Genomic DNA, 144179 nt, shown 5'->3' on the forward strand with positions numbered 1-144179 from the left:
ATTCCTAATGCACCTTAAGTTTTCTAATTTTCTTTATTAATTTCTTACAATGTCTTTAAATTTGATTCGAATTTTGATTTGGCTCAAAAATTGGATTTATGGGCAAGTGATTGAATTAAAGAATAAATAATTGAATTGATAAATTATTAAAAAGTTAATTAAATTTAAATTATATACATTATTATAAATAAATAAATTTAATTAACTAATTTTTAAATTTTAAAATTAAGATTTTAATATTTATTATGACATGACTGTTTTTATTGACCATATATCACACAAATAAATAAAAAAAAAAACAAGTCAAATGATGATGATGATTATTATTATTATTATTATTATTATTATTATTATTATTATTATTATTATAAATGCAGACCAATTTAGGTTTATGTTTGAATGACCCAATTCACCAAGTCAAAGCTGACCAATCAGATTAAATTTATTAAAAGCAGAGAATTTAGGTGGTAAATAAGTGAGACTTTTATAATATTAAAAAAAAAGAATAGTGCTTTAACACGTAAGAAAATGTAATTTAATTTTTATTAATTTGATATTGTAAGTTTTTTTTATTATTAAATATAATCTAAATCATTAATTACCATTGAATGACGTATATATGCAGCTTTGACATTTAAAAAATATTATAGATATGATATTGATATGTCGCCATGTCAGTGTGACATTCGCCATATCAATGTTATTTAATGGTACTTAATGATTTGAATTACCATATCAATGGAAGTGATTTAAAGACTTGTAATTTATTATGAACTTTTTTTTTTCCTCTAAGTATTTCTGATCATTTTTTCATATAAAAAGTCTAGCATGCCCACACAGAATTAGTTTTTTGAAATGAGATGTTGTTGGTACGGTGTGTCCGCAAGTGCACGGGTCACAGTAGTATAGTTTTAAAAATTGATATCGATCCCACAGGGAATTGTGCTTAAATTGGAAATAAAAGTATAAGCTAATTAGAATGACAAAAATTAAAAGATATTAAAAATAAAATCTAAAAATTAAAATTAAGACAAAAATTAAAGATGTAAAATGAAATTTGGAATTAAAATTAGTATTTGAGGAATTAAAACTGGATCAATCAATTAACTAAAATTAATTAAACTAGATTACCAAAAATTAATTTGAAATTTCTATTTATGAAATTAAGAAGAATTAAATCTAAAAAAAAATAAAGTAATTCTAGATATTGGATTTAAATTGGAATTAAATTTAAATTGGATTTAAATTGAAATTGCTATTTATGAGGTTTGGAGGATTTATATCTAATTTCAATGAAAAATAAATTGATTCTAGAGATTGGATTTTCAATATTGCTTGCATGTGATTTTTCTCTAATTTAGCCAAACACATGAGAATTGCAATTTTGAGGGAAATCAATTCTTAAATTTTTGAAACCTTTTTCAAGCATCTCAAAATTGGTTTTCATTAAATCAAACCCTGTTTTCACGGTATTTCAAATCTAACAAAAACCCAATTAATGCTCTAATTGATTTTTGGAAAGTTCCCCTTAATCTTCTTAGCTTATTTCTAACACCAAGAAAATAAAGTTTATTGCAAGATTATCTATCCCCAATATTCACTTTTCAGTCCATCTATTAAGGATTAAAACTTAACTTAATGAGGGCCCATTCATCAAGCAAGGAAATAAGCACACAAGCAATAAATCAAAATATAACAATCTTCATTTAAATGGCTAAATCAGTTCAAAACCACAAAACAAATCAATATTTACAAACCCATCTCTAGAATCTCAATCAACTACTCACAAATCATTGTTTAAAAATAAACCCAAATGAAGAAATGAAGAAATAATGGAAATGTAAGCTTAAAGGGGTAGAAAAACCCAGTGATTTGCAGTGAGGATCTCTGCAGAAAAGTGCGTAAACTTGATCCTTCTTCTTCTTTGGAAGAAGATGCGAAAGTGCTCCTCCTTTTCCCTCTTTCTATCTTTCTAAAAATGACTCCCTTGCTCTCTATGGAAAGAAAGTGATAAAGGGCACTTTATATAGGCAAGGGGACTGTTCTAGAATGGGTAAAAGGGGGAAGGATCCAGAGAAAGTGAGGTAAAAAGGCTGGAGTAACGGAAATGCCACGTCAAAAATTTTCCAGTAAAAACGACATAAGCCGAGTCAGTTGTGTCGCGGGTTGTGTCGCTCTCGGCGTGAATATCTGACGATCGACACAACCTGCGACATGAGCTAATTCGGTTGTGCTGCAGGTTGTGTCGCCCTCGGCTTTTTTTTTTTTTTTTCAACTTCAAAATTTTTGCAATTCGATTTTAATCTCCTCCAAATGGCTACTCTGATCAAAATTCATCAAATTTCTCCAGATTTAACCTACAAAGCAAATAAATTCCAAAAATTAAACTAAGAAATGTGAAAATTGTAAAATTGACTAAATATATACTAATATCTAAAATAATAGCTATGAATAAGGGTAAATTATGTGCAAAAATAACACCTAAATGATGATCTAAAATGCATGCATCAAATTCCCCCATACTCAAACTCTTGCTTGTCCTCAAGCAAAATTTCATTGAAACTCATTTGGAAGGGAATAGAATCAGTCTTTGAAAACTCAAAAATTCACTAATCCAAACTACCAACTTACCTCTAGCCACCAACATTCCAAATTCCCACTAGCAAAAGCACAAAGAATGAAGCAAACACTCTCAACTATTACAGAATAGCTAAGAATTAACCAATCAACCCAAGCAACAAATACCAACCAACTACAAGAGTCAATTGTGCCAAAACAAACCTAAATGAAATAGATAGCCAATGTGTCTCAAATAGATGGTGAGTAATGTATGAAAGATTATATTGCCAAACCCATATGCAAGCATAAAAGATCTAACTCTACTAATGTAACAAGCATTTTTCAAAGAATCATTAGGTCTTTTTAAGGGTTGTAATGGGGTCAAATAGGGTAAGATTGTGGTTAACAAAGAAAGGGAATAAGGTAAACAAAATATGAGAATAATATTAACCATGAAACTCAAAGTGCATCCTTTTTTTTTTTTTTTTATATAATACTAATTTTTTTTTATCAAGAGGAAAGAAATTCACAATGAATCTTAAGTGCTAACACAATAAAGGGACTACTTTTATAATATATTTTTTATTTTGTATGTGTCCCTATTTCATGTCACACCCAAAATTACCTTTGGGATATTTTGGTGACCTTTTCAACTTTTCACAATTACTCTAGCACTTTTCAAGATGTTTCAATCCTCCGAGATTTATTTATTTATTTATTTATTTTATGCACTTAATTGCTAAAATATTATTCTCATAGATAGGTGGTAGTGTTTAGGTTTAATGGCTAGGTAAATGATTTGGGTTCCAAAGAAATTAGGGAATTAAGGTTCAAGGGGGTTTTGCAAGGGTTGAAATGAAATTAAGGTAGGTTAAGGCTAAATGTGAGGTTTAAAATATGAAGGAATGCCTAAATCATATTCTTATCAAATGCAAGTTAAAAATTTCGCTTTGAAAGATCTAAGATGCTTGTTCTAGGAATGGTGAGACGACAAGGACCATTTTCTTCCTTAAAGGCTTATCCAGACACTCAAAACTCAAAATAACTAACTAGCACTGCATACTTAGATTGATATATTAATTTTCAGCTATTAAGTAAGAGAAAGAATAATGCTTAAGACTTTGTACCCAGCTGAAACTTTCATTCCACTAACCATCTAAAGGCAAGTTGGTTTGCTTGAATAAGTGGCTTATGGAATTCAAAGACTGGTTTAAAAATCCAAAAATTTTAAATGAAATGCATGAGTGTAAATGTCAAGTCAACCTATATGCAACTAAATATGCGTAACTAAGTATATGAGGCTATATGCAAGTGTATGTATGTGAATATGTACAAGTATGAAGTAATGAGTGTGTCGCTATATGCAAATGAAAAAGAAAAATAATTTTTGCAAGGAAAAATAATTTTTGCAAAAAATTTACCCTCTCCCCCATACTCAGAATGAAAATTGTCCTCAATGTTAAAAGAGTGCAAGGAATGGGATAATTATGTGCATAAAGAAATGGGTAGCTCATATGTGCATAAAGAATTATTACCCTGTTGTATAAGCGATAGCACAACTTGTGTTGAAAGTGACACAAGCTGAGATGAGAATTGTTACCTCATTGAAGTGCAGCCAATTTAATTAAGTAAAATTTGGACAGCTGCTGCACTCATTGCAAAAGAAACAGTGCAATGGAAGCCATTAAATCAATTAAACTCAAAAATTTGGAATAGAGAAGTTAAGCTCAAAAATATAGCCATCAAGTGTAAATTCCGAAGGAGCATATCAAAGCAAGTGAGCAATGTACTAAAGACATAAAAGAAAAATGTATTTTATGAGGAACTAAAAAAACTGAATAAGTAAATGGTTCAAGTAAAGGAAAAACAACACAAGCAGAATATTAACTAAACAAGTTAAAAACACTAATGAATTAAGCAACTAAATTTTTTTTTTTTTTTTTTTTTTATGGGTAGTGGGCTTTTTTTTTTTTTTTTTTTTTATGCTCATTTGCTTGCAATGCATTGTATCCCATCTGCACAAGGAAATTAGAACAATGTTAAACTCTGAATAAGGAGTATAGAAAAGCTTAAAACAAATATATGAAAGAAATAAAGAATCAATGAAAAATTATGAGTTATGTACAAAAATGCTAAATTTAGGTCTTTAGCTTGACCATACTCACTCAAAATGTTATGGAGAATGAGAGAGATAGCAAGTTGATATCTTCTCGATTGGCTCACCAACTGAATAGTGCCTCAATCTTTGTCCATTTACCTTGAAATTACCAGATTTTTCACCAAAAATTTCCACAGCACCATGAGGTAAAACTTTCACAATTTTAAATGGGCCGGACCACCTTGATTTTAATTTTCCTGGAAAAAATTTTAACCTTGAATTGAATAAGAGAACCAAATCTCCTTCTTTAAAGTCCTTTTTCTTGATATGCTTATCATGCCATTTTTTAGTTCTTTCTTTATAGATCCTAGCATTTTCATAAGCATCAAGTCTCAATTCTTCTAATTCATCAAGTTGCAAAAGTCTTTTGTGTCCAGCAGCTTGTAAATCAAAATTGATTGCTCTAATGGCCCAATAAGCTTTGTGTTCTAATTCTACGGGCAAATGGCATGATTTCCCAAAAACTAACCTATAAGGTGTAGTTCCTATGGGGGTTTTAAATGCTGTTCTATATGCCCAAAGAGTGTCATCTAATTTAAGGGACCAATCTTTTCTGGACTTATTGACAGTTTTCTCCAAGATTTGCTTGATTTCTCTATTTGTGATTTCTACTTGGCCATTTGTTTGAGGGTGATATGGTGTGGCAATCCTATGTTTTACCCCATATTTTCTCATCAATTTTTCAAATTGGTGGTTGCAAAAATGGCTACCACCATCACTGATTATGGCACGTGGGGCACCAAACCTGGTCAAAACAAATTTTTTCAGAAATTTCACCACAACTTTTGCATCATTGGTAGGTGTAGCAATAGCTTCTACCCATTTAGATACATAGTCTACCCCTACCAAGATATATTTATTCCCATAAGAAGATGGAAATGGCCCCATGAAATCAATTCCCCATACATCAAACAATTCAACTTCTAATATGGACTGTTGGGGCATCTCATCTCTCTTGGAAATGTTGCCTACTCTTTGACACCTATCACACCTGCTTACAAAGTCTCTCACATGTTTAAACATTTTAGGCCAATAGAAACCTGATGTCAAGACTTTTTCAACAGTTTTTGAGACACTAAAATGACCACCATATTCAGAGGAATGACAATGGTAAATAACATCATGTATTTCTTCCTCTGGTATACATCTCCTAATTATTCCATCATTACATCTCCTAAACAAAAGAGGTTCTTCCCAAGAATAAAATTTAACATCATGCAAGAATCTCTTCTTTTGCTGCCAAGATAAATCAGGTGGCAAGACACCACAAGACAAGAAATTCACAATATCAGCAAACCATGGAAGTGCAGATTTCAACACATACAACTGCTCATTCATGAAAAACTCATCAATTGGCACAATTTCATCATCTTTATTTTCAGTTTTTATTCTAGAAAGGTGATCAGCCACCACATTCTCAACACCCTTTTTATCTCTTATTTCCAAATCAAATTCTTGAAGTAACAATATCCATCTAATCAACCTAGATTTAGCTTCTTTCTTGCTCATTAAATACTTTATTGCTGCATGATCAGTGAAAACAATTACCTTTGAGTTGACCAAATAAGAACGAAATTTATTGAGTGCAAATACTACCGCAAGGAACTCCTTTTCAGTTGTGGCATAATTAACTTGAGCTTCATCAAGGGTTCGGCTTGCATAGTAAATGGCATAAGGTTTTCTATCTTTTCGCTGGGCGGCTCAACACAAACTCGCTTGCATCACACATGATTTCAATGGCAAAGTCCAACTGGGGTTGCATGATAGGAGTCATTGTTAATGCCGTCTTTAACCTGCAAAAAGCAACCATACAATCTTGATTAAAATCAAATTTAACATCATGATTCAAAAGATTTGTTAAGGGTTTAGCAAGTTTAGAAAAATCCTGAATAAATCGCCGGTAAAACCCGGCATGTCCAAGAAAACTCCGCACTCCTTTGACAGTGGTTGGAGGGGGCATTTTTTCAATAATTTCTATTTTAGCTCTATCCACTTCAATTCCCCTATTTGAGATTAAATGCCCTAAAACGATTCCCTCTTGGACCATAAAGTGGCATTTCTCCCAATTCAACACCAGATCATTATCAGCACATATCTGCAAGATTTTAGACAAATTAGTCAAGCATGAATCAAAATTAGTACCATAAACTGAAAAGTCATCCATGAAGACCTCCATAATTTCTTCAATAAAATCAGAAAAAATGGCCATCATGCATCTTTGAAATGTGCCAGGCGCATTACACAATCCGAATGGCATCCTTCGATAGGCAAAGGTGCCATAGGGACAGGTGAAGGTAGTTTTTTCTTGGTCATCAGGATGTATTGGAATTTGAAAGAAACCAGAATATCCATCTAAGTAACAAAAGAATGAATGCTTGGCTAATCTCTCTAACATTTGATCCATAAAAGGAAGGGGAAAATGGTCTTTTCTTGTAGCATTGTTTAACTTCCTATAGTCTATGCACATTCTCCAACCTGTAACAGTTCTAGTGGGTATTAATTCATTATTTTCATTTTTAACAACTGTCACCCCACCTTTCTTTGGTACAACATGCACAGGACTAACCCACTCCTTTATCGTAAATAGGGTAAATAATTCCAAAGACTAGTAATTTTAGGATTTCCTTTTTCACAACATCCTTCATTGTAGGATTCAATCTTCTTTGGTGTTCAATGGAAGGTTTACTATTTGGCTCAAGGAAAATCCTATGCATACAAACTGTTGGACTAATTCCCTTTATATCATCAATTGCATAACCCAAAACTCTTCTATATTCTCTCAAAACTCTCAACAATTTGTCGATCTCAATATTAGTCAATGATGCATTAATTATAACAGGATATGTTTCATTTGGTCCAAGAAAAGCATACCTGAGGTTGGAAGGAAGAGGTTTAAGATCTACCTTTGGGGCATCCTCTACCTTTAATGATGGTGGTTTGATCTCCAAATTTTGCACTCCTTCAAGTTGAAAAATTGTGGCTTCAGGATGTGGTGGAGAGCTCTCCAAGTGTTGTGCAAAAGCAGCTATGTTGTGATTGTCATCATCAATGCTCCCACCATGGACTAAGCAATTTTCAAGTGGGTCTTGTGGATAGCTTTTTCTGAAGTGCTCTTGAACAATCTCTTCAATAATGTCTACCCGCAAACAAGACTCAACTTCTTCATGTTTCCTTTTCATGGCTGGATTGATGTTGAATATCATTTGATCATCTCCCACTCTAAGCGTCAATTGCTCACCCTTTACATCAATTAATGCACCAGCTGTTGCCAAAAAGGGTCTTCCCAATAAGATAGGAACTTTTGTGTCTTCTTCCATATCTAAAATGACAAAGTCCACCGGAATGTAGAATTTCTCAACCTTGATAGGCACATTTTCAAGAATGCCTTCTGGATACTTAATTGAACGGTCAGCCAATGAAAGATACATGTTTGTGGGCTTCAACTCTCCCATATTCAACTTCTCATATATTGAAAGAGGCATTAGGCTGACGCTAGCTCCAAGGTCACATAAAGCATTTGCCACACAATTATCACCAATATGACAAGGGATGGAAAACACACCCGGATCTTTGAGTTTGGGAGGTAACTTTTTCTGAATTATAGCACTGCATTGCTCTCCCAAATTGATGGTGTCATAATCTTCTAGCCTTCTCTTGTTGGAAAGAATCTCCTTCAAAAACTTGGCATAACTTGGCATTTGGGATAGTGCCTCAGTGAATGGCACATTGATATACAATTTCTTTAGCACTTCAAGGAACTTGCCAAATTGTTTGTCTAGTTTATGCTTGATGAATCTTTGAGGGTAGGGAAGGGTGGGTTTGTAAGGTTCAGGTGGGATGTATGGTTTCTCTCCTTCATCTTGCTCACTTTTGCTTTCTTCTTCTTTTTCATTTTTCTTGCTCTCAACTGAATTTTCTTCTTTTGTGCTCTCTTTTTCTTCTCTCTTGTTTTCACTCTCTTGACCAACTTTTTTACCACTTCTCAAGGTTACAAACTTACATTGTTCATGAGGGTTTTGTGGTTGGCTAGGTAGTTTCCCATAGGAATTGCTTCCTGATGAGCTTGCTTGTTGCGCCAATTGAGTCTCCAACATGCGGTTGTGGACTTGTAATTGATCCATGGTTTGTCTCATGTGTTGCATTTCTTCCTCCAATTTGCTATTCATCTTGCTTTGTTCAGCAAAAAATTTCTCCATCATGTTCTCCAAGGATGGCTTCGGTTCATGAGGTGGAAGGGATTGTTGTGCTCTTGCTTGATATCCAGGTGGTGGCTGCCTTGTGGGCTGAAATTGAGGCTGAAATTGAGGCCTATTTTGCTGCATAAACTGCTGGTTATGAGCATAATTTGAGCTTTGGCCTTGTTGAGCAAAAGTTGCTTGTGGTCTCCATGTTGAGTTGTTCATATTAGAATAAGAATTTCCCATAGGTTTTTGTTGATAACCTCCTGCATAAGCAGCTTGCTCTTGCAAATAATCATCACCATAAGAAGAATAATCAACTCCACAACTTTGAGTTCCATTTGTGAAGGCAACTTGTTGCATAGTTGTAGGAGTTGAGGTTGTTGCCTTTGTGCAAAAATCACTAAGAAGCTGAGTCAACTGATCAAATTTTGCATTCATGTAGTTAACTGAGTCAAGTTCATAGATCCCAGCTTTCTTTGGCTCAAGTGCTCTAGGATTTCCCCATAAATGGGTATTATGAGCAATCTTCTCTAATAGATCATAGCATTCTTCACTTGTCATTCTCATGAAATCTCCTCCTTGTGAATCAATTGTGTTTCTTATGGTGGAGTAACTCAGTGTAGAAATTCGAACAATCATCCATTTGGGTATTTCATGATGAGGACATTGCCTTTCAAGCTCCTTAAATCTCATCCAGGATTCATACAAAGTTTCATCATCTCTTGGTTTAAAAGCTACCATCAAATTCCTCAAATGAGTAGTTTTCCCAGGTGGGAAAAATTGAGATAGAAAAGCTTGAGATAGCTGCTCCCAAGTAGCTATAATAGCTTGTGGAAGTGAATCATACCACTCCAATGCTGAATCCCGAAGAGAGAATGGAAATAAAGTGAGTCGAATCACTTCATCAGAAACTCCAGGTTGTCTTTGTGTACCACATATCATCAAAAATTTCTTCAAATGAGAATGAGGATTTTCAAGTGGGCTACCTCCAAATTGTGAATTCTGAACCATTTGAATAAGACCAGTTTTTAATTCAAATTGATTAGCTCCAATAATAGGTCTGTTATCTCTCACATCAGTACATCTAGGAAAAGCATAGTCTAACATGGATCTTCTTTGAGGATCATTTTGATTAACAACAGCATTTTGCCCGTTTTGCTCGTTTCCTCCATTATCTCCACCAATAGCTCTATTTTGATTCTCCATATTTTCAATTGTCTCCTCTTGCTCAAATATTTGTTGTTCTTCTTTTTCTACTTCTTTTCTTCTCTTGTACTCCTTTTTGTTGGCTCGACAGAATTTTTCAATTTCAGGATTGAACAACAATTCGGTATCACTTGTGCTTTTCGATCGTCTCATAAACAAGAAAAGTACCTGAAAAACACAAGGAACAATAGTGAAAATAAAAGAAAATAAAAATTCTAATTAGCTTAAAACAATTAAAATCCAACTTAAAACAAACAATTCCCCGGCAACGGCGCCAAAAACTTGGTACGGTGTGTCCGCAAGTGCACGGGTCACAGTAGTATAGTTTTAAAAATTGATATCGATCCCACAGGGAATTGTGCTTAAATTGGAAATAAAAGTATAAGCTAATTAGAATGACAAAAATTAAAAGATATTAAAAATAAAATCTAAAAATTAAAATTAAGACAAAAATTAAAGATGTAAAATGAAATTTGGAATTAAAATTAGTATTTGAGGAATTAAAACTGGATCAATCAATTAACTAAAATTAATTAAACTAGATTACCAAAAATTAATTTGAAATTTCTATTTATGAAATTAAGAAGAATTAAATCTAAAAAAAAAATAAAGTAATTCTAGATATTGGATTTAAATTGGAATTAAATTTAAATTGGATTTAAATTGAAATTGCTATTTATGAGGTTTGGAGGATTTATATCTAATTTCAATGAAAAATAAATTGATTCTAGAGATTGGATTTTCAATATTGCTTGCATGTGATTTTTCCCTAATTTAGCCAAACACATGAGAATTGCAATTTTGAGGGAAATCAATTCTTAAATTTTTGAAACCTTTTTCAAGCATCTCAAAATTGGTTTTCATTAAATCAAACCCTGTTTTCACGGTATTTCAAATCTAACAAAAACCCAATTAATGCTCTAATTGATTTTTGGAAAGTTCCCCTTAATCTTCTTAGCTTATTTCTAACACCAAGAAAATAAAGTTTATTGCAAGATTATCTATCCCCAATATTCACTTTTCAGTCCATCTATTAAGGATTAAAACTTAACTTAATGAGGGCCCATTCATCAAGCAAGGAAATAAGCACACAAGCAATAAATCAAAATATAACAATCTTCATTTAAATGGCTAAATCAGTTCAAAACCACAAAACAAATCAATATTTACAAACCCATCTCTAGAATCTCAATCAACTACTCACAAATCATTGTTTAAAAATAAACCCAAATGAAGAAATGAAGAAATAATGGAAATGTAAGCTTAAAGGGGTAGAAAAACCCAGCAGATTTGCAGCAGGATCTCTGCAGAAAAGTGCAGAAACTTGATCCTTGCTGCTGCTGGAAGAAGATGCAGAAAGTGCTCCTCCTTTTCCCTCTTTCTATCTTTCTAAAAATGACTCCCTTGCTCTCTATGGAAAGAAAGTGATAAAGGGCACTTTATATAGGCAAGGGGACTGTTCTAGAATGGGTAAAAGGGGGAAGGATCCAGAGAAAGTGAGGTAAAAAGGCTGGAGTAACGGAAATGCCACGTCAAAAATTTTCCAGTAAAAACGACATAAGCCGAGTCAGTTGTGTCGCGGGTTGTGTCGCTCTCGGCGTGAATATCTGACGATCGACACAACCTGCGACATGAGCTAATTCGGTTGTGCTGCAGGTTGTGTCGCTCTCGGCTTTTTTTTTTTTTTTTCAACTTCAAAATTTTTGCAATTCGATTTTAATCTCCTCCAAATGGCTACTCTGATCAAAATTCATCAAATTTCTCCAGATTTAACCTACAAAGCAAATAAATTCTAAAAATTAAACTAAGAAATGTGAAAATTGTAAAATTGACTAAATATATACTAATATCTAAAATAATAGCTATGAATAAGGGTAAATTATGTGCAAAAATAACACCTAAATGATGATCTAAAATGCATGCATCAGTTGTTCATTAAAGCGAAGAGATATTGAAAGGCACTACCAATGAATGTCGCAGCGATATTATTTATTGAATGGATATAATGATGTCAACTTGTGACATACCTATATAGCCTCTTTACCAGAGTAGTTCCAACTTGAATGGTAGATATCAATTTTGACCACCTATCAAGAAGTTCAGCCTACAGAGTCATCTTTTCATCGACAGACAGATGGTACTGTTCGAACTACATTTCAGCCCATCAAACTGATAAAAAAAAAAAAATCACATTCCTTGTATACCAAAGCATGAAGTTATATAGTTTTATATACTTTTTTCTATTTAAAAGTCAGTTAATTATTTAAAAAGTCATTTAATTTTGAAATTATATATGCACAAAAATTTTTGAGGAGATGGGTCTCCAGTCGCTTTCGTCCCTCAATGATTAATTAGTTTGAAGAAACGTGTTTTTTCATCACAATTGGAATGCCTTGTCACCACAAAACTCTTCCTATATATTGTCGGCCATGCAATAAATTTATCTTGAGAGGAAAACCCAACTAGCTGATTGAATTGACAGAAAATTAGAGAAAATGTAAGAGAAAGTAATCTTATTTTTATTAAAAAATAATATTTTATAAGTCAATTAATTATAATATTAAAAAAAATAATTCTAATCAGTAGTTATAAATATTGTATATTTTTAAAATCTTAAGAGAATTATCAAATGTTTATATCTCATTTATGTCTATTAAAAATTTATATTTGATATTGATATATTTAATAAATGAGTCTCACTATAATATTAGAAATTCATTTATTTTAAATAATTTTTACCTAGATTCAATTTACTATCTATCCAAAATATAAATATATGAGATTTATATATTTGATAAATAAATATCACCATATATCTTGTATTTTGAATTCATAATGAATAAACTATTCTAAATAAAAAAAAAAAAAGAAAAATCCGATAGATAGAAGGTTGGTGAATTTTTCTTACCCAGCTAAATCGTATCCATCATAGACTCTAGATACAGGATGTAAATGAGTCTCACATATTAAATAAATGAGTCTCATATATTTGTATTTTAAATACATAATAGACCTGATATAGATAAAAAATTTTCAATTATTGACATAAGACACCGCCCTAATTTTCCATTTTTAAATCGGTTACTTTAACCATACTGCCAAGACTCATATATATACATTTTTTTTATTAATTTAAAGACTTAAATGTGAGATTTTAAAATTTTGAAGACCGACAATTTAATTGGTCAAAGATTTCCTACTGTACAACCACAACCAGCATTTGACAATTTGGTACAACTTACAATCACATAAGAAGGGAAATGAAAACTTCTCCATTAGTAAAGTCTGGTGCATATTTGGATTTGTTTTCTTTCTTTTCCCATTGTCGAATTAGCATTACAACATCAATACAATGATTTTCTTTTGATTTTTGAAAAAAGGGAAGTTGTAATTAATTTATTTTTTTTAGAAAATCAATGTCAAATAGAACCTTTTTAAAAAATATATATTTTCATTTTAAAATACTTGAATTTAAGCATTGTAACAACGCTAGGTCAAAGAAACTTTTTAGGAGAAATTAAAAAATAAAATAATTAATTTAATATTAAATAAATATTTAGTCGTTCTCCTTTGTCAATTTGATCATGAAAAAAATATATATTTAATTTAACTTGTAATTATATTTAAATTATAAATAATATTTAAATAATTTGGTTCACATGCAGCCACGTGGTGTACCTAAGAAATTTTTTCTTTTTCCATATGTGAAATGTAGAGCTGATTTTGAGATAATTGAAGGAAAGGAAAGGATGTTACCTAGTACAATTGACGTGGCGAAAATGTATCAGCATTGCCATTGAGAACTCTTCTCTATAAATAGCCAAACATGCAACGCAACCTGCACAATACAGCGAAGAGAGAAAAGCATCGTAAAGAGTTAGATATATCCTCAGAAAAATGGCAGTCGCGCATTTTGTTCTCATTCATACCATTTGCCATGGTGCATGGATTTGGTATAAACTCAAACCTGTCCTTGAGGCAGCTGGCCACAAGGTCACTGCACTGGACCTTGCAGCTAGTGGCATTGACCCAAGGCAAATTGAGCAGATTGGCTCATTTGATGAGTACTCTGAACCCTTGTTAACGTTCATGACATCAGTCCCAGATGGAGAAAAGGTGATACTGGTTGGAGAGAGCTGTGGAGGTCTCAATATTGCTATTGCTGCTGATAAATTCCCAGAAAAGATTGCAGCTGCTGTTTTCCACAATTCAGTAATGCCAGACACGGATCACAGCCCATCTTATGTTGTGGATAAGGTACGTGCACGTTTAGCAGAAAAAGTGTTTTACATGCATATTTAACAGATAGAGCTCTGATCTAATCTGTTCATCTTTGTTTCTCTCGTGTCATTACACAGCTCATGGAGGTCTTTCCCGACTGGAAAGACACTGTGTATTTTGATTACACTATCAATTGCGAGACTATAACTGGGTTGAAACTAGGCTTCAAGCTTTTGAGGGAGAATTTATATACCGTATGCCCTCCCGAGGTATATCTTTAATCTGGGTTAATTTCACTAATGATTAGAATTTACCAAACTATTTTTTGAAAAAGATTTATTTTCTATTGGGATTCATATATTAGGACTCTTGAATTTGGATCAATTCTGTATAGTTATGGATACAAATTCATGAATTCAAATGCAAGATTAAAAATATATATTCAAAGGAGTAGACTTACACCAATTTGGAATAATTCTTTGCTGCAGTTCAATTTAATAATCTATTAAAATAATTTAATTATTTTAAAAGAAAGATAATTAATGTGTTTAGAAGAAATTTTAAAATAATAGAATTTATTTAAATTTCATTATTGGAATAATTAACAAGTGAAATGAAGTAGGGATATTTTGAATTTTTTAATATAACTTGCAATAATTCATTTCTGTCAAATAGCTTATTTTTTAATTAAAAAAAATAAAAATTCTATCAATTTTAAACTTTTTAAATATCAGAATTGATCCAATAGAATTTAATCCAATTAAATTCTTTCATTTTTAAATCTTCCAAACACACATTCAATAACTTGTTAATAACATGTCATTGTTCCATACAAATATTTCTTTCTTTTTCTTTTCACATTAGATCAGATGGTCTATACAAAACTGGACATGACATGAATTTATTTTTATTATGTTTAATTCATTAATCAACTTTGAAAAAACAATTAGACAAATTTTTTAATTTATTCTGTATAGGGATATGATGCATATCATAGCTAGCCATTCACTATATGTAATTCATAAATGAGTTCCTTACTTTTTCTTGAAAATCATTATTATTGAATTTTTTTATCTTCTCATTTTTAATTTTAAAAAAACCAATAAAGAGAGAGAAAAAGTAGCTTTAATTTAATTTAATTTTTTTTCTAATTCAAATTTCAATTGATATATTTTCTTTTTTTTTTTTTTTTAAGGATTACGAGCTGGCGAAGAGGCTGTGTAGAAAGGGATCATTATTTCAAAATATTTTAGCTAAGCGAAAAAATTTCACTAAGGAAGGATACGGATCGATTAAGAGAATTTATGTGCATACCGACTCAGACAAAATATTTTTACCCGAATTTCAATATTGGCAAATACAAAACTATAAACCAGACAAGGTTTATAAGGTCATTGGTGGAGATCATAAACTGATGCTTACAAAGACTAAGGAGATAGCTCATATTCTCCAAGAGGTGGCTGATACATATGTTTGCCTTTGAAGCATTTATTATTATTATTTTGGGTGTAACTATAAATAAATTATCTCATACTTTCGTGTGGGAATAGATTAAGTTTCACCAAAAAATAAAGTTGTTTATGTTTTGTTTTAATTTTACTAATTTCAAATATAATGTGAGTTTTTATTTTGGGGAATGCTACCCCTCTTGTGTAGCCTATTATATTTTTTTAAGTGAAATAAATAAATAAATAAATTTATTAAGTGTTTAATAATAACTTAATTTTTTAAAATTCTAGATCTTCCTTCATTTTTTTTTAAAAGACTAATTAAGTGTTGTATGAGATGCGAACTCTTGTTTGTTGAACAAGAATTTGATGGGGTTTGACATGACCCGATCTACAAAAGGGTTCACTCATCGTAGCCAATTAGCCATAGGCCAGCTAGGCAAAGCCAAAAGATTCAAAGATAACAACAAGATTTCACTTTCCTTTCTTAATTTTTCCTTGTCTTTATTATCTTTGCTACTTTCATTTGAGTTGTGAGTCATATATAATGAGTTGCTATCATGCCTCGTCATTGACGTGCATTCCACAATTTTTGAATAGGAAGCAGTCCTTCCCATCCACCCTCATGGGTAGTACGAAAGAAAGAACAAAAAATAAGTAAGGAAAAGTCCTCTCTTGTTAATTAATGAGGTTGAAAATGAAAAAAAACTATGACTCTGGCTAATTTCTTTACTTTGCAGAAAATAATGAAGAAAAACAAATTTTTTAGTACCACAAAAAGAATTGCAGATTGCATAGCCCAACTCTGCTAGGAATCTTAAGGGTATTTTAGTTTTTTTTTTTTTAATACATTTTAGATTGTAAATATCTAAATTTGCAGAAATAAAGGAAAATGAAGGTCCCAATTACTCTGCTCAATTAGGAAGCTTAAGGTCATAAGTACAAAGAAAATATTTGTGAACTGGGGGCAACAGTGCAAGACCTATTGTGTGTGTGTATGCAATTCTACTAGTAAATTTATAAGATTTTCAATCTTATTGTGTTCGCATTTCTTGAACAATTTGGATAAAAAAATATCTAGTGATTTTAAATAATATAGAGTTTGCTTATATCGAAAGAACCGCGGCTACGTAGTCTGGCCTACGTTGAATAATGGGCATCTTTCCCGTTAAGAAAGATATCCAGAAACTGTTTAATGGCATAAGAGAGAAAATAAAGGTACCTTATAATTAAGATGGCGGCAACTGCTATCTTTTTTGGGTATTTTATAATATCGATGCCTTCACAGCTCCCTCTAATCTGCACCACTTTTTCTCCTTCAGAAATTTTCTCCATGAATGTCATCAAACAAGCCAATTATCTGCTCAATTTGCCTTTGGTAATATCGCTGGCTTCAAGGTCCAGTGTTGCAAGGGCTTGAGGTTGCTGGTATGTATGAGAACAAAATGCGTGTGTTCCATTTTCTCACAAAATTCTCAAGTCTTTGCGTTGGTGTTCTCATTTCATATATACTAATAGCTTCACCATTTTTAATAATATCTCCAATAATAATGTTAAACTTATTAATTCTTGCTTCAATAAGTCTTTAAATCTAATTACATTAGCTTATTGACTTATTACAATTCTTAATATTTAATTAAATTTTTGTTAATTGAACTATCAAATTAATGTTTAGTTAATTTGAAATCAATTGAATTAATTATGTTTTTCTACTCTAAATGAAAAACGAAAAATATAAATTAAAAATAAACTATATATCATTAATATATACATATTAAATTGAAAAAAAAATTATTTTTCGTCACTATTCGAATGAATTCAACAGTGGATGAGAATTCACTTACGGCAAGCTATAGCCTGTAGTGCAGGGGACCTTTGATGGAACCAATATATATATATATATATATATATATTTGAAGAAAACTAAATTTCATTAATAGAATCACCGTAAACGTGGGAAAAGTTGAAAAGAACTGTCAATTCATCACCGCAAGTGGTTGCATGATAATTAAACGAAGAGTGCGATAGGACCAGGCAATTGCATTATTATTTTTAATTATGATGTTGATTATGGACATTGAAATTACTCCTATCAAAGAAAAAAAAATTGCATTTGGATAGGATATTTGCATGAAAGATGTGGTTCTCATTGCTTGAAGCCGAATTGGCTGAGAACATGGCACTATTATCGTTTCCTTTGAATTTATATTAACGATTTAATATGGGAGGAATTAAAATTTAAATGTCAATTTAATATTAACATTATATATAATACATGAAATAGAGTGTATTACTTTTTAATTCATGAAAATTATTTATTTTTTATAGTAAATTTTTTAATAATTTTTTTTATTATATAATAACAAGTAATTAGAGAAAAATTTATCTTTAATTAGTAAATATTAGTAATTCTAAATGATACGCGTAGGATATTTGCATGAAAGATGTGGTTCTCATTGCTTGAAGCCGAATTGGCTGAGAACATGGCACTATTATCGTTTCCTTTGAATTTATATTAACGATTTAATATGGGAGGAACTAAAATTTAAATGTCAATTTAACATTAACATTATATATAATACATGAAATAGAGTGTATTACTTTTTAATTCATGAAAATTATTTATTTTTTATAGTAAATTTTTTAATAATTTTTTTTATTATGTAATAACAAGTAATCAGATAAAAATTTATCTTTAATTAGTAAATGTTAGTAATTCTAAATGATACGTGTAGGATATTTGCATGAAATATGTGGTTCTCATTGCTTGAAGCCGAATTGGCTGAGAACATGGCACTATTATCGTTTCCTTTGAATTTATATTAACGATTTAATATGGGAGGAACTAAAATTTAAATGTCAATTTAACATTAACGTTATATATAATACATGAAATAGAGTGTATTACTTTTTAATTCATGAAAATTATTTATTTTTTATAGTAAATTTTTTAATAATTTTTTTATTATATAATAACAAGTAATCAGAGAAAAATTTATCTTTAATTAGTAAATGTTAGTAATTCTAAATGATACGCGTAGGATATTTGCATGAAATATGTGGTTCTCATTGCTTGAAGCCGAATTGGCTGAGAACATGGCACTATTATCGTTTCCTTTGAATTTATATTAACGATTTAATATGGGAGGAACTAAAATTTAAATGTCAATTTAACATTAACATTATATATAATACATGAAATAGAGTGTATTACTTTTTAATTCATGAAAATTATTTATTTTTTATAGTAAATTTTTTAATAATTTTTTATTATATAATAACAAGTAATCAGAGAAAAATTTATCTTTAATTAGTAAATGTTAGTAATTCTAAATGATACGCGTAGGATATTTGCATGAAATATGTGGTTCTCATTGCTTGAAGCCGAATTGGCTGAGAACATGGCACTATTATCGTTTCCTTTGAATTTATATTAACGATTTAATATGGGAGGAACTAAAATTTAAATGTCAATTTAACATTAACATTATATATAATATATGAAATAGAGTGTATTACTTTTTAATTCATGAAAATTATTTATTTTTTATAGTAAATTTTTTAATAATTTTTTTTATTATATAATAACAAGTAATCAGAGAAAAATTTATCTTTAATTAGTAAATGTTAGTAATTCTAAATGATACGCGTAGGATATTTGCATGAAAGATGTGGTTCTCATTGCTTGAAGCCGAATTGGCTGAGAACATGGTACTATTATCGTTTCCTTTGAATTTATATTAACGATTTAATATGGGAGGAACTAAAATTTAAATGTCAATTTAACATTAACATTATATATAATACATGAAATAGAGTGTATTACTTTTTAATTCATGAAAATTATTTATTTTTATAGTAAATTTTTTAATAAATTTTTTTATTATATAATAACAAGTAATCAGAGAAAAATTTATCTTTAATTAGTAAATGTTAGTAATTCTAAATGATATGCATAGGATATTTGCATGAAAGATGTGGTTCTCATTGCTTGAAGCCAAATTGGCTGAGAACATGGCACTATTATCGTTTCCTTTGAATTTATATTAACGATTTAATATGAGAGGAACTAAAATTTAAATGTCAATTTAACATTAACATTATATATAATACATGAAATAGAGTGTATTACTTTTTAATTCATGAAAATAATTTATTTTTTATAGTAAATTTTTTAATAATTTTTTTATTATATAATAACAAGTAATCAGAGAAAAATTTATCTTTAATTAGTAAATGTTAGTAATTCTAAATGATACGCGTGCATTTCTTTTTGATTTAAAGTTGAACTATGAATAAACAATTTTGATTTTAAAAATTTTTGCTTGGTTTTGGATTTTGAGTACCTTTTTTTCCTCCATAAAATTGCTCTTTACTTAATAAAAAAAAAATTTTATCATATGGTTATTGAACTTATTGTTCAATTCTTGCAATTGATAAGAGTTGATCATAACATTAAAAATGTCAACTTTGTAATGATATTATATTAATTATAGAAAAACTAAATTTAGGTTTTAAGAGTTTAAGTGTTTGTAGAGATATTTTTAAATTAATTAATATTTTAAATAGTAATTTATAATTATTATAACAAATAGTAACTAAAAATTTTGACTCTATAAAGATAAAATGAATAGAGAAAAATTTTTATGCTACAAAAAATATAAGATTTTTTTACTTTAGTATTTAATTTTTTTTCATAATTACTGGTAAAATTAATTTTAAATATTAAATTTAATAAAATTATTATTCATAAATTTGAAGAAAAATTTTTGGATACGTTAATAAAATTAATCACTAAAATTAAAATTTTAATAATTTAAGTAAATATAAAATTATTAAAATATCTATTTTTTTTCCAAAAAAAAAATGAGGGAGACCCCCTTATCACAAACGTGGGTATGCCCTTGGATATAAATAGAATAAATTACATTAGTGGAGTTTTTATAAGAACAAAATTAGAAAAAATAATTTTTAGTAAGAGGTTTTGCCTTTTCTTTGGAAATTCCTTTCCATCTTTTCTCATTATTTCTTCTCTTCCTTTTTCTTTTAATTTTTTTTTATCTCTTTTTTAGTTAGCTACCAACTAGTATTTTCATCGATGACAACCCCATTAATTTCATTCATTTTTTTTTAATTGATTTTCTTTAATAACTTCTAAATCTATATTCATTTAGAACATATTATGAGCATATCTCTTTAGATCTACACTATTAATAGTTTTTTAGTGAATAAATTTTTATATTTATTTTTTAAATAGATATTAAATATATGTGCTACTTCTTAATGGTTTTTATTTTTATTTTTTATATTTCTCTATTTTAATGAAGTTACTCCCTTATTGAAAAGGTTTTATTTGTATTTATTGGTAAATTATCACATCTAATGGCAGATATTTGCTTAAAGATAAACAAGAAATAAACTACAAACGATTTTTGCATTGAAATGCAAAGTAGTGGGAGTCAAAAGGGGATCTATCAACTTGGGTCTAGCAATATCTAGCTTCCTATGACCTGACCCGTCAATATTCCATTTTAACAAATCCAAAGTCAGCCTTTGTATATAATACAGATTTCTATGGCTTTGGACAAAGAAGCCCAAAATTTACTTAAAATTGACTTGTTTAGATTTGATCCAATTAACCTGAATTTTGATTCAACAGGTAAATTAATAAAATTATCATTTTATGGAAAATTAACTTATCTCCCCTAAATGGTGCAACTCATAAATCAATTAAAATTCTTTATACATATAATGCATTTTCCCTCATTATAATAAACATAAAAAATAAAATAAAATCTTTATTAATAATATTATAGTTTACATGAAATAATTTATAACAAAATTATTGCAGTACACATACACAAACAAATATGTCTTCCATAGCATACATGTATAACAGTAAATGGTTCAAAGATAAACATATGTATCAGCCACCTCTTGGAGAATAGTAAAGAGGTCATTAACCCTTGAAAGCATCAGCTTGTGACCTCCACCGGGGACTACATAAAGCTTTTCTGGTTTATAGTTTTGTATTTGCCATTGATGAAAATCTTCAGTCATTATTTTGTCCTCGTCGCCATAGATATAAACTTTCTTAATCGATCCATAACCTTTCTTTGTGAAGAATTCTCGTTTGGCTAAAATTTCTCGAAATGTTGATCCCTTCCTTGTTGACATTTTCGCCAATTCAAGATCCTTGAAAAGAAAATATAGATAAATATATAAATGAAAATTTGGACAGGGAAAAACTAATTTTTTTTTTCTTTTATGTTTAGGTAATTTTTATTTGGAGAAGTGGAAAAACTAAACTAAATAATGGTTTTCATAAAAAAGTAATTAAGAATTCGTTATTGACTGAGGCAAAAGAACACAAAATTCTAGCTAATTAATGATAATGCTGTATTATAATTAAAAAAAAAAACTTTTTTATATAAGTTTAATTACATTGAATTTAAAAGTATAGATGAAATTAATGAAAAAAGATGATACCTCAGGATGACAATCCGTATAAATATAATTCTCCTTAAGATAGGTGCCTAATTTCACTGTGGTTATGGTGTCGTCTCATTGGTGTATGATTCAAATACACTGTCCTTCCAATCCGGAAAGACCTCCATAAACTGTTACCAGACACAATTAAGAGAGAAACAAATTAAGAAAATAGAACATATTGCAAATCTAAGCATGCAGGGTCTTGATAGAACATAAGTTATATATATGTAAGTACCTTATCCAGAACATAAGATGGGCTATGAACGGTGTCTGGCATTAGTGAATTATGAAAAACGGCAGCTGCAATCTTGTCTGTGTATTTATCGCAAGCAATAGCAACATTAATGCCTCCACAGCTCTCGCCAACAAGAATTACCTTTTCTCCTTCAGGGATTGTTTCCAAGAAATTCAACAATGGTTCAGAGTAGGCATCAAATGAGCCAACTTGCTCAATTATCCTAAGGTCAATACCACTGGCGACAAGGTCCAATGCAGTGACCTTATGGCCAGCTGCCTCGAGCACGGGTTTGAGCTTGTGCCAAACCCACGCACCATGGCATATGGTATGGAGAAGAACAAAATGCGCGACAGCCATTTTCTGATATAGTCTATATATACGTATCTATATGACTCTTTAAGATGGTGTTCTCTTCTCTATTTTTTGTTGTGCTTGAAAGCTTTTGCATGTAAACTATATATAGAGATCCGCTAGCTGATACATGTTCCGCGTCGCCACATGTAGCGGCCTATAAAATATTATTGGTCATTAATTCCACAAAAATCAAAGGTCAACTGAGCCATAGATTTGGATAATTCCTTGATGAGTACGAATTTACATTGGCAGACCTTTGATTAGACTCGGTCAGTCCTGGGTAGGTGGTTTAGTTTTAAAGTTCAAAGCACCAATATCATTCCAAGGTTTTATTTATTTATTCATTTATTTTAATTTTGATTCAATTATGATATTCTGTTAAATTTAACAACTAATTTTTTTTTAAAAAAAAATCTAATTTTAATTCCAAATCAAATCAGTCAATTTTAATTCATTTTAAAAGTAAATTTGATTAAAAGTAAACCTTTAAAAGAGACAAGTTGTACATTTATGTATCATTTATTATATGATATATGTATTATATGATGAATAAATTAATGTCTACTTGAATTTATGTTTTAAAATCATTAAGCAAATTATGTGGAAGCTTCAATCCAACCATATAGTCAATATATATATATATATATATATATATATATATATATATATATTCCAATTCCACATGATAAACTCCAGAAAAAGGGGGGAAACAGCATTTCTGGGTAACTACTATCAACTATATTATATTTTCTATTAAATATATAATTGTTTTAATTTTACATATGGGAGTCATCTTTCGTTGAATGGTGTTTATTGACTTTGGAATGGAGAGTATGATATACTACAATACCCATAGATTTCTTGCACACAATTCTCAACTGGGATCATCCTCTTGAAGCAAGATTCCAATTGCGCTTTAATAAATAGCTCGATATTATGAATAACTTGAAAGTATTTCCCTTATACTTTCAATTAGAGTTGAAGGTGGAAGATTTTGATTTCATATGTTAATAAATTGGTTAATAAATTGATCTGAATTCAATGAAACTGGACAATAATATTTAGAGAGGTCAAATAGAATTATGAAATAGTTTATTTAATATTTTATCCACATATAATTAAAAATTTGTACAAATTATTATCATTCTAAACTATTGAATTTGAAATAAAAATAATAATAAAATCACTAAATGTAACACCCCTAATTTTTAAATTTATTATTTTGTGGGTAAATATTAATATTTTATTTTATTTAAATTTTAGAAAATTATTTAAAATTTTTTAGATTTTAGAAATCGGGTTTGATTTTCTGAAAATATAAAACTTTGATGATTTTTAAAAATTAATTTAAAGACCATGTGGCAAAACTAAAAAATATTTGGACTCTATGAATTTTTATGAGTTTTCTAGAATTTTTTCAGAATTTTTGGGTCTCGTTTTCGGTCCCAAAACAGAGTAAAAAATTTAAAATTTTGTATCCTGAATTGGACTGATCGAATCGAACGGGACCAGATCAGACTGATCGAATCGGACCTGCCTTTTCTTTTTCCTCTTCCTCCTCTCTTCTGCGCGCCCGACGTCTCCTCTCTCTCTCCCATTTTCTCTCTCCTCTCACCTCCCCTCGCCACACCGCCGCCACCTCAGCCCTCCCCACTAGTCAGCGCACCGCCCCAGTACCTCCTCGCTGCCGGCTGACACTCCAGGCGATCGGAAACGACGCGCGTAGTTCCCCCTGTGCGGGCGCATCGCTTCGTCTTCCCGGCCAAAATTCGACTGATCTGGCCACCGATCAGACCGGATCTTGTGTCAAAACTCTTTTACACTTCGAGAGCTTTCCATAGACACCAAGAACACCAAAATTCATTGAGCGGTTTGCCCAATTTTTTTTTTTTGGAAGTTTTAGCCCATTTTAACTTTTGGGCTAGATTTCTCTCAAACCGTGAACCTCAAGAGAAAACTGAGAGTACTGGAGTGCTCCACTCGTCGAGAGTTTCGCGGCAATATAAATTTCAAAATTTTTCGACACTGTTTTTCGGTGGGTCCCATGAAACTTTGTAGTGTTTTTTCGAGCACTAAATGAGATTAGAAAATTTCATAAAAATTATGTACTAACCCCCGTATTGTGGGCTTCGTGTAAGTATCTTCAATTCATAGAAATTTAACTGCTGTTGCAGATCAGAAATTTCCTACTGCATGCAGAAGTGCTCTGAGAAAAAGTCTTGGAATTTGGTCGATATTTTGGCTACCCCACTATTTTCAAATGTATTTTCAAATGTCCCGAGCGCATCCCCAGGGTCAAAATCGGCATAGGTAAACCCGAACCTTACTTTTTCTTAATTATCTAGTGCTTGAATGGGGTTAAAAATCCATAAAATATTCGTGATAGCTTAGAAAATTATAATTCCTTTTGCATTAGTTTAGTAATATTACTAAGGACCGCGTGGCAAAGTTTTAGAATTTTTAGAGCTCATTTGAGTAGTTTTTGCAAAAGGGTCAATTATAAGGACTAAATTATAATTTTACATATTGTGATTGATGACTGTTTGGATGGTCCCAGGAGGGGCTGTGTGATGTGATTGAGTTGTGGGTGTATGGTTTGTAGATATAAAAGTGCGTTTTAAGCTCTTTTACATGTTGGGTAGGTCCTAGGTATAGAAGAGACTCTGCCGAATTTTCGGCACGACTTATAATATCTTTGGTCTTTACTTAATTTGTAATGAGTCAAAGGTATTAAATATTTGTAAAAAAAAAAATTTCAGGTGAGCCGGGACAACCTTCCTCCTCCGTCCAGCCGCCACAGTGACTTCAGTTGAGTCTGTGAGTAAAATATTAATTTTAATCGTAATTTCGATATTATTATATATTTAAGCATACCCATGTATCACTTATAAATATATATCTATATAGTTAAATCCTAGGCATGATTTATATTGCATTTTTAAATTGATGAAGTGTCATGGATGTTGTTTGTGGTAATTTGGAGCAGTGTGTGTGTGCATTGGCGTGCGTGTAACATAGTATTTGATATGGACAGGACGGGTAGACACAGCTTGAGAGATACTCATTGGGACCCGGTCCTGCAGGGTAAACACGGCTTGAGGAACACTCGCTGGGACCCCGTATTTGATTTATTAAGCGAAAGTCCGACTTGAGAGACACTCGTTAGTAGAGGTTGGATTAAGAGGGCTGTATAGGGGATCAACTCCCATATATGTATTATTTGACAGTGTTGGGTGTGTGAGTGCTCCAAATTGTCTTTTTGATGTGATTTGTATGAAATTTATGACGATGTTGCATTTCACTCCACATGGTGCATTAGCTTTAGATAGCTATAAAGATTATGGTTAAAATTGATATTTTACTCTCTTAGTCGAATGCTCACTCCTGTTCACCTTATTTTTCCAGGATACAGGAGATTTCTTGTTGAGTTCTAACCTGTCTCTCTCTCCCTCGCAGGTCGTCTATTAATGTCTGTAATATTTGTATAATTCTGTTAACTCCTAGAATTCCGCATATGTTAAAAATATTTATTTAATTTGGGCATGTAATATATTTGTCATGTTGGACCTGTAAACTTATTAAATGCATGTATGTTGGACTGGATGAGGGAGCCAAGCTCCCATTTATTTTTATGGCATCATAATTATATGGAGGGTAAGCTGAGCTGCCTAAATGATTATATATTGTGTTTACAAGTCGGGTGAGTAAAAAAAAAAACTCCCCGTTGTATAGTCCATTTTACGGCCGGACTCTATCCGTTTGAATTCTTGAAATTGGGCCCAAATGGGCCTTAGAGTTGGGTTGATGAATAGTTAAGCTTACTACGGGCCTCGGGGGCTTTAGGCTGGCCCAGGTCTTAGTGCTGGTCCGGCCCATAAGTTGGGTCGTGACACTAAATTATTAATTAATTTTATTTTATTCACTAATTTTCGAAAAAAATTACTAAAACATATCTTAAAATATTGTAAAAATAAATAAAATTACACATTTTTTTATTTTAAATTCAGAATAATTAGGAAAGAAACAGCAGTTTTTATTAAATATTTTGAAATAGTAAAAAAATATAATATATTATATAAATATTTATGTACTAAATATTATATTAAATATTATATAAATATATTATATAATATATTATATTATATAAATATATTATATAATATATTATATTATATAAATAGTAAAAAAATTGGAGGCCGATTACACATTGTTTGTGGAAGTCATAGGGCTTGGAACCATGGCCCCCTCTAATCTCCATAAATCTCCATCTTGTTAGCTAATTTCAATTGTAGTTAGTTTTAGTTTTAGTTGAATTTTAATTTCTTTAATTTACGCCAATTTCATCGTCTAAGATTAACATACATTTTGGTACTTAAATATAATTTTTATTGAAATAATATTTAATTCATCATTATATTAATTGTACAATTTTGTGCACACACGTATCAGCAACCTTTTGTTGAATAACTTGGGTTAATCACATCATCTTAAAATTGGATTAAGAAAAAAAAATTAAAGTAATAAAGTTTATTTTTAAAATTAATATTTTGACTCGAAACAATTTATAATCTATAAATTTATTCGAATATGATAAAAAATAATTTCTATATAGCAATTCAATGAGTAACTTAAATTAACTCGCAACTCAAATTTACCCATCATTCCTTGTAATTTAGGTATCGAAAATCAAAATATTACAACTATAAATTTGAAAGAGGTGTGCGGATATGAAGTGGAACCTTGCTTAAGAAATTATGGAAGGAGTAGTATGAATGGAGAATTGGCAGAGGTTATACTTTATATTCTTTGGAGGCCCTAAATAGGCGTTTTTTTTTTTTTTGGTGTGATTTTAACTTTTCAGGCTTTTTGGAGCAATGTGAAAAATTAGGGAGATGTTTAGTTTATGAAGAAATGTTGCAGATTTTCTCTATAATTTTTATGACATAATTCATGCATTTTGGGCATTTTAAAGCATTTAAAAATTCTAGTTTTGTTTTTAAACTTTTGTCTCGAGATCTTGCACCAACTTTAGGCTATGAAGATAGCTCTGCCAATAGCTTACTTCCTTTGCATTCCGTTTTATCTTCTGTACCATATGAATGAATACCATTATAATTAAAATTAATAAAAATTATAAATATTAATTGTAAACTCAAATAACTCATCCAAAATGAATGTAGGACAACACACTCTAAATTTGCAAGTAAACATTGAAGTAAGATAGGTTCTGATACCATGTAGAGAAAATAGATCATACTTAACTTCATCCTAAAAGTTAGCTCAAGAAAATAAGATTTACCCAAATCTTATATATAGCTCAAATATCTCATTCCAAATTTATGTAGAAAAATATTAATTGATTAGGATTGTGAAATATGTTTTAAATGGATAATTTTTATTCAATTTGCCATTTTTATATATGTATATATATTATGATGCATATACTTAATATGTAAACGTTATCTATTTCTTTCTGTTATTAATTTATCAATTCATTGAGTTTATATATATATATATATATATATATATATTTTTTTTTTTTTAATTTTAGATTATTTTGAAAACTTCTTTGTAAATTAAATTGTCATTTCTTCCACTTCACCATTCTGAGAATCTAGTTAAGGTCGATCAACATGCTCTTTTTATATTTTGTGATTTTTTAAAACTTCTTTGTGCATATACGTCTAAGGTTTTATATATCATGACTATTATTATTATTATTATTATTTTTTTATTATTTTTTTTTTACCATCATTGACAGAATAGTCTCTAAAAATGTTTTATGAATGTTCTTTAGTTGTCTTAGTATCCAATTCAATAGATTGTGATAATTATAAAAAATAGATGTTATCCTTATTTATTTTTTAGCATGTCTTTATATTCAACCAAATATTTTTTAGAGGGAACGCTACTATTATTTTTTTTAGTCACTCTACCTTATCGATCGATATTTAATTTTATATAACATATAGTTTTGAATATTTCACTCTAATTAACGTTTGAATTCAAAATTTTATAATTCTAAAAATAATTTCACATTATTAAGTTCAATTTCATTAATTTTTTTTTTTTTAAATTTGATAATCAAGTGACTTTATTTCAAATGGGTTGGAAAAATTATAAATATTAATTGCCAATGAGATAAAAGAAAAATCCATGCATATTTGTCACTATCTAGCCAATCACATAAAGTAAAACAGTGATATCATGTGAGCATATTATATGGTATGATAAACCAATAGAATAAAAACAATTGTACAATATAATTACTTTTAAAATATATATATATATATATATATATATATATATATATATATATATATATATATATCTGTGGTTATAACTTTTTGGGACTTGCCATGCATAAGTGTTTGTTTTCTATTAGTTTGTTATTTTATGTAAAATATCATACATGTAATAACAGAAGTAAAATAATTTATATGGAATTGTAAATCAATAAAGTATAAACACGTATACATGAATGAGTCCCATAAAAAAAATAATGCCTTTATTAATAATATTATAAATTACATGAAATAATTTCATCATACATATAATCAACTGATTACAGTGTACATACACAATCAATATATCTTCCATAATAATCACATGCCACATGAAAATGTGAGATAATTTATTTGTACATAGTTTCACCCATATATAACTGTAAATGCTTCAAAGTTAAGCATATGTATCAGCCACCTCTTGAAGAATGATAAAGAGATCATTAACCCTTGAAAGCATCAGCTTATGACCTCCGCCAGGGACTACATAAACCTTTTCTGGTTTACAGTTTTGTATTTGCCATTGATGAAAATCTGCAGTCATTATTTTGTCCTCATCGCCGTAGATATAAATTTTCTTAATCGATCCATAACCTTTCTTCGTGAAGACTTCTCGTTTGGCCAAAATTTCTTGAAATGTTGATCCCTTCCTCGTCAACATTTTTGGTAGCTCAAGATCCTAGAAGAAAATATATGTAAATAAATAAATGAAATTTTAGATTAAAAAAAAAAAAACCCTTTTTCTTTTCAAGTTTAGCTGTTTTTTATTTTGAGAAGTGAAAAAAAAAATTAGATGAAATTAAAATAAAAATTTGATACCTCGGGATGACAATCCGTATATATATAATTCTCCATAAGATAGGGGCTTAATTTTACCGAGGTTATCCTGCTATCTCCATTGGTGTAAGATTCAAACACACTGTCCTTCCAATCAGGAAACACCTCCATAAACTGTTACCAGACACAATTAAGAGAGAAACAAATTAAGAATGCAAAAGATTTTATTTAGTAATTTTTTACTTATAAGACAAAGCAAATCTAAGCAGGATCTTAACAGAACACAAAGCATATATATATATAAGTATATACCTTATCCAGAACATAAGATGGGCTATGAACAGTGTCTGGCATTAGTGAATTGTGGAAAACGGCAGCTGCAATCTTGTCAGTATATTTGTCAGCGGCAATAGCAACATTGATTCCTCCACAACTCTCGCCAACAAGAATCACCTTTTCTCCTTGAGGGATTGTTTCCAAAAAATTTAACAATGGTTCAGAGTAGGCATCAAATGAGCCAACTTGCTCAATTGTCCTTAGGTCCATACCACTGGCTACAAGGTCTAATGCAGTGACCTTATGGCCAGCTGCCTCGAGCACAGGCTTGAGCTTGTGCCAAACCCATGCACCATGGCATATGGTATGAATCAGAACAAAATGGGCGACAGCCATTTTCTGATATAATCTTATATCTATCTATATAACTCTTTAAGATGGTGTTCTCTTCTCTATTTCTCGTTGTGCTTGAAAGCCTTTGCATGTAAACTATATATAGAGAGAAGGTTGATACGTGTTCCGCCTCCGCCCATGTAGTAGCCGATTTGGATTAATATTATTGGCCGTGTGGGTTCCACAAAAATCAAAGGTCAACGAATCCTTAGATTTGGATAATTCCATGACGAGTGCGAATTCACATTGGTAGACCTTTGATGAGACTTGGTCAGTAAATTCACTTTAAAATTGACAAGTTGTTCCTTTATATATCATTTATTAGCCGTCACGTTAATTTGCATGTGACATACGTATTATAAGATGAATAAATTAATGAGCCTACATGAATTTATGTTTTAAATCGTTATGCAAAGTGTGTCGAAGCTTCAATATCCAACCAGAAGTCAATATATCCGAATTCCAAGTGATAAACTCGAGGAAAGTGGGGAAAACTTAAACAGCATTTGTTCACATTTAGCATTCATGAACCTACCATTAGCTATATTATGTTTTCTATGAAAACTAACGAACTGACGTAACTCATCCTTTAAAAGCTAACTTAAAAGGAGAAGAGTATCTAAAATTTTATAGACACATTACCTATGATTTTAACATATGTAAAATAAAGATAGTGTAAAGAGAGAGTAGTATTCAAGACTTTCTATCTACATTCCTAATAGATGTGGGATATTTAACACACTTCCCTTACATTCATAGTTGGGAGGCCTAAACATCAATTAGAGAGTGTTGGATATATTACAGTTTAATTCATTTTAATACGGACTTATATAAGTGGTTGAATTGCTTTGCACATCAAAATAACTAGTCAATTCAATGTTGCAATTCAACTATTTATATATTGTCCTTTTATTTCATTTTTTTTCAATGTGAGATTTACAATAAAAACCCATAATTAATTTAGTTTACATATGGGAGTAATCATTCCTTGAATTGTTTTTATAGACTTTAGAATGGACAGTTGAAGAAAACAACAACAATAACTAAGTCTTTAACATAAAAAGATGATACTAGAACAAAATAATTGACAAGGATGCAACTCATAAGGTCAAAACAAGATGGATGAAATGGAGTACCGCAAGTGTATTATTCTATTGTAAGATCTCTGACAAAGTAAAAAGTAGAAAGTAGGTTATATAGAACCATATCAAGCCAGCTATTGTATGTGAGTGAATGTTGGGTCCTAAGATGTAGGGGGTGACATCTGAGAAATTTGGAGGAATATCTTCTTATCCGAATATATAGTGTTTCTGCTCTAATTAAATACAATGTGGGTTTTTGTATTGGTGATGATACAAAATTTTATTTCTAGTCTGACTCGTGGATATTTGATACTCCATTGAAGAATTTGTTTCCAAATTTATTTCTTCTTTCTTAGGATAAAGACGCCAGTGTAGGCTCCCCAGGAACATGGGAGAATGGCTTATGGGTGTGGAAACTAAATCGATAAGGCAGCCTTTCGTAAGAAATTTTCATCCTTTGCAATCTCTACTTAACCTAATCAATTCAAGCAATTTCTACATTAATAGGAAAGACAGAATTGTGTGGAAAGCGAATCCTAAGGGTTTACTCTTTGTTAATTCTCTTTACAAGGCACTATAGATAGGTCGTTTGTCTGGTTGAGTATTGCTCTTCCGAAAGCAGAACTGTTTGTTTGGATGGCATGTCGATCGTTAGCATATTCCAGCCCGTGACTGGCTATATATTCCACATTGGCATCATTCCACTTGCCTAGAATGTGTCTTCTTTTCGTGGTCGATTTGGTGAATATGCCAATCATCTTCTATTGCAATGTCCATTCTCATTCAAGGAGTGGAATTTCTTTCTAAAATGGTGGGGTATCTCTATCTGTCTTCCCCGACCGAGACCTGGCATCTTTTATGTTGATTGTATTTACTATTGCTTTTTTAAACTGGATATAAAATTGAGAGAATATAATTCTAAAATGTCATTATTGTGAAAACGATAATTTCTTTAAAAAATTAATTTTTAAAAAATAAAAAGAATGTGAACATTTTATTTAATTTTATAAAAAATAATAAAAGCGTGCAACTTCAAGATAGAAAATTTGAGACCAACAAAAAAAAAATTGCAAGGGATGGACGTAGGTAGGGGTGAGTATTCGGTTCAAACTGAACCGAATTGAATTAAATTACCAAAACCAATTACTATATTTTAGAACCTAACTGAATCAAAATAAATAAAAAATCGAATCGAACCGAATCACTATATTTCTGTTCGTTCGGTTCAAACTGATCGGTTCCAAATTTTACTTAATTTAGACTTGATTTTCAAGTTATTTGGTTTGATTTTAACCTTAATTTGAACCTAATAACCATTAATCAATAAAATTAGGCAATTTATATATATATATATATATATATATATATATATATATATATATATATATATATATAATTACATATAATTTATAAATTCTTCATAAAAATAAATTAATTTAAAATTAAAAAATATTATTCGGTTCAGTTCGGTTCGGTTCAAATCGATTTTTTTCTTCAAAACCGAACCGAAATAAGTGAAATTTTTTTCTCTAATATCAAACCAAACTAAATTATATTAAAAACTGAATCGAATTACCGAATTAAGGTTGTTCGATTCAATTTTTCGATTTAAATCGAATAGTGGAAGTCGGAATGCATATGAAGAGGCCAAAACTTAAATATCAAATTTTGTTCTGTTAAAAAACATGTCATTCTTTTATATTATGAAAATCATCTATATAATAGTTAGAGAAATTTATCAGACAAATTTCATTAATTCTAATGCATGCATAATTTCTTATGAATCTAAAATTGAACTGAATAATTAAACTTATTGTTTAAGAAATTAAAAGTTAAACAAAATACTAAAAATGCCAATTTCATAATGATGTTATATTTAAAGAATTAAAGTGTCATGAAAAACACATTTTATAAAATTTATAGTGATAATAAATTAAAAAAAAAAAAGAGTTCGCGGAATGGAGGAAAGTCGTGAAGAGAGAAGGGATGAGTAAACGGATGAGGACTGAGCGACGAAGAATGTTAAGCGTCGCAATCCTCTAGAGCATGAAAGAGTGGAAGGGTTCTCGTTTAGAGATAAAGTGGTTTTGGGAAGGAATACTAAGATGGATATGGAAATGTTAGAGGAGGAGTCTGAGATTATGATCGGGAAGGAGGATGTTGATCGGACTGATTCGGTTCCCGTGGTTAAGGTGTCTCAATCCTTGCAAGCAGAGTTAGCCAAACCATGGAAGAGAGCGGTGGTGGTTAAACTTCTAGGTAAAAAAGTGGGATACAGAGCTTTGTGTTCTAGATTGCAATCTCTATGGAATTCGGGGGAGATGAAGGTCTTGGAGTTAGGAAATGAATTTTTTCTGGTTCGATTTTCATTAAAAGAGGATTTTCAGAGAGCTTGTTTGGATGGCCCGTGGACAATTTTAGGGAGTTATCTCCTAGTCCAACCTTGGTCACCTAAGTTCAATATTGCGAATAGTTCTATAAGCTCAGTTGTTGTTTGGATCAGGTTACCAGGCCTTCCTCTGCATTTTTATAATAAGAAGGTCCTTAGGGAGATCGGGAAAGTGATTAGAAGGGTGGTGAAGGTGGATTACTTGACAAGTGATGCTATTCAGGGGAAGTTCGCTAGAATAGCAGTCACAGTAAATCTGAATGAGCCTCTGTTAGTGAAATTTAAGTTGATGGATAGAGAGCAGTTGATTGAATATGAAAGTTTACTAGATATTTGTTTCTTTTGTGGAAGATATGGTCATAGAGGAGATTTGTGTCATTATAAGAAGTCAGAAGAGAGGGATTTAAAGGTGAATGGTATTAAGGTTAGTGATCATGCTGTCCAGAATGAAAGGAACTTCGGACCATGGATGGTAGCTCCTAGTCACCGATGTAAAAACAGTTATAGAAAAGGTGATAATGGTGCCAAACAGGGTTCGAGATTTGCAGTGTTGGTGGGGAATGATGATGAAGAGGATGATGACGTGGAGAATTATAACCCAAATTTTTTGAAGGTGGTTAGGGAAGTTGAAAAGTTGAGGAGTGAGAATTCGCGTGGTAGAGGTTACGTAAAAGGAAAGGGTGGTTTGGGTTTGCAGGAAAAAGGGAAGAGTAAGAATAAGGCTAAAGATAGTGGGCTTAAGGCCCAAGGAGTGAATTTAGGTGATTCTGTGGAAAACACTTTGAATCCTAATCAAAGATCTCTTGCTAGAAGGGTGGACACAATTTTGGATAAGCAAAAACATTCGATTGTTTTGATTGAGTCTTTTGGGGAAAGGGAGAGAAGTGCAGAGGATAAAGGAGTAATTGTAGGATTGCAAAGAAACAATGTCCAGTTTGGGGGTCAAGAGAGAAATGGGGAGGTGGAGTCTTCTTATTTTCCTTTGGGTCGCCCACCAGATAGTTCAGAAGAGAAAGGAGGGATGCAATCTTACTCTAATTCTCTTTTTAAATCTTTTCAGGGTAATGAGTTAGAAAGGAATTATCGAATGGGAAAGGAGGACGATGATGAAAATGAAGATTCTGCTTCTGATGAGCATAAGGAGGAGAGTGAAGAGGAATTTAGAGATCCCTATATGAGGGATTGAGGGATGTTTTTTGTTTGGGTGTTTGTTTGTTTGTTTTTGTTATTTCCTTCATGTCATTTTTCTTTTGGAATTGCCAAGGAGCTGGAGGTGCTAGCTTCCTCAGAACTATGAGAATGTATTCGCAAATGTATAATCCTCAAATATTGGTGTTGTTAGAGCCAAGGATTAGCGGGAGGAAAGCAGATTTAGTTATCAAGAAGCTAGGGTGGCCTTTTTCTCACAGAGTTGAAGCTGTAGGATTTTCAGGGGCCATTTGGATTTTGTGGCAGAATGGATGGTCGATTAAAATTAAAGAAAATAATAGACAATATGTGCATATGAGTGTTTTTGAAGCAGATTCTTGGTCTATGGATCTCACAGCTATCTATGGTAGTCCAGTGGCGAATAAGAGGAAGTTTCTCTGGTAGAATTTGATAAATCTTGGTGCTAAGTTAGAAGTTCCATGGGTGCTAGCAGGGGATTTTAACGATACTTTGCATTCAGAGGAAAGGAAAGGGGGTTCGCTTAGAAGAGGGGCTGGTTGTCGACTTTTTCAAAGGTGTTTTGCTGAACTGAATTTATTGGATTTGGGGTACAAAGGGCCTCATTTTACTTGGTCCAGAAGTGGGGTTTGCGTCAGGCTTGATAGAGCTTTATGCAATGCTCTTTGGCCCATGAAGTTTCAGGAAGCGTCGGTTTTTCATTTGCCAAGGGTGAATTCGGATCGCAGGCCTATTTTATTACGATGTTTGAATGTGCAGCAAGGAGATAGAAGTTTGAGGCCTTTTCACTTTCAGGCAGCGTGGCTTCTTCATGGGGGGTTTAATGATTTTATTAAGGAGAATTGGAAGGAGGAAGGGACATTCATGAATCAGGTGGGGAATATTACAGAGGGGCTAAAAAAATGGAATAAAGAAGTGTTCGGGAACATTTTTTATCGGAAACGAGGTTTGTTGAATAGAATTGAAGGGATTCAAAGAGCTCTGGAGAGACATGATTCAAAGAAGTTAAGGGATGTGGAAAGGAATTTGTTGACTGAGTTAAATGAAGTTTGTCTCCAAGAGGAAATTTTTTGGTATCAAAAGTCTAGAGTGGATTGGATTAATTTGGGTGACAAAAATACTAATTTTTTTTTCGCATGAAAACAGTTACTAGAAGGAAAAGAAATAAAATTGAAATGTTGAAATCTGATGTAGAAGATTGGATTAGTGAAGGGGAGGACCTCAAGAAGATGGCTGTGAGTTATTTTAAAACTCTTTATACTGAGGATAAAAGGGGAGATAATGAGTATTCAGTTAAAGAGCAATTTCCTTGTGTTTCGGTGGAGCAAAAGGATTCGTTGTTGCAAGTTGTTTCTTCTGCTGAAGTTAAGGTTGCTCTGTTTGACATGAAACCGTGGAAGGCTCCGGGTGTGGATGGGCTACATGCAGGCTTTTATCAGACTCAATGGAATGTGGTGGGTAATCGATTGGTGGAAGAGGTGCGTTGAGTGTGTAGAGGTGGTACAGTTGAGGAAGAGTTGAATAGGACATTGTTGGTTTTGATTCCTAAGGTAGAGGTGCCACAAAGTATTTCGCAATTTAGGCCGATTAGTCTTTGTACAGTGGCCTATAAGGTTATTACTAAGGTGTTAATGAATAGATTGAAGAGAATTCTTCCTAATATTGTGGGTTATACTCAAACAAGTTTTATCCTAAGAAGAAGCATTACTGATAATATTGTGGTGGCACAGGAATTGATCCACTCGATGAAGAAGAAGAAAGGAAAGAAAGGGTTTATGGCCATTAAAGTTGACCTTGAAAAAGCATATGATCGGGTCAGCTGGAGGTTTCTTCACGAGACATTGATTGATGCAGGGTTGCCTTTGCAATTTGCAGATGTAGTCTTGAATTGTATTTCTTCTTCTTCCATGCAAGTTTTATGGAATGGAGAAGTCACTGAGACTTTCAAGTCGGAGAGGGGTCTTCGGCAAGGAGATCCCCTTTCTCCTTATTTGTTTGTTCTAGTGATGGAACGCTTAGCACATGACATTAATAGGGCTGTCCAAGAAAAATTGTGGAAGCCGATTTATTTGGGCAAAGAAGGTCCTCCTCTTATAAATCTTTTCTTTGCTGATGATTTATTGCTCATGGCAGAGGCTTTGATGGACCAAGCTACTTGTATTAAAAGAGTTTTATGTGAGTTTTGTAGCTGCTCTGGGCAGCGGGTGAGTTTATAAAAAACTAGAGTCTATTTCTCATCTAATATTCCTCATCAGTCTAGGGAGGATATCTGTAAGGAGTTGGGGGTGTTGGAAACACAAGACTTGGAGAGATATTTGGGTATGCCTTTGATTAGTGCGAGAATTACTAAGAAGACTTACGAGTTCATTTTAGACAAGGCTAAAAAATGCTTATCAAGGTGGAGTGCTAATAATCTGTCATTTGCAGGGCGGGTAACACTTACGCAATCTTTTTTAGCTACAATGCCAGTTTATGCAATGCAATCCACCAAAATTCCAGTGTGGATATGTGATCAATTAGATAAGCTTTGTCGTGATTTTATTTGGGGATCTATAAGAAATAAGAGAAAAATCCATCTGGTTGCTTGGAATAAAATATGTCAGCCTAAATGCAATGGTGGATTGCGGTTGAGTAATTTGAGAGCTTTTAATATTGCTTTCCTCATGAAACTTTGTTGGGGTTTATTGAAGAAGACAGATGTGTTGTGGGTTAAAATGTTTCGGCATAAATATAAAGTGGATATTAATGATTCGGGGATGTTGCATGGGAACCATAATGGGTCATTTCTTTGGAGAGGCCTGGTTGAGGCTTGGAATTATATGCAAAAAGGGTTGGTGTTGGCCTTAGGAAATGGTCGATCCATTAGATTTTGGACAGATATATGGCTTCCAGGAGAAAGGAAATTAATAGATTATGTCTCTCATAATATTCCTGAGGAGTGGATGAACGGAAAAGTTAGGGATTTTGTTTCGAAAGAAGGAATCTGGAATTGGAGTAAGTTTGATGTTTTTTTACCACCGAATGTCTTATTGGTGATTGCAGCAATACCTCCTCCCTCTGATGATGCAGGTGAGGATGTTATTTTATAGGGAGGAACTGCTTCATGATCTTTTTCTGTTAAATTTGCGTATTTGTTAGTTACTAAACACTCTTGGGGAGAGATGAATTTGTTATGGAAAATTATTTGGTGATGGAAAGGCCCTCAGAGAATAAGAGCTTTCCTATGATTAGTTGCTTCAGAGAAGATTCTGACTAATAGGAAGAGGGTTCGATGAAACCTAAGTATGACAGCTGTTTGTGATATTTGCTCTGTGGGTGAGGAGTCGATTCTGTATGTGTTAAGAGATTGCTCGGTAGCGAGGGTAATTTGGGACAAAGTGACTCCTTCAGATAAGCGAGGTAAATTTTTTAATTTCTCTTTATCTATCAAGGACTGGTTGATGGAAAATCTATGTGATGAGAGTTGTTCTTTCTTGGGGGCTCCATGGGATTTTTGTTTTGGGATAATTTGTTGAGTTGTGTGGAATTGCAAAAATAAAAGAATTTTCTCTGATGAGAATGTTTCGGTGGAAGGATGTATTTCATTTGTTAGTGTTCAAGTAAGAGATTTTATGAAAGCTTTGATTTTGAGGAAAGTTTCAGGGAAGTGTCTTCCAGACAAGGAAGTGAGGCATATCAGTTGGGAGCCTCCAGCTGATGGGTGGGAGAAATTAAATGTTGATGGAGCAGTTAAAGGAGCTTATAAACATGCTTATGTGGGTGGACTGATTAGGAATTCCCTAGGGCGATGGTGTGCTGGTTTTGCTTCATTTATTGGTTCCTGTTCAATTTTGAATCCTGAATTATAGGCTATTTTGGAAGGGTTGAATTTGGCTTGGAGAAGAGGTTGTAAGAAGCTTATTGTTGAATGTGACAATTTGAAAGTGATTTCTATGTTAAAGGGCAACATGGAACCTCATGCATTCTGTTCTTCACTCATTTATAGTATTTTGGATCTTGTTAAAAGAGATTGGGAGTTGGATTTTAGGCACATTTATAAGGAGGCTAATAAATGTGCAGATTGGCTTGCTCAATGGGTTGTCTCTCGAAATCAAAGTGTGTTTAATCTTCTGCAGCCTTCTACTGGTTTGAATCAGTGGCTCTTGCATGACCATTTGAAAGTGGCCTATTCTCGGACTGTCATTGCTGGTGTTTAGAGCTTTGGCTCTTTCTTCTATCTACCAAAAAAAAAAAAAAGTGTCATGAAAAACTAAATTTAAGTTTTAAAAGTTTAAGCATTCGTAGAGATTTTTTAAATTAATTATTGTTTTAAAATAATAATTTATAATTATTTTGATTGTGTAAAAATAAAATAAATAGATACAAATTTTTATGTCATAAAAAATTAAATTTTTAGTTTTATTATTTAAATTATTTTCATAATTGATGGCAAAATTTAATTTTAAATATTAAATTTGAAAATATATTATTCTCAAATTTGGAGGAAAATTTTGAGGGACGCTAATAAAATTAATCACTTAAATTAAAATTTTTAATAATTTTAATATAAAAGTCACTAAAACTTTAATTTTTGTTTAATAGAGTTACTTACTATATAGAAAATAAAATAAAATAAAATAAACTAATTGGAGCCTTAGCATGGAGAACATGCTTTTTATTGATCAGTTAAATTAAATGTTTTATTAATATGATTAGAATCTTTAAATTAAGATAATTAATTTTATTATTATATAAATAATCATCTTAAATTTATTATATAAATGTGTAATAACACAAAGTTTTGTGCTTTCAATTTAAAATCTATTTCTATTCAACGAAAATGATTTATTTTCTTTTTAAAAATAATTAGAAAATAAAAATAAGAGAAGAGAGAGAGAGTGAGAAAAGAAATAAACATTTTGAATTTTTTTTTTTATTATTCATTGGGTAAACTTAAAAATGAATAATTTGAAGAACACAGCCCAACTGAGAAGGTAGGCCATTAATTATATAAGGTGGTCCATCAATATTAATTGAAAGAGTCCGTGCACAGTGAGCTGAAACGATATGAAAAGGGGCTCAAATGGCCTGGACCAAACAACTGGACCAAGCTATAAATGAACAATGGCTTTCACCGCCGTCCCTTCACCTCCGTACCTCAGCGAGGGGTGGCCACCACCATGTCGGTCCGGATTAATATTGAATCAGAAATCAGAACAGATGATTTTGATTTTGATTCGATAAATTTAATGATTGAATTTTTTATTTTTAAAAGGAAAAATGTTAAAAAAAAAAAACAGTAACCCAAGTAATTAAATCTTAATTAATTAAGTTAGTTGTATGTGTTTTTTTTTTTAATTATTTTGATTCAAAACTGATCAAAGCAGTTGATTGTAATCTGATTTAAATACAGTTTTAATCAATTCTGAGTTTAAATTACTGCAATCTTATTCTAATTCAGTTATAAATTAAACTGAAACTCAGTAGCCCAATCCTAATATCCATTTCATGTCGCATTTAGGCATTTAGGTTTTTTCTTTATTTAGGATTCTCTATTAAGTTTAGAAGATCAAGAGTATTAATTATTTTTTAAAAAAAATATTTTTTTATTAAATATAATAAATATTTATATAAAATAATTAAGTGAGATAAAAGATAATTTAATCAATTATTAGTATATTTTTATAAAAATAAGATTTTCATCAATTTCTTAATTACTATATAAAATCTAAATGCGATAGATAAACATGGATGGAGAGAGTATTTCTTAAATAACCAAGAAAATAAATTAGAAAGTAATAATGACACTAAATAATAAGTAAATAATTTTTACATTAATTTCTTCAGATCATTTTTTTTAAAATTTTTTTAAGAACCTTATTTCTTAAAACATAAAGAGAATTTAAAAAATAAAAAAATTTTCTCTTTTGTCCTACAAATAAAATAAAATAAACATTTTTTTAACTGACTTGGCCAAAAAAGATAAGAGGGTAAAGGGAAAAGAGGGGAGAATAAAAACTTATAAATAAATAAAAAAACTAAGTATCTATAAGCATTAAAATTGGAGGACTAAAATTATTTTTCAAAGAAAAAGTATAATTTTAGATAATATTAAAAAAATAGTTTAGGAAAATTATTTTGTTGTTTTAGTATTTTTATAATTAAAATTTATTAAAATTAATTTTAATTTTTTTATATTTCCTAATTAGTATATTTAAAATAATATTTTTCTTAAAAGCAGATTCAAGGGTAATATCAAACAGATGCTAAATGTATTTTGATTAATAGTAAAATATTATATAATTTTTAATTTTGATTAATTTGAGTCAATTGCATAAATTGAAAACATTTTTATAAATTTTGCATAAAATTATTTAAATATTTTTAATTATTCTTTTTAATCTATAGGCATACATATTCAATTTTAATAAATTAAAATTAAAGTAGGCATTTAAAAGTGTGGTTGGCTTTCATTTTAGAGGCTAAACTCACAATTTCATTTAAAGTGTGGTTAATTGTGAGTTTGAGTGTGGGATTAAAATTTTAAGCTAAAGTGGTTTCAGATTTTCTTTATTTTTTATGTCAATATTTTTAGTTTTTTTATTTAAAAAAATTTGTAAGTTTAATGATAATTATAAATTACACAACGAAAATAACTTATACCAAGTATATGGAGAAATTTACACTCAATATTATTCATTTCATTTATTTTTTCTAATTATTTTCTGATCAAATTAATTAATATGATAATATAGGCCTAATTACATTATGCATAGTACAAGAAAAGTACTGTTCAACTTGACTTGGATTACGATATTTAATGTAGAGCATAGCATGGGCAGCTGGGCATATGTCTTGGAGACAAAAATTCTACTGGAATACTAGTATTGTCAATTGGCATTAATTGTTGAAATTTATGTATATTGATTAATGATGTGAAAACGAGTGTTATTTTCATAGAAGAATTTTTCCCACAGATAGGAGGCATCTATCAATCCAGTCCTCTCCAAGTCCAGATTTTGGAGGTGGTCCACTTGAGAAAAATGGATCATCATCCTCCAGGAGCTGGCCTAATATGTACCTTGGAGGTTCTTAAGGAGTGCCTGCAACACAATCCTGTTATAAATTTATATAGGCAATAAAATTCAGTATAGAAGAGAAGATGCAGATGAGAGATAGAGATGAAGAGATGAGGCCTTTAGTCTGCTGAAGAACACCATTTTATTACTACCTTATAATCACTAACATGAAGCAAAGGACAAGATACATGCGTTGAAAATTAAAACAGTAAAGCACTATTCTATCATTGCAGAAGGGAAAATAAAGAAGAGCTAAGTTTTTAGTAGCAGAGGGGATAATTTGTAGCTAGTCTAGGTTCTGAAACAGAGGGAAGTACAAAAACTTCGTTCCATTTTATTAATGCAGAAGAAAATAAGGAGAATATATGGCAAGCAGAGGTAATTTTTTGGTAGCAGGATGATTAATTAAGCAAAATCAATCAATCCCGTTTGTGTTTTTTGGGAATGACCATGATATCCTGCTTGTTGTGGACTGTCAGGCCACCTTCCTCAATCAGAGGGAAGTCCTCAAACTTGTGTCCTCTAGGCATCTCATAGTCCCATCCATACAAAAGATTTGACAATATGTACTTCGCAGCAGTGGTGCCCATAGCCAAACCAGGGCAAATCCTGCGACCAGCTCCAAATGGTACCAACTCAAAGTGAGACCCTCTGTAATCAACTTCACTGTTCAAAAATCTGTCTGGGAAAAACTCTTCAGGATTGTCCCAGATGGTAGGATCTTTTCCCATACCCCAGGCGTTGACGTAAATTGTTGTTCCTGGGAGAATATCATATCCACCAATCTTGCAATGCTTCATGCTGAAGTGTGGAACTAGTAGTGGAACTGGTGGATGCTTCCTAAATGTTTCTTTTACTATGCAATCAATGTATTTGATCTTCTCCACCTCTTTTCCTTCTACTCTTCTCTTATTCGGACCAACAGCTCTTCTCACTTCTTCTTGTGCCCTCTTCATCAGTTTTGGGTTCTTGAGCAGCTCTGAGAATGCCCATGTTATTGTCACTGCACTTGTATCGATTCCACCCACAAAGACGTTCTACAAAAAAATTATAATTTCTCAATATCAGCCCGAGATCTGCAAATGAGTTGCAAGCAATCATAATTTATAAGTTTTAAAAAAAAAATCTATTTCACTTCCAAGATTACATTATTAATAAATTAATTTAATATAATTATTATTGTCCCATTTTAATTGGAATTGAATTTCTTACCCTTTGTCTCCACTTTTTTGCTGAGAAACTTCACATCCTCAAAATTTTATCAGGTGAAAATTAAGAATATTTAACAGGGGATTGATCTTACCATGAGAATAGCCTTCAGGTGATCCTTGGTGATTTTGAAAGGGGCACTCTCGTCCTTCATCAACCCAATCAACACGTCAACAATGTCTTCAGTTTCTGGTTTAGGCCTATTAGGATCAAGATGCTGTTCAATAACCTTCTCGAAGTAGCGATCGACGTCGGCAAATGTCTGCTGCCTCTTAGCAAGAGCCCCTGTCAAAGAATCAATAAATCTTCCAACAACTGTGAAGAAATTCTCTGCGTGGAAGCTATCCAACATGTCCATGGTTGCAGCCAGCACCTTCACAAAACCATCCCTGAACTCTTGCTGAGCATAAGTAGTCCTTCCAAATGCAATTGTACCGATGATCCCATCCATCATGTTGAACACTTTCTCAGTGAGATTAACTGGGTTTGGACAAGAACCATCCAAGATTTCAATCAACTTGTCCATTTGCTCCTCCCTTGCATACCAAAACGTCTGCACTCTTCTCATGCTAAGAAGCTCAAAAATGAAGAGCTTACGCATTTCTTTCCAGTAATCTGAGTATGGAGAAAATATAACATCCAAGAAGTTATAAGACAATTGTCCTGGACCTACTGATAGTGGGCGGCTACAGCACTCAACATCTCGGTCTTTCATGAGTTCCTTGGAGGTTTCAGTGCTGGAGAGTACAACAGTAGGGCATCTACCGAGTTGAAGTTGCATGACAGGGCCATATTTCTTGGCCATTTTCCAAAAATCGACGTAAGGTTGGCTACTCAATTGGTGAAGATTGCCAATGAGGGGAAGCTGTCGAGGTCCTGGAGGGATCTTGAGTCCTTTCTTTTTGTTGTCGTCTTTGCCTCTGAAGAGAAGCAAAGTGAGAATTGGAAGAAGAAAGACTGCAAGAATGGAAAGCCATTGTGGAGGGAGTGAGGTTATGGTGGCTACCGACATCTTTAATTTTGTTTTGCTTCACTGCCATTTGCAAGTGCCCCCTCCCCCTTTATAAAATCAGCTAACCAGGGGATGGTGTTTGTATTTCAATCACCATCAGTGAAATAAATAAATAAATAAATAAATAAATATATATATATATATATATATATATATATATATATATATATATATATATATATATATTATTTTTCATTATACAGTATATTTAATCTTATTGATTGGCATTAATTATAATTAATTAATTAATCAAGTTTCTTTGGAGACATAATTAGATATTTTTAATGCTTTTTTTTATTAATATTCGGATTAATTACTTTTTTTATCTATGTGTTGTACTATAATTAATATTTAAATTTACATATTTTAATAATAATAAAAGTTAAGAAAAATAGATGAATATACATAAGCATATAATAAAATCAAATTATAAAAATATTTTAGTTTATTTTTAAAATATAAAAATTTGTATATTGATTATGATATAAAAAAAAAAGTAATTTATCCTTAAAATTTCGAGTTTATATTTCATCTAAATCAGCAAAAACATTTAAAATTTAAAAGATTTTTTTGTCTAGAATCATATGAGTAGTAAATTTCGTTTATATTTTAATTTATCGAATGGAGAGGTAGACACAGATGTTATGGGCAATTATTGTTGAGGAGCTTAATATTATATCTTATATTAATAATAAATTGAATTTAAATATAATATTTTTATAATTTGATTTTTTTTAATTTAATATACAGTAAATTATATATATTATTATAAATAAATAAATTTAATTAACTAATTTTTAATTTTTAAAATTAAGATTTTAATATTTATTATGACATGACTGTTTTTATTGACCATATATCACACAAATAAAAAAAAAACAAGTCAAATGATTATTATTATAAATGCAGACCAATTTAGGTTTATGTTTGAATGACCCAATTCACCAAGTCAAACCTGACCAACCAAGTTAAATTTATTAAAAGAAGAGAATTTAGGCGGTAAATAAGTGAGACTTTGATCATATTTAAAAGAAAAAAACAAAAAGACAATAAAAAGAATACAATGTGTTTAAGCACTTTGATACATAAGAAATTATAATTTAATTTTTATTAATTTAATATTATATATTTTTTTTTATTATTAAATGTGATCTAAATTATTAGTTATATACATGACTTTAAAATTTAAAAAAATATTATAAATATGATATTAATGTATCGCTCCGTCTTCGTCATATTATCATTATTTAATAATAATTAATAATTTAAATAATATTTACTAATAAAAAAATATTAAGCATCAAACTGATAAAAAATAAATGACATTCCTTGTATACCAAAGCGTGAAGTTATATAATTTTTTTATATACTTTTTTCTATTTAAAAGTCAGTAAATTATTTAAAAAGTCATTTAATTTTGAATTTATTTATGTATAAAAATTTTTGAGGAGATGGGTCTCCAGTCGCTTTCGTCCCTCAATGATTAATTAGTTTGAAGAAACGTGTTTTTTCATCACAATTGGAATGCCTTGTCACCACAAAACTCTTCCCATATATATATTGTCGGCCATGCAATAAATTGATCTTGAGGGGAAAACCCAACTAGCTGTTTGGATTGACAGGAAATTAGAGAAAATGTAAGAGAAAGTAATCTTATTTTTATTAAAAAATAATATTTTATAAGTTAATTAAATATAATATTAAAAAAATCATTCTAATCGGTACTTATAAACATCGTATACTTTTAAAATCTTAAGAGAATTATCAAATGTTTATATCCCATTTATGTCTATTAAATGAGTCTCACTATAATATTAGAAATTCATTTATTTTAAATAATTTTTACCTGAACTTAGTTTATTATCTATCCAAAATATAAATATATGATATTTATATATTTAATAAATAAATATCACCATATATCTTGTATTTTAAATTCATAATGAATAAATTATTATAAATTAAAAAAAAAAAAGAAAAATCCGATAGATTGCTAAAGGTTGATGAATTTTTCTTACCCAGCTAAACCGTATTCATCATAGACCTTAGATACAGAATATAAATGAATCTCATATATTTATATTTTAGGTCCATAATAAACTTAATCTAAATAAAAATTTTCCAATTATTGATATAATGCACCGCCCGAGTTTTCCATTTTTAAATCGGTTACTTTAACCATACTGCCAAGACTCATATATACATTTGTTTTATTAATTTCAAGACTTAAATGTGAGATTTTAAAATTTTGAAGACCGGCAATTTAATTGGTCAAAGAATTACTACTGTACAACCACAACCAGCATTTGACAATTTGGTACAACTTACAATCACATAAGAAGGGAAATGAAAACTTCTCCATTAGTAAAGTCTGGTGCATATTTGGAGACGTTACTTTGTTTTCTTTCTTTTCCCATTGTCGAATTACCATTACAACATCAATATACAGTGATTTTCTTCTTTTAATTCTTTTTTTCTTTGTTTCTTTTGATTGTTGAAAAAAGGGAATTTGTAATTAATTTATTTTTTTTTTAGAAAATCAATGTCAAATAGAATCTTTTAAAAAATATATATATTTTCATTTTAAAATACTTGAATTTAAGCATTGTAACAACGCTAGGTCAAAAGAAACTTTTTAGGAGAAATTAAAAAATAAAAAAAAATAATTTAATATTAAATAAATATTTAATCATTCTTCTTTGTCAATTTGATCATGAAAAAATATATATTTAATTTAACTTGTAATTATATTTAAATTATAAATAATATTTAAATAATTTGGTTCACATGCAGCCACGTGGTGTACCTAAGAAATTTTTTCTTTTTCCATATGTGAAATGTAGAGCAGATTTTGAGATAATTGAAGGAAAGGAAAGCATGTTACCTATTACAATTGACGTGGCGAAAATGTATCAGCATTGCCATTGAGAACTCTTCTCTATAAATAGCCAAACATGCAACGCAACCTGCACAATACAGCGAAGAGAGAAAAGCATAGTAAAGAGTTAGATATATCCTCAGAAAAATGGCAGTCACGCATTTTGTTCTCATTCATACTATTATTTCAAAAAAATTTCACTAAAGAAGGATACAGATCGATTAAGAGAATTCATGTGCATATCGATTCAGATAAAATATTTTTACTCGAATCTTAATATTAGCAAATACAAAATTACAAATCAGACAAGGTTTATAAGGTCATTGGTGGGATCATAAACTGATGCTTACAAAGAATAAGGAGGTAGCTCATATTCTCCAAGAGGTGGCTGATACATATGTTTGCCTTTGAAGCATTTATTATTATTATTTTGGGTGTAACTATAAATAAATTATCTCATACTTTCGTGTGGGAATAGATTAAGTTTCACCAAAAAATAAAGTTGTTTATGTTTTGCTTTAATTTTACTAATTTCAAATATAATGTGAGTTTTATTTTGGGGAAGCTACCCCTTTTGTGTAGCCTATTCTATATTTTTTTAAATGAAATAAATAAATAAATAAATTTATTAAGTGTTTAATAATAATTTAATTTTTTAAAATTATAGATCTTCCTTCATTTTTTTTTTTTCAAAGACTGATTAAGTGTTGTATGAGATGCGAACTCCTGTTTGTTGAACAAGAATTTGATTGGGTTTGACATGACCCGATCTACAAAAGGGTTCACTCATCGTAGCCAATTAGCCATAGGCCAGCTAGGCAAAGCCAAAAGATTCAAAGATAACAACAAGATTTCACTTTCCTTTCTTAATTTTTCCTTGTCTTTATTATCTTTGCTACTTTCATTTATGAGTTGTGAGTCACATATAATGAGTTGCTATCATGCCTCGTCATTGACGCGCGTTCCACAATTTTTGAATAGGAAGCAGTCCTTCCCATCCACCCTCATGGGTAGTACGAAAGTTGAGAATAAAATGCGTGAGTTCCATTTTCTCACAAAATTCTCAGGTCTTTGCGTTGGTGTTCTCATTTCATATATACTAATAGCTTCACTATTTTTAATAATATTTCCAATAATAATGTTAAACTTATTAATTCTTGCTTCAATAAGTCTTTGAATCTAATTACATTAGCTTATTGACTTACTACAATTCTTAATATTTAATTAAATTTTTGTTAATTGAACTATCAAATTAATATTTAGTTAATTTGAAATCAATTGAATTAATTATGTTTTTCTACTCTAAATGAAAAACGAAAAATATAAATTAAAAATAAACTATATATCATTAATATATACATATTAAATTGAAAAAAAATATATTTTTCGTCACTATTCGAATGAATTCAACAGTGGATGAGAATTCACTTACGGCAAGCTATAGCCCGTAGTGCAGGGGACCTTTGATGGAACCAATATATATATATATGAAGAAAAGTAAATTTCATTAATAGAATCACCATAAACATGGGAAAAGTTGATAAGAACTGTCAATTCATCACCGCAAGTGGTTGCATGATAGTTAAACGTAGAGTGCGATAGGACCAGGCAATTGCATTATTATTTTTAATTATGATGTTGATTTTTGACATTGAAATTACTCCTATCAAAGAAAAAAAATTGCATTTGGATAGGATATTTACATGAAAGATGTGGTTCTCATTGCTTGAAGCCGAATTGACTGAGAACATGGAACTATTATCGTTTCCTTTGAAATTTATATTAACGATCTAATATGGGAGGAACTAAAATTTAAATGTCAACTTAACATTAACATTATATATAATACATAAAATAGAGTGTATTACTTTTTTAATTCACGGAAATTATTTATTTTTTATAGTAAAATTTTTAATAATTTTTTTATTATATAGTAACAAGTAATCAGAGAAAAACTTATCTTTAATTTGTAAATGTCAGTAATTCTGAATGATACGATTTGATTTAAAGTTGAACTATGAATAAACAATTTTGGTTGTAAAAATTTTTGCTTGGTTTTGGATTTTGAGTACCTTTTTTCCTCTATAAATTTGCTCTTTACTTAATAAAAAAAATAATTTTATCATATGGTTATTGAACTTATTGTTCAATTCTTGCAATTGATAAGAGTTGATCATAACATTAAAAATGTCAACTTTGTAATGATATTATATTAATTATAGAAAAATTAAATTTAGGTTTTAAGAGTTTAAGTGTTTGTAGAGATATTTTTAAATTAATTAATATTTTAAATAGTAATTTATAATTATTATAACAAATAGTAACTAAAAATTTTGACTCTATAAAGATAAAATGAATAGAGAAAAATTTTTATGCTACACAAAATATAAGATTTTTTTACTTTAATATTTTTTTTAATAATTACTGGTAACATTAATTTTAAATATTAAATTTAATAAAATTATTGTTCATAAATTTGAAGAAAATTTTTTGGATACATTAATAAAATTAATCACTAAAATTAAAATTTTAATAATTTAAGTAAATATAAAATTATTAAAATATCTTTTTTTTTTTCCAAAAAAAAAAGGGGGAGACCCCCTTTATCACAAACATGGGTATGCCCTTGGATATAAATAGAATAAATTACATTAGTGGAGTTCTTATAAGAACAAAATTAGGAGTTCTTATAAGAACAAAATTAGAAAAAATAATTTTTAGTAAGAGGTTTTGCCTTTTCTTTGGAAATTCCTTTCCATCTTTTCTCATTATTTCTTCTCTTCATTTTTCTTTAATATTTTCATCGATAACAACCCCATTAATTTCCTTCATTTTTTTTTTTTGATTTTATTGAATAACTTCTAAATCTATATTCATTTAGAACATATTATGAGCATATCTCTTTAGATCTACACTATTAATAGTTTTTTAGTGAATAAATTTTTATATTTATTTTTTAAATAGATATTAAATATATGTGCTACTTCTTAATGGTTTTTATTTTTATTTTTTATATTTCTCTATTTTAATGAAGTTACTCCCTTATTGAAAAGGTTTTATTTGTATTTATTGGTAAATTATCACATCTAATGGCAGATATTTGCTTAAAGATAAACAAGAAATAAACTACAAACGATTTTTGCATTGAAATGCAAAGTAGTGGGAGTCAAAAGGGGATCTATCAACTTGGGTCTAGATTGATGTGCGTCAACATTCCAACACCAGGCCCAGCAATATCTAGCTTCCTATGACCTGACCCGTCAATATTCCATTTTAACAAATCCAAAGTCAGCCTTTGTGTATAATGCAGATTTCTATGGCTTTGGACAAAGAAGCCCAAAATTTACTTAAAATTGACTTGTTTAGATTTGATCCAATTAACCTGAATTTTCATTCAACAGGTAAATTAATAAAATTATCATTTTATGGAAAATTAACTTATCTCCCCGAAATGGTGCAACTCATAAATCAATTAAAATTCTTTATACATATAATGCATTTTCCCTCATTATAATAAACATAAAAAATAAAATAAAATCTTTATTAATAATATTATAGTTTACATGAAATAATTTATAACAAAATTATTGCAGTACACATACACAATCAAATATGTCTTCCATAGCGTACATGTATAACAGTAAATGGTTCAAAGATAAACATATGTATCAGCCACCTCTTGGAGAATAGTAAAGAGGTCATTAACCCTTGAAAGCATCAGCTTGTGACCTCCATCGGGGACTACATAAAGCTTTTCTGGTTTATAGTTTTGTATTTGCCATTGATGAAAATCCTCAGTCATTATTTTGTCCTCGTCGCCGTAGATATAAACTTTCTTAATCGATCCATAACCTTTCTTTGTGAAGAATTCTCGTTTGGCTAAAATTTCTCGAAATGTTGATCCCTTCCTTGTTGACATTTTCGCCAATTCAAGATCCTTGAAAAGAAAATATAGATAAATATATAAATGAAAATTTGGACAGGGAAAAACTAATTTTTTTTCTTTTAAGTTTAGGTAATTTTTATTTGGAGAAGTGGAAAAACTAAACTAAATAATGGTTTTCATAAAAAAGTAATTAAGAATTCGTTATTGACTGAGGCAAAAGAACACAAAATTCCAGCTAATTAATGATATTGTTGTATTATAATTAAAAAAAAAAACTTTTTTATATAAGTTTAATTACATTGAATTAAAAAGTATAGATTAAATTAATAAAAAAAGATGATACCTCAGGATGACAATCCGTATAAATATAATTCTCCATAAGATAGGTGCCTAATTTCACTGTGGTTATGGTGTCGTCTCCATTGGTATATGATTCAAATACACTGTCCTTCCAATCCGGAAAGACCTTCATAAACTGTTGCCAGACACAATTAAGAGAGAAACAAATTAAGAAAACAGAACATATTGCAAATCTAAGCATGCAGGGTCTTGATAGAACATAAGTTATATATATGTAAGTACCTTATCCAGAACATAAGATGGGCTATGAACGGTGTCTGGCATTAGTGAATTATGAAAAACGGCAGCTGCAATCTTGTCTGTGTATTTATCGCAAGCAATAGCAACATTGATGCCTCCACAGCTCTCGCCAACAAGAATTACGTTTTCTCCTTCAGGGATTGTTTCCAAGAAATTCAACAATGGTTCAGAGTAGGCATCAAATGAGCCAACTTGCTCAATTATCCTAAGGTCAATACCACTGGCGACAAGGTCCAATGCAGTGACCTTATGGCCAGCTGCCTCGAGCACGGGTTTGAGCTTGTGCCAAACCCACGCACCATGGCATATGGTATGGATAAGAACAAAATGCGCGACAGCCATTTTCTGATATAGTCTATATATACGTATCTATATAACTCTTTAAGATGGTGTTCTCTTCTCTATTTTTTGTTGTGCTTGAAAGCTTTTGCATGTAAACTATATATAGAGATCCGCTAGCTGATACATGTTCCGCGTCGCCACATGTAGCGGCCTATAAAATATTATTGGTCATTAATTCCACAAAAATCAAAGGTCAACTGAGCCATAGATTTGGATAATTCCTTGATGAGTACGAATTTACATTGGTAGACCTTTGATTAGAATCGGTCAGTCCTGGGTAGGTGGTTTAGTTTTAAAGTTCAAAGCACCAATATCATTCCAAGGTTTTATTTATTTATTCATTTATTTTAATTTTGATTCAATTATGATATTCTGTTAAATTTAACAACTAAATTTTTTTTTAAAAAAAAATCTAATTTTAATTCCAAATCAAATCAGTCAATTTTAATTCATTTTAAAAGTAAATTTGATTAATTTAGTTAAAAATTGATTATTATTTTCTCTTAGAAGAATTTAAGGTAAGCAAATAAACCTTTAAAAGAGACAAGTTGTACATTTATGTATCATTTATTATATGATATATGTATTATATGATGAATAAATTAATGTCTACTTGAATTTATGTTTTAAAATCATTAAGCAAAGTATGTGGAAGCTTCAATCCAACCATATAGTCAATATATATATATATATATTCCAATTCCACATGATAAACTCCAGAAAAAGGGGGGAAACAGCATTTCTGGGTAACTACTATCAACTATATTATATTTTCTATTAAATATATAATTGTTTTAATTTTACATATGGGAGTCATCTTTCGTTGAATGGTGTTTATTGACTTTGGAATGGAGAGTATGATATACTACAATACCCATAGATTTCTTGCACACAATTCTCAACTGGGATCATCCTCTTGAAGCAAGATTCCAATTGCGCTTTAATAAATAGCTCGATATTATGAATAACTTGAAAGTATTTCCCTTATACTTTCAATTAGAGTTGAAGGTGGAAGATTTTGATTTCATCTGTTAATAAACTGGTTAATAAATTGATCTGAATTCAATGAAACTGGACAATAATATTTAGAGGGGTCAAATAGAATTATGAAATAGTTTATTAAATATTTTATCCACATATAATTAAAAATTTGTACAAATTATTATCATTCTAAACTATTGAATTTGAAAATAAAAAAAATAATAAAATCACTAAATGTAACACCCATAATTTTTAAATTTATTATTTTGTGGGTAAATATTAATATTTTATTTTATTTAAATTTTAGAAAATTATTTAAAATTTTTTAGATTTTAGAAATCAGGTTCGATTTTCTAAAAATATAAAACTTTGATGATTTTTAAAAACTAATTTAAAGATCATGTGGCAAAACTAAAAATATATTTGAACTTTACGAATTTTTCTGAGTTTTCTATAATTTTTTCAGAATTTTTGGGCTTCGTTTTCGGTCCCAAAGTAGAGTAAAAAATTTAAAATTTTGTATCCTGAATTGGACTAATAGAATCGAACCAGACCAGATCAGACTGATCGAATCGGACCGGCCTTTTCTTTTTCTTCTTCGTCCTCTCTTCTGCACGCCCGACGTCTCCTCTCTCTCTCCCATTTTCTGTCTCCTCTCACCTCCCCTCGCCGCGCCGCCGCCACCTCAACCCTCCCCACTAGTCGGCACACCGCCCCAGTACCTCCCCGCCGCCGGCTGACACTCCAGGCGATCGGAAACGACGGGCGAAGTTCCCCCTGCGCCATCACATTGCTTCGCCTTTCCGACCAAAATTCGGCTGATCCGGCTACCGATCAGACTGAATCTTGTATCAAAACTCTTCTACATCTCGAGAGCTTTCCATAGACACCAAGAACACCAAAATCCATCGAGCGGTTTGCCCAATTTTTGTTTGGGAAGTTTTAGCCTATTTTGACTTTTGGGCTAGATTTCTCGCAAACCGTGAACCTCAAGAGAAAACTGAGAGTACCGGAGTACTCCACTCGTCGAGAGTTTCGCGGCAATATAAATTTCAAAATTTTTCGACACTATTTTTCGGTGGGTCCCACGAAACTTTATAGTGTTTTTTCGAGCACTAAATGAGATTATAAAATTTCATAAAAATTATGTACTAACCCCCGTATTGTGAGCTTCGTGTAGGTATCTTCGATTCATGGAAATTTAACGGTTGCCCAGGTTTGTAAATTGCTGGCCAGATAGACAGGCTACCCAAAAAGTCTTGGAATTTTGTCTATATTTTGGCTACCCCACTATTGTCAAATGTCCCGAGCGTATCCACAGGGTCGAAATCGGCATAGGTAAACCCGAACCTTACTTTTTCTTAATTATCTAGTGCTTGAATGGGGTTAAAAATCCATAAAATATTCGTGATAGATTAGAAAATTATAATTCCTTTTGCATTAGTTTAGTAATATTACTAAGGACAGCATGGCAAAGTTTTAGAATTTTTAGAGCTCATTTGAGTAGTTTTTGCAAAAGGATCAATTATAAGGACTAAACTGTAATTTTACATATTGTGATTGATGACTGTTTGGATGGGCCCAGGAGGGGCTGTGTGATGTGATTGAGTTGTGGGTGTATGGTTTGTGGATATAGTAGTGCGTTTTAAGCTCTTTTACAGGTTGGGTAGGTCCTAGATATAGGAGAGACTCTGCCGAATTTTCGGCACGACTTATAACATCTTTGGTCTTTACTTAATTTGTAATGAGTCAAAGGTATTAAATAATTGTAAAAAAAAATTTTCCAGGTGAGCCGGGACAGCCTTCCTCCTCCGTCCAGCCGCCATAGTGACTTCAGTTGAGTCTGTGAGTAAAATATTAATTTTAATCGTAATTTCGATATTATTATATGTTTAAGCATACCTATGCATCACTTATAAATATATATCTATATAGTTAAATCCTAGGCATGATTTATATTGCATTTTTAAATTGATGAAGTGTCATGGATGTTGTTTGTGGTAATTTGGAGTAGTGTGTGTGTGCATTGGCGTGCGTGTAATATGGTATTTGATATGGACAGGACGGGTAGACACGGATTGAGAGACACTCATTGGGACCCGGTCCTGCAGGGTAGACACGGCTTGAGAAACACTCGCTGGGACCCCGTATTTGATTTATTAAGTGAAAGTCCGGCTTGAGAGACACTCGCTAGTAGAGGTTGGATTAAGAGGGCTGTATAGGGGATCAACTCCCATATATGTATTGTTTGACAGTGTTGGGTGTGTGAGTGATCCAAATTGCCTTTTTGATGTGATTTGTATGAAATTTATGACGATGTTGCATTTCACTCCACATGGTGCATTAGCTTTAGATAGTTATAGAGATTATGGTTAAAATTGATATTTTACTCTCTGAGTCGAATGCTCACTCCTGTTTACCTTATTTTTCCAGGATACAGGAGATTTCTTGTTGAGTTCTAACCCGCCTCTCTCTCCCTCGCAGGTCTTCTATTAATGTCTGTAATATTTGTATAATTCTGTTAACTCATAAAATTCCGCATATGTTAAAAATATTTATTTAATTTGGGTATGTAATATATTTGTCATGTTGAAGCTGTAAAGTTATTAAATGCATGTATGTTGGACTGGATGAGGGAGCCGAGCTCCCATTTATTTTTATGGCATCATAATTATATGGAGGGTGAGCTGAGCTGCCCAGATGATTATATATTGTGTTTACAAGTCGGGTGAGTAAAAAAAAAACTCCCCGTTGTATGGTCCATTTTACGGCCGGACTCTATTCGGTTGAATTCTTGAAATTGGGCCCAAATGGGCCTTAGAGTTAGGTTGAGGAATAGTTAGGCTTACTACGGGTCTCGGGGGCTTAAGGCTGGCCCAGGTCCTAGTGCCGGTCCGGCCCACAGGTTGGGTCGTGACACTAAATTATTAATTTATTTTATTTTATTCACTAATTTTCGAAAAACAATTACTAAAACATATCTTAAAATATTGTAAAAATAAATAAAATTACACATTTTTTTTTATTTTAAATTCAGAATAATTAGGGAAGAAACAGCAGTTTTTATTAAATATTTTGAAATAGTAAAAAAATGTAATATATTATATAAATATTTATGTACTAAATATTATATTAAATATTATATAAATATATTATATTATATAAATAGTAAAAAAATTGGAGGCCGATTACACATTGTTTGTGGAAGTCATAGGGCTTGGAACCATGGCCCCCTCTAATCTCCATCTTGTTAGCTAATTTCAATTGTTGTTAGTTTTAGTTTTAGTTGAATTTTAATTTCTTTAATTTACGCCAATTTCATCGTCTAAGATTAATATACATTTTGGTACTTAAATATAATTTTTATAGAAATAATATTTAATTCATCATTATATTAATTGTACAATTTTGTGCACACACGTATCAGCAACCTTTTGTTGAATAACTTGGCTTAATCACATCATCTTAAAATTGGATTAAGAAAAAAAATTAAAGTAATAAAGTTTATTTTTAAAATTAATATTTTGACTCGAAACAATTTATAATCTATAAATTTATTCGAATATAAAAAAATAATTTCTATATAGCAATTCAATGAGCAACTTAAATTAACTCGCAACTCAAATTTACCCATCATCCCTTGTAATTTAAGTATCGAAAATCAAAATATTACAACTATAAATTTGAAAGAGGTGTGCGGATATGAAGTGGAACCTTGCTTAAGAAAGTATGGAAGGAGTCGTATGAATGGAGAATTGGCAGAGGTTATATTTTATATTCTTTGGAGGCCCTAAATAGGCTTTTAACTTTTGAGGCTTTTTGGAGCAATGTGAAAAATTAGGGAGATGTTTAGTTTATGAAGAAATGTTGCAGATTTTCTCTATAATTTTTATGACATAATTCATGCATTTTAGGCATTTTAAAGCATTTAAAAATTCTAGTTTTGTTTTTAAACTTTTGTCTCGAGATCTTGCACCAAGTTTAGGCTATGATGATAGCTCTGCCAATAGCTTACTTCCTTTGCATTCTGTTTTATCTTCTGTACCATATGAATGAATACCTTTATAATTAAAATTAATAAAAATTATAAATATTAATTGTAAACTCAAATAACTCATCCAAAATGAATGTAGGACAACACATTCTAAATTTGCAAGTAAGATGGGCTCTGATACCGTATAGAGAAAATAGATTATGCTTAACTTCACACTAAAAGTTAACTTAAGGAAAAGATATTTATCCAAATCTTATATATAGCTCAAATATCTCATTCCAAACCTATGTAGAACAGCATATTGATTAGGATTGTGAATATGTTTTAAATGGATAATTTCTATTCAATTTGCCATTTTTACATGCGTATATATATTATGATGCATATACTTAATATGTAAACGTTATCTATTTCTTTCTGTTATTAATTTATCAATTCATTGAGTTTATACATATATATATATTTTTTTAATTTTAGATTATTTTGAAAATTTCAATCTTAATGATTCTTTATCTTTGTAAATTAAATTGTCATTTCTTCCGCTTCACCATTATGAGAATCTAGTTAAGGTCGATCAACATGCTCTTTTTATATTTTGTGATTTTTTTAAACTTCTTTGTGCATATATGTCTAAGGTTTTATATATCATGACTATTATTATTATTATTATTATTATTATTATTATTATTATTATTATTATTATTTTTATTAATTTTTTTTTTACCATCATTGACAGAATAGTCTCTAAAAATGTTTTATGAATGTTCTTTAGTTGTGTTAGTATCCAATTCAATAGATTGTGATAATTATAAAAATTAGATGTTATCCTTATTTATTTTTTAGCATGTCTTTATATTCAACTAAATATATTTTAGAGGGAACGCTACTATTATTTTTTTTAGTCACTCTACCTTATCGATCGATATTTAATTTTACATAACATATAGTTTTGAATATTTCACTCTAATTAACGTTCGAATTCAAAATTTTATAATTCTAAAAATAATTTCACATTATTAAGTTCAATTTCATTAATTTTTTTTTTTAAATTTGATAATCAAGTGACTTTATTTCAAATGGGTTGGAAAAATTATAAATATTAATTGCCAATGAGATAAAAGAAAAATCCATGCATATTTGTCACTTTCTAGCCAATCACATAAAGTAAAACAGTGGTATCATGTAAGCATATTGTATGGTATGATAAACCAATAGAACAAAAACAATTGTACAATATAATTACTTTTAAAATATATATATATATATATATATATATATATATATATATATATATATATATATATATATATATATATATATATATATATATATATATATATATATATATATATATATATATATATATCTGTGGTTATAACTTTTTGGGACTTACCATGCATAAGTGTTTGTTTCCTATTAGTTTGTTATTTTATGCAAAATATCATACATGTAATAACAGAAGTAAAATAATTTATATGGAATTGTAAACCAATAAATTATAAACACATATACATGAATGAGTCCCATAAAAAAAATAATGCCTTTATTAATAATATAATAAAGTACATGAAATAATTTCATCATTCATATAATCAACTGATTACAGTGTACATACACAATCAATATATCTTCCATAATAATCACATGCCACATGAAAATGTGAGATAATTTATTTGTACATAGTTTCACCCATATATAACTGTAAATGCTTCAAAGTTAAGCATATGTATCAGCCACCTCTTGAAGAATGATAAAGAGATCATTAACCCTTGAAAGCATCAGCTTATGACCTCCGCCAGAGACTACATAAACCTTTTCTGGTTTATAGTTTTGTATTTGCCATTGATGAAAATCTGCAGTCATTATTTTGTCCTCATCGCCGTAGATATAAATTTTCTTGATCGATCCATAACCTTTCTTCGTGAAGACTTCTCGTTTGGCCAAAATTTCTTGAAATGTTGATCCCTTCCTTGTCAACATTTTTGCTAGCTCAAGATCCTCGAAGAAAATATATGTAAATAAATAAATGAAATTTTAGATTAAAAAAAAAAAACCCTTTTTCTTTTCAAGTTTAGCTATTTTTTATTTTGAGAAGTGAAAAAAAAAATAGATGAAATTAAAATAAAAATTTGATACCTCGGGATGACAATCCGTATATATATAATTCTCCATAAGATAGGGGCCCAATTTCACCGAGGTTATACTGCCATCTCCATTGGTGTAAGATTCAAAAACACTATCCTTCCAATCAGGAAACACCTCCATAAACTGTTACCAGACACAATTAAGAGAGAAACAAATTAAGAATGCAAAAGATTTTATTTAGTAATTTTTTACTTATAAGACAAAGCAAATCTAAGCAGGATCTTAACAGAACACAAGGCATATATATATATATATATATAAGTATATACCTTATCTAGAACATAAGATGGGCTATGAACAGTGTCTGGCATTAGTGAATTGTGGAAAACGGCAGCTGCAATCTGGTCTGTGTATTTGTCAGTAGCAATAGCAACATTGATTCCTCCACAACTCTCGCCAACAAGAATCACCTTTTCTCCTTGAGGGATTGTTTCCAAAAAATTTAACAATGGTTCAGAGTAGGCATCAAATGAGCCAACTTGCTCAATTGTCCTTAGGTCCATACCACTGGCTACAAGGTCTAATGCAGTGACCTTATGGCCAGCTGCCTCGAGCACAGGCTTGAGCTTGTGCCAAACCCATGCACCATGGCATATGGTATGAATCAGAACAAAATGGGCGACAGCCATTTTCTGATATAATCTTATATCTATCTATGTAACTCTTTAAGATGGTGTTCTTTTCTCTATTTCTCGTTGTGCTTGAAAGCCTTTGCATGTAAACTATATATAGAGGGAAGGTTGATACGTGTTGCCTCCGCCCATGTAGTTGCCGATTTGGATTAATATTATTGGCCGTGTGGGTTCCACAAAAATCAAAGGTCAACGAATCCTTAGATTTGGATAATTCCATGACGAGTGCGAATTCACATTGGTAGACCTTTGATGAGACTTGGTCAGTAAATTCACTTTAAAATTGACAAGTTGTGCCTTTATATATCATTTATTAGCCGTCACGTTAATTTGCATGTGACATACGTATTATAAGATGAATAAATTAATGAGCCTACATGAATTTATGTTTTAAATCGTTATGCAAAGTGTGTCGAAGCTTCAATATCCAACCAGAAGTCAATATATCCGAATTCCAAGTGATAAACTCGAGGAAAGTGGGGAAAACTTAAACAGCATTTGTTCACATTTAGCATTCATGAACCTACCATTAGCTATATTATGTTTTCTATGAAAACTAACGAACTGACGTAACTCATCCTTTAAAAGCTAACTTAAAAGGAGAAGAGTATCTAAAATTTTATAATAGACACATTACCTATGATTTTAACATATGTAAAATAAAGATAGTGTAAAGAGAGAGTAGTATTCAAGACTTTCTATCTACATTCCTAATAGATGTGGGATATTTAACATACTTCCCTTACATTCATAGTTGGGAGGCCTAAACATCAATTAGAGAGTGTTGGATATATTACAGTTTAATTCATTTTAATACGGACTTATATAAGTGGTTGAATTGCTTTGCACATCAAAATAACTAGTCAATTCAATGTTGCAATTCAACTATTTATATATTGTCCTTTTATTTCATATTTTTTCAATGTGAGATTTACAATAAATACCCATAATTAATTTAGTTTACATATGGGAGTAATCATTCCTTGAATTGTTTTTATAGACTTTAGAATGGACAGTTGAAGAAAACAACAACAATAACTAAGTCTTTAACATAACAAGATGATACTGGAACAAAATAATTGACAAGGATGCAACTCATAAGATCAAAACAAGATGGATGAAATGGAGTATCGCAAGTGTATTATTCTATTGTAAGATCTCTGACAAAGTAAAAAGTAGAAAGTAGGTTATATAGAACCATATCAAGCTAGCTATTGTATGTGAGTGAATGTTGGGTCATAAGATGTAGGGGGTGACATTTGAGAAATTTGGAGGAATATCTTCTTATCCGAATATATAGTGTTTCTGCTCTAATTAAATACAATGTGGGTTTTTGTATTGGTGATGATACAAAATTTTATTTCTAGTCTGACTCGTGGATATTTGATACTCCATTGAAGAATTTGTTTCCAAATTTATTTCTTCTTTCTTAGGATAAAGACGCCAGTGTAGGCTCCCCAGGAACATGGGAGAATGGCTTATGGGTGTGGAAACTAAATTGATAAGGCAGCCTTTCGGAAGGAATTTTCATCCTTTGCAATCTCTACTTAACCTAATCAATTCAAACAATTTCTACATTAATAGGAAAGACAGAATTGTGTGGAAAGCGAATCCTAAGGGTTTACTTTTTGTTAATTCTCTTTACAAGGCACTATAGATAGGTCGTTTGTCTGGTTGAGTATTGCTCTTCCGAAAGCAGAACTGTTTGTTTGGATGGCATGTCGATCGTTAGCGTATTCCAGCCCGTGACTGGCTATATATTCCACATTGGCATCATTCCACTTGCCTAGAATGTGTGTTCTTTTCGTGGTCGATTTGGTGAATCCGCCAATCATCTTCTATTGCAATGTCCATTCTCATTCAAGGAGTGGAATTTCTTTCTAAAATGGTGGGGTATCTCTATCTGTCTGATGTGGCCCAACCGCAAGTGCACGGGTCGTACAAGTAATACAGTAAAGATATCATTCCCACGAGGAGTTGTGTTAATGATTGAATTTTTGATATAAAAAGTTGACTAAATTGAACTAATTTTGAAATTAAAACAATAGATTGAATGGGTATTGGAGTATGAAATTTATAGGTGCAAAATTGATAATCTATTCAACTATGTAATGATTTAACTAAAATTGCATCAAATTGAAATAAGCAAGTTCAAATATGGCAATATTCAAAATGGCAAGCAATTAAATTTGATTGAAAATTAACAATGATAAAAAGGCAATTCCGGAGTTCAGGATTTCATATTCGAGCTATTTTGGGATTTTAAATTGGTTATCCAATCTTATGAAACTTATGGGTTTTAAGGAGATTAATTCTTAAATCCTTTGAATTCCCTTTCGAGTGAGACAAAGAGTGCCTTAATCAATCTAATCCTACTTTCGTGGACTTAGAGTTAATTAAGACCCATTAAGTTCTTTAATTAATCTGTGAATCCTCTTAATCCTTAGCCTATTTCTAGGTCTAAGTTAATTAAGTCCAATTTCTTGATTATCTATCACAGGGCCTTCTCCTTTCGGTGCTTTAACCATGGATTAAGAACATCACTTAATGGGATCCTACACTAAGCATGTCATTAAGCACACAAGAAATGAATAAAACTCATTAAGACCACAAAATATGGATTACCCAATCAAAATCCATAAAATATCTCAAATATTACAACCCTTACTCCAGAATCAAAATAAAACTACTCACTATCCATAATGCTTACAAGATATATTGAGTTTAAATGGAAATAAAGCTTTAATCTAAGCTAAGGAATAAGAAATTAAACACTAGAAATGTAGAAAAATGTAAGGAAAGAAAGAAATCTGCAAATCTTGGTTGAAAATGGTGTGGAAGGTGAAAGTGACTCCTCAAATTCTGCCTCTCTTCTCCTTTTCTTTTCTGCTCCTTTGTCCCCTTTCTAAAATGGGAAAATGAGACTATTTATAGCATTTTTCTGACATGGAGCCGTAAAATGGTGTGTTCTAGGAGGAATTATCTGAGGGAATCTTCTGTCAGCTCATTAATGAACTCTTTATGGGACTGCATAAGTGGACTGCATAAGTTATGCAGTCCCTTATGCAGTTTTCGGCTGGTTCTGGTTCACTTATGCGAAACTGCATGACTTGGTGCATAGGTTATGCACAATTCCGTGAGAGTGCATAAGGGAGGTGTGAATGTGCATAAGCTATGCAGTCTCCTTATGTACATTTCGGTTGGTTCTGGAACAGTGATTTTTCTCCTTATGCAGATCTGCATAGCTTATGCGGCAAGTTATACACAATTTGGTCAATGCATATTTCAGCTTGAAAACTTGTTTTTAACATCTTTGGCTGAAGAAGTCACTCCTCAATAGCAAAATTTCTCTTCAGTCCTTCAAAAACACCATTTTTCCTACAAAACAAAGTAAAAATTACAAATTAATTCAAAATCGACAATTATGAAAAACTAACTAATTAACTAATGAAATTAGCTAAAAATGACTAATAATCAAATAAAATGGTTATGAAATTAGACCTAAATGACTATGCAAAATGTATGCATCAAATACCCCCAAACTCAAGCTTTTGCTTATCCTCAAGCAAACTTTAAAATGTGACGCAAAAAATTTTTAGGGGTGCCTTATCCAAAGAGCTATGAAAATCACCTATTAAAGTAACTTAACACCTTTTAGCCATACCAACAATCCATATACCCATCCTTCAAAATGCAAAGAATCTAATGCTTATCCAAGCTTTCACCGCTTAGCCATCAAGTCAATTATCATTCAAAATCCCCAAACCAACCAATCAAAAGAGAGAGTCATGCTCAAAAGGAATTCTAGGACAATCAATAGGCAAAGTGTCTCTATATAGATTGATGGAATTAAATGAATGGATAGATAATTTCTCCAATCCCATAGGCAAATTCCCTACTCCTATCTCCACTAATATAGCAAGTACTGTCAAGAGATCAAAGGTCTTTTTAGGGATGTAATGGGGCCATGGGGTTCAAAATGAGGCTAAGAAGAAAGATGGGTAAAAGGATTCAAAGCATGAGAATATTTTCAATTTTGAAACATAAGGTACACTTTATTATATATTTTTTTTCTTTTTCTCTTTTTTTTATATATATGTGGGAGAGAGAAATACACAATGAGGATTGTCAAATGCTAGCATATTTTACAAAAACACATAAAATGGAGGGACATTTTGATACTTTAAACTTGTATTTTGCATTTTCTTTTGATGCTTGTCCCTAAAATTTGCCACCCCCAAACTCATTTCTTTTAATACTTTGGGTGGATTTCTTTCATTTTGAATGACAATAGTGAAAAGCACATATACTAGCACTTTTACAAGATGACAAGCATTTCTTCTCCCTTTTTTCGTATTTTTTCTTTTCTCTTTTTTTCTTTTATTTTTTTTATATGTACCTAATGTTGTAAATAATTATTCTCATGAAAAGGGTTGGAGTGTTTGGTTCATTGGCTAGGTAACAATAAGGATTTCAAGAAAAATTAGGGGTAAAAAGGCTCAAAGGGGTTTGCAAGGGTCAATTTTAATTAGGAAAAGGGCCAAAGGGTTTAAAATGAGAAGGTTTAAATCAAAGAATGCCTAATCATCTCTCTTTTCAAGTACAAGCTAGTATTTCGCCTTGAAAGGTTTAGAAAATTTGTTCTAGGATTGGTGAGACATCATTTGACTACCTTATATCCAATAACTCCCTCTAAACACTTCCATCTCCAAATGACTAGTTGGGTGGCTTTTTGGCTAAGAAGATATAGGCAAGGGATAACACTTCAAAACTTTGCACCTCTTAGGAAACTTTCAATCCACAAACCCAACTAAAGGTAAGTCAAATCACTCTCATAGGCAACTTTTCAATACTCAAGGGATTTGGCAAAAGAATTTAATGCATGATTCCTAAAAATGAGTAATGCATTAACTAAATGGAGGAAGTCTATTTGTATGCAATGTGTACAATTTCTAAGTGATGTATAATGTGTGTGTAAATGTATTATGTATATGTATGTGTGGATGTATATGTAAAATATTTACAATATATGTAAATGAAATGGGATGAGATGTTCCTATACTCAAAATGTGAAAAATGAAGCAAAAATCAAAATGTGCACCCCCAAACTCAAAATTAGACATTGTCCTCAATGTCTCAAGTAGTGTATTATAAAAACTCAAAGCAAAGGGAATAACTAGGATTAATGAAATTTAAGAGCAAAAAGAAAGAGTTACCTGGTATAGAGCAGACGAGAATTCAAGATATAATGGGGATGCATAAGAAGCTGCACAGGTTATGCAGAGTAAAGTGCTATCCAAAACAGGTGCATAAGTAGGGTGCATAAGCCGTGTGGTTCTGCATGAGTGGCAATAAGGACTGCACAGGCTATGCAAAATATTTGCATAAGAGGATTCACAGCCTGTGCAGTATATTCAAAAGGAAAATGGGTGCCGAAAACAAATTTTGATTTGAACAGATGTGTAAAATCGCATAAGGGAGAAGGAGTGTGCATAACTTATGCACTCTCTTATGCAGGTTTTGGTGGAAGATAAAGAGTGTGAAAAACTGACTATGCAAGAGTGCATAGCTTATGCGCTGACTTATGCAAGTTTCGGCTAAAAATGGAAGTGTAGGAATTGTGGTCATGCAAGAGTGCATAAGCCGTGCACTCTCCTTATGCAAGTCTCGGCATGTCTTGGTTTTTTTTTTTTTTTTTTTTTTTTTTGAGAGTGTGGTCATGCGGAAGTGCATAAGTTATGCACTCTGCTTATGCAAGTCTCAGCAAGTTTTGGTTTTCAGAATTTGTGGTTATGCGGAAGTGCATAAGTCATGCACCCTCCTTATGCAGGTCTCGGCAAGTTTTGGTGTTTGGAAAATGTGGTCATGCAGTTGTGCATAAGCTATGCACTCTGCTTATGCACCTCTCGGCAAGTTTTGAGATTTTGGGTTGGTGGTCATGCAGTTGTGCATAAGCTATGCACTCTGCTTATGCACTCCTCGGTGGGTTTTGGAATTTTGGGTTTGTGGTTATGCAGAAGTGCATAAGTCATGCACTCTGCTTATGCACCTCTCAGCAGGTTTTGGGTTTCAGAGTTTTCGGTTATGCGGAAGTGCATAAGTCATGCACTCTCCTTATGCAGGTCTCGGCAGAGAGAGAAAATCAGAGTTTTTGGTCATGCGGAAGTGCATAAGTTATGCACTCTGCTTATGCACCCCTCGGCAGGTTTTGATTTTTGGAGTTTCTGGTTATGCAGAAGTGCATAAGTTATGCACCCTCCTTATGCAGACTTCGGCAGAGAGAGAAAATGAATAATTTGAAGTTATGCAAATGTGCATAAGTCATGCACTCTGCTTATGCAGGTTTCGAAAAATATGAAATTTGACAAAATTAGGCTATGCAGAGTTGCATAAGCTATGCACTCTTCTCATGCACTTTGCAATATGAATGAAAATGGCAAGAATTGTGGTTATGCAGGATTGCATAAGCTATGCAGTTGCTTATGCACAATTCAACAAGATTAAGATTGCAATGGAACATGATTTGCAAGTGTGAAAAATACCCTAGAATGAAGAAATATAATTCCATGAAGCATAAACCATGAGAAATTTTCACCAAAAACACATCAATATATACAAAGTTCATAAAAAATGCATCACACAAGCTTGTAGAAGATGGATCCTGCATAAAAGGCATTTGTGACCCATGCCATTTTAACTCAAATTCTGCAAATCAACATTTAGCACATTAAAACTCAATAAAATCTGCATAAAGTTGTATCTATTCACAAATGATGAACTCCCCAAGTCATGCCAAGAAAAATACAGCATTTCCACCTTAAATCCCACAACCCAAATAAGCTCATAACTGCAAAAATGGCTCACTTACCACCATATTAACATTAAAAGCACATTTACTTAAAAGTTACACACCCAACCTCACCAAGAACGTAAGCCATCTACTGCAGACACCCTCTTTGCTGCAGAATGTCATTTTTTTTGCTCTGCATAAACTGTAACAACCCAAGGACATAATTCATCTGCCAGACCTTTCCTTGCTGCAGATTTCATTTTTCCTCTCTCGCATAAAACCAGTAGCGCACTCGTGACCGGTTATGCAAAGAAAAATCAATCAATTTGTAGGAGATTTAAAGAACATAATTTCAGGTTAAGGGTCACTCCCCAGCAGTTCACCAACCTTCCTCCATTGAAATACATCTACAAGGGACAAAATTCAACAAATGTCAAAAATTGAATTTGGGGAGATTCAAGATAAAAACAAAAGTAATGAAAGTAAAAGTAAATCAGCAAAATAAAAATAAAAGGACTTGGGATGCCTCCCAAGAGGGCTAATTTGTAGTCCTTAGCTGGACTTTTGTCATTTTTCATGGTGGCTGGAATTGGAATTTATTGCCTCTGTTTCCAATAGGTGCTTCAATGAATCTATACTTCATTTTCTTTCCATCACATGAGAAGATCCTTGTTGCTTTGTCTAAAAATCTGACCATTTCTTTCTTGATAACCTTTAGTGTATCTTTTTCTTTGAGAGATGGTTGCTTTACTTCACTTTTCTCCACTTGCTCAACTTGAAAGATTGGTGCCATAGGATAAGGTGGATTACTATTCAAATCTTGTGCAAATGCAGCCTCTTTTGGATTTTTATCATTAATACTCCCTTCATGGATAAGACAACTTTCAAGAGAAGCCTTCGGATAGCTCTTTCTAAAGTGCTCTTTTACTAACTCATCAACTATATCAATTCTCAAACAAGAGTCTACATCTTCATGTTGCTTCTTCTTATCATTGCCAATGTTGAAGACTAAATGATCCTCTCCAACTCTAAGAGTAAGCTTTTCACCTTTCACGTCAATCAAAGCACCAGCTGTAGCTAGGAAAGGCCTCCCCAAAATGATTGGGATATTAGAATCCTCTTCCATGTCCAAGATGACAAAGTCAACAGGTATATAGAATTTCCCAACCTTGAGAGGCACATTCTCTAAAATCCCTTCAGGATACTTAATTGATCTATCAGCTAACTGAAGAGAAATGTGGGTTGGCTTAAGATCTCCCATGTTGAGCTTCTCATAGATGGAGAGGGGCATAAGGCTTACACTAGCCCCTAAATCACATAAAGCTTTTATAGAACATGATTTCCCAATGTGGCATGGAATTGAAAAACTCCATGGATCCTTGAGCTTTGGAGGAAGTTTCCTTTGGAGGATAGCACTGCATTCCTCAGTTAAGGCTACAGTCTCATAATCTTCAAGTCTCCTCTTATTTGAGAGAATTTCTTTTAGAAACTTAGCATAAGAAGGCATTTGGGAAAGAGCATCAATAAAAGGCACATTTATGTATAGCTTCTTCAAAACCTCTAAGAACTTCCCAAATTGCTTATCAAGCTTGGCTTTTTGAAATCTCTGTGGAAAGGGAAGCTGTGGCTTGTAAGGCTCTGGAGGTATGTATTTCTCTTCTTTCTCTTTTCTTGCACTCTCTTTCTTTTCACTCTCTTGTTTTTCATTTTCATCAACATCTTCCTCATTTTCTCTCTTCTCACTTTTTTCACTCTTTTCATTATGTACTATTTTACCACTTCTCAGTGTAATGGCATGACATTGCTCTCTTGGGTTTTCTGGTTGACTTGGTAGATTTCCAAAAGACTTGGTACCTGAGGAAGATGCTTGTTGTGCAATCTGATTTTCCAGCATTCTGTTATGTGTCTGCATCTGTTCTAGCCTTGCTTTCATCTCTCTCATCTCCTCATCATGTTTATTTTGGTTAGCAAGAATCTGTTGCAATAAAGCTTCAGTGGTGGAATTTTGTTCTTGCTGTTTTGGTGGAGGATTCATATTTTTCTGCTGAAAATTAGGCAATGGTTGCCTATTTTGCTGATATGGAACTCCTTGTTGCTGTTGAGGTTGAAAATTCTGATTTGGAACTTGACTTTGCTGATTTCCCCATGAAAAGTTGGGATGATTCCTCCAATTTGGATTATAAGTTTGAGAATAAGAATTCCCCATATGTTTGTTTCCATAATTACTAACATATGCAGCTTGTTCTCCATAATCTACTCCACAGCTGGTAGTTCCTTCTGCATAAGCCACTTGTTGTGAACTTCCAGATGATGATGTTGAACTAACCAACATACTCAAGTCTTCCATCTTCTTAGCCAAAACATTAGTAAGTGCATCAAACTTTGCATTAATCATGTTGAATGGATCAAGATCATACATTCCAGCAGCTTGCCTTTTTTGAGTTGGAGCTGGTCCTCTTGGACTACTCCAAAGATGAGTATTCTTTGCAATTTTCTCCAATAGCTCATAATCTTCATCTTCATGCTTTATAATAAATTCTCTTCCTGTTTGAGCATCGATAATTCCTCTGATTGCAGGAGTGACATTTGTGTAAAAATTCTGGTTTATCATCCATTTCGGAATGGCATGATGTGGGCATAGTCTCTCTAATTCCTTCCATCTCATCCATGACTCATAAAGAGTTTCATCTTCTCTTGGTCTGAAAGCTGTCATTTGATTCCTCAATTCTTGAGTTTTTCCAGGTGGAAAATATTGTGCAAGAAATGCATCAGTGAGTTGCTCCCAATTTGTGATGGAGTTGTGAGGTAAAGAATCAAGCCAATCCAATGCTCTATCTTTCAAAGAGAACGGGAATAGCTTCAATCTTGCTGCGTCATCAGACACTCCAGGTTGTTTTTGCATGTCGCAAATCATAGCAAACTTCTTCAGGTGTGTGTGTGGATTTTCAGAAGGATGTCCTCCAAATTGAGAATTCTGAATCATTTGAAGAACTCCAAAATCCATCTTGTAACTATTTGCATCAATTCTTGGTCTTGCTATGCTCTCTCTCAAGTCATCAAAACGAGGAAAAGCATGATCCATCATACTTCCCCTAGGCACATTAGCATTTATAATCTCTTCACCTTGGGCTGCATTTTCATTGTTTCGATCATTTCCAGCATTAACACCAATTCTCATTCTTTCATCAGCCATGACTTCTTCTAATTCAGTTTCTCTCAAAACTTCTTTTCTTTTTCTGGTTTCTTTCTTGTTGGCTTTATAAAATTTCTCAATTTCAGGATTGAACAGTAAGGTTGTGTCACTTGAGCTTCTAGCTCTTCTCATAAAAGATTAAAAGTACCTGAAAAAGAATAAACAAACACAAAATGAAAAGATAACAAAATAAAACTAAAAACAACTAAAATAATCAAGAATTCAATCTTAAACAGACAACTCCCCGGCAACGGCGCCAAAAACTTGATGTGGCCCAACCGCAAGTGCACGAGTCGTACAAATGTCTGATAAAGATATCGTTCCCACGAGGAGTTGTGTTAATGATTGAATTTTTGATATAAAAAGTTGACTAAATTGAACTAATTTTGAAATTAAAACAATAGATTGAATGGGTATTGGAGTATGAAATTTATAGGTGCAAAATTGATAATCTATTCAACTATGTAATGATTTAACTAAAATTGCATCAAATTGAAATAAGCAAGTTCAAATATGGCAATATTCAAAATGGCAAGCAATTAAATTTGATTGGAAATTAACAATGATAAAAAGGCGATTCTGGAGTTCTGGATTTCATATTCGAGCTATTTTGGGATTTTAAATTGGTTATCCAATCTTATGAAACTTATGGGTTTTAAGGAGATTAATTCTTAAATCCTTTGAATTCCCTTTCGAGTGAGACAAAGAGTGCCTTAATCAATCTAATCCTACTTTCGTGGACTTAGAGTTAATTAAGACCCATTAAGTTCTTTAATTAATCTGTGAATCCTCTTAATCCTTAGCCTATTTCTAGGTTTAAGTTAATTAAGTCTAATTTCTTGATTATCTATTACAGGGCCTTCTCCTTTCGGTGCTTCAACCATGGATTAAGAACATCACTTAATGGGATCCTACACTAAGCATGTCATTAAGCACACAAGAAATGAATAAAACTCATTAAGACCACAAAATATGGATTACCCAATCAAAATCCACAAAATATCTCAAATATTACAACCCTTACTCCAGAATCAAAATAAAACTACTCACTATCCATAATGCTTACAAGATATATTGAGTTTAAATGGAAATAAAGCTTTAATCTAAGCTAAGGAATAAGAAATTAAACACTAGAAATGTAGAAAAATGTAAGGAAAGAAAGAAATCTGCAAATCTTGGTTGAAAAATGGTGTGGAAGGTGAAAGTGACTCCTCAAATTCTGCCTCTCTTCTCCTTTTCTTTTCTGCTCCTTGTCTCCTCTTTAAAATAGAAAAATGAGACTATTTATAGCATTTTCTAACATGGAGCCCTAAAATGGTGTGTTCTAGGAGGAATTATCTGAAGGAATCTTCTTGACTCATTAATGAACTCTTTATGGGATCAGATAAGTGGATGCATAAGTTATGCGATCCCTTATGCGATTTTCTGGTTCAGTTCACTTATGCGAAACTGCATGACTTGGTGCATAGGTTATGCACAATTCCGTGAGAGTGCATAAGGGAGGTGTGAATGTGCATAAGCTATGCAGTCTCCTTATGCACATTTCGGTTGGTTCTGGAACAGTGATTTTTCTCCTTATGCAGATCTGCATAGCTTATGCGGCAAGTTATACACAATTTGGTCAATGCATATTTCAGCTTGAAAACTTGTTTTTGACATCTTTGGCTGTAGAAGTCACTCCTCAATAGCAAAATTTCTCTTCAGTCCTTCAAAAACACCATTTTTCCTACAAAACAAAGTAAAAATTACAAATTAATCCAAAATCGACAATTATGAAAAACTAACTAATTAACTAATGAAATTAGCTAAAAATGACTAATAATCAAATAAAATGGTTATGAAATTATACCTAAATGACTATGCAAAATGTATGCATCACTGTCTTCCCCGGCCGGGACCTGGCATCTTTTATGTTGATTGTATTTACTATTGCTTTTTTAAATTGGATATAAAATTATGAGAATATAATTCTAAAATGTCATTACTGTGAAAACGATAATTTCTTTAAAAAATTAATTTTTAAAAAATAAAAGGAATGTGAACATTTTATTTAATTTTATAAAAAATAATAAAAGCGTGCAACTTCAAGATAGAAAATTTGAGACCAACAAAAAAAAAATTGCAAGGGATGGACGTAGGTAGGGGTGAGTATTCGGTTCAAACTGAACCGAATTGAATTAAATTACCAAAACCGATTACTATATTTTAGAACCTAACTGAATCGAAATAAATAAAAAATCGAATCGAACCGAATCACTATCTTTCTGTTCGGTTCGGTTCAAACCGATCGGTTCCAAATTTTACTTAATTTAGACTTGATTTTCAAGTTATTTGGTTTGATTTTAACCTTAATTTGAACCTAATAACCATTAATCAATGAAATTAGGCAATTTATATATATATAATTACATATAATTTATAAATTCTTCATAAAAATAAATTAATTCAAAAATAAAAAATATTATTCGGTTCAGTTCGGTTCGGTTCAGTTCAAACTGATTTTTTTTCAAAACCGAACCGAAATAAGTGGAATTTTTTCTCTAAAATCGAACCAAACTAAACTATATTAAAAATTGAATCGAATTACCAAATTAAGGTGGTTCGATTCAATTTTTCGATTTAAATCGAATAGTGGACGTGGGAATGCATATGAAGAGGCCAAAACTTAAATATCAAATTTTGTTCTGTTAAAAAACATGTCATTCTTTTATATTATGAAAATCATCTATATAATAGTTAGACAAATTTATCAGACAAATTTCATTAATTCTAAGGCATGCATAATTTTTTATGAATCTAAAATTGAACTGAATAATTAAACTTATTGTTTAAGAAATTAAAAGTTAAACAAAATACTAAAAATGCCAATTTCATAATGATGTTATATTTAAAGAATAAAAGTGTCATGAAAAACACATTTTATAAAATTTATAGTGATAATAAATTAAAAAAAAAGAGTTCGCGGAATGGAGGAAAGTCGTGAAGAGAGAAGGGATGAGTAAACGGATGAGGACTGAGCGACGAAGAATGTTAAGCGTCGCAATCCCCTGGAGCATGAAAGAGTGGAAGGGTTCTCGTTTAGAGATAAAGTGGTTTTGGGAAGGAATACTAAGATGGATATGGAAATGTTAGAGGAGGAGTCTGAGATTATGATTGGGAAGGAGGATGTTGATCGGACTGATTCGGTTCCCGTGTTTAAGGTGTCTCAATCCTTGCAAGCAGAGTTAGCCAAACCATGGAAGAGAGCGGTGGTGGTTAAACTTCTAGGTAAAAAAGTGGGATACAGAGCTTTGTGTTCTAGATTGCAATCTCTATGGAATTCGGGGGAGATGAAGGTCTTGGAGTTAGGAAATGAATTTTTTCTGGTTCGATTTTCATTAGAGGAGGATTTTTAGAGAGCTTGTTTGGATGGCCCGTGGACAATTTTAGGGAGTTATCTCCTAGTCCAACCTTGGTCACCTAAGTTCAATATTGCGAATAGTTCTATAAGCACAGTTATTGTTTGGATCAGGTTACCAGGCCTTCCTCTGCATTTTTATAATAAGAAGGTCCTTAGGGAGATCGGCAAAGTGATTAGAAGGGTGGTGAAGGTGGATTACTTGACAAGTGATGCTATTCGGGGGAAGTTCGCTAGAATAGCAGTCACAGTAAATCTGAATGAGCCTTTGTTAGCGAAATTTAAGTTGATGGATAGAGAGCAGTTGATTGATTATGAAAGTTTACCAGATATTTGTTTCTTTTGTGGAAGATATGGTCATAGAGGAGATTTGTGTCATTATAAGAAGTCAGAAGAGAGGGATTTAAAGGTGAATGGTATTAAGGTTAGTGATCATGCTGTCCAGAATGAAAGGAACTTCGGACCATGGATGGTAGCTCCTAGTCGCCGACGTAAAAACAGTTATAGAAAAGGTGATAATGGTGCCAAACAGGGTTCGAGATTTGCAGTGTTAGTGGGGAATGATGATGAAGAGGATGATGACGTGGAGAATTATAACCCAAATTTTTTGAAGGTGGTTAAGGAAGTTGAAAAGTTGAGGAGTGAGAATTCGCGTGGTAGAGGTTACGTAAAAGGAAAGGGTGGTTTGGGTTTGCAGGAAAAAGGGAAGAGTAAGAACAAGGCTGAAGATAGTGGGCTTAAGGCCCAAGGAGTGAATTTAGGTGATTCTGTGGAAAACACTTTGAATCCTAATCAAAGATCTCTTGCTAGAAGGGTGGACACAATTTTGGATAAGCAAAAACATTCGATTGTTTTGATTGAGTCTTTTGGGGAAAGGGAGAGAAGTGCAGAGGATAAAGGAGTAATTGTAGGATTGCAAAGAAACGATGTCCAGTTTGGGGGTCAAAAGAGAAATGGGGAGGTGGAGTCTTCTTATCTTCCTTTGGGTCGCCCACCAGATAGTTCAGAAGAGAAAGGAGGGATGCAATCTTACTCTAATTCTCTTTTTGAATCTTTTCAGGGTCATGAGTTGGAAAGGAATTGTCGAATGGGAAAGGAGGACGATGATGAAAATGAAGATTCTGCTTCTGATGAGCATAAGGAGGAGAGTGAAGAGGAATTTAGAGATCCCTATATGAGGGATTGAGGGATGTTTTTTGTTTGGGTGTTTGTTTGTTTGTTTTTGTTATTTTCTTCATGTCATTTTTCTTTTTGGAATTGCCAAGGAGCTGGAGGTGCTAGCTTCCTCAGAACTATGAGAATGTATTCGCAAATGTATAATCCTCAAATATTGGTGTTGTTAAAGCCAAGGATTAGAGGGAGGAAAGCAGATTTAGTTATCAAGAAGCTAGGGTGGCCTTTTTCTCACAGAGTTAAAGCTGTAGGATTTTCAGGGGGCATTTGGATTTTGTGGCATAATGGATGGTCGATTAAAATTAAAGAAAATAATAGACAGTATGTGCATATGAGTGTTTTTGAAGCAGATTCTTGGTCTATGGATCTCACAGCTATCTATGGTAGTCCAGTGGCGAATAATAGGAAGTTTCTCTGGTAGAATTTGATAAATCTTAGTGCTAAGTTAGAAGTTCCATGGGTGCTAGCAGGGGATTTTAACGATACTTTCCATTCAGAGGAAAGGAAAGGGGGTTCGCTTAGAAGAGGGGCTGGTTATCGACTTTTTCAAAGGTGTTTTGCTGAACTGAATTTATTGGATTTGGGGTATAAAGGGCCTCATTTTACTTGGTCCAGAAGTGGGGTTTGCGTCGGTTTTTCATTTGCCAAGGGTGAATTCGGATCGCAGGCCTATTTTATTACGATGTTTGAATGTGCAGCAAGGAGATAGAAGTTTGAGGCCTTTTCACTTTCAGGCAGCGTGGCTTCTTCATGGGGGGTTTAATGATTTTATTAAGGAGAATTGGAAGGAGGAAGGGACATTCATGAATCAGGTGGGGAATATTACAGAGGGGCTAAAAAAATGGAATAAAGAAGTGTTCGGGAACATTTTTTATCGGAAACGAGGTTTGTTGAGTAGAATTGAAGGGATTCAAAGAGCTCTGGAGAGACATGATTCAAAGAAGTTAAGGGATGTGGAAAGGAATTTGTTGACTGAGTTAAATGAAGTTTGTCTCCAAGAGGAAATTTTTTGGTATCAAAAGTCTAGAGTGGATTGGATTAATTTGGGTGACAAAAATACTAATTTTTTTCGCATGAAAACAGTTACTAGAAGGAAAAGAAATAAAATTGAAATGTTGAAATCTGATGTAGAAGATTGGATTAGTGAAGGGGAGGACCTCAAGAAGATGGCTGTGAGTTATTTTAAAACTCTTTATACTGAGGATAAAAGGGGAGATAATGAGTATTCAGTTAAAGAGCAATTTCCTTGTGTTTCGGTGGAGCAAAAGGATTCGTTGTTGCAAGTTGTTTCTTCTGCTGAAGTTAAGGTTGCTCTGTTTGACATGAAACCATGGAAGGCTCCAGGTGTGGATGGGCTACATGCAGGCTTTTATCAGACTCAATGGAATGTGGTGGGTAATCGATTGGTGGAAGAGGTGCGTTGAATGTGTAAAGGTGGTACAGTTGAGGAAGAGTTGAATAGGACATTGTTGGTTTTGATTCCTAAGGTAGAGGTGCCAGAAAGTATTTCGCAGTTTAGGCCGATTAGTCTTTGTACAGTGGCCTATAAGGTTATTACTAAGGTGTTAATGAATAGATTGAAGAGAATTCTTCCTAATACTGTGGGTTATACTCAAACAAGTTTTATCCCAGGAAGAAGCCTTACTGATAATATTGTGGTGGCACAGGAATTGATCCACTCGATGAAGAAGAAGAAAGGAAAGAAAGGGTTTATGGCCATTAAAGTTGACCTTGAAAAAGTATATGATCGGGTCAGCTAGAGGTTTCTTCACGAGACATTGATTGATGCAGGGTTGCCTTTGCAATTTGCAGATGTAGTCTTGAATTGTATTTCTTCTTCTTCCATGCAAGTTTTATGGAATGGAGAAGTCACTGAGACTTTTAAGTCGGAGAGGGGTCTTCGGCAAGGAGATCCCCTTTCTCCTTATTTGTTTGTTCTAGTGATGGAACGCTTAGCACATGGCATTAATAAGGCTGTCTAAGAAAAATTGTGGAAGCCGATTTATTTGGGCAAAGAAGGTCCTCCTCTTACAAATCTTTTCTTTGCTGATGATTTATTGCTCATGGCAGAGGCTTCGATGGACCAAGCTACTTGTATTAAAAGAGTTTTATTTGAGTTTTGTAGCTGCTCTGGGCAACGGGTGAGTTTACAAAAAACTAGAGTCTATTTCTCATCTAATATTCCTCATCAGTCTAGGGAGGATATCTGTAAGGAGTTAGGGGTGTTGGAAACACAAGACTTGGGGAGATATTTGGGTATGCCTTTGATTAGTGCGAGAATTACTAAGAAGACTTACGAGTTCATTTTAGACAAGGCTAAAAAACGCTTATCAAGGTGGAGTGCTAATAATCTGTCATTTGCAGGGCAGGTAACACTTACGCAATCTGTTTTAGCTACAATGCCAGTTTATGCAATGCAATCCACCAAAATTCCAGTGTGGATATGTGATCAATTAGATAAGCTTTGTCGTGATTTTATTTGGGGATTTATAAGAAATAAGAGAAAAATCCATCTGGTTGCTTGGAATAAAATATGTCAGCCTAAATGCAATGGTGGATTGGGGTTGAGTAATTTGAGAGCTTTTAATATTGCTTTCCTCATGAAACTTTGTTGGGGTTTATTGAAGAAGACAGATGTGTTGTGGGTTAAAATGTTTCGGCATAAATATAAAGTGGATATTGATGATTCGGGGATGTTGCGTGGGAACCATAATGGGTCATTTCTTTGGAGAGGCCTGGTTGAGGCTTGGAATTATATGCAAAAAGGGTTGGTGTTGGCCTTAGGAAATGGTCAATCCATTAGATTTTGGACATATATATGGCTTCCAGGAGAAAGGAAATTAATAGATTATGTCTCTCATAATATTCCTGAGGAGTGGATGAACGGAAAAGTTAGGGATTTTGTTTCGAAGGAAGGAATCTGGAATTGGAGTAAGTTTGATGTTTTTTTACCACCGAATGTCTTATTGGTGATTGCAGCAATACCTCCTCCCTCTGATGATGCAGGTGAGGATGTTATTTTATAGGGAGAAACTGCTTCAGGATCTTTTTCTGTTAAATTTGCGTATTCGTTAGTTACTAAACACTCTTGGGGAGAGATGAATTTGTTATGGAAAATTATTTGGCGATGGAAAGGCCCTCAGAGAATAAGAGCTTTCCTATGATTAGTTGCTTCGGAGAAGATTCTGACTAATAGGAAGAGGGTTCGATGAAACCTAAGTATGACAGCTATTTGTGATATTTGCTCTGTGGGTGAGGAGTCGATTCTGCATGTGTTAAGAGATTGCTCGGTAGCGAGGGTAATTTGGGACAAAGTGACTCCTACAGATAAGCGAGGTAAATTTTTTAATTTCTCTTTATCTATCAAGGACTGGTTGATGGAAAATCTATGTGATGAGAGTTGTTCTTTCTTGGGGGCTCCATGGGATTTTTGTTTTGGGATAATTTATTGAGTTGTGTGGAATTGCAAAAATAAAAGAATTTTCTCTGATGAGAATGTTTCGGTGGAAGGATGTATTTCATTTATTAGTGTTCAAGTAAGAGATTTTATGAAAGCTTTGATTTTGAGGAAAGTTTCAGGGAAGTGTCTTCCAGACACGGAATTGAGGCATATCAGTTGGGAGCCTCCAGCTGATGGGTGGGAGAAATTAAATGTTGATGGAGCAGTTAAAGGAGCTTATAAACATGCTTATGTGGGTGGACTGATTAGGAATTCCCTAGGGCGATGGTGTGCTGGTTTTGCTTCATTTATTGGTTCCTATTCAATTTTGAATCCTGAATTATAGGCTATTTTGGAAAGGTTGAATTTGGCTTGGATAAGAGGTTGTAAGAAGCTTGTTGTTGAATGTGACAATTTGAAAGTGATTTCTATGTTAAAGGGCAACATGGAACCTCATGCATTCTGTTCTTCACTCATTTATAGTATTTTGGATCTTGTTAAAAGAGATTGGGAGTTGGATTTTAGGCACATTTATAGGGAGGCTAATAAATGTGCAGATTGGCTTGCTCAATGGGCTGTCTCTCTAGATCAAAGTGTGTTTAATCTTCTGCAGCCTCCTACTGGTTTGAATCAGTGGCTCTTGCATGACCATTTGAAAGTGGCCTATTCTCGGACTGTCATTGCTGGTGTTTAGAGCTTTGGCTCTTTCTTCTATCTACCAAAAAAAAAAAAAAAGAAGTGTCATGAAAAACTAAATTTAAGTTTTAAAAGTTTAAGCATTCGTAGAGATTTTTTAAATTAATTATTGTTTTAAAATAATAATTTATAATTATTTTGATCGTGTAAAAATAAAATAAATAGATACAAATTTTTATGTCATAAAAAATTAAATTTTTAGTTTTATTAGTTAATTTATTTTCATAATTGATGGCAAAATTTAATTTTAAATATTAAATTTGAAAATATATTATTCTCAAATTTGGAGGAAAATTTTGAGGGACACTAATAAAATTAATCACTTAAATTAAATTTTTTAATAATTTTAATATAAAAGTCACTAAAACTTTAATTTTTTTTAATAGAGTTACTTATTATGTAAAAAAATAAAATAAAATAAGCCAATTGGAGCCTTAGCACGGAGAACATGCTTCTTATCGATCAATTAAATTAAATGTTTTATTAATATGATTAAAATCTTTAAATTAAGATAATTAATTTTATTATTATATAAATAATCATCTTAAATTTATTATATAAATGTGTAATAACACAAAGTTTTGTGCTTTCAATTTAAAATCTATTTCTATTCAACGAAAATGATTTATTTTCTTTTTAAAAATAATTAGAAAATAAAAATAAGAGAAGAGAGAGAGGGTGAGAAAAGAAATAAACATTTTGAATTTTTTTTTATTATTCATTGGGTAAACTTAAAAATGAATAATTTGAAGAACACTGCCCAACTGAGAAGGTAGGCCGTTAATTATATAAGGAGGTCCATCAATATTAATTAAAAGAGTCCGAACACAGTGAGCTGAAACGATATGAAAAGGGGCTCAAATGGCCTGGACCAAGCTATAAATGAACAATGCTTTTCACCGCCGTCCCTTCACCTCCGTACCTCAGCGAGGGGTGGCCAGCACCATGTCGGTCCGGATTAATATTGATTCAGAAATCAGAACAGATGATTTTGATTTTGATTCGATAAATTTAATGATTGAATTTTTTATTTTTAAAAGGAAAAATGTTTAAAAAAAAAACAGTAACCCAAGTAATTAAATCTTAATTAATTAAGTTAGTTGTATGTGTTTTTTTTTTTTTTAATTATTTTGATTCAAAACTGATCAAAGCAGTTGATTGTAATCTGATTTAAATACAGTTTTAATCAATTCTGAGTTTAAATTACTGCAATCTTATTCTAATTCAATTCTAAATTAAACTGAAACTCAGTAGCCCAATCCTAATATCCATTTCATGTCGCATTTAGGCATTTAGGTTTTTTCTTTATTTAGGATTCTCTATTAGGTTTAGAAGATCAAGAGCATTAATTATTTTTTAAAAAAATTTATTCTTTTATTAAATATAATAAATATTTATATAAAATAATTAAGTGAGATAAAAAATAATTTAATCAATTATTAGTATATTTTTATAAAAATAAGATTTTCATTACCATGTAAAATCTAAATGCGATAGATAAATATGGACGGAGAAAGTATTTCTTACATAACCAAGAAAATAAATTAGAAAATAATAATGACACTAAATAATAAGTAAATAATTTTTACATTAATTTCTTGAGATCATTTTTTTTTTAAATTTTTTTAAGAACCTTATTTCTTAAAACATAAAGAGAATTCAAAAAATAAAAAAAAAAATTTCTCTTTTGTCCTACAAATAAAATAAAATAAACATATTTTTTTAACTGACTTGGCCAAAAAAGATGTCACGACCCAACCTATGGGCCGGACCAGCACTAGGACCTGGGCCAGCCTAAAGCCCTCGAGGCCCGTAGTAAGCCTAACTATTCATTAATCCAACTCTAAGGCCCATTTGGGCCCAATATCAAGAAATCAACCGGACGGAGTCCAGTCATAAAGTGGACCTTTCAACAGGGAGCTTTTGGCTCACCCGACCTGTAAACAAAATATATCATCAATTGGGGAGCTCAGCTCACCCTCCACATACTCATCAGCATAAAAATAAATGGGAGCTCAGCTCCCTCATCCAATCCATCAAACAAGCATATCATTATATGTTTACAGGTCCAACATGATAATAATATTACAGATCAAAATCAAATAAATACTTCTAACACATGCGGAAATTCTAGGAGTTAATAAAATTACACAAACATTGATAAACAACCTGCGAGGAAAGGAAGCAGGTTAACCTCAAAAATATCCTCCTGTGGCCTGGAAAAATATTGAACAAGAGTGAGCGTTCGACTCAGAGAGTAAAATATCAATTTTAACCATAATCTCTATAACTATCTAAAACTAATGCACCCTGTAGAGTGAAATGCAACATCAACAATATTTTCACATCATAACATCAAAAAGGTAATTTGGAGCACTCACACACCCTGTAGTATCAGTCATAATATATGGGAGCTGATCCCCTATACAGCTCTCTTAAATCCAACTTAGTGCCAGCGAAGAACTCAAGTCGGACTTTCGCTTAATAAACCAAATCGAGGGTCCCAGCGAAGAACTCAACTTGTGACTACCCGTCCTATCCATAGTCCACACCACATCACATGCACGCCAACGCACGCACACTGCTCCAAATTACCACAACAACATCCATGGCACTTTAACAGTTATCAATGCAACATAAATCGTGCCTAGAGTTTAACTACATAAATATATACATATAAGTGATGCATGGACATACTTGAACATATAATAATAGTGAAATTACAATTAAAATTAATATTTTACTCACAAACTTAACAACGGTTACTGTGGCGGCTGGGCGGAGGAAGAAGGCTGTCCCGGCTCACCTGAAAATTACATTACAATTATTTAATACAAATGACTCAATACAATCAAGAAAAGACCAAATACGTCCTAAGTCGTGCCGAAAATCCAGCAGAGTCTCCCCTATACCTAGAACCTACCTAACCTGCAAAATGGCTCAAAACACACTTCTATATTCACAATCCATATATCCACAACTCAATCACATCACACAGCCCCTCTTGGGCCCATCAAATCAGTCATCCATCACAATATGTAAAATTTCAATTTAGTCCTTATAATTGATCATTTTTGCAAAAACTATCCAAACAAGCTCTAAAAATTCTAAAACTTTGCCCCGTAGTCCTTAGCAATATTACTAGGCTATTGCAACAAGAATCATAATTTTCTGAGCTACCACGAATATTTTATGGATTTTTAATCCTATTTAAGCACTAGAAAATTACGAAAAAGCAAGGTTCGGGTTTACCTTTGCCGATTCCGACTTTGGGGACGCGCTCGGGACGTCTGACAATAGGGAGGTAGCCAAAACCTTGGTCCAATTCGGAGACTTTTCCAGATGCAGTCTGCGGCGGAGATTCACGATCGACCAATCGCCAATTTCCGCGACTTGAGGATACCTACACGAAGCCCACAACACGAGGGTTAGTACATAAATTTTTCAGAATTTTCTAAGCTCATTTAATGCTCGAAAAGACACTGCGAAGTTCCGTGAGACCCACTGAAAAACGGTGTCAGAAAAATTTGAAATTTATGTCGCCGCGAAGCTCTCGACGAGTGGAGCGCTCTGGTACTCTCGGTTTTCTCGTGGGATTCACGGTTTGTGAGAAATCTAGCCCGAAAGTCAAAATGGGCTAAAACTTCCCGGGCAAAAATTGGACAAATCGCTCGATGGATTTCGGTGTTCTTGGTGTCTATGGAAAGCTCTCGTCGAGTAGATGATTTTAGACACAAGACCCGATCCAATTGGTGGCCGGATCGGCCGGATTTGGGCCGGGAAGTTGAAACGTCGCGCGCGCGCTGCGCGTCCCTTCAGAGGCCGTTTTCCGGCATTCCAGGCGGCGGCCGGCCGTCGGGGAGGACCGACGTGAGGCGCCGGCGAGGTGGGAAGGCAGGGGAGGCAGCAGCGCGGCAAGGGGAGGAGGGAGGAGAGAGAAAAGAGAGAGAGAAGGGAGAGAGGTCGACGCGCGCGGGAGGAAGAAGGAAGAAAAAGAAAAGGCCGGTCCGATTCGACCGGTCCTATCCGGTCCGGTTCGATTAAACTGGTCCGATTCAGGATACAAAATTTTGAATTTTTACTCTGCCTCGGGACCGAAAACGAGGTCCAAAAATTTCGAAAAAATTCCAGAAAACTCAAAAAAATACGTAGATTCCAAATATATTTTTAGTTTTGCCACGTGATCTTTAAATTAATTTTTAAAAATCATCAAAGTTTATATTTTCGGAAAATCGAACCTGATTTTTTAAAATCTGAAAAATCTCAAAAAAAATTCCTAAAATTTAAATAAAATTAAAATACAAAAAATGCTCATAAAATAATAAAATTTAAAATTTTGGGGTGTTACATTCTTCCCCCCTTACAGAAAATTCGTCCTCGAATTTTATACAAGGCAGAATAAAGCACATGATTATACATTGAACAGATAAGGGTACTTGCTACGCATGTCCCGTTCTGACTCCCAGGTGCACTCTTCCACTAACTGGCTCCTCCACAAAACCTTAACCATAGGGATCTGTTTTGATCTTAGCTGTCTCACTTGGTAGTCCACTATGGCTACAGGTTGCTCCTCAAATGTCAAGTTCTCTTTTAGTTCTATTACATCCGGCTGTAGTACATGAGAAGGATCGGGAATGTATTTCCTGAGCATGGAGATGTGAAACACGGGATGAACGTGAGAAAGGTTGGGTGGTAGCTTCAACCGGTAGGCAACTGCTCCAACTCAATCCGTAACCTCAAAAGGTCCGATATACCGAGGCGCCAACTTGCCCTTCTTTCCAAATCTCATGACTCCCTTCATTGGAGAAACCTTCAGGAATACATAGTCGCCTACTGCAAACTCCACATCCCTCCGTCTAGGGTCTATATATCTCTTCTGCCCACTGAAAGCTGTTTTCAGTCGTTCCCTGATTAAAGGAACTACCTCTGAAGTGTACTGCACTAGGTCTACATCGTGCACCTTCGCTTCTTCCATTTCTGTCAAACACAGAGGAGACCTACACTTTCTTCCATATAGTGCCTCATAGGGTGCCATCCCTATGCTGGAATGGTAACTGTTGTTGTAGGCAAACTCCACCAAAGCTAGCTGATCATCCCATTGACCTCCAAAATCCAAAATACTCATGCAAAGCATGTCTTCCAGTGTTTGGATTGTCCTTTCGGACTGTCCGTCTATCTGAGGGTGGAATCTGTCTCAAGTTCAATCAGGTGCTAAGTGCCTCTGCAACTTTCTCCAAAATCGAGAAGTGAATCAGGGCCCTGCATCGGATATTATGGAAGCCGAAACTCCATGCAATCTGACTATTTCTCGAATGTAGAGCCGGGCATACTGTGCCACAGAATATGTAGTCTTCACAGGCAAGAAGTGAGCTGATTTGGTTAAGCGATCTACAATTACCCATATGGAATCATATCCTCGCGTGGTACGAGGCAACCCAGTCACAAAATCTATAGTGATCATTTCCCACTTCCATTCTGGGATAGGGAGCTCTTGTAGCTTCCCTGACGGTCTCTGGTGTTCAAACTTCACCTTCTGACAAGTCAAGCACTTGGACACAAAGTCTGCTATGTCTCTCTTCATGCCATTCCACCAGTAGCTATCTTTCACATCATGGTACATTTTGGTGGAACCTGGGTAGACACTGTACAGTGTATAGTGTGCCTCTTGCATGATTTCGTCTTTGAGATTGTCCACATCGGGCACACATATCCTAGAACCTTGCACTAGAGTGCCATCATTGGCAAATCCAAACTCACCACCTTCACCTTGCTGCACTCTTTCTATGATTCTCATCAGTTGTTGGTCTCTGTGCTGGGAAACTCTAACTCTGTCTCTCAAGTCTGGCCTCACTGAAAAATGAGCCAGCAATACCCCCTCATCTGAAAGATCTAGGATTAAACCTTGATCCATCAACTCATGTACCTCCCGAATCAACGGTCTCTTCTCTGCTGAAATGTGCGCCAAACTACCAGAAGATTTTCTGCTCAAAGCATCTGCCACTACATTGGCCTTCCCAGGGTGGTACTGGATGGTGCAATCATAGTCTTTCAGAAGCTCCATCCATCTCCTCTGTCTCAAGTTTAAGTCCCTCTGTTGGAAGATGTACTTCAAACTCTTGTAATCGGTGTATATCTCACACACTTCACCATACAGGTAGTGTCTCCAGATTTTTAGTGCAAAGATTACAGCCGCCATTTCCAAGTCATGGGTGGGGTAGTTCTGCTCATGCCTCTTCAGCTGCCTTGAAGCATAAGCCACTACTTTTCCATTCTGCATCAAAACACACCCTAAGCCAACTCTGGAGGCGTCACAATACACGGTGTATCCTTCACCACTCTTAGGTAGTGTCAACACAGGGGCAGTGGTTAGACACTCCTTAAGCTTCTGGAAACTCTCCTCACAGTCATCTGTCCAAATGAATGGAACATTCTTCCGGGTTAACTTAGTTAGGGGAGCTGCTATCCTGGAAAAATCCTGTACAAAACGCCTATAGTAGCCAGCTAGACCCAGAAAACTTCGCACCTCAGTGACTGTTGTAGGCCTAAGCCAATCAGTTACAGCTTCAATTTTCTTGGGATCCACTTGAATACCTTCTCTTGAAACCACGTGTCCCAAGAATAAGATGCTTTCTAGCCAAAATTCAGATTTCGAAAATTTGGCATATAGCTGGTGCTCCCTCAAAGTCTGCAACACCATCCTCAAGTGCCACACGTGTTCTTCCTCGGTCTGAGAGTATACCAAAATGTCATCTATGAATACGATGACAAAACGGTCCAAAAATGGCTTGAACACCCGGTTCATCAAGTCCATGAAGGCTGCTGGTGCATTAGTGAGTCCAAAAGACATCACCAAGAACTCATAATGACCATATCTTGTCCTGAATGCCGTTTTGGACATGTCCTCATCCCTCATTCTCAACTGATGGTAGCCTGATTGCAAGTCTATCTTGGAAAAGAATCTAGCCCCTTGGAGCTGATCAAACAGATCATCGATCCGAGGAAGTGGATACTTATTCTTCACAGTCACCTTGTTCAGCTGTCTGTAGTCAATACACAACCTCAATGACCCATCTTTCTTTCTTACAAATAGCACAGGAGCGCCCCAGGGTGAAGTGCTCGGGCGTATGAAACCCTTGTCCAAAAGCTCCTGTAGTTGCTCCTTCAGCTCTTTCAATTCTGCTGGTGCCATCCTGTAAGGTGGCATGGATATGGGATTTGTACCCTGAACAACATCAATGCAGAACTCTATTTCCCTTTCTGGTGGCAACCCTGGAAGCTCTTCAGGGAAGACATCCATAAATTCTCTAACAACAGGAACATTTTCCATACTGACACCTTCTACAAAGGTATCTCTCACCAATGCTAAATACCCTTGACATCCACGCCTCAATATTTTTCTAGCACTAATTGCTGACACCAAGTTATATGGAGCCACGCTCCTGTCACCATCAAAGCTAAACTCTTCCACACCAGGTATGTGGAAATGCACCTTTTTGTTCCTGCAGTCTAAAGTGGCATAATGAGTTGCCAACCAGTCCATCCCCAAAATTACATCAAAATCAATCACTGGTAGAGGAACCAAGTCTGCGGGGAGGATCTTTCCATCCACTACTACTGGGCTACCCGAAAAAACCATATCTACATCTATGTTGTCACTAAGTGGGGTAGCTACAGACAAAGGGCATTCTAAAGTGGTAGGGTTTCTACCCAACCTCATGGCAAACACAGGGGAGACAAATGAGTGCGTAGCACCCAGATCTATCAAAACACGAGCCTCATAGGAATAGACCAGAAAAATACCTGCCACAACTGCATTTGAAGCTTGAGCATTCTGGTGGGTCAGGGTGAAAACCCGAGCTTGACCCCTACCCTGAGTGGCAGAACCTTGATACTGACTTCTCCCTCCTGATCTGCCCCCAAATCCACGTCCCCCTTGTCCTCGGCCCTGTTGGCCACTGAACTGACTGCCTGCCATGCTGGAAGCACCCGGATACAACTGACGAGGAACATTTGCAACAAAACCCTGTGACCCCATCTGTGGCTCACTGAACACGGGGCATTCCCTAGCAAAGTGACCTGGTTGGCCACACTGTCACACCTTACCCCTCTGTAAGGCATCACATGATCCCGTAGAATACCTAATGAACTACCGCACTTCACCTACCGATAACTCATTAAGTACCCTACAAGGGATTTTAAAATAATTTTCCTATTTTTGATAAGTGGTGAGTATTTCTAATAAGTGTTTAAAACATTTAGTTGAAATTAAAACTAATTAATATTTTTGGCCATTTTAGTTTTCCGCAAATTTTATAAAAATTTTGACAGAGTTTCCTCTGTATTTTGAGAAAACCGTTCTTCGAATACCTGTAAAAAGCACTTCTAAAAGTTTTTCTCAACCACTACTTCAGTTTCACAATCAAACTCAATCAATTTCTCAAGATTCACAAGTTCAATAATTCTCAAAATACTGTCAATCAATATCATTCATATTTCATTAAAAACAAAACAATTTGTACACAACCTTACAAATTTATATCAAAAGAAACACAAACTAAACTTTATTACAAACTTCATACAAATTTGTGTACAAGCTGCTCAAGACCCATTTTTACATGTCCATACATTTATGTGCAATATATACATCAAAAGAAGTATTTATAATTAGGGTATAAATTATACCCGATTGCTTGAAGCTGATGACTTCACACACCTCAGCAGCTCAGTCTGCTGCTCCTCTAGTCTCTGTATCTGCGTGACAATAAAGCTATCAGAGTACTAGGACTCAGTGGTGCACAATATACTAAAATAATCTTTATGCAAAACTTAAAGCACATTCATTCAAAAATTTGGCTAAACATGAAAATTAAATACAATCATGCATTGTGAGATTTTACATGTAAACCAAGTTCATTTCAAAGTATCAAAACACATTTCAAAAACCCCACACGGTTAGATCACGTCATTCGAAACAAATAGAATCTCAATAGCCAGAGGCTAAAGAGAAATCACATGAATCTCAATAGCCAGAGGCTAAAGAGAAATCATATCACAAGCTAGCTAGCTCAAATATATGGATATCCATTCACATCCTCTTCTACTGGCACACCTCAACACTTCTCCAGAGAAGGAATCAAAATTCGAAACTAATTACCCCCACTAGTCGTGCTAGTGAGGTGTTCAAATATATGGTCATGATACTGTGGTTTCAAAACTTATCTTAACAATTTGCTAAACATTGTCATTTCAAATATACACAATAACTTTCACAATTTAAATCAAACATCATAAAAATGCTATAATCCAATATTTCACATTATTCAAAACATTATGCAAAAGATGATTATAAAAGTATATGTTGTGCACAAACCTCAAACGAGTCGCCTGTTGGCCTTGACTCGACTCCTCGGGTTCTGTCTCGGTATTCTTTTCCACTGAAACATGAAATTTTCCAATGTTTCAGTACTAAAACTTAAAATAAATCCAAAATAAACTTAACTTCACATTTACCTAGCTCTAACGTGTTAAATTCGACGTTCTCGAAATTTGTGTTTCGGGTTACTATTTACTACACTATTCAAGTCAAATTATTGACTTTCTAAGGCTTAATGGGTATGGGAACTCCAACTTCACCCACATACCACATTTTGGTCACCAAACTTGTTGGTTTTGGTCATTTGTTTAAAGCTTAGGTCATTTTGGCAAAATTGCCAATTTTCGGTTTTGGTTCTCTGAAGTTGTACTGTTCCATTGGTCGATCTACTGTTGGAATTTGACAAAACTTCCTTCATAGAAAATGTTCCTTATTGTCTTAAGTGTATTCTCATTTTTGGATCACCCCAATCGGAGTTTTGTAGCTCAAGTTATGGCCAAAATAAGTTTACTGTTCACATGTACTGTTCATACTGCATTTTTGGGTTCTGGCAGATTCTGGTCCAACTTTGGTCAATAATTTGATCAAGTTAAGTTCATAATTTGGTCTCACTTTCTTCATATGAAATGTTCTACTATGTCTTAGGTTTCCATCGGTTCAAGAATCGCCTAAATCCGAGTTTTCTAGAGGGAGTTATAGCCATCCAAACATTGCTGCTCAAATGGAAATTCTGGAAATCTCAGTACAGTAAATTTCACTTTGCTCAATGATTTGATTAGGTTAATGAGATAATTTGGATTGGTGTCCTTCATGAAAGTTTTAGATCTATATCTTATCTAATTACGGTTAAAATTTCAGATCAATTTGATCTACCTAGCTCGAGTTATGACCAAATGAACATTTACTGTTCATTTGGTCAGTTTGGTGCAGGGGCAGCCTGCTATCAATTCACTTTGGTCAATTGTTTCACCAAGTTTTGGTCAGTTTTTGGCCATGGTTCCTTAATGAAAATTGTGCTCTTTTATGTCTATTTTCATCTCCAATTGGTGGCATATCCATTAGGCTTGTAAAATTTGAGTTTTGGTCCTTCAAAGTAGGTTTGGTCATGCTGCCAGCAGCATGACCATTGACCTACGAATTTGGCTTAATTTTCTACCATTCCCACACAACTTATTTGGTCATAATTGACCATTATTTCACTTCACAATAGGTCCAACACTCCATTTATGCACTTCTCCAAATTTTTGCCTCAAAACCCTAACATTCAAACCCTAGCTCTTCCATCTCATGCATTAAATCACAACTAGTGCACTTAACCTTAACCATTCACTAATCAAAGCTTTTAAACTTATTCGAATGCATCAAATTCATGTAAATCATACTCCTCTCAAGCTGAAAAAATTTCAGTTTGGTCCTTCTCCCATGTTTTTATTTCATTTAATCAAGTTCTAAGCTCACTTTCAACCACTAATTATGCATTTAAAATGGAAAGTAAGGAGTTTAATATACTAACCTTGCTTGGAGGATTTTTAGGCTCCCCTTTCTTCAAGTCTTTCTTCTTTTTTTTACTCTCTAATGCTCTCTCAACATGTAAGGAGAAATTTTTGTGTGGAGACTTTGTGAATTTATAGGTTAAGATAGGGAAATTCAAGCTTTTATTCCCTTAACAATGGTGAAATATGGTGAAGGAGTGGGAAGAGAGGAATGGGACGGCAAAAAGGAAGAAAGAAGACCAAAATTGATTTTTTTTTCATTTCTTTTCTTTATTTATTTTAGTGTATGGAAGACCACAAAAAGTCCAATTAAATAATTCACTTAATTAATTTGTTTATGACATCATTCATGATGTCATCAACTTTGACTTTTCCATCTTCTTTCTCTTTTTTTTTTCTATTTATTATTTTTCTATTAGTTCTTTAATTTAATTCTCGATTCCGAAATTTTCTTTTCTCTGATTTTATTTGTGATTAGGTCAGAGTCGACTCTGGGTCAATTGACCAAATTGCCCCTCGCCGGTTCATCCGGTTTGCAAATAATCCAATATTTTTTTCCGGCTCCCTGACCTAATTATTTGACTGGCTTAACAGTTCTTTTTCGTGGTTTTCTCTTTTTCCACTGTGTTCATAAGGGTCCTAAGGACCGCAGCGTCACTTTTTACGGTTCGAAACTTGAGTTTAAAACGACTTCGCAATCGTTCCCGAGGAGGTCACTCATCGCTGTGACTCTCGGCTCGTTTAACCTCTTATGTTCTGTTTTTCTTATTTATAGTTAACTAATTAAACATTACTAATTATTTGTATTTATGGCTTCTCAAGTTGTCTTAAGTGTGGCCCTAATCTCATTAATTGTCCGGACCGACACCGGTCACCGGAACAGTGAAATATACCAGGCTATACAACGGGGGTGTTACACACACCTGAAGCATACTCCTGAACCCATCAAACAAGGTCCTGAATGTCCTCTTCCACACTGTGCACAAGGTGCTAAGGAAGATCCTGAACCAGACCCAGAACTGTTGCACCCTGAACTGTGACCACTGCTGGATCCGTATCCAGGTCTGAACCCTCAAGGTTTGTGTCTAAAACCACTCTTCTTGTTCCTACTTTTTCCTCTGTAATTACTCTGGCCACCACTGTCTGGAGTACCCATTTGGGGAACACCTGAAGAACCCTCTGCTCTAAATTTCTTTGCTCTTCCTTGTCATCATCCGCATAGCTAATCTCTATCTGCAGCTCGATCCACTACCACATCAAATGACTGATCAGACATCATGGCCAGGTTTGCATACCTTCTGTCAAGCCCCTTTAGGAATCTCTTCAACTTCATAGTCTCTGTAGCTACTGTTGTAGGGGCATATCTGCTCAATTCGGAAATTGCAGAGCATATTCATCTGGACACGCCATTCTGTCTTAAGGCCTCAAAGGCCCACTGCTTTTGATCCCTGAAGCTTTCTGGCACAAATCGATTGATGAACAGTTCCACAAACTGAGTCCACGACAAACCCTCCATCCGAGGTAATATGTAGTCATTCATCCACTGTCTAGGCATAAGCCCCATGACATGCTGCATACACTCTATAAGTCTTCTATCAGTCAACTGCAACTCTGTTCTGCTGTCATGCGAGAATCCAAAAGCGATATGCATCGTCTGACACATCATAAGTACCAGGCACCAACTTCTTAAAATTGATTATCTGTTTGTAAGGTTCCCCTCTTGGTGCGGTGGACTGCTGCTGCTGTGGAGGGTAGACCATGTACTGCACCATCATGTCGATGGTTCTCTGCAACCCAGCTAGAGTAGCTGCCATGGGGTCCATGGGACCCTGTGCCATGAAAGACTGTTCCTGAACTGTGGGCAGCTGCTCTTCTACTTGAGCAGCTCTAGGCCTCCTACCCCGCCTCCTGGCGGCGCCTCATCTGTCCGACACCTCGTCGAGCACATCTGGTTCAGTGCGATGGCAGCTCTCCTGCTTCTACGCATTTTCCTGAAATTCAGCAGCATTAGCCCACAAAATTCAAAACGGCATGTTACACAGCTCTATAGACTCATACTTATACATAATTATATGAAGCAGAAACTAGAAGCAAAGATGACAATGCAAGACGAATGTGGACCCTATTTTTCCGCATGTGACTTCTAGTGGACTCTTCCCAACACTTAGACAACTTTTCCCTAAGAATCTGGAGCCTAAGCTCTGATACCACATTTGTCACGACCCAACCTATGGGCCGGACCGGCACTAGGACCTGGGCCAGCCTAAAGCCTCCGAGGCCCGTAGTAAGCCTAACTATTCATTAATCCAACTCTAAGGCCCATTTGGGCCCAATATCAAGAAATCAACCGGACGGAGTCCGGCCATAAAGTGGACCTTTCAACGGGGAGTTTTTGGCTCACCCGACCTATAAACAAAATATATCATCAATTGGGAGCTCACTCACCCTCCACATACTCATCAAAGATAAAATAAATGGGAGCTCAGCTCCCTCATCCAATCCATCAAACAGGCATATCATTATATGTTTACAGGTCCAACATGATAATAATATTACAGACCAAAATCAAATAAATACTTCTAACACATGCGGAAATTCTAGGAGTTAATAAAATTACACAAACATTGATAAACAACCTGCGAGGAAAGGAAGCAGGTTAACCTCAAAAATATCCTCCTGTGGCCTGGAAAAATATTGAACAGGAGTGAGCGTTCGACTCAGAGAGTAAAATATCAATTTTAACCATAATCTCTATAACTATCTAAAACTAATGCACCCTGTAGAGTGAAATGCAACATCAACAACATTTTCACATCATAACATCAAAAAGGTAATTTGGAGCACTCACACACCCTGTAGTATCAGTCATAATATATGGGAGCTGATCCTATCTGACTCTCTTAAATCCAACCTGGTGCCAGCGAAGAACTCAAGCTGGACTTTCGCTTAATAAACCAAATCGAGGGTCCCAGCGAAGAACTCAAGCCGTGACTACCCCTCGAAGGATCGGGTCCCAGCGAAGAACTCAAGCCGTGACTACCCGTCCTATCCATAGTCCACACCACATCACACGCACGCCAACGCACGCACACTGCTCCAAATTACCACAACAACATCCATGGCACTTTAACAGTTATCAATGCAACATAAATCGTGCCTAGAGTTTAACTACTTAAATATATGCATATAAGTGATGCATGGGCATACTTGAACATATAATAATAGTGAAATTACAATTAAAATTAATATTTTACTCACAGACTTAACAATCAATTCTTGTGGCGGTGAGCGGAGGAAGAAGGTCATCGGCTCACGACAATTACATTACAATTATTTAATATAAATGACTCAATACAATCAAGAAAAGACCAAATACGTCCTAAGTCGTGCCGAAAATCCGGCAGAGTCTCCCCTATACTTAGGACCTACCCAACCTGCAAAATGGCTCAAAACACACTTCTATATTCACAATCCATATATCCACAACTCAATCACATCACACAGCCTCTCCTGGGCCCATCAAATCAGTCATCTATCACAATATGTAAAATTTCAATTTTGTCCTTATAATTGATCATTTTTGCAAAAACTATCCAAACAAGCTCTAAAAATTCTAAAACTTTGCCCCGCGGTCCTTACCAATATTACTAGGCTATTGCAACAAGAATCATAATTTTCTGAGCTACCACAAATATTTTATGGATTTTTAATCCTATTTAAGCACTAGAAAATTACGAAAAAGCAAGGTTCGGGTTTACCTTTGCCGATTCCGACTTCGGGGACACGCTCGGGACATCTGACAATGGGCGGTAGCCAAAACCTTGGTCCAATTCGGAGACTTTTCCGGTAACGGGTCTGTCTGGCCGGAGATTCACAGACCCGGCCAACTGTCGAATTTCCGCGACTTGAGGATACCTACACGAAGCCCACAACACGAGGGTTAGTACATAAATTTTTCAGAATTTTCTAAGCTCATTTAATGCTCGAAAAGACACTGCGAAGTTCCGTGAGACCCACTGAAAAACGGTGTCAGAAAAATTTGAAATTTATGTCGCCGCGAAGCTCTCGACGAGTGGAGCGCTCTGGTACTCTTGGTTTTCTCGTGGGATTCACGGTTTGTGAGAAATCTAGCCCGAAAGTCAAAATGGGCTAAAACTTCCCGGGCAAAAACTGGACAAACCGCTTGATGGATTTCGGTGTTCTTGGTGTCTATGGAAAGCTCTCATCGAGTAGATGATTTTAGACACAAGACCCGGTCCAATTGGTGGCCGGATCGGCCGGATTTGGGCCGGGAAGTTGAAACGTCAAGCGCGCTGCACGTCTCTTCAGATGCCGTTTTCCGGCGTTCCAGGCGGCGGCCGGCCGTGGGGGAGGACCGAGGTGAGGCGCCGACGAGGTGGGAAGGCAGGGGAGGCAGCGGCGCGGTAAGGGGAGGAGGGAGGAGAGAGAAAAGAGAGAGAGAAGGGAGAGAGGTCGACACGCGCGGGAGGAAGAAGGAAGAAAAAGAAAAGGCCGGTCCGATTCGACCGGTCCGATCCGGTCCGGTTCGATTCGGCCGGTCCGATTCAGGATACAAAATTTTGAATTTTTACTCTGCCTCGGGACCGAAAACGAGGTCCAAAAATTCCGAAAAAATTCCAGAAAACTCAGAAAAATACGTAGATTCCAAATATATTTTTAGTTTTTCCACGTGGTCTTTAAATTAATTTTTAAAAATCATCAAAGTTTATATTTTCGAAAAATCGAACCCGATTTTTTAAAATCCGAAAAATCTCAAAAAAAATTCCTAAAATTTAAATAAAATTAAAATACCAAAAATGCTCATAAAATAATAAAATTTAAAATTTTGGGGTGTTACAAAAGATAAGAGGGGAAAGGGAAAAGAGGGGACAATAAAAACTTAAAAAAAAAAAAAACTAAGTATCTATCAGCATTAAAATTGGAGGACTAAAATTATTTTTCAAGGAAAAAGTATAATTTTAGATAATATTAAAAAAAATAGGAAAAATTATTTTATTGTTTTAGTATTTTTATAATTAAAACTTATCAAAATTAATATTATTTTTTTTATATTTTCTAATTAGTATATTTAAAATAATATTTTTCTTAAAAGCAGATTTAAGGGTAATATCAAACAGATGCTAAATGTATTTTGATTAATAGTAAAATATTATATAATTTTTAATTTTGATTAATTTGAGTCCATTGCATAAATTGAAAACATTTTTATAAATTTTGCATAAAATTATTTAAATATCTTTAATCATTCTTTTTAATCTATAGGCATACACATTCAATTTTAATAAATGAAAATTAAAGTAGGCATTTAAAAGTGTGGTTGGCTTTCATTTTATAGGCTAAACTCACAATTTCATTTAAAGTGTGGTTAATTGTGAGTTTGAGTGTGGGATTAAAATTTTAAGCTAAAGTGGTTTCAGATTTTCTTTATTTTTTATGTCAATATTTTTAATTTTTTTATTTAAAAAATTTGTAAGTTTAATAATAATTATAAATTACACAACGAAAATAACTTATACTAAGTATATGGAGAAATTTACACTCAATATTATTCATTTCATTTATTTTTTCTAATTATTTTCTGATCAAATTAATTAATATGATAATATAGGCCTAATTACATTATACATAGTACAAGAAAAGCACTGTTCAACTTGACTTGGATTACGATATTTAATGTAGAGCATAGCATAGGCAGCTGGGCATATGTCTTGGAGACAAAAATTCTACTAGAATACTAGTATTGTCTCAGTTAAAAAAAAAAAAAAAAAAGAATACTAGTATTGTCAATTGGCATTAATTGTTGAAATTTATGTATATTGATTAATGATGTGAAAACAAGCGTTGTTTTCATAGAAGAATTTTTCCCACATATAGGAGGCATCTATCAATCCAGTCCTCTCCAAGTCCAGATTTTGGAGGTGGTCCACTTGAGAAAAATGGATCATCATCCTCCAGGAGCTGGCCTAATATGTACCTTGGAGGTTCTCAAGGAGTGCCTGCAACACAATCCTGTTATAAATTTATATAGGCAATAAAATTCAGTATAGAAGAGAAGATGCAGATGAGAGATAGAGATGAAGAGATGAGGCCTTTAGTCTGCTGAAGAACACCATTTTATTACTACCTTATAATCAGTAACATGAAGCAAAGGACAAGATACATGTGTTGAAAATTAAAACAGTAAAGCACTATTCTATCATTGCAGAAGGGAAAATAAAGAAGAGCTAAGTTTTAGTAGCAGAGGGGATAATTTGTAGCTAGTCTAGGTTCTGAAGCAGAGGGAAGTACAAAAACTTCATTCCATTTTATTAATGCAGAAGAGAATACGGAGAATATATGGCAAGCAGAGGTAATTTTTTGGTAGCAGGATGATTAATTAAGCAAAATCAATCAATCCCATTTGTGTTTTTTAGGAATGACCATGATATCCTGCTTGTTGTGGACTGTCAGGCCACCTTCCTCAATCAGAGGGAAGTCCTCAAACTTCTGTCCTCTAGGCATCTCATAGTCCCATCCATACAAAAGATTTGAGAATATGTACTTCACAGCAGTGGTGCCCATAGCCAAACCAGGGCAAATCCTGCAACCAGCTCCAAATGGTACCAACTCAAAGTGAGACCCTCTGTAATCAACTTCACTGTTCAAAAATCTGTCTGGGAAAAACTCTTCAGGATTGTCCCAGATGGTAGGATCTTTTCCCATGCCCCAGGCGTTGACGTAAATTGTTGTTCCTGGGAGAATATCATATCCACCAATCTTGCAATGCTTCATGCTGAAGTGTGGAAATAGTAGTGGAACTGGTGGATGCTTCCTAAATGTTTCTTTTACTATGCAATCAATGTATTTGATCTTCTCCACCTCTTTTCCTTCTACTCTTCTCTTATTCGGACCAACAGCTCTTCTCACTTCTTCTTGTGCCCTCTTCATCAGTTTTGGGTTCTTGAGCAGCTCTGAGAATGCCCATGTTATTGTCACTGCACTTGTATAGATTCCACCCACAAAGACGTTCTACAAAGAAATTATTATTTCTCAATATCAGCCCGAGATCGGCAAATGAGTTGCAAGCAATCATAATTTATAAGTTAAAAAAAAAAATCTATTTCACTTTCAAGATGACATTATTAATAAATTAATTTAATATAATTATTATTGTCCCATTTTAATTGGAATTGAATTTCTTACCCTTTGTCTCCACTTTTTTGCTAAGAAACTTCACATCCTCAAAATTTTATCAGGAGAAAATTAAGAATATTTAACAGGGGATTGATCTTACCATGAGAATAGCCTTCAGGTGATCCTTGGTGATTTTGAAAGAGGCACTCTCGTCCTTCATCAACCCAATCAACACGTCAACAATGTCTTCAGTTTCTGGTTTAGGCCTATTAGGATCAAGATGTTGTTCAATAACCTTCTCGAAGTAGCGATCGACGTCGGCAAATGTCTGCTGCCTCTTAGCAAGAGCCCCTGTCAAAGAATCAATAAATCTTCCAACAACTGGGAAGAAATTCTCTGCGTGGAAGCTATCCAACATGTCCATGGTTGCAGCCAGCACCTTCACAAAACCATCCCTGAACTCTTGCTGAGCATAAGTAGTCCTTCCAAATGCAATTGTACCGATGATCCCATCCATCATGTTGAACACTTTCTCAGTGAGATTAACTGGGTTTGGACAAGAACCATCCAAGATTTCAATCAACTTGTCCATTTGCTCCTCCCTTGCATACCAAAACGTCTGCACTCTTCTCATGCTAAGAAGCTCAAAAATGAAGAGCTTACGCAATTCTTTCCAGTAATCTGAGTATGGAGAAAATGCAACATCCAAGAAGTTATAAGACAATTGTCCTGGACCTACTGATAGTGGGCGGCTACAGCACTCAACATCTCGGTCTTTCATGAGTTCCTTGGAGGTTTCAGTGCTGGAGAGTACAACAGTAGGGCATCTACCGAGTTGAAGTTGCATGACAGGGCCATATTTCTTGGCCATTTTCCAAAAATCGACGTAAGGTTGGCTACTCAATTGGTGAAGATTGCCAATGAGGGGAAGCTGTCGAGGTCCTGGAGGGATCTTGAGTCGTTTCTTTTTGTTGTCGTCTTTGCCTCTGAAGAGAAGCAAAGTGAGAATTGGAAGAAGAAAGACTGCAAGAATGGAAAGCCATTGTGGAGGGAGTAAGGTTATGGTGACTACCGACATCTTTAATTTTGTTTTGCTTCACTGCCATTTGCAAGTGCCCCCTCCCCCCTTATATAATCAGCTAACCAGGGGATGGTGTTTGTATTTCAATCACCATCAGTGAAATAAATAAATATATATATATATATATATATATATATATATATATATATATATATATATATATATATATATATATATATATATATATATATATTATTTTTCATTATACAGGATATTTAATCTCATTGATTGGCATTAATTATAATTAATTAATTAATCAAGTTTCTTTGGAGACATAATTAGATATTTTTAATGCATTTTTTTTATTAATATTCGGATTAATTACTTTTTTTTATCTATGTGTTGTACTATAATTAATATTTAAATTTACATATATTATTTTTCATTATACAGGATATTTAATCTCATTGATTGGCATTAATTATAATTAATTAATTAATCAAGTTTCTTTGGAGACATAATTAGATATTTTTAATGCATTTTTTTTATTAATATTCGGATTAATTACTTTTTTTTATCTATGTGTTGTACTATAATTAATATTTAAATTTACATATTTTAATAATAATAAAAGTTAAGAAAAATAGATGAATATACATAAGCATATAATAAAATCAAATTATAAAAATATTTTAGTTTATTTTTAAAATATAAAAATTTGTATATTGATTATGATATATAAAAAAAGTAATTTATCCTTAAAATTTCGAGTTTATATTCATCTAAATCGGCAAAAACATTTAAAATTTAAAAGATTTTTTTTGTCTAGTATCATATAAGTAGTAAATTTCGCTTATATTTTAATTTATCGAATGGAGAGGCAGACACAGATGTTATGGGCAATTATTGTTGAGGAGCTTAATATTATATCTTATATTTATAATAAATTGAATTTAAATATAATTTTTTTATAATTAATTTTTTTTAATTTAATATACAGTAAATTATATATATTATTATAAATAAATAAATTTAATTAACTAATTTTTTCTTTTTAAAATTAAGATTTTAATATTTATTATGACATGACTGTTTTTATTGACCATATATCACACAAATAAATAAAAAAACAAGTCAAATGATTATTATTATTATTATTATTATTATTATTATTATTATTATAAATGCAGAGCAATTTAGGCTTATGTTTGAATGACCCAATTCACCAAGGCAAACCTGACCAACCAAGTTAAATTTATTAAAAGCAGAGAATTTAGGTGCTAAATAAGTGAGACTTTGATCATATTTAAAAGAAGAAAACCAAAAGACAATAAAAAGAATACTATGCGTGTTTAAGCACTTTGATACATAAGAAATTATAATTTAATTTTTATTAATTTGATATTATATTTTTTTTTATTATTGAAGGTGATCTAAATTATTAATTATTATTAAATGACGTATACACATGACTTTGACATTTAAAAAAAATGACTTTGACATTTAAAAAAATATCATAGATATAATATTAATGTGTCGTTATGTCAATGTGATGTTAACCGTATTATCATTATTTAATGGTAATTAATAATTTAAATAATATTTACTAATAAAAAAATATTAAGCATCAAACTGATAAAAAATAAATGACATTCCTTGTACCAGTCGCTTTCGTCCCTCAATGATTAATTAGTTTGAAGAAACGTGTTTTTTCATCACAATTGGAATGCCTTGTCACCACAAAACTCTTCCTATATATTGTCGGCCATGCAATAAATTGATCTTGAGGGGAAAACCCAACTAGCTGTTTGGATTGACAGAAAATTAGAGAAAATGTAACAGAAAGTAATCTTATTTTTATTAAAAAATAATATTTTATAAGTCAATTAAATATAATATTAGAAAAAATAATTCTAATCAGTACTTATAACCATCGTATACTTTTAAAATCTTAAGAGAATTATCAAATGTTTGTATCCCATTTATGTCTATTAAAAAATTATATTTGGTATTAATGCATTTAATAAATGAGTCTCACTATAATATTAGAAATTCATTTATTTTAAACAATTTTTACCTAGACTTATTTTACTATCTATCCAAAATATAAATATATGAGATTTATATATTTGATAAATAAATTTCACCATATTGCATTTTAAATTTATAATGAATAAATTATTCTAAATAAGAATAAAAAAGAAAAATCGGATAGATTGCTGAAGGTTGGTGAATTTTTCTTACCGAACTAAATCGTATTCATCATAGACCCTAGTATAGAATGTAAATGAGTCTCACATATTTATATTTTATGTTCATAATAAACTTAATCTAGAAAAGAATTTTTCAATTATTGATATAACACACTACCCGAGTTTTTCATTTTTAAATCGGTTACTTTTACCATACTGTCAAGACTCATATATACATTTTCTTATTATTATTAATTTAAAGACTCAAATGTGAGATTTTAAAATTTTGAAGACCGACAATTTAATTGGTCAAAGAATTCCTACTGTACAACCACAACCAGCATTTGACAATTTGGTACAACTTACAATCACATAAGAAGGGAAATGAAAACTTCTCCATTGGTAAAGTCTGGTGCATATTTGGATTTGTTTTCTTTCTTTTCCCATTGTCGAATTAGCATTACAACATCAATACAATGATTTTCTTTTGACTGTTGAAAAAAGGGAAGTTGTAATTAATTTATTTTTTTTAGAAAATCAATGTCAAATAGAATCTTTTTAAAAAATATATTTTTTCATTTTAATATACTATAATTTCAGCATTGTAACAACGCTAGCTCAAAGAAACTTATTAGGAGAAATTAAAAAATAAAAAAAATTAATTTAATATTAAATAAATATTTAGTGGTTCTTCTTTGTTAATTTGATCATGAAAAAAAAATTTATTTAATTTAACTTATAATTATATTTAAATTATAAATAATATTTAAATAATTTGATTCACATGCAGCCACGTGGTGTACCTAAGAAATTTTTTCTTTTTCCATATGTGAAATGTAGAGCTGATTTTGAGATAATTGAAGGAAAGGAAAGCATGTTACCTAGTACAATTGACATGACCCGATCCACAAAAGGGTTCACTCATCGTAGCCAATTAGCCATACGCCAGCTAGGCAAAGCGAAAAGATTCAAAGATAACCACAAGATTTCACTTTCCTTTCTTAATTTTTCCTTGTCTTTATTATCTTTGCTACTTTCATTTATGAGTTGTGAGTCACATATAATGAGTTGCTATCATGCTCGTCATTGACGTGCATTCCACAATTTTTGAATAGGAAGCAGTCCTTCCCATCCACCCTCATGGGTAGTACGAAAGAAAGAAACAAAAAAAAAAGTGAGGAAAAGCCCTTTTATTGTGATCCAACCGCAAGTGCACGGGTCGTACAAATAATATAGAAAAGATATCGTTCCCACGAGGAGTTGTGTTAATGATTGAATGTTTGATATAAAAAGTTGACTAAATTGAACTATTCTTGAAATTAAAGTAATAAATTGATGGGTATTTGAGTATGAAATCTATATGTGCAAAATTAATAATCTATCCAACAATGTATTAATTAAACTAAAATTGCATCAATTTGAAATAAGCAAGTTGAAATATGACAAAATTAAAATAGCAAGCAATTAAATTCAATTAAAAATTAACAATTATGAAAATGCGATTTCAGAGTTCGGGATTTCATATTCGAGCTATTTTGGGATTTTAAATTGGTTATCCAATCTTGTGGAACTTACGGGTTTTAAGGAGATTAATTCTTAAATCCTTTGAATACCCTTTCGAGTGAGACAAAGAGTGCCTTAATCAATCTAATCCTACTTTCGTGGAGTTAGAATTAATTAAGACCCATTAAGTTCTTTAATTAATCTGTGAATCCTCTTAATCCTTAGTCTATTTCTAGATTTAAGTTAATTAAGTCCAATTTCTTGATTATCTATCACAAGGCCTTCTCCTTTCGGTGCTTCAACCATGGATTAAGAACATCACTTAATGGGATTCTACACTAAGCATGTCATTAAACACACAATAAATGAATAAAACTCATTAAGACCACAAAATATGGATTACCCAATCAAAATCCACAAAATATCTCAAATATTACAATCCTTACTCCAGAATCAAGATAAAACTACTCACTATCCATAATGCTTACAAGATATATTGAGTTTAAATGGAAATAAAGCTTTAATCTAAGCTAAGGAACAAGAAACTAAACACTAGAAGTGTAGGAAAAATATAAGGAAAGAAAGAAATCTGCAAATCTTGATTGAAAATGATGTGGAAGGTGAAAGTGACTCTTCAGCTGCCCCTTTTTGCTCCTCTTCCTTTCCTTTTCTGCTCCCCTTTCTAAAATGGGAAATGGGACTATTTATAGCATTTTCTGACATGGAGCCCTAAAATGGTGTGTTCTAGGAGGAATTTTCTGAGGGAACCTTCTGCCAGCTCATTAATGAAACCTTTGTGGGACTGCATAAGTGGACTGCATAAGTTATGCAGTCCCTTATGCAATTTTCGGCTGTTTCTGGTTCACTTATGCGAAACTGCATGACTTGGCGCATAGGTTATGCACAATTCCGTGAGAGTGCATAAGGGAGGCGTGAATCTGCATAAGCCATGCACTCTCCTTATGCACCATTCGGTAGGTATTAGAACAGTGATTTTTCTCCTTATGCAGATCTGCATAGCTTATGTGGCAAGTTATGCACAATTTGGTCAATACATATTTCAGCTTGAAAACTTGTTTTTGACATCTTTGGCTGTAGAAGTCACTCCTTAATGGCAAAATTTCTCTTCAGTCCTTCAAAAACACCATTTTTCCTACAAAACAAAGTAAAAATTACAAATTAATGCAAAATTGACAACTATGAAAAACTAACTAAATAACTAATGAAATTGGCTAAAAATGACTAATAATAAAATAAAATGGCTATGAAATTAGACCTAAATGACTATGCAAAATGTATGCATCAAATACCCCCAAACTCAAGATTTTGCTTGTCCTCAAGCAAGCTTTAAAATGTGATGCAAAAATTTTTTAGGGGTGCCTTATCCAAAGAGCTATGAAAATCACCTATTAAAGTAACTTAACACACCTTCAGCTATACCAGCAATCCATATACCCATCCTTCAAAATGCAAAGAATTTAATGCTTATCCAAGCTTTCACCGCTTAGCCATCAAGTCAATTATCATTCAAAATCCCAAACCAACCAATCAAAAGAGAGAGTCATGCTTAAAAGGAATTCTAGGACAATCAATAACCAAAATGTCTCTATATAGAATGATGGAATTGAATGAATGAATAGATAATTTTTCCAATCCCATAGGCAAATTCCCTACTCCTATCTCCACTAATGTAGCAAATACTATCAAGAGATCAAAGGTCTTTTTAGGGATGTAATGAGGCCTTAGGGTTCAAAATAAGGCTAAGAAGAAAGATGGGTAAAAAGGATTCAAAGCATGAGAATATTTTCAATTTTTGAAACATAAGGTACACTTCTTATTTTATTATATATATATATATATATATATATATATATATATATATATATATATATATATATATATATATATATATATATATATATATGGGGGAGAGAAATACACAATGAGGATTGTCAAGTGCTAGCATAGTTTACCAAACACATAAAAATGGAGGGACATTTTGATTCTTTAAACTTATATCTTGCATTTTCTTTTGATGATTGTCCCTAAAATTTGCCACCCCCAAACTCATTTCTTTTAATACTTTGGGTGGATTTCTTTCATTTTGAATGGCAATGGTGAAAAGCACATATACTAGCACTTTTACAAGATGACAAGCATTTCTTCTTCCTTTTATTGTATTTTTTTTCTTTTCTTTTATTTTATTTTTTTTTTTTTATATATATATGTACCTAATGTTGTAAATAATTATTCTCATGAAAAGGGTTGGAGTGTTTGGTTCATTGGCTAGGTAGTAATAAGGGTTTTAAGGAAAATTAGGGACAAAAAGGCTCAAAGGGGTTTTCAAGGGTCAATTTAATTAGGAAAAGAAGCAAAGGCTTAAAATGAGAAGGTTTAAATCAAAGAATGCCTAATCATCTCTCTTTTCAAGTACAAGCTGGTATTTCGCCTTGAAAGGTTTAGAAAATTTGTTCTAGGATTGGTGAGACATCATTTGACTACCTTATATCCAATAACTCCCTCTAAACATTCCAATCTCTAAAGGACTAGTTGGGTGGCTTTTTGGCTAAGAAGATATAGGCAAGGGATAGACACTTCAAAACCTTGCACCTCTTAGGAAACTTTCAATCCACAAACCCAACTAAAGGTAAGTCAAATCACTCTCATAGGTAACTTTTCAATGCTCAAGGGATTTGGCAAAAGATTTTAATGCATGATGCATGATTCCTAAAAATGAGTAATGCATTAACTAAATCGAGGAAATCTATTTGTCTATTTGTGTGCAATGTGTACAATTTCTAAGTGATGTATAATGTGTGTGTAAATGTGTTATGTATATGTATGTAAGGATGTATATGTAAAATATTTACAATATATGTAAATGGAATGGGATGAGATGCTCTTATACTCAAAATGTGAAAAATGAAGCAAAAATCAAAATGTGTACCCCCAAACTCAAAATTAGACATTGCCCTCAATGTCTCAAGCAATGCATTTTCAAAACTCAAAGCAAATAGTAATTACCAGGAATTGTGAAATGTTAAGAGCAAAAAGAAAAGGTTACCTGGTATAGAGCAGATGAGAATTCAAGAGATAATGGGAATGCATAAGTAGCTGCACAAGTTATGCATAATAAAGTGGTGTCCAGAACAGGTGCATATGTAGGGTGCATAAGCCGTGCGGTTCTGCATGAGTGGCAATAAGGGTCACGGGCTATGCGCAGACATTTGCATAAGGGATTACGGCACATGCGATTCTGCATAAGTGGCATAAAGGGCTGCACAGGCTATGCAAAATATTTGCATAAGGGAATTCACAGCCTGTGCAGTATATTCAAAAGCTGCTGCATGATGCTGAGCAAAGACAAATGTGCAACCACCAGTAGAAGCATGCAAATATAGACAGAGTATGGACAAATATGCACAAAAAGGGCAATAAGTGCAATGAAAATCAAAGAAAACTAATGTAATAGCTATCCAATAAAACTTAAAAAAAAAAAACAGAATTCAAAACAAACTAATTCAAAACAAACAAACATAATTCAAAACAAACTACAATTGTTTGAACATATTTACAAAGAAAAGGTCCTACAAGTTTGAATAAAAGTAAAACAGAAACTAATCTAGTTCTATTGTTTTGCCCTTGTCCAAAGATGTTGCTAAGGGGCTGGTAGCTGCTGGTTGCTGTCGAAATGATGGTGCTGGAGGAGGTGATGGAGGTGGAGGTGGCATTCCCAAAAAGATCATGAGCTGCTTCATCATCTCCTTCAATTCTTTCTGCTTATCTCTAGTTTCCATGACAAGGTCAAATAGGTGATCATGACGATCCTTGAGGGTATCAAGACTAGTGTCAAGCTTCCTATCCACAAAGTATATATCATCACTAAGCCTTTCAAGATAGGTGAATAAGGCTTTAGTGTTGAATGCAAGAGGGACTGTGGATGAGGAGGGTTCAGCTGTAGGAGGTTTGGGCTATGCGTGAGGGGTGTCTGTGCGATTGAGGGGTGGGATAGGTTCGAGAGAGTCTTTGTGGGACTGATGGGACAGGTTGGGCTTCTGGTTGTGCAATGGGTTCAGTTTCTGTTGCTGGTTGTGCAATGTCAGAATGTGGCAGGTTGAATCCTATTTTGGATAGGTGTGTAGCATCAAAATATAAGGTGTCTACAAGTGCTGGTATTGGGTGCTCTTCAGGATTAAAACCAAAATGCTTGGCTATTACAGTTATGAGCCCACCCAAGACAATGTTACCTATGGATTTAGTGGCAATATGCAATACATGCTCACAAAAGAAGTAACCAGGAGAAACCTTAACCTTGTGAAAAGCACACCATAACATGAATAATTCAGATTTTCCCACAGCACCAGAACTAGTCCCTCTACCCAAGATAGTGCTAGCAATCAGCCTATGAATAAACCTAAGTGCAGGGTCTAGTATTTGAGAGGTCTTTGATCTGCCAGCAGAAAAAGTCTGAGGTTGGTTGGTGATAATTCTCCAAAATTGAGCAGCATTCCAAATACCCTTGTTTGCTACCTCTACCCCTGTATATGGCACTCTAAATAGCCCATCAATTGCAAAACTAAGAATGCTATAAAATTGATCCAATGATAACTCTCTATTTTTCCCCAAACATCTAAATTTCATAGTTGGCTTAAAGTCTACATCATGCAATTTCAGGGTGGCAGAGAATGAGGAAATAAATTCCAAAACTAAAGCTGGATAAACAATTTCTTGCTTGTGCACAAATTCCATCCAACCCATACCATCAAGATAGGCAACCACATTGTCAAATAAACCAAGTGACTGTAGAGAATCTATAGAAATATACCTAGTGGGTTGCACCCTTCTTTCCTTAAGTCTCTTAAAGGCTGCCTTTTGAACTGCATCAGGAAGAGGCCAAGGTAGTTTTGATACCAGTGAGGCTGCTGACGTTTGCTTTTTGCTGGAAGAGGGTGATTTGGCTTGTGTGGAGGCTGAAGTTTTGGGGTTTTTGGGTGGTGGTTCTGAAAATGGGGTGGGTGGTTCTTTACGCTTTGATAGAGGAGGTACAGAAGCAATGGGTCGCGTAGATTTCTACCTAATTTTCCGCTTGTAGGTGGTTGCGGGAGGTGGTGGAGGTGTCTCTAGTGAAGGAGAATCGGGGTTGGGAGGTCGCATTGACAATGGCGAAACTTGGAGAGGAGAAGTTTGAGGGGAATGGGGAGGCGACTCCATTGGTTCCCGATAGTGAGGATGGAGGAGGAGAGGGAGAGGATGAAAGATGTAGATGGTAACTAGGGTTAATGCGGCGGAAAGATGAGTGGAGAAGAATAAGAGGGAAAATGCCGGGAGAAATAGAAGTGGAAGGACGTCGTGAATAGAAAAGTCGGGAAGTGGAGGTGGGAAAAAATGGTTGCCGAAAAGAAATTTTTATTTGAACAGGGTTTGTGTAAAAACTACATAAGTGAAAAGTGAGTTGTGCATAACTTATGCACCCTCTTATGCATGGTTCGTTGGGTGAAAAACTGATTATGCAAGAGTGCATAGCTTATGCACTAACTTATGCAAGCTTCGGCTTGTTTTGGATTTCAGAGAAATAGGTCATGCAAAAGTGCATAAGTCATGCACTCTGCTTATGCAGGTCTCGGCAGATTTTGGTGTTTGGAAAATGTGGTCATGCAGTTGTGCATAAGCTATGCACTCTGCTTATGCACTTTTCGGTGGGTTTTGATTTTCAGGGTTTGTGGTTATGCAGAAGTGCATAAGTCATGCACTCTGCTTATGCACCTCTCGGCAGGTTTTGGAATTTGGGGTTGGTGGTTATGCAGTTGTGCATAAGTCATGCACTCCTCTTATGCAGGTCTCGGCAGAGAGAGAAAATGCAAGATTTGAAGTCATGCAGAAGTGCATAAGTTATGCACCCTGCTAATGCACCTCTCGGCATGTTTTGATTTTTGGAGAGTTTGGTCATGCGGTAGTGCATAAGTTATGCACTCCCCTTATGCAGATTTCGGTGGAGAGAGAAAATGCAAGATTTGAAGTCATGCAGAAGTGCATAAGTTATGCACCTTGCTTATGCACTTCTCGGCAGGTTTGAAATTTGACAAAATGTGGCTATGCAGAGTTGCATAAGCTATGCACTATCTTATGCAGTTTGCAACAGAGGAGGAATTTTGGTTATGCAGGATTGCATAAGCTATGCAGTTACTTATGCACAATTCAACAAGATTGAGAGAACAATTGAAAATGATTTTCAAGTGTTAGAAATACCCTAGAATGAAGAAATATAATTCTATGAAGCATAAATCATGAGAAATTGTCACCAAAAACACATCAATATATACAAAATCCATCAAAATTACATCACTCATGCTTGTAAAAGTGAATCCTGCATAAAAGGCATTTGTGACCCATGCCATTTTGACTCAAATTCTGCAAATCAACATTTAGCATATTAAAACTCAATAAAATCTGCATAAAGTTGCATTTATCTACAAATGATGAACTCCCCAAGTCATGCCAAGAAAATGCAGCATGTCCATCTTAAATCTCACACCTCAAATAAACTCAAAACTACAAAGATGACCCACTTATCACCATATTAACATTAAAAGCACATATACTTAAAAGTTACACACCCAACCTCACCAAGAACATAAGTCATCTGCTGCAGACACCCTCTTTGCTGCAGAATTTCTTCTTCCTCTTTGCATAAACTAGGTAGCAGACCTGCACTGGTTATGCAGCAAAAATCAATCAATTTTTGGGAGTGATGAAGAATAAAATATCAGTTAAGGGTTACTCCCCAGCAGTTCACCAGCCTTTCTTCATTGAAATACATCTACAAGGGACAAAATTCAACAATGTCAAAAATTGAATTTGGGAAGATTTAAGATAAAAACAAAAGCAATGAAAGTAAAAGTAAATCAGCAAAAGCAAAATAAAAGGACTTGGGATGCCTCCCAAGAGGGCTAATTTATAGTCTTTAGCTGGACTTTTCATGTATTTCACTGAAAAGAGGTGAGGGATTGGAGAGCTTGTAACAGCTTGCTCCTTTTATTGGGTCTCCAGTTTAAACTCTGTATGGACCAGTCCACCTTGATTTAAGTTTTCCAGGGAACAATTTCAATCTTGAGTTGAACAACAAAACTGAATCACCCTCTTTGAATTCCTTTTTCCTAAGATGCTTATCATGCCAAACTTTAGTTCTTTCTTTGTAAATACGGGCACTTTCATAAGCATCCATCCTCAGTTCTTCAAGCTCATTGAGTTGCAATTGTAACACCCTAGGCAAATCTCACATCGACAAAACACGGGAGAGATGCTGGTTTCATAAGTTGACAGTTCGTAACCCCTATTGACGCGTTTTAAAACCGTGAGGGCTTCATCCTAGAGCGGACAATATCACTAGTGGGCCGGGCCATTACATTTAGTGGTATCAGAGCGCTCCGCGTGCAACCTTGAGCGATGGTGGGGCAAACCTCAGCGAGGACGCTGAGTCCCATAAGGGGGGTGGATTGTAACACACTAGGCAAATCCCACATCGACAAAACATGGGAGAGATGCTGGGTTCATAAGTTGACAGTTCGTAACCCCTATTGACGCGTTTTAAAACCGTGAGGGCTTCAGCCCAGAGCGGACAATATCACTAGTGGGCCGGGCCATTACAACAATAGTCTCTTTTCACCAGCTTGCTTAAGATCAAAATTCAAGGTCTGAATGGCCCAATATGCTCTATGTTCTAGCTCCACAGGTAAATGACAAGACTTACCATACACCAACCTAAATGGAGTAGTTCCTATAGGAGTTTTGTAAGCAGTCCTATATGCCCATAAAGCATCATCTAGTTTGATAGACCAATCTTTTCGAGAATTGTTCACTGTTTTCTCCAAAATATGCTTGAGTTCTCTGTTAGAAATTTCAACTTATCCTGAAGTTTGAGGATGGTATGGGGTAGCTATCTTGTGCACTACACCATACTTTCTCATTAAGCTCTCAAATTGCTTATTACAAAAATGGGAACCACCATCACTAATTACAGCCCTAGGAGCTCCGAATCTACTCAAGACAAATTTCTTCAAGAATTTCACTACCACTCTAGCATCATTAGTTGGAGTTGCAATAGCTTCCACCCACTTTGACACATAGTCAACTCCAACTAGGATGTATCTATTACCATATGAAGGAGGAAATGGGCCCATAAAATCTATTCCCCAAACATCGAATAATTCTACTTCAAGAATACCATTTAGGGGCATTTGATCTCTTTTTGACAAATTTCCACTCCTTTGGCATTTATCACATTCTAACACAAATTTCCTCACATCCTTAAAAAGATTTGGCCAAAAGAAACCAGCTTGCAAAATTTTGCTAGCTGTTTTAGAGATTCCAAAATGTCCTCCATAATCAGAAGCATAGCAATGATGCATAATACTCTGTGTCTCCTCATCAGGAATACATCTTCTAATTATACCATCACAACATCTCCTAAAGAGTAAAGGATCATCCCATCTATAGAATTTTGCCTCATGCAAAAACTTTTTCTTTTGTTGCCATGTCATTCCTAGAGGTAAAACTCTACAAGATAGATAATTCACAAAGTCTGCATACCAAGGTAATTTAGCAACAAGAGAGAAAAGTTGTTCATCCAAGAAAAACTCATCAATAGGGACTTCATCCATCTCTTCATCATCAAATTTCAGCCTACTAAGATTATCAGCAACTACATTTTCAGCCCCCTTCTTCTCTCTAATCTCCAAATCAAACTCTTGTAGCATCAGAATCCACCTAATGAGTCTAGGTTTAGCCTCCTCTTTACGGAGCAAATACCTGATGGCTGCATGATCTGAAAATATAACCACGTTTGAGTCAATAATGTAAGTTCTAAACTTTTCCAATGCAAAGACAATTGCTAAAAATTCCTTTTCAGTTGTTGCATAATTTGTTTGAGCCTCATCCAGTGTTCTACTAGTATAATAAATAGCATATGCCTTTTTGTCCTTTCTTTGACCAAGAACAGCTCCAATTGCATAGTTGCTAGCATCACACATAATTTCAAAAGGTAGGCTCCAATCAGGTGGTTGCATGATTGGTGCAGTGATAAGAGCTTGCTTCAACCTGCAAAAGGCATCCAAACACTCTTGGTCAAATACAAATGGTATGTCATGACTTAACAAAGTAGACAAAGGTTTAGCTATTTTAGAAAAATCCTTGATAAAGCGTCTGTAGAACCCGGCATGTCCTAGAAAACTTCGAATTCCCTTGACATTGGTAGGAGGAGCCATCTTCTCTATCACTTAAACCTTGGCTTTATCAACCTCTATTCCTCTGTTAGACACCAAATGTCCAAGCACTATCCCTTCCTAAACCATGAAATGACACTTTTCCCAATTTAACACAAGGTCAGTATCCGCACATCGCTGCAAAACTTTAGAAATGTTAGCCAAACATATGTCAAATGAAGATCCATAAACAGAAAAATCGTCCATAAAGACCTCCATTATATCCTCAATGAAGTCTGAGAAGATTGCCATCATGCACCTTTGAAAAGTGGCTGGTGCATTACACAACCCAAATGGCATCCTCCTATAAGCAAAGGTTCCATATGGACAAGTGAAAGTGGTTTTCTCTTGATCATTTGGATGGATAGGGATTTGAAAAAAACCTGAGTATCCATCTAAATAGCAAAAATAAGAATGCCTAGCCAGTCTTTCTAACATCTGATCAATGAAGGGAAGTGGAAAATGATCTTTTCTAGTGGCTATATTTAATTTTCTGTAATCTATGCACATTCGCCAACTAGTCACTGTTCTGGTGGGAATTAATTCATTATTTTCATTTTTGACCACTGTCATTTCACCCTTTTTTGGGACAACATGTACTGGGCTCACCCAAGTACTGTCTGAGATAGGATATATGATCCCTGCATCTAGCAACTTCAAAATTTCTTTTTTAACAACTTCTTTCATATTTGGGTTCAACCTCCTCTGATGTTCAATAGATGGCTTACAATTTTCTTCCAAAATAATTCTGTGCATGCAAAAGTGTGGGCTTATTCTCTTAATGTCATCTATGGTGTATCCTAAAACTTTCCTGAATTGCCTCAACACTCTTAACAACTTATCAGCCTCTAAAGTACTTAAGTTTGCATTTACAATTACTGGATAAGTGTTATTAGTGCCAAGAAATTCATACCTGAGTTGAGAAGGAAGTTGCTTAAGTTCTACCTTAGGTGCATCTTCTTCCTTGAATGATGGTTTCTTAGATTCAACTATTTCCTTTTGTGTAAGTTGAAAAACTGGAGCAGAAATGAATGGTGGACTTCCCTCTAAATGTTGAGCATATGCAGCCACATGAGGGTTGTCATAGTCTATGCCTCCTCCATGAACCAAACAATTTTCAAGTGGATCTTCTTGATATCTTTTTCTGAAGTGTTATTCAACCAGCTCATCAATGATATCAACTCTCAAGCAAGTATCAGCTTCAGAATGATGCTTCTTCATAGTGTTATTAATATTGAAAACTAACTGATCTTCACCAACTCTAAGAGTCAATTTTTCTCCCTTAACATCAATTAATGCTCCTGCTGTAGTTAGAAAGGGTCTTCCCAAGATAATTGGAATATTAGAATCCTCCTCCATGTCCAAGATGACAAAATCAACAGGTATATAGAACTTCCCAACCTTCAAAGGCACATTCTCCAAAATCCCTTCAGGATACTTAATTGATCTGTCAGCTAACTGAAGAGAAATGTGGGTTGGCTTAAGATCTCCCATATTGAGCTTCTCATAAGTGGAGAGGGGCATGAGGCTAACACTAGCCCCTAAATCACATAAAGCTTTTGTAGAACATGATTCCCCAATGTGGCATGGAATTGAAAAACTCCCTGGATCCTTGAGCTTTGGAGGAAGTTTCCTTTGGAGGATAGCACTACATTCCTCAGTTAAGGCTACAGTTTCATGGTCTTCAAGTTTCCTTTTGTTTGAGAGAATTTCTTTTAAGAATTTTGCATAAGAGGGCAGTTGTGAAAGAGCATCAACAAAAGGCACATTGATGTAAAGCTTCTTCAAAACCTCTAAGAACTTTCCAAATTGCTTATCAAGCTTGGCTTTTTGAAATCTCTTTGGAAAGGGAAGTTGTGGCTTGTAGGGCTCTGGAGGTATATACTTTTCTTCCTTCTCTTCAATATTCTCTTTACATTTTTCTGCACTCTCTTGTTTTTCACTTTCTTGTTTTTCACTCTCATCAATTTCTTTCTCATTTTCTCTCTTCTCACTATTTTCACTTTTCTCATTTTTTTCACTCTTCTCATTATTTACAACTTTCCCACTTCTTAAAGTAATAGCTTGACACTGCTCTCTTGGGTTTTCTGGTTGACTTGGAAGTTTTCCAAAAGACTTGGTACCTGAGGAAGATGCTTGTTGTGCAATCTGATTTTCCAGCATTCTGTTATGTGTTTGCATCTGTTCTAGCCTTGCTTTCATCTCTCTCATCTCCTCATCATGCTTATTTTGGTTAGCAAGAATCTGTTGTAATAAAGCTTCTGTGGTGGAACTTTGTTCTTGCTGTTTTGGTGGAGGGTTCATATTTTTCTGCTGAAAATTAGGCAATGGTTGCCTATTTTGCTGATATGGGATTCCTTGTTGCTGTTGTGGTTGAAAATTCTGATTTGAAACTTGACTTTGCTGATTTCCCCATGAAAAGTTGGGATGATTCCTCCATGTTGGATTATAGGTTTGAGAGTAAGGATTCCCCATTTGTTTGTTTCCATAGTTACCAACATATGCTGCTTGCTCTCCATAGTCTACTCCACAGCTGGTAGTTCCTTCTGCATAAGCAACTTGTTGTGAACTTCCAGATGATGATGATGAACTAACCAACATACTTAAATCTTCCATCTTCTTAGCCATGACATTTGTAAGTGCATCAAACTTTGCATTAATCATGTTGAACGGATCAAGATCATACATTCCAGCAGCTTGCCTTTTTTGAGTTGGAGCTGGTCCTCTTGGACTACTCCAAAGATGAGTATTCTTTGCAATTTTCTCCAATAGCTCATAAGCTTCATCTTCATGCTTCATAATAAATTCTCCTCCTGTTTGAGCATCAATGATTCCTCTGATAGCAGGAGTGACATTTGTGTAAAAATTCTGGTTTATCATCCATTTTGGAATGGCATGATGTGGGCATTGTCTCTCTAATTCCTTCCATCTCATCCATGACTCATAGAGAGTTTCATCTTCTCTTGGTCTAAAAGCTGTCATTTGATTCCTTAATTCTTAAGTTTTTCCAGGTGGAAAATATTGTGCAAGAAATGCATCGGTGAGTTGCTCCCAATTTGTGATGGAGTTGTGAGGTAAAGAATCAAGCCAATCCAATGCTCTATCTTTCAAAGAGAATGGGAATAGCTTCAATCTTGCTGCATCATCAGACACTCCAGGTTGTTTTTGCATATCACAGATCATAGCAAATTTCTTCAGATGTGTGTGTGGATTTTTAGAAGGATGTCCTCCAAATTGAGAATTTTGAATCATTTGAAGAACTCCAAAATCCATCTTGTAACTATTTGCATCAATCCTTGGTCTTGCTATGCTCTCTCTCAAGTCATCAAAACGAGGAAAAGCTTGATCCATCATACTTCCCCTAGGCACATTAGCATTAACAACTTCTTCACCTTGGGCTACATTTTCATTGTTTCCATCATTTCCAGCATTACCGCCACCAATTCTAATTCTTTCATCAGCCATGTCTGCTTCTAATTCAGTTTCTCTCAATGCTTCTTTCCTTTTTCTGGTTTCTTTCTTGTTGGCCTTACAAAATTTCTCAATTTCAGGATTGAACAATAAGGATGTGTCACTTGTGCTTCTAGCTCTTCTCATAAAAGATTAAAAGTACCTGAAAAAGAACAAACAAACACAAAAATGAAAAGATAACAAAGATAAAACTATAAACAACTAAAATAATCAAGAATTCAATCTTAAACAAACAACTCCCCGGCAACGGCGCCAAAAACTTGATGTGGCCCAACCGCAAGTGCATGGGTCGTACAAGTAATATAGAAAAAATATCGTTCCCACGAGGAGTTGTGTTAATGATTGAATTTTTGATATAAAAAGTTGACTAAATTGAACTATTCTTGAAATTAAAGTAATAAATTGATGGGTATTTGAGTATGAAATCTATATGTGCAAAATTAATAATCTATCCAACAATGTATTAATTAAACTAAAATTGCATCAATTTGAAATAAGCAAGTTGAAATATGGCAAAATTAAAATGGCAAGCAATTAAATTCAATTAAAAATTAACAATTATGAAAAGGCGATTCCGGAGTTCGGGATTTCATATTCGAGCTATTTTGGGATTTTAAATTGGTTATCCAATCTTGTGGAACTTACGGGTTTTAAGGAGATTAATTCTTAAATCCTTTGAATACCCTTTCGAGTGAGACAAAGAGTGCCTTAATCAATCTAATCCTACTTTCATGGAGTTAGAATTAATTAAGACCCATTAAGTTCTTTAATTAATCTGTGAATCCTCTTAATCCTTAGTCTATTTCTAGATCTAAGTTAATTAAGTCTAATTTCTTGATTATCTATCACAAGGCTTTCTCCTTTCGGTGCCTCAACCATGGATTAAGAACATCACTTAATGGAATCCTACACTAAGCATGTCATTAAACACACAAGAAATGAATAAAACTCATTAAGACCACAAAATATGGATTACCCAATCAAAATCCATAAAATATCTCAAATATTACAACCCTTACTCTAGAATCAAGATAAAACTACTCACTATCCATAATGCTTACAAGATATATTGAGTTTAAATGGAAATAAAGCTTTAATCTAAGCTAAGGAACAAGAAACTAAACACTAGAAGTGTAGAAAAAATGTAAGGAAAGAAAGAAATCTGCAAATCTTTGTTGAAAATGGTGTGGAAGGTGAAAGTGACTCTTCAGCTGTCCCTTTTTGCTCCTCTTCCTTTCCTTTTCTGCTCCCCTTTCTAAAATGGGAAATGGGACTATTTATAGCATTTTCTGACATGGAGCCCTAAAATGGTGTATTCTAGGAGGAATTTTCTGAGGGAATCTTCTGCCAGCTTATTAATGAAACCTTTGTGGGACTGCATAAGTGGACTGCATAAGTTATGCAGTCCCTTATGCAGTTTTCGGCTGTTTCTGGTTCACTTATGCGAAACTGCATGACTTGGCGCATAGGTTATGCACAATTCCGTGAGAGTGCATAAGGGAGGCGTGAATCTGCATAAGCCATGCACTCTCCTTATGCACCATTCGGCAGGTATTAGAACAGTGATTTTTCTCCTTATGCAGATCTGCATAGCTTATGCGGCAAGTTATGCACAATTTGGTCAATACATATTTCAACTTGAAAACTTGTTTTTGACATCTTTGGCTGTAGAAGTCACTCCTCAATGGCAAAATTTCTCTTCAGTCCTTCAAAAACACCATTTTTCCTACAAAACAAAGTAAAAATTACAAATTAATGCAAAATTGACAACTATGAAAAACTAACTAAATAACTAATGAAATTGGCTAAAAATGACTAATAATAAAATAAAATGGCTATGAAATTAGACCTAAATGACTATGCAAAATGTATGCATCACCTCTCTTGTTAATTAATGAGGTTGAAAATGAAAAAAACTATGACTCTGGCTAATTTCTTTACTTTGCAGAAAATAATGAAGAAAAAAAAATTTTTTAGGACCACAAAAAGAATTGCAGATTGCATAGCCCAACTCTGCTAGGAATCTTAAGGGTATTTTAGTTTTTTTTTTTTAATACATTTTAGATTGCAAATATCTAAATTTGCAGAAATAAAGGAAAATGAAGGTCCCAATTACTCTGCTCAATTAGGAAGCTTAAGGTCACAAGTACAAAGAAAATATTTGCGAACTGGGAGCAACAGTGCAAGACTTACTGTGTGTGTGCAATTCTACTAGTAAATTTATAAGATTTTTAATCTTATTGTGTTCTCATTTCTCGAACAATTTGGATAAAAAAATATCTAGTGATTTTAAATAATATAGAGTTTGCTTATATCGAAAGAACCGTGGTTACGTAGTCTGACCTACGTTGAATAATGGGCATCTTTCCCGTTAAGAAAGATATCTAGAAACTGTTTAATGGCATAAGAGAGAAAATAAAGGTACCTTATAATTAAGATGGCGGCAACTGCTATCTTTCTGGGTATTTTATAATATCGAGGCCTTCACAGCTCCCTCCAATCTGCACCACTTTTACTCCTTCAGAAATTTTCTCCATGAATGTCATCAAACAAGCCAATTATCTGCTCAATTTGCCTTGGGTAATATCGCTGGCTTCAAGGTCCAGTGCTGCAAGGGCTTGAGGTTGCTGGTATGCATGAGAACAAAATGCGTGAGTTCCATTTTCTCACAAAATTCTCAAGTCTTTGCGTTGGTGTTCTCATTTCATATATACTAATAGCTTCACCATTTTTAATAATATCTCCAATAATAATGTTAAACTTATTAATTCTTGCTTCAATAAGTCTTTAAATCTAATTACATTAGCTTATTGACTTCTTACAATTCTTAATATTTAATTAAATTTTTGTTAATTGAACTATCAAATTAATATTTAGTTAATTTGAAATCAATTGAATTAATTATGTTTTTCTACTCTAAATGAAAAACGAAAAATATAAATTAAAAATAAACTATATATCATTAATATATACATATTAAATTGAAAAAAAATTTTATTTTTCGTCACTATTCGAATGAATTCAACAGTGGATGAGAATTCACTTACAGCAAGCTATAGCCTGTACTGCAGGGGACCTTTGATGGAACCAATATATATATATATATATATATATATATTTGAAGAAAACTAAATTTCATTAATAGAATCACCATAAACATGGGAAAAGTTGATAAGAACTGTCAATTCATCACCGCAAGTGGTTGCATGATAATTAAACGTAGAGTGCGATAGGACCAGGCAATGGCATTATTATTTTTAACTGTGATGTTGATTTTTGACATTGAAATTACTCCTATCAAAAAAAAAAAAAATTGCATTTGGATAGGATATTTGCATGAAAGATGTGGTTCTTATTGCTTGAAGTCGAATTGACCGAGAACATGGCACTATTATTGTTTTCTTTGAATTTATATTAACGATTTAATGTGGAAGGAATTAAAATTTAAATGTCAATTTAATATTAACATTATATATAATATATAAAATAGAGTGTATTACTTTTTAATTCATGAAAATTATTTATTTTTATAGTAAATTTTTTAATAATTTTTTTATTATATAGTAACAAGTAATTAGAGAAAAATTTATCTTTAATTAGTAAATATCAGTAATTCTGAATGATACGATTTAATTTAAAATTGAACTATGAATAAACAATTTTGGTTTTAAAAATTTTTGCTTGGTTTTGGATTTTGAGTACCTTTTTTTCCTCCATAAAATTGCTCTTTACTTAATAAAAAAAATTAATTTTATCATATGGTTATTGAACTTATTGTTCAATTCTTGCAATTGATAAGAGTTGATCATAACATTAAAAATGTCAACTTTGTAATGATATTATATTAATTATAGAAAAATTAAATTTAGATTTTAAGAGTTTAAGTGTTTGTAGAGATATTTTTAAATTAATTAATATTTTAAATAGTAATTTATAATTATTATAACAAATAGTAACTAAAAATTTTGAATCTATAAAGATAAAATGAATAGAGAAAAATTTTTATGCTACAAAAAATATAAGATTTTTTTACTTTAATATTTATTTATTTTTTCATAATTACTGGTAAAATTAATTTTAAATATTAAATTTAATAAAATTATTATTCATAAATTTGAAGAAAATTTTTTGGATACATTAATAAAATTAATCACTAAAATTAAATTTTAATAATTTAAGTAAATATAAAATTATTAAAATATCTATTTTTTTTTCCAAAAAAAAAAAAATGGGGGAGACCCCCTTATCACAAACGTGGGTATGCCCTTGGATATAAATAGAATAAATTACATTAGTGGAGTTCTTATAAGAACAAAATTAGGAGTTCTTATAAGAACAAAATTAGAAAAAATAATTTTTAGTAAGAAGTTTTGCCTTTTCTTTGGAAATTCCTTTCCATCTTTTCTCATTATTTCTTCTCTTCCTTTTTCTTTTAATTTTTTTTTATCTCTTTTTAGTTAGCTACCAACTAGTATTTTCATCGATGACAACCCCATTAATTTCATTCATTTTTTTTAATTGATTTTCTTTAATAACTTCTAAATCTATATTCATTTAGAACATATTATGAGCATATCTCTTTAGATCTACACTATTAATAGTTTTTTAGTGAATAAATTTTTATATTTATTTTTTAAATAGATATTAAATATATGTGCTACTTCTTAATGGTTTTTATTTTTATTTTTTATATTTCTCTATTTTAATGAAGTTACTCCCTTATTGAAAAGGTTTTATTTGTATTTATTGGTAAATTATCACATCTAATGGCAGATATTTGCTTAAAGATAAACAAGAAATAAACAACCAATGATTTTTGCATTGAAATGCAAAGTAGTGGGAGTCAAAAGGAGATCTATCAACTTGGGTCTAGATTGATGTGCGTCAATATTCCAACACCAGGCCCAGCAATATCTAGCTTCCTATGAGCTGACCCGTCAATATTCCATTTTAACCATCCAAAGTCAGCCTTTGTGTAGAATGCAGATTTCTATGGCTCTGGACAAAGAAGCCCAAAATTTACTTAAAATTGACTTGTTTATGCATTTTCCCTCATTATAATAAACATAAAAAATAAAATAAAATCTTTATTAATAATATTATAGTTTACATGAAATAATTTATAACAAAATTATTGCAGTACACATACACAATCAAATATGTCTTCCATAGCATACATGTATAACAGTAAATGGTTCAAAGATAAGCATATGTATCAGCCACCTCCTGAAGAATAGTAAAGAGGTCGTTAACCCTTGAAAGCATCAGCTTATGACCTCCACCGGGGACTACATAAAGCTTTTCTGGTTTATAGTTTTGTATTTGCCATTGATGAAAATCTTCAGTCATTATTTTGTCCTCGTCGCCATAGATATAAATTTTCTTAATCGATCCATAACCTTTCTTTGTGAAGAATTCTCGTTTGGCTAAAATTTCTCGAAATGTTGATCCCTTCCTTGTTGACATTTTCGCCAATTCAAGATCCTTGAAAAGAAAATATAGATAAATATATAAATGAAAATTTGGATAGGGAAAAACTAATTTTTTTTCTTTTAAGTTTAGGTAATTTTTATTTTGAGAAGTGGAAAAACTAAACTAAATAATGGTTTTCATAAAAAAGTAATTAAGAATTCATTATTGACTGAGGCAAAAGAACACAAAATTCTAGCTAATTAATGATATTGCTGTATTATAATTAAAAAAAAAACTTTTTTTTATATAAGTTTAATTACATTGAATTTAAAAATATAGATGAAATTAATGAAAAAAGATGGTACCTCAGGATGACAATCCGTATAAATATAATTCTCCATAAGATAGGGGCCTAATTTCACTGTGGTTATGGTGTCGTCTCCATTGGTGTATGATTCAAATACACTGTCCTTCCAATCAGGAAAGACCTCCAAAAACTGTTGCCAGACACAATTAAAAGAGAAACAAATTAAGAAAACAGAACATATTGCAAATCTAACAAGGCCTTGATAGAACATAAATTATATATATGTAAGTACCTTATCCAGAACATAAGATGGGCTATGAACGGTGTCTGGCATTAGTGAATTATGAAAAACGGCAGCTGCAATCTTGTCTGTGTATTTATCACAGGCAATAGCAACATTAATGCCTCCACAGCTCTCGCCAACAAGAATTACCTTTTCTCCTTCAGGGATTGTTTCCAAGAAATTCAACAATGGTTCAGAGTAGGCATCAAATGAGCCAACTTGCTCAATTATCCTAAGGTCAATACCACTGGCGACAAGGTCCAATGCAGTGACCTTATGGCCAGCTGCCTCGAGCACGGGTTTGAGCTTGTGCCAAACCCACGCACCATGGCATATGGTATGGATCAGAACAAAATGCGTGACAGCCATTTTCTGATATAGTCTATATATACGTATCTATATAACTCTTTAAGATGGTGTTCTCCTCTATTTTTCGTTGTGCTTGATAGCTTTTGCATGTAAACTATATATAGACAGATATCCGCTAGCTGATACACGTTCCGCGTCGCCACAGGTAGCGGCCTATAAATTATTATTGGTCATTAATTCCACAAAAATCAAAGGTCAACTAAGCCATAGATTTGGATAATTCCTTGATGATTACGACTTTACATTGGCAGACCTTTGATTAGACTCGGTCAGTCCTGGGTAGCTGGTTTAGTTTTAAAGTTCAAAGCACCAATATCATTCCAAGGTTTTATTTATTTATTCATTTATTTTAATTTTGATTCAATTATGATATTCTGTTAAATTTAACAACTAATTTTTTTTTTTTAAATCTAATTTTAATTCCAAATCAAATCAGTCAATTTTAATTCATTTTAAAAGTAAATTTGATTAATTTAGTTAAAAATTGATTATTATTTTCTGTTAGAAGAATTTAAGGTAAGCAAATAAACCTTTAAAAGAGACAAGTTGTACATTTATGTATCATTTATTATATGATATACGTATTATATGATGAATAAATTAATGTCTACTTGAATTTATGTTTTAAAATCATTAAGCAAAGTATGTGGAAGCTTCAATCCAACCACATAGTCAATATATATATTCCAATTCCACATGATAAAATCCAGAAAAAGGGGGGAAACAGCATTTCTGGGTAACTACTATCAACTATATTATATTTTCTATTAAATATATAATTGTTTTAATTTTACATATCGGAGTCATCTTTCGTTGAATGGTGTTTATTGACTTTGGAATGGAGAGTATGATATACTACAATACCCATAGATTTCTTGCACACAATTCTCAACTGGGATCATCCTCTTGAAGCAAGATTCCAATTGCGCTTTAATAAATAGCTCGATATTATGAATAACTTGAAAGTATTTCCCTTATACTTTCAATTAGAGTTGAAGGTGGAAGATTTTGATTTCATCTGTTAATGAATTGGTCAATAAATTGATCTGAATTCAATGAAACTGGACAATAATATTTAGAGAGGTCAAATAGAATTATGAAATAGTTTATTAAATATTTTATCCACATATAATTAAAAATTTGTACAAATTATTATCATTCTAAACTATTGAATTTGAAAATAAAAAAAATAATAAAATCACTAAATGTAACACTCCTAATTTTTAAATTTATTATTTTGTGGGTAAATATTAATATTTTATTTTATTTAAATTTTAGAAAATTATTTAAAATTTTTTAGATTTTAGAAATCGGGTTCGATTTTTAGAAAATATAAAACTTTGATGATTTTTAAAAATTAATTTAAAGACCATGTGGCAAAACTAAAAATATATTTGGACTCTACGAATTTTTCTGAGTTTTCTAGAATTTTTTCAGAATTTTTGGGCCTCGTTTTCGGTCCCAAGGCAGAGTAAAAAATTTAAAATTTTGTATCCTGAATTGGACCAATCGAATCGAACCGGACCAGATTAGACTGATCGAATCGGACCGGCCTTTTCTTTTTCTTCTTCCTCCTCTCTTCTGCGCGCCCGACGTCTCCTCTCTCTCTCCCATTTTCTCTCTCCTCTCACCTCCCCTCGCCGCGCCGCCGCCACCCCAGCCCTCTCCACTAGTCGGCGCACCGCCCCAGTATCTCCCTGCCGCCGGCTAACACTTCAGGGGATCGGAAACAACGCGCAAAGTTCCCCCTGCGCCATCACATCGCTTCGCCTTCCAGGCCAAAATTCGGTTGATCCGGCCACCGATCAGACCGGATCTTGTGTCAAAACTCTTCTACACCTCGAGAGCTTTCCATAGACACCAAGAACACCAAAATCCATTGAGCGGTTTGCCCAATTTTTGTTTGAGAAGTTTTAGCCTATTTTGACTTTTGGGCTAGATTTCTCGCAAACCGTGAATCTCAAGAGAAAACTGAGAGTACCGGAGTGCTCCACTCGTCGAGAGTTTCACGGCAATATAAATTTCAAAATTTTCTGATACTATTTTTCAGTGGGTCCCGCAAAACTTTGTAGTGTTTTTTCGAGCACTAAATGAGATTAGAAATTTTCGTAAAAATTATGTACTAACCCCCGTATTGTGGGCTTCGTGTAGGTATCTTCGAGTCATGGAAATTTAACGGTTGCCTAGGTCTGTAAATTTCTAGCCAGACAGACAGGCTACCGAAAAAGTCTTGGAATTTTATCGATATTTTGGCTACCCCACTATTGTCAAATGTCCCGAGCACATCCCCAGGGTCGAAATTGGCATAGGTAAACCCGAACCTTACTTTTTCTTAATTATCTAGTGCTTGAATGGGGTTAAAAATCCATAAAATATTCGTGATAGCTTAGAAAATTATAATTCCTTTTGCATTAGTTTAGTAATATTACTAAGGACAGCGTGGCAAAGTTTTAGAATTTTTAGAGCTCATTTGAGTAGTTTTTGCAAAAGGATCAATTATAAGAACTAAACTGTAATTTTACATATTGTGATTGATGACTGTTTGGATGGGCCCAGGAGGGGCTGTGTGATGTGATTGAGTTATGGGTGTATGGTTTGTGGATATAGAAGTGCGTTTTAAGCTCTTTTATAGGTTGGGTAGGTCCTAGGTATAGGAGAGATTCTGCCGAATTTTCGACACGACTTATAACATCTTTGGTCTTTACTTAATTTGTAATGAGTCAAAGGTATTAAATAATTGTAAAAAAAAATTTTCAGGTGAGCCGGGACAGCCTTCCTCCTCCGTCTAGCTGCCACAGTGACTTCAGTTGAGTCTGTGAGTAAAATATTAATTTTAATCATAATTTCGATATTATTATATGTTTAAGCATACCCATGCATCACTTTTAAATATATATCTATATAGTTAAATCCTAGGCATAATTTATATTGCATTTTTAAATTGATAAAGCGTCATGGATGTTGTTTGTGGTAATTTGGAGCAGTGTGTGTGCGTTGGCGTGCGTGTAATATGGTATTTGATATGGATAGGACGGGTAGACACAGCTTGAGAGACACTCATTGGGACCCGGTCCTGCAGGATAGACAAGGCTTGAGAAACACTCGCTAGGACCCCGTATTTGATTTATTAAGCGAAAGTCCGGCTTGAGAGACACTCGCTAGCAGAGGTTGGATTAAGAGGGCTGTATAGGGGATCAACTCCCATATATGTATTGTTTGACAGTGTTGGGTGTGTGAATGCTCCAAATTGCCTTTTTGATGTGATTTGTATGAAATTTATGACGATGTTGCATTTCACTCCACATAGTGCATTAGCTTTAGATAGCTATAGAGATTATAATTAAAATTGATATTTTACTCTCTGAGTCGAATGCTCACTCTTGTTTACCTTATTTTTCCAGGATACAGGAGATTTCTTATTGAGTTCTAACCTGCCTCTCTCTCCCTCGCAAGTCGTCTATTAATGTCTGTAATATTTGTATAATTCTGTTAACTCCTAGAATTCCGCATATGTTAAAAATATTTATTTAATTTGGGTATGTAATATATTTGTCATGTTGAAGCTGTAAACTTATTAAATGCATGTATGTTGGACTGGATGAGAGAGCCGAGCTCCTATTTATTTTTATGGCATCATAATTATATGGAGGGTGAGCTGAGCTGCCCAGATGATTATATATTGTGTTTGCAAGTCGGGTGAGTAAAAAAAAAAACTCCCCGTTGTATGGTCCATTTTACAGCCGGACTCTATCCAGTTGAATTCTTGAAATTGGGCCCAAATGGGCCTTAGAGTTGGGTTGAGGAATAGTTAGGCTTACTACGGGCCTTGGGGGCTTTAGGCTGGCCCAAGTCCTAATGCTGGTCCGGCCCATAGGTTGAGTCGTGACACTAAATTATTAATTAATTTTATTTTATTCACTAATTTTCGAAAAACAATTACTAAAACATATCTTAAAATATTGTAAAAATAAATAAAATTACACATTTTTTTTATTTTAAATTCAGAATAATTAGGGAAGAAACAGCAGTTTTTATTAAATATTTTGAAATAGTAAAAAAATGTAATATATTATATAAATATTTATGTACTAAATATTATATTAAATATTATATAAATATATTATATAATATATTATATTATATAAATAGTAAAAAAATTGGAGGCCGATTACACATTGTTTGTGGAAGTCATAGGGCTTGGAACCATGGCCCCCTCTGATGTCCATCTTGTTAGCTAATTTCAATTGTTGTTAGTTTTAGTTTTAGTTGAATTTTAATTTCTTTAATTTACGCCAATTTCATCGTCTAAGATTAATATACATTTTGGTACTTAAATATAATTTTTATAGAAATAATATTTAATTCATCATTATATTAATTGTACAATTTTGTGCACACACGTATCAGCAACCTTTTGTTGAATAACTTGGGTTAATCACATCATCTTAAAATTGGATTAAGAAAAAAAATTAAAGTAATAAAGTTTATTTTTAAAATTAATATTTTGACTCGAAACAATTTATAATCTATAAATTTATTCGAATATAATAAAAAATAATTTCTATATAGCAATTCAATGAGCAACTTAAATTAACTCGCAACTCAAATTTACCCATCATCCCTTGTAATTTAAGTATCGAAAATCAAAATATTACAACTATAAATTTGAAAGAGGTGTGCGGATATGAAGTGGAACCTTGCTTAAGAAATTATGGAAGGAGTAGTATGAATGGAGAATTAGCAGAGGTTATACTTTATATTCTTTGGAGGCCCTAAATAGGCTTTATATATCATACTTAACTTCATCCTAAAAGTTAGCTCAAGAGAATAAGATTTACCCAAATCTTATATATAGCTCAAATATCTCATTTCAAACTTATGTAGAAAAATATTAATTGATTAGGATTGTGAAATATGTTTTAAATGGATAATTTTTATTCAATTTGCCATTTTTATATATGTATATATATTATGATGCATATACTTAATATGTAAACGTTATCTATTTCTTTCTGTTATTAATTTATCAATTCATTGAGTTTATATATATATATATATATATATATATATATATATATATAATTTTAGATTATTTTGAAAATTTCAATCTTAATGATCCTTTATCTTTGTAAATTAAATTATCATTTCTTCCGCTTCACCATTGTAAGAATCTAGTTAAGGTCAATCAACATGCTCTTTTTATATTTTGTGATTTTTTTAAACTTCTTTGTGCATATACGTCAAAGGTTTTATATATCATGACTATTATTATTATTATTATTATTTTTATTAATTTTTTTTTTACTATCATTTGACAGAATAGTCTCTAAAAATGTTTTATGAATGTTCTTTAGTTGTCTTAGTATCCAATTCAATAGATTGTGATAATTATAAAAAATAGATGTTATCCTTATTTATTTTTTAGCATGTCTTTATATTCAACTAAATATATTTTAGAGGAAACGCTACTATTATTTTTTTTAGTCACTCTGCTTTATCGGTCGATATTTAATTTTACATAACATATAGTTTTGAATATTTCACTCTAATTAACGTTCGAATTCAAAATTTTATAATTCTAAAAATAATTTCACATTATTAAGTTCAATTTCATTAATTTTTTTTTTAAATTTGATAATCAAGTGACTTTATTTCAAATGGGTTGGAAAAATTATAAATATTAATTGCCAATGAGATAAAAGAAAAATCCATGCATATTTGTCACTTTCTAGCCAATCACATAAAGTAAAACAGTGATATCATGTGAGCATATTATTGGCATGATAAACCAATAGAATAAAAACAATTGTACAATATAATTACTTTTAAATATATATATATATATATATATATATATATATATATATATATAACTTTTTGGGACTTTCCATGCATAAGTGTTTGTTTTCTATTAGTTTGTTATTTTATGTAAAATATCATACATGAAATAACAGAAGTAAAATAATTTATATGGAATTGTAAATCAATAAAGTATAAACACGTATACATGAATGAGTCTCATAAAAAAAATAATGCCTTTATTAATAATATTATAAATTACATGAAATAATTTCATCATACATATAATCAACTGATTATAGTGTACATACACAATCAATATATCTTCCATAATAATCACATGCCACATGAAAATGTGAGATAATTTATTTGTACATAGTTTCACCCATATATAACTGTAAATGCTTCAAAGTTAAGCATATGTATCAGCCACCCCTTGAAGAATGATAAAGAGATCATTAACCCTTGAAAGCATCAGCTTATGACCTCCGTCAGAGACTACATAAACCTTTTCTGGTTTATAGTTTTGTATTTGCCATTGATGAAAATCTGCAGTCATTATTTTGTCATCATCGCCGTAGATATAAATTTTCTTAATTGATTCATAACCTTTCTTCGTGAAGACTTTTCGTTTGGCCAAAATTTCTTGAAATGTTGATCCCTTCCTTGTCAACATTTTTGCTAGCTCAAGATCCTGGAAGAAAATATATGTAAATAAATAAATGAAATTTTAGATTAAAAAAAAAACCCTTTTTCTTTTCAAGTTTAGCTATTTTTTATTTTGAGAAGTGAAAAAAAAAATTAGATGAAATTAAAATAAAAATTTGATATCTCGGGATGACAATCCGTATATATATAATTCTCCATAAGATAGGGGCCCAATTTCACCGAGGTTATACTATCATCTCCATTGGTGTAAGATTCAAACACACTGTCCTTCCAATCAGGAAACACCTCCATAAACTGTTACCAGACACAATTAAGAGAGAAACAAATTAAGAATGCAAAAGATTTTATTTAGTAATTTTTTACTTATAAGACAAAGCAAATCTAAGCAGGATCTTAACAGAACACAAGGCATATATATATATATATAAGTATATACCTTATCCAGAACATAAGATGGGCTATGAACAGTGTCTGGCATTAGTGAATTGTGGAAAACGGCAGCTGCAATCTTGTCAGTGTATTTGTCAGCAGCAATAGCAACATTGATTCCTCCACAACTCTCACCAACAAGAATCACCTTTTCTCCTTGAGGGATTGTTTCCAAAAAATTTAACAATGGTTCAGAGTAGGCATCAAATGAGCCAACTTGCTCAATTGTCCTTAGGTCCATACCACTGGCTACAAGGTCTAATGCAGTGACCTTATGGCCAGCTGCCTCGAGCACAGGCTTGAGCTTGTGCCAAACCCATGCACCATGGCATATGGTATGAATCAGAACAAAATGGGCGACAGCCATTTTCTGATATAATCTTATATCTATCTATATAACTCTTTAAGATGGTGTTCTTTTCTCTATTTCTCGTTGTGCTTGAAAGCCTTTGCATGTAAACTATATATAGAGAGAAGGTTGATACGTGTTCCGCCTCCGCCCATGTAGTCGCCGATTTGGATTAATATTATTGGCCGTGTGGGTTTCACAAAAATCAAAGGTCAACGAATCCTTAGATTTGGATAATTCCATGACGAGTGCGAATTCACATTGGCAGACCTTTGATGAAACTTGATCAGTAAATTCACTTTAAAATTGACAAGTTGTGCCTTTATATATCATTTATTAGCCGTCACGTTAATTTGCATGTGACATACGTATTATAAGATGAATAAATTAATGAGCCTACATGAATTTATGTTTTAAATCGTTATGCAAAGTGTGTCGAAGCTTCAATATCCAACCAGAAGTAAATATATCCGAATTCCAAGTGATAAACTCGAGGAAAGTGGGGAAAACTTAAACAACATTTGTTCACATTTAGGATTCATGAACCTACCATTAGCTTTATTATGTTTTCTATGAAAACTAACGAACTGACATTACTCATCCTTTAAAAGCTAACTTAAAAGGAGAAGAGTATCTAAAATTTTATAATAGACACATTGCTTATGATTTTAACATATGTAGAATAAAGATAGTGTAAAGAGAGAGTAGTATTCAAGACTTTCTATCTACATTCCTAATAGATGTGGGATATTTAACACACTTCCCTTATATTCATAGTTGGGAGGCCTAAACATCAATTAGAGAGCGTTGGATATATTACAGTTTAATTCATTTTAATACGGACTTATATAAATGGTTGAATTGCTTTGCACATTAAAATAACTAGTCAATTCAATGTTGTAATCCAACTATTTATATATTGTCCTTTTATTTCATATTTTTTGAATGTGAGATTTACAACAAAAACCCATAATTAATTTAGTTTACATATGGGAGTAATCATTCCTTGAATTGTTTTTATAGACTTTAGAATGGACAGTTGAAGAAAACAACAACAATAACTAAGTCTTTAACATAACAAGATGATACTAGAACAAAATAATTGACAAGGATGCAACTCATAAGATCAAAACAAGATGGATGAAATGGAGTACCACAAGTGTATTATTCTATTATAAGATCTCTGACAAAGTAAAAAGTAAAAAGTAGGTTATATAGAACTATATCAAGCCAACTATTGTATGTGAGTGAATGTTGGGTCATAAGATGTATGGGGTGACATCTGAGAAATTTGGAGGAATATCTTCTTATTCGAATATATAGTGTTTCTGCTCTAATTAAATACAATGTGGGTTTTTGTATTGGTGATGATACAAAATTTTATTTCTAGTCTGACTCGTGGATATTTGATACTCCATTGAGGAATTTGTTTCCAAATTTATTTTTTCTTTCTTAGGATAAAGACGCTAGTGTAGGCTCCCCAGGAACATGGGAGAATGGCTTATGGGTGTGGAAACTAAATTGATAAGGCAGCCTTTTGGAAGGAATTTTCATCCTTTGCAATCTCTGCTTAACCTAATCAATTCAAGCAATTTCTACATTAATAGGAAAGAAAGAATTGTGTGGAAAGCGAATCCTAAGGGTTTACTCTTTGTTAATTCTCTTTACAAGGCACTATAGATCGGTCGTTTGTCTGGTTGAGTATTGCTCTTCCGAAAGCAGAACTGTTTGTTTGGATGGCATGTCGATCGTTAGCGTATTCCAGCCCATGACTGGCTGTATATTCCACATTGGCATCATTCCACTTGCCTAGAATGTGTGTTCTTTTCGTGGTCGATTTGGTGAATCCGCCAATCATCTTCTATTGCAATGTCCATTCTCATTCAAGGGGTGGAATTTCTTTCTAAAATGGTGGGGTATCTCTATCTGTCTTCCCTGGCCGGGACCTGGCATCTTTTATGTTTATTGTATTTACTATTGCTTTTTTAAAATGGATATAAAATTGTCAGAATATAATTCTAAAATGTCATTACTGTGAAAACGATAATTTCTTCAAAAAATTAATTTTTAAAAAATAAAAGGAATGTGAACATTTTATTTAATTTTATAAAAAATAATAAAAGCGTGCAACTTCAAGATAGAAAATTTGAGACCAACAAAAAAAAATTGCAAGGGATGGACGTAGGTAGGGGTGAGTATACGGTTCAAACTGAACCGAATTGAATTAAATTACCAAAACTGATTACTATATTTTAGAACCGAACCGAATCGAAATAAATGAAAAATCGAATCGAACCGAATCACTCTATTTCTGTTCGGTTCGGTTCAAACTGATCGATTCCGAATTTTACTTAATTTAGACTTGATTTTCAAGTTATTTGGTTTGATTTTAACCTTAGTTTGAACCTAATAACCATTAATCAATGAAATTAGGCAATTTATATATATATATATATATATATATATATATATATATATAATTACATATAATTTATAAATTCTTCATAAAAATAAATTAATTCAAAAATAAAAAATATTATTCGGTTTAGTTCGGTTCGGTTCAAACCGATTTTTTTCTTCAAAATCGAACAGAAATAACCGAAATTTTTTTCTCTAAAATCGAACCAAACTAAATTATATTAAAAACTGAATCGAATTATCAAATTAAGGTGGTTTGATTCAATTTTTCGATTTAAATCGAATAGTGGACGTGGGAATGCATATGAAGAGGCCAAAACTTAAATATCAAATTTTGTTCTGTTAAAAAACATGTCATTCTTTTATATTATGAAAATCATCTATATAATAGTTAGAGAAATTTATCTCATTAATTCTGATGCATGCATAATTTTTTATGAATCTAAAATTGAACTGAATAATTAAACTTATTGTTTAAGAAATTAAAAGTTAAACAAAATATTAAAAATGCCAATTTCATAATGATGTTATATTTAAAGAATTAAAGTGTCATGAAAAACTAAATTTAAGTTTTAAAAGTTTAAGCATATTAATTATTGTTTTAAAATTATAATTATAATTATTTTGATTGTGTAAAAATAAAATAAATAGATACAATTTTTATGTCATAAAAAATTAAATTTTTAGTTTTATTATTTAATTTATTTTCATAATTGATGGCAAAATTTAATTTTAAATATTAAATTTGAAAATATATTATTCTCAAAATTGGAGGAAAATTTTTAGGGACACTAATAAAATTAATCACTTAAATTAAAATTTTTAATAATTTTAATATAAAAGTCACTAAAACTTTAATTTTTTTTAATAGAGTTACTTACTATATAAAAAATAAAATAAAAAAAGCCAATTGGAGCCTTAGCATGGAGAACATGCTTCTTATCGATCAATTAAATTAAATATTTTATTAATATGATTAGAATCTTTAAATTAAGATAATTAATTTTATTATTATATAAATAATCATCTTAAATTTATTATATAAATGTGTAATAACACAAAGTTTTGTGCTTTCAATTTAAAATCTATTTCTATTCAACGAAAATGATTTATTTTCTTTTTAAAAATAATTAGAAAATAAAAATAAGAGAAGAGAGAGGGAGGGAAAAGAAATAAACATTTTGAATTTTTTTTTTTTATTATTCATTGGGTAAACTTAAAAATGAATAATTTGAAGAACACAGCCCAACTGAGAAGGTAGGCCATTAATTATATAAGGAGGTCCATCAATATTAATTAAAAGAGTCCGAACACAGTGAGCTGAAACGATATGAAAAGGGGCTCAAATGGCCTGGACCAAACAACTGGGCCAAGCTATAAATGAACAATGCTTTTCACCGCCGTCCCTTCACCTCCGTACCTCAGCGAGGGGTGGCCAGCACCATGTCGGTCCGGATTAATATTGAATCAGAAATCAGAACAGATGATTTTGATTTTGATTCGATAAATTTAATGATTGAATTTTTTATTTTTAAAAGGAAAAATGTTTAAAAAAAAAACAGTAACCCAAGTAATTAAATCTTAATTAATTAAGTTAGTTGTATGTGTTTTTTTTTTTAATTATTTTGATTCAAAACTGATCAAAGCAGTTGATTGTAATCTGATTTAAATACAGTTTTAATCAATTCTGAGTTTAAATTTACACTCAATATTATTCATTTCATTTATTTTTTCTAATTATTTTCTGATCAAATTAATTAATATGATAATATAGGCCTAATTACATTATACATAGTACAAGAAAAGTACTGTTCAACTTGACTTGGATTACGATATTTAATGTAGCATAGCATGGGCAGCTGGGCATATGTCTTGGAGACAAAAATTCTACTAGAATACTAGTATTGTCAATTGGCATTAATTGTTGAAATTTATGCATATTGATTAATGATGCGAAACAAGTGTTATTTTCATAGAAGAATTTTTCCCACAGATAGGAGGCATCTATCAATCCAGTCCTCTCCAAGTCCAGATTTTGGAGGTGGTCCACTTGAGAAAAATGGATCATCATCCTCCAGAAGCTGGCCTAATATGTACCTTGGAGGTTCTCAAGGAGTGCCTGCAACACAATCCTCTTATAAATTTATATAGGCAATAAAATTCAGTATAGAAGAGAAGATGCAGATGAGAGATAGAGATGAAGAGATGAGGCCTTTAGTCTGCTGAAGAACACCATTTTATTAGTACCTTATAATCACTAACATGAAGCGAAGGACAAGATACATGTGTTGAAAATTAAAACAGTAAAGCACTATTCTATCATTGCAGAAGGGAAAATAAAGAAGAGCTAAGTTTTTAGTAGCAGAGGGGATAATTTGTAGCTAGTCTAGGTTCTGAAACAGAGGGAAGTACAAAAACTTCATTCCATTTTATTAATGCAGAAGAGAATACGGAGAATATATGGCAAGCAGAGGTAATTTTTTGGTAGCAGGATGATTAATTAAGCAAAATCAATCAACCCCATTTGTGTTTTTTAGGAATGACCATGATATCCTGCTTGTTGTGGACTGTCAGGCCACCTTCCTCAATCAGAGGGAAGTCCTCAAACTTCTGTCCTCTAGGCATCTCATAGTCCCATCCATACAAAAGATTTGACAATATGTACTTCGCAGCAGTGGTGCCCATAGCCAAACCAGGGCAAATCCTGCGACCAGCTCCAAATGGTACCAACTCAAAGTGAGACCCTCTGTAATCAACTTCACTGTTCAAAAATCTGTCTGGGAAAAACTCTTCAGGATTGTCCCAGATGGTAGGATCTTTTCCCATACCCCAGGCGTTGACGTAAATTGTTGTTCCTGGGAGAATATCATATCCACCAATCTTGCAATGCTTCATGCTGAAGTGTGGAACTAGTAGTGGAACTGGTGGATGCTTCCTAAATGTTTCTTTTACTATGCAATCAATGTATTTGATCTTCTCCACCTCTTTTCCTTCTACTCTTCTCTTATTCGGACCAACAGCTCTTCTCACTTCTTCTTGTGCCCTCTTCATCAGTTTTGGGTTCTTGAGCAGCTCTGAGAATGCCCATGTTATTGTCACTGCACTTGTATCGATTCCACCCACAAAGACGTTCTACAAAAAAATTATAATTTCTCAATATCAGCCCGAGATCTGCATATGAGTTGCAAGCAATCATAATTTATAAATTAAAAAAAAATCTATTTCACTTTCAAGATTACATTATTAATAAATTAATTTAATATAATTATTATTGTCCCATTTTAATTGGAATTGAATTTCTTACCCTTTGTCTCCACTTTTATGCTAAGAAACTTCACATCCTCAAAATTTTATCAGGTGAAAATTAAGAATATTTAACAGGGGATTGATCTTACCATGAGAATAGCCTTCAGGTGATCCTTGGTGATTTTGAAAGAGGCACTCTCGTCCTTCATCAACCCAATCAACACGTCAACAATGTCTTCAGTTTCTGGTTTAGGCCTATTAGGATCAAGATGCTGTTCAATAACCTTCTCGAAGTAGCGATCGACGTCGGCAAATGTCTGCTGCCTCTTAGCAAGAGCCCCTGTCAAAGAATCAATATATCTTCCAACAACTGGGAAGAAATTCTCTGCGTGGAAGCTAGCCAACATGTCCATGGTTGCAGACAGCACCTTCACAAAACCATCCCTGAACTCTTGCTGAGCATAAGTAGTCCTTCCAAATGCAATTGTACCGATGATCCCATCCATCATGTTGAACACTTTCTCAGTGAGATTAACTGGGTTTGGATAAGAACCATCCAAGATTTCAATCAACTTGTCCATTTGCTCCTCCCTTGCATACCAAAACGTCTGCACTCTTCTCATGCTAAGAAGCTCAAAAATGAAGAGCTTACGCATTTCTCTCCAGTAATCTGAGTATGGAGAAAATGCAACATCCAAGAAGTTATAAGACAATTGTCCTGGACCTACTGACAGTGGGCGGCTACAGCACTCAACATCTCGGTCTTTCATGAGTTCCTTGGAGGTTTCAGTGCTGGAGAGTACAACAGTAGGGCATCTACCGAGTTGAAGTTGCATGACAGGGCCATACTTCTTGGCCATTTTCCAAAAATCGACGTAAGGTTGGCTACTCAATTGGTGAAGATTGCCAATGAGGGGAAGCCGTCGAGGTCCTGGAGGGATCTTGAGTCCTTTCTTTTTGTTGTCGTCTTTGCCTCTGAAGAGAAGCAAAGTGAGAATTGGAAGAAGAAAGACTGCAAGAATGGAAAGCCATTGTGGAGGGAGTGAGGTTATGGTGGCTACGGACATCTTTAATTTTGTATTGCTTCACTGCCATTTGCAAGTGCCCCCTCCCCCTTTATATAATCAGCTAATGAGGGGATGGTGCTTGTATTTCAATCACCACCATTGAAATAAATAAATAAATATATATATATATATATATATATATATATATATATATATATATATATATATTATTTTTCATTATACAGGATATTTAATCTTATTGATTGGCATTAATTATAATTAATTAATTAATCAAGTTTCTTTGGAGATATAATTAGATATTTTTAGTGCTTTTTTTTATTAATATTCGGATTAATTACTTTTTTTTATCTATGTGTTGTACTATAATTAATATTTAAATTTACATATTTTAATAATAATAAAAGTTAAGAAAAATAGATGAATATACATAAGCATATAATAAAATCAAATTATAAAAATATTTTAGTTTATTTTTAAAATATAAAAATTTATATATTGATTATGATATAAAAAAAAAAAGTAATTTATCCTTACAATTTCGAGTTTATATTTCATCTAAATCAGCAAAAACATTTAAAATTTAAAAGATTTTTTCGTCTAGAATCATGTAAGTAGTAAATTTCGTTTATATTTTAATTTATCGAATAGAGAGGCAGACACAGATGTTATGGGCAATTATTGTTGAGCAGCTTCATATTATATCTTATATATATAATAAGTTGAATTTAAATATAAATTTTTTATAATTTAAAATTTTTTTAATTTAATATATCATAAATTTAATATATAAAATATATAATGAGATTTATTTATTAAATATATATATTTATAAATATATGATATTTATAATAAAATTTATTTTTTAAATTTAAAATATTAAAATAAAAAAAAAAATTTATTTGAAAAATTTTTAACAGATTTATTGAAATTACACGATTATTAACAGAGCTTAACGGTTTGTAGTTAGAAATCGAAGAGTTTGGTGGCCACGTTTTTTTTAACACAATAAAAATAATAGAACAAAGGACAAAAATAGAAGGCCCGGCCGAAGAATTTATTTATATATTTTTGGGGAAAATAAAAGGTAGAAAAGATAATGACACCACAGTGATGCGAGGAAATGAAACAACAAAAAAGATGGGGTCATGGTGGTGGGCCCTTTTTCTCATCTGCCACAACCCACAAGCTCACAATTAATTAATTAATTAAGTCATTAATTCATTTATTTATTTTTGACACTTTTTTAAGTGCGATGGCCATTGCTTTTTAATTTTAGAATCTGTGATTAATAATTTCATTGTCCATATTTAACCTTATCTCAAACTGAGATATATCTCAATATAGTGCATATGAGATACATAATATTTGGCCATTATATTAATATAGGGATTGATTAAGGATTGGAACCATGCATGTCACCACTCCAGGGCACTGCGCTGGATGATTTAATTTTTATTGACTGAAATTTATTCAGTGCTCTTATTATTTCTTTTTATAAAATTTGATAATTTATTTGTAACAACTCAAGCCTAAATTTTCTTAATTACCTAATATCAAGTTTAGAATAAAAATTTATAAAATATTTAGGAGAGATTAGAAAATTATAATTCTTTTTGCAATAGTTTTATAACCTTGTTAAGGACTGCGGGGTAAAATTTTAGAATTTTTAGAGTTAGTTTAAATAATATTTGCATAATGTTAATTTTAGGGCTAAAATGTAAGTTTTCAATTTTATAATTATTGCCTGATTTGGAGGGACCATATAATATTCATGGGATATGAATTGAGGTGTATAATTTTGAAGTATTATTTGAGCCTTTTTGCAGGTTGGGTAGGTTCTAAGCACAGGAGAAACTTTAATCGAATTTTCGGCAAAATTTAGGTTGTCATTGACTCTTTCAAAGTTTTATTTTAAGTAAATATTGATCAGTTTGTAATATAATTATTTAGGTGAGCCGGTCAGCCTTCCTCCTCCGCCCATCCGTCGCACTGACTTGTAAAGTACTGTGAGTAGATATTGATTTTATTTACAATTTCAATACTATTGTTATTATATGTCACAACATGCCCATACATCACTTATAAATATATGTATTAGCTACTATAGGCACGTTTTGTAGTGCATATTTACTTGATGGTTTGATGGGGGTGTCACCTAGGGTAATTTTGGAGCTTTATGCGTGTGTCGGCATGTGTGTGGTGTATTGTGGTGAATATGGGTAGAATAGACAAATCAGCTTGAGCTAGTTTCGCTTGGGGCTGGTCCTTTTGTGAAAAGTCGGGGTGAGTACCGCTTTGAGTTGATCTCGCTGACCCCCGCTTTGAGTTGATCTCGCTGGTAGGCTTTAGATTAAGAGAGTTATATAGGGGATCAGCTCTCATATTGTATTTATATTGATGTAACATATGGGTGTGTGAGTTCTCTAAATTATTCTTTGTATGAGTTCTCTAAATTATTCTTTGTGCGAGTATTGTTGAAATCGCTTGAAATTGTTGATTAATGCTGCATTTCATCCTTAAGGATACATTAGTACTAGATAGTTATAGAAATTGTGTGTAAAATCAATATCTTACTCTATAAGTCAAACGCTCACTCCTATTCACCCATTTTTTCAGATTACAGGAAAGCTTATTTTTGTATTGAACTTGCTTTCTACCTCGCAGGTCTACTAGCTGTTATTTCCATATTTCATATTGTTAAATTTGAATTATAGATCTCCGCATGTGTATAATTATTTTATTTAGCTTGAGACTGTAAGATTAATTATTTTGGGGTTGTAAATTTATGAATCTATGTATGTGTAAATGTGTGGATGGATGACTTGATAGATGAGGGAGTTGGACTCCCATTTGATTTCATATTGATTTGTTTATTATTGTGAGGGAGAGCTTATATATATATATATATATATATATATATATATATTTTGTGATCACAGGTTGGGTAAACTAAAAACTCCCCGTTAGATGGTCCAGTTTATAGCTGGATTTTGTTCAATTGATTTCTTGAAAATGGGCTTGTATATGGACTTCAAGTTTGAGTTAATGAATAGTTAGGTTTACTATGGACTTTGGGAGTCTTATGCTAACTCAAGTCCTAGTGTCGGTCCGACCCGTAAGATCGGGTCATGACATTATTAATAAAATTATAATATAAGTACAGTATAATCTTCTTATATGAGAAAAATATAAATATAGATAATTAAAATCTTACATTCATAGATAATATGGGTAAAATGGAATAATTTTTTAGATAGCAACCGGTTCTTTTTTATTTTGGATAATTAAAAAAATTTTCTGTAATATTATTATTTTGGAAACTTGTCACTCTATGGCCACAGCAGATATTAAATCATCAATGTCAATAGAGAAACAGGCTGCCCTAATGAACTGATAGAAAATTATTACTCATATCTAAATATTTAAAGTTTTCAACTAAAAGAAATTAATTATTCATATTATATTTCAAACTATCAAAAAATTTATTCAAATACTGTAAAAAAATATATAAATAAATAAAATTTCACTAAGGAGAAAAAATAAAAATTCAATAATAAAAAGAAAAAAAAATCTCATATCTATTTTTAATGAATACAAATCCCGGAGAAATTCAAATCTAATGCCCCTATTAAAATTTGATGCATGAGAATTTATATATAATTAAAAAAAAAAACCTAAGACAACAAATTTTTGGTATACGATAACAAAATCTTGCATTTTTTTTTTCTTGATGAAAGATATGTGGAGCAAAGATTCTATATTATTTGAATACCTGACACCAACGTGATTTATATATTAATTAAGCACTTTTAATTCATAAATCGACTTTTAAATTAAATTCAAAGACTTAAGTGATATTCGAGCCTATATTCTTTTCGGGAGAAGGGTAAAGAGTGTATAGAACAAATATTCTACATCGCTTGAATACCTAATACAAATCTGACTTATATATTAATCGTGTATTTTTAACTTACAAATCAGCTTCTAGATTAAATCCAAAGGCTTAATGCTAAGTTAGGCGGACTTTATAATTTTATTTTGTAATTTATCATTTTTATTCATAAATTGGTCTTTTATAATAACTGTCAACTGACAGATAAATAAATCACGAGAAAAGTAATCGGCCATGAAAAAGAAAACAAGTTAACTGAGACAAATTATTTACACGTATTATGAATTTGTCACGTGATGCTAAAGGATCATCTACCAACATCTGTAAATTTGTAAAATAAGATATCATGCAAATTAAAATTGTATAGTAGAAGTGTGGTAGCTGGAATTCTCTAGCAGCACGTGATAAAGGAAGTAATAATTGCCACCTGTTTCTTGAACAATAGAGACAGACACGTGACCTATTGCGCCAGTCTTAAGTGGACTCAATAACACTTAACAGTAGCATGTGGAGTTCATTATTTTATAATCGTTTCATTATTTTAGGGGTTTTATATATATATAAATAAATTCATTTAAAATTACTTATTAATTAATTTTATTAAAATAAAAGAATTAAAAATTAATTTTTCCTTTATAAAATAATTTCTCAGATCTTCGTAATCTTCACTTATTGATTAGCATTATTTCATACGTTATTTTCATTTATTATTTAATCCTTATTTATTTGTGACCAAAGTTTCCAATATACGTGTAAGTTAAAATTAGACCTTATTATTGTTTTATTATAAATAAATAAATAAATAAAATTTTAATTGGAGAATTCAATTTCAATCTGATTGAATCTTTAAACAGGTACTTAATTTTTACTTATAAATTTGAATTTTAATTTTTTTTAAAAAATAATAACTTCTTTCAATAGAGAATGAGTCCATTTGATTGAGCATTATGCAATTATTTATTATTTTATTTTAATAATGTAATTTAATATTTATTTTTATATTTTTAAAATCATACTATTTATTATTCATAAAACTTTTAATTCATTACATTGAATATAATTTAAATTTATATTAAAATTTAAATGATTTTACGTTTATTAAAATTAAATTAATTTTAATTTCTTAGTTGACTTTTATTTATTTATTCCAAATATTTCTTTATAAAAATATAATAATATAATATAAAAATTAAATAATTTTTAAATAGTTTTTAATTTAATTTTTTAACATCATTATAATAATATTTTTTTAAAAGGTATTTTTAACTTTCAATTGCAATCCCAAATAAAGTCTTTATAATAAATTTTTAAATTTTTTTTTTATTTATATTAACCATAGATAGAATCTTATGTAGATTTGACAGAAATAATAGTGTGATTTTTACCTATTTAATATATAAATTTTACTATAAATTTTGTTTAATAATAATTTTTAAGATAATTTTTAATATTTTGACTATTATCAAAATACTATCTCCCTTATTTATATTATTTAATAATATAATTTCTTAACTTTTAGAGGGTAATAAAGCATTTTAACTAGTATAATTATTTTTTTTATTTAATAATTAATTTAATAATTATTTTTATTAAATATTTTTATTTTAAATCATTATATAGACAATTAATTACTAATAGCTAATATCTAATTAATAATTAATAAAATAAATAATAATTATTAAAATAGTTAATAATTATTAAAATAATTAATATTATATAATATGATTTATACATAATGTTTCTTAAGTTGGTGATAAATAAGAATTTTTTTTTAACAATAACTCTCTGTTTTTAAATAAATTATTAGCTTGATGATTTGACTCTCAGACTTTTCTGCTCCAGTTGCAAGCTTCATCTAAAGGATTGCGGATAGGGGCTAAAAAAAATTATTTTTATTATTATTACAAAATATATAAATTAATCTTAAATATTTTCTAATTAATATTTTTAAAATATATTTTTTTCAACCATAATTTAATATTAAGCAAATTTTAAGACTATATATCATCTTACAAAAATTAGAATAAAGTATAATTGAGATTTAATAAAGTTTACAAGTACTAATGGGATTTTGCTTTAATAGTAAAAGTTGAGTCCCAGCATTACGAGGTATCGAATATTGATCACAAGATTTTAAAAAAAATTGATAAAGTATATGTTTCATGTCAGTGAGTTATCGTTGTCCTACATTCATCTGGGATGGAAATTTTATGCTATCTATTTTTTTAAATTAATTTATGGAGTAAAATTTTATCTGGTCTATTTTTTTTTATAAAGATTATTAAATATAATAAATATATATATATATATTATTTTTCACAATTAACTTACATTATATATTTCAAATAAGATTCATATTTTTATTAAAGATGGAGTATTGTTTTTAGGATAAATTTTATAGTCTATCTCTGAACTTTATTATGTATTTTATTTTCGTCTTTTAATTTTAATTTATTATTAAAAAATTCTTAAACTTTAATTTTATTTTACAAAAATTTCTCAAACATGATATAGTAGGTTTTTAAGTTAAAATGAAATCATCTTTTTATCTCGTTCCCTCTCACACTTAAAAAAATATCAACATTTTCAATTACCATCTAGACCCATTATCACACTCAAAAAATATCAGCGTTTTCAACCATCATATAGACCTATCACAAAAATATTAAGGTCATTACAATTATTTGTTTCTTGAAAAATAAGGAGGATTTTACCTTCACTAGAAAGTACTAAAATTGTATTTGAAAATGTCACATTATAGTTTGGAGGGATTTTTTAATCTTGTTATTGCAGGTTTTAAAGATTTTTTTGAAATTAAATTAAATTTTAAGGATTTTATGAAGTTCATGCACATGCTATAAAAATTACATTTTGTTTTTATTTTTTTGTCTATAATTATCTGTTGTTTGAGAATATTATAGAGTATTATTTTTTTTTTTTTTTTATCCTTATTTATACTAAACATGGTAGCTATTTCTATAATTTTTTAAAATACATCTTATCATTTTTCCTTCTCTTTCTTAATTAGGAGAGATAAAGAGTAACTTAATTAAATTAAAAAATATTTTATTATAATTTAATTACTTCTTTAATTATTATAAAAATCTTAAATGACGTATAAAAATAGACAAAATCGAGTGTAATCTTTCGTTGTTTAGAATGCTATACTTATGTTATTCAGTTAGGGTCTACAAATTTCAAGAAAAGATTCCAAATAGTTATTTGATGCTTTAAGCTAAAGTAATTAATTAAAAAAATTAGTTATTAAACATATAATAATTGTACAATTAAAAATTTTAAACAATTTGATTAAACAATGAAGACAAACATGAAATGGGACATACAGTCCCTATAAATTCAACATGAGACAGAAAGAAAGGAGCACAAAAAACCATTCAAGGCTTTTAGTGTGCTTGATTTTCCTTGCTTCTTTTTCCCTTTTTCCTTTGATAAGATCATGGGTTCAATCGCATCCCAAAAGCCTCAACCTCATGCAATTCTTGTCCCATACCCTGCACAGGGGCATGTGAGTCCCCTAATGCAGCTTGGCAAGCTCTTGCACTCCCGAGGCTTTTACATCACTTTTGTGAACACTGAGCATAATCATAGACGCTTAATTCGCAGCAGAGGTCAGGAATTCATTAACGGCCTTCCAGATTTCAAGTTTGAAGCTATCCCAGATGGCTTGCCATATACTGATCGTGACGCCACCCAACATGTCCCTTCACTCAGTGATTCAACCCGAAAGCATTGCTTGGCTCCTTTCATTGAGCTAATTGCCAAGCTAAAAGAATCCCCTGATGTGCCTCCAATTACTTGTATAATCTCAGATGGAGTGATGGCCTTTGCCATTGATGCTGCTCAGCATTTTGGCATACCAGAGATCCAATTTCAGACTACCTCAGCTGCAGGCTTCATGACTTATCTCCATCATTATGAGCTCGTCAGAAAAGGCATCGTCCCATTCAAAGGTATTTTGTTTAATTAATTCTATTTAACGTTCTTTGGAGACGAATTAATGAAACATATACATTTCTGATATATATGCAATGCATATGTTGGATCAGATGAAAGTTTCTTGCATGATGGCACTCTTGATCAAACAATTGATTGGCTTCCTGGAATGCCAACCCTGAAACTGAGGGACATGCCTAGCTTTATCAGAGTCACTGATGTGAAAGACATAATGTTCGATTTTATGGCAGCAGAATCACACAAGACTTTGAAAGCTGATGCTATTATTTTCAACACGTTCGATGAGTTTGAACAAGAAGTGCTAGATGCCATTAAAGCCAGATTTCATTCCAGGATTTATACCATAGGCCCCTTTACCCTGCTTGAGAAGGGCATACCCGAGGGCAAGTCCAAGGCATTTAGATCCAGCTTATGGAAAGAGGATTTAAGCTGTTTAGAGTGGCTTGACAAAAGAGAGCCAGACTCAGTTGTGTATGTAAACTATGGCTGTGTTACTACAATAACAGACAAACAGCTGAATGAATTTGCCTGGGGTCTGGCAAATAGCAAGCATCCATTTTTATGGATTGTTAGACCTGATGTTGTGATGGGTGAATCTGCATTGTTGCCTGAGGAGTTTTACGAGGAAGTAAAGGACAGAGGATTGCTGGTAAGTTGGGTACCGCAAGATCGTGTTCTGCAACACCCATCAGTAGGTGTTTTCCTCTCACATTGTGGATGGAATTCAACCATTGAATGTGTTTCTGGTGGTAAGCCAATGATCTGCTGGCCTTTCTTTGCTGAGCAACAAACAAATTGCAAATACGCATGCGATGTGTGGAAGACTGGGATAGAGCTTAGTACTAATTTGAGTAGAGATGAACTTGTGGGTGTCATCAAGGAAGTGATGGAAACTGAGAGAGGAAGAGAAATGAGGAGAAGGGCTGTGGAATGGAGAGAGAAAGCAGAAGCTGCTACCAGTGTTGGAGGAGTATCTTATAACAACTTTGATAGATTCATTAAGGAGGCCATCCTCAAAGAGAACACTCATTAACAAGTCTCAACCGCTAGTTTTAATTAAGTTCAAAACGTGTTTGTGAGTTTGGGAGTTAGTTTGTACTGTATTCCACTAAATTGTATTGAATAATCGATTAATCTCAAATGCAATAAGATTAATCATTGAGTTATTAATCAAGTGATTGTTTAATTAGGATTTAATTCCTATATATTAGTCTTTCTGCAGAATTCGTGGCTGTTTTTTTAATTCTGTTTTCAAATATAAAAATTAAAACACAGAGACCAATATTAATCTTGTCATTTTCGTAACCCTTTTTTCAAAGAAGAAGCTAATCTTGTCGTTTTAAGGAGGGAGAACAAACCAAATCTCTGGAAAGAGAATTTTTAATCAAAGACCAAATCCATGAAATTACAAATGATATCCTCACATAAGAAATCACAAATACCAATTTAAATGCAAAACCTTTTTATTAATTGATAATTATACGCAATTTTTTTTTTTTATTTTAGGTGATATATCTCAACTTGTAAGATTAAGAGTAATTATAATTTATTATTAAAATTTATAAAATAAAAATAAATGAATTTTATATAAAATTATAATGAATATATTTAATATTTTTAATTAAATGATAATTTATTATTAATTCCAAGTATGAAAATCTCCAAATTTCGGTGTGAACTAACTGCGTATGTGCTCAATCCCTGGTCATAAGTTTCCTTCTCAAGTCTTCTTCATCTTCTTCGTTTGGCCGTCTAGTCTTCAATTCTCTTTCTCTCTCCAATGGGTATAGCAGCGCATGTATGTAGGCTTTGAAATTCTACATTTATGTTTTGAATAAATTTGAGCAATTAAGGAATTGAGAAAGCCAAACTATCAAAAAGTGTAGGAGTCTCAAAGGGAAAGATTTCA

At 32.6% G+C, this 144179-nt stretch overlaps 11 protein-coding genes and 3 non-coding genes across 14 annotated transcripts; 5 read left to right on the forward strand and 9 right to left on the reverse strand.

The window, feature by feature from the left end:
* Nucleotides 1-9547: 9547 nt before the first annotated feature.
* LOC131181828 (small nucleolar RNA R71) lies at nucleotides 9548-9654 on the forward strand. The gene has a single exon (XR_009150304.1). It is a non-coding gene; the product is annotated as a small nucleolar RNA R71 (small nucleolar RNA).
* Nucleotides 9655-13941: 4287 nt separating this feature from the next.
* Nucleotides 13942-16029, forward strand: LOC110633508 ((S)-hydroxynitrile lyase-like). The gene is made up of 3 exons (XM_021782139.2): nucleotides 13942-14361; nucleotides 14463-14594; nucleotides 15521-16029. Exons 1-3 carry the CDS (start codon nucleotides 14002-14004, stop codon nucleotides 15806-15808), a joined length of 780 nt encoding a protein of 259 aa, XP_021637831.1. The 5' UTR covers nucleotides 13942-14001; the 3' UTR covers nucleotides 15809-16029.
* A 5516-nt stretch (nucleotides 16030-21545) lies between these two features.
* On the reverse strand, nucleotides 21546-22926 carry LOC110649551 ((S)-hydroxynitrile lyase-like). The gene is given in 4 exon segments (XM_058150558.1): nucleotides 21546-21968; nucleotides 22263-22336; nucleotides 22339-22393; nucleotides 22501-22926. Coding segments are annotated over 4 exon segments (777 nt in total). The 5' UTR covers nucleotides 22861-22926; the 3' UTR covers nucleotides 21546-21680.
* A 6413-nt stretch (nucleotides 22927-29339) lies between these two features.
* On the reverse strand, nucleotides 29340-30657 carry LOC131181713 ((S)-hydroxynitrile lyase-like). The gene is made up of 3 exons (XM_058150559.1): nucleotides 30231-30657; nucleotides 29961-30092; nucleotides 29340-29820 (listed from the first exon to the last, which is right to left on the reverse strand). The coding sequence occupies exons 1-3, from the start codon at nucleotides 30588-30590 to the stop codon at nucleotides 29539-29541; spliced, it is 774 nt and encodes a 257-aa protein (XP_058006542.1). The 5' UTR covers nucleotides 30591-30657; the 3' UTR covers nucleotides 29340-29538.
* An 11744-nt stretch (nucleotides 30658-42401) lies between these two features.
* On the reverse strand, nucleotides 42402-44530 carry LOC131168973 (2-methylbutanal oxime monooxygenase-like). Its single transcript, XM_058150311.1, has 2 exons — nucleotides 43587-44530; nucleotides 42402-43320 (listed from the first exon to the last, which is right to left on the reverse strand). Exons 1-2 carry the CDS (start codon nucleotides 44502-44504, stop codon nucleotides 42703-42705), a joined length of 1536 nt encoding a protein of 511 aa, XP_058006294.1. The 5' UTR covers nucleotides 44505-44530; the 3' UTR covers nucleotides 42402-42702.
* Nucleotides 44531-50902: 6372 nt separating this feature from the next.
* LOC131181714 ((S)-hydroxynitrile lyase-like) lies at nucleotides 50903-52291 on the reverse strand. The gene is made up of 3 exons (XM_058150560.1): nucleotides 51851-52291; nucleotides 51612-51743; nucleotides 50903-51319 (listed from the first exon to the last, which is right to left on the reverse strand). Exons 1-3 carry the CDS (start codon nucleotides 52208-52210, stop codon nucleotides 51032-51034), a joined length of 780 nt encoding a protein of 259 aa, XP_058006543.1. The 5' UTR covers nucleotides 52211-52291; the 3' UTR covers nucleotides 50903-51031.
* A 6413-nt stretch (nucleotides 52292-58704) lies between these two features.
* LOC110649557 ((S)-hydroxynitrile lyase-like) lies at nucleotides 58705-60026 on the reverse strand. The gene is made up of 3 exons (XM_058150314.1): nucleotides 59600-60026; nucleotides 59322-59453; nucleotides 58705-59183 (listed from the first exon to the last, which is right to left on the reverse strand). The coding sequence occupies exons 1-3, from the start codon at nucleotides 59957-59959 to the stop codon at nucleotides 58902-58904; spliced, it is 774 nt and encodes a 257-aa protein (XP_058006297.1). The 5' UTR covers nucleotides 59960-60026; the 3' UTR covers nucleotides 58705-58901.
* A 9347-nt stretch (nucleotides 60027-69373) lies between these two features.
* LOC131181772 (small nucleolar RNA R71) lies at nucleotides 69374-69480 on the forward strand. The gene has a single exon (XR_009150250.1). It is a non-coding gene; the product is annotated as a small nucleolar RNA R71 (small nucleolar RNA).
* Nucleotides 69481-95627: 26147 nt separating this feature from the next.
* LOC131181578 (2-methylbutanal oxime monooxygenase-like) lies at nucleotides 95628-97744 on the reverse strand. The gene is made up of 2 exons (XM_058150312.1): nucleotides 96811-97744; nucleotides 95628-96545 (listed from the first exon to the last, which is right to left on the reverse strand). The coding sequence occupies exons 1-2, from the start codon at nucleotides 97726-97728 to the stop codon at nucleotides 95928-95930; spliced, it is 1536 nt and encodes a 511-aa protein (XP_058006295.1). The 5' UTR covers nucleotides 97729-97744; the 3' UTR covers nucleotides 95628-95927.
* A 15769-nt stretch (nucleotides 97745-113513) lies between these two features.
* LOC131181733 (small nucleolar RNA R71) lies at nucleotides 113514-113621 on the forward strand. Its single transcript, XR_009150212.1, has one exon. It is a non-coding gene; the product is annotated as a small nucleolar RNA R71 (small nucleolar RNA).
* Nucleotides 113622-119155: 5534 nt separating this feature from the next.
* On the reverse strand, nucleotides 119156-120546 carry LOC131181579 ((S)-hydroxynitrile lyase-like). Its single transcript, XM_058150313.1, has 3 exons — nucleotides 120106-120546; nucleotides 119872-120003; nucleotides 119156-119578 (listed from the first exon to the last, which is right to left on the reverse strand). The coding sequence occupies exons 1-3, from the start codon at nucleotides 120463-120465 to the stop codon at nucleotides 119291-119293; spliced, it is 780 nt and encodes a 259-aa protein (XP_058006296.1). The 5' UTR covers nucleotides 120466-120546; the 3' UTR covers nucleotides 119156-119290.
* Nucleotides 120547-126639: 6093 nt separating this feature from the next.
* LOC131181580 ((S)-hydroxynitrile lyase-like) lies at nucleotides 126640-127795 on the reverse strand. The gene is made up of 3 exons (XM_058150315.1): nucleotides 127370-127795; nucleotides 127100-127227; nucleotides 126640-126962 (listed from the first exon to the last, which is right to left on the reverse strand). Exons 1-3 carry the CDS (start codon nucleotides 127727-127729, stop codon nucleotides 126677-126679), a joined length of 774 nt encoding a protein of 257 aa, XP_058006298.1. The 5' UTR covers nucleotides 127730-127795; the 3' UTR covers nucleotides 126640-126676.
* A 4547-nt stretch (nucleotides 127796-132342) lies between these two features.
* On the reverse strand, nucleotides 132343-134532 carry LOC110649556 (2-methylbutanal oxime monooxygenase). The gene is made up of 2 exons (XM_058150316.1): nucleotides 133525-134532; nucleotides 132343-133261 (listed from the first exon to the last, which is right to left on the reverse strand). Exons 1-2 carry the CDS (start codon nucleotides 134440-134442, stop codon nucleotides 132644-132646), a joined length of 1536 nt encoding a protein of 511 aa, XP_058006299.1. The 5' UTR covers nucleotides 134443-134532; the 3' UTR covers nucleotides 132343-132643.
* Nucleotides 134533-141665: 7133 nt separating this feature from the next.
* Nucleotides 141666-143444, forward strand: LOC110649548 (linamarin synthase 2). The gene is made up of 2 exons (XM_058150317.1): nucleotides 141666-142266; nucleotides 142363-143444. The coding sequence occupies exons 1-2, from the start codon at nucleotides 141753-141755 to the stop codon at nucleotides 143301-143303; spliced, it is 1455 nt and encodes a 484-aa protein (XP_058006300.1). The 5' UTR covers nucleotides 141666-141752; the 3' UTR covers nucleotides 143304-143444.
* Nucleotides 143445-144179: the final 735 nt, after the last annotated feature.

The sequence above is a fragment of the Hevea brasiliensis genome, chromosome 7, assembly GCF_030052815.1.
Source record: "Hevea brasiliensis isolate MT/VB/25A 57/8 chromosome 7, ASM3005281v1, whole genome shotgun sequence".
NCBI classification, from domain to species: Eukaryota; Viridiplantae; Streptophyta; class Magnoliopsida; order Malpighiales; family Euphorbiaceae; genus Hevea; species Hevea brasiliensis.

What these genes read in the sequence shown, in the direction of transcription:
- LOC110649556 (XM_058150316.1), bottom strand. Translation starts at nt 134,442, where the DNA reads ATGTCCGTAGCCACCATAACCTCACTCCCTCCACAATGGCTTTCCATT. An exon ending in ACCTGAAGGCTATTCTCATG is followed by an intron (nt 133,262 to 133,524) that starts GTAAGATCAATC and finishes ATTTTTTTGTAG; the next exon opens with AACGTCTTTGTGGGTGGAAT.
- LOC131181579 (XM_058150313.1), bottom strand. Translation starts at nt 120,465, where the DNA reads ATGGCTGTCACGCATTTTGTTCTGATCCATACCATATGCCATGGTGCG. An exon ending in CATCTTATGTTCTGGATAAG is followed by an intron (nt 120,004 to 120,105) that starts GTACTTACATAT and finishes GTCTGGCAACAG; the next exon opens with TTTTTGGAGGTCTTTCCTGA. An exon ending in ATACGGATTGTCATCCTGAG is followed by an intron (nt 119,579 to 119,871) that starts GTACCATCTTTT and finishes TTTCTTTTCAAG; the next exon opens with GATCTTGAATTGGCGAAAAT.
- LOC131181580 (XM_058150315.1), bottom strand. Translation starts at nt 127,729, where the DNA reads ATGGCTGTCGCCCATTTTGTTCTGATTCATACCATATGCCATGGTGCA. An exon ending in CATCTTATGTTCTGGATAAG is followed by an intron (nt 127,228 to 127,369) that starts GTATATACTTAT and finishes GTCTGGTAACAG; the next exon opens with TTTATGGAGGTGTTTCCTGA. An exon ending in ATATATACGGATTGTCATCC is followed by an intron (nt 126,963 to 127,099) that starts CGAGATATCAAA and finishes ATATATTTTCTT; the next exon opens with CCAGGATCTTGAGCTAGCAA.
- LOC131168973 (XM_058150311.1), bottom strand. Translation starts at nt 44,504, where the DNA reads ATGTCGGTAGCCACCATAACCTCACTCCCTCCACAATGGCTTTCCATT. An exon ending in ACCTGAAGGCTATTCTCATG is followed by an intron (nt 43,321 to 43,586) that starts GTAAGATCAATC and finishes ATTTTTTTGTAG; the next exon opens with AACGTCTTTGTGGGTGGAAT.
- LOC131181578 (XM_058150312.1), bottom strand. Translation starts at nt 97,728, where the DNA reads ATGTCGGTAGTCACCATAACCTTACTCCCTCCACAATGGCTTTCCATT. An exon ending in ACCTGAAGGCTATTCTCATG is followed by an intron (nt 96,546 to 96,810) that starts GTAAGATCAATC and finishes ATTTCTTTGTAG; the next exon opens with AACGTCTTTGTGGGTGGAAT.
- LOC131181714 (XM_058150560.1), bottom strand. Translation starts at nt 52,210, where the DNA reads ATGGCTGTCGCGCATTTTGTTCTTATCCATACCATATGCCATGGTGCG. An exon ending in CATCTTATGTTCTGGATAAG is followed by an intron (nt 51,744 to 51,850) that starts GTACTTACATAT and finishes GTCTGGCAACAG; the next exon opens with TTTATGAAGGTCTTTCCGGA. An exon ending in ATACGGATTGTCATCCTGAG is followed by an intron (nt 51,320 to 51,611) that starts GTATCATCTTTT and finishes TTTCTTTTCAAG; the next exon opens with GATCTTGAATTGGCGAAAAT.
- LOC131181713 (XM_058150559.1), bottom strand. Translation starts at nt 30,590, where the DNA reads ATGGCTGTCGCCCATTTTGTTCTGATTCATACCATATGCCATGGTGCA. An exon ending in CATCTTATGTTCTGGATAAG is followed by an intron (nt 30,093 to 30,230) that starts GTATATACTTAT and finishes GTCTGGTAACAG; the next exon opens with TTTATGGAGGTGTTTCCTGA. An exon ending in ATACGGATTGTCATCCCGAG is followed by an intron (nt 29,821 to 29,960) that starts GTATCAAATTTT and finishes ATTTTCTTCTAG; the next exon opens with GATCTTGAGCTACCAAAAAT.
- LOC110649548 (XM_058150317.1), top strand. Translation starts at nt 141,753, where the DNA reads ATGGGTTCAATCGCATCCCAAAAGCCTCAACCTCATGCAATTCTTGTC. An exon ending in AGGCATCGTCCCATTCAAAG is followed by an intron (nt 142,267 to 142,362) that starts GTATTTTGTTTA and finishes ATGTTGGATCAG; the next exon opens with ATGAAAGTTTCTTGCATGAT.
- LOC110633508 (XM_021782139.2), top strand. Translation starts at nt 14,002, where the DNA reads ATGGCAGTCGCGCATTTTGTTCTCATTCATACCATTTGCCATGGTGCA. An exon ending in CATCTTATGTTGTGGATAAG is followed by an intron (nt 14,362 to 14,462) that starts GTACGTGCACGT and finishes GTCATTACACAG; the next exon opens with CTCATGGAGGTCTTTCCCGA. An exon ending in ATACCGTATGCCCTCCCGAG is followed by an intron (nt 14,595 to 15,520) that starts GTATATCTTTAA and finishes TTTTTTTTTAAG; the next exon opens with GATTACGAGCTGGCGAAGAG.
- LOC110649557 (XM_058150314.1), bottom strand. Translation starts at nt 59,959, where the DNA reads ATGGCTGTCGCCCATTTTGTTCTGATTCATACCATATGCCATGGTGCA. An exon ending in CATCTTATGTTCTAGATAAG is followed by an intron (nt 59,454 to 59,599) that starts GTATATACTTAT and finishes GTCTGGTAACAG; the next exon opens with TTTATGGAGGTGTTTCCTGA. An exon ending in ATACGGATTGTCATCCCGAG is followed by an intron (nt 59,184 to 59,321) that starts GTATCAAATTTT and finishes ATTTTCTTCGAG; the next exon opens with GATCTTGAGCTAGCAAAAAT.